The 144,179-nt window shown below is 44.7% G+C and overlaps 2 protein-coding genes and 2 long non-coding RNA genes across 21 annotated transcripts; 2 read left to right on the top strand and 2 right to left on the bottom strand.

Annotated features, from left to right (window-relative positions):
* Positions 1-28,640: 28,640 nt before the first annotated feature.
* On the bottom strand, positions 28,641-50,466 carry LOC132657490 (uncharacterized). Its single transcript, XR_009595783.1, has 2 exons — positions 50,376-50,466; positions 28,641-40,914 (listed from the first exon to the last, which is right to left on the bottom strand). It is a non-coding gene; the product is annotated as an uncharacterized LOC132657490 (long non-coding RNA).
* A 652-nt stretch (positions 50,467-51,118) lies between these two features.
* Positions 51,119-91,883, top strand: TDRP (testis development related protein). Its single transcript, XM_042238218.2, has 3 exons — positions 51,119-51,348; positions 87,937-88,040; positions 89,352-91,883. Exons 1-3 carry the CDS (start codon positions 51,244-51,246, stop codon positions 89,695-89,697), a joined length of 555 nt encoding a protein of 184 aa, XP_042094152.1. The 5' UTR covers positions 51,119-51,243; the 3' UTR covers positions 89,698-91,883.
* Positions 91,884-93,990: 2,107 nt separating this feature from the next.
* Positions 93,991-126,750, bottom strand: FBXO25 (F-box protein 25). Of its 18 annotated transcripts, none has more exons than XM_027961451.3 (11): positions 126,280-126,750; positions 116,228-116,368; positions 113,659-113,762; positions 112,518-112,567; positions 109,638-109,730; positions 107,882-107,975; positions 106,086-106,270; positions 100,135-100,317; positions 98,854-98,997; positions 95,345-95,371; positions 93,991-94,751 (listed from the first exon to the last, which is right to left on the bottom strand). In XM_027961451.3, the coding sequence occupies exons 2-11, from the start codon at positions 116,359-116,361 to the stop codon at positions 94,662-94,664; spliced, it is 1,104 nt and encodes a 367-aa protein (XP_027817252.1). In that variant the 5' UTR covers positions 116,362-116,368; positions 126,280-126,750; the 3' UTR covers positions 93,991-94,661. The 18 variants fall into 18 exon arrangements, with proteins under 18 accessions (XP_027817252.1, XP_027817268.1, XP_004003443.1 ...); XM_027961467.3 differs by having other exon boundaries at positions 100,135-100,314; XM_004003394.6 differs by having other exon boundaries at positions 126,666-126,750.
* Positions 126,751-126,877: 127 nt separating this feature from the next.
* LOC132657489 (uncharacterized) lies at positions 126,878-128,535 on the top strand. Its single transcript, XR_009595780.1, has 2 exons — positions 126,878-127,073; positions 128,011-128,535. It is a non-coding gene; the product is annotated as an uncharacterized LOC132657489 (long non-coding RNA).
* Positions 128,536-144,179: the final 15,644 nt, after the last annotated feature.

Genomic DNA, 144,179 nt, shown 5'->3' with positions numbered 1-144,179 from the left:
ATAGGAGGTGGTAATCAAAACCATCTCTAAGAAAAAGAAGTGCAAAAAGGCAAAATGGTTGCCTGAAGAGGCTTTACAAATAGTTGAGAAAAGAAGAGAAGCCAACGGCAAAGGAGAAAAGGAAAGATATACCTATCTGAATGAAGAGTTCCAAAGAATAGCAAGGAGAGATAAGAAAGCCTTCCTAATGCAAAGAAATAGAAGAAAACAATAGGATGAGAAAGACTAGAGCTCTCTTCAAGAAAATTAGAGATTCCGAGGGAACATTTCATGCAAAGATGGGCACAATAAAGGACAGAAATGATATGGACCTATCAGAAGCAGAAGATATTAAGAAGAGGTGGCAAAAATACACAGAAGAACTGTACAAAAAAGTTCTTAATTATCTGGATAGCCATGATGGTGTGGTCACTCCCCTAGAGCCAAAAATCCAGGAGTGTGAAGTCAAGTGGGCCTTAAGAAACATTACTACAAATAAAGCTAGCAGAAGTGATAGAATTCCAGCTGAGCTATTTCAAATCCTTAAAGATGATGTTCTTAAAGTGCTGTACTCAATATGCCAGCAAATTTGGAAAACTCAGCAGTAGCCACAGGACTGGAAAATGTCACTTTTCATTCCAGTCACAAAGAAAGACAATGCCAAAGAATGTTCAAACTACAGCACAATTGTACTCGTCTCACACACTAGCAAAATAATGCTCAAAATCCTTCAAGCTAAGCTTCTACAGTTATGTGAAGTGAAAATTTCCAGATATATAGGTTGGATTTAGAAAAGGCAGAGGAACCAGAGATCAAATTGCCAACATCTGTTGGATCATAGAAAAAGCAAGAGCATTCCATGAATACATCTACTTCTGCTTCATTGACTATGTTATAGTATTTTACTGTGTGGATCACAACAAATTGTGGAAAATTCTTACAGAGATGGGAATATTAGACCACTTTACCTGCCTCCTGTGAAACCTGTATGCAAGTCAAGAAGCAATACTTAGAACCAGACATGGAACATTAAGAATAACAGAGATGTGAAAACTAGCTGGAAACATATATATAGGATAATCTATTACCACTAAGGATGTGGGAGAATTTTCATTTTCTCTTTTTGTTTTTAACAAAGATTGACACATTAAGAATATTAAAGCAGAAACTAAATGATTTTGGTAATAAAAAATTAAAAAGCTTTGGATGGGATACAACATACATTACAATGACTATAGTTAATAATGCTCTATTGCATATTTGAAAATTGCTAAGGGACAGTAGATCCCAAAAGCTGTCTTATCAAGAAAAAAATAACACTGTAATCGTGTGGCGACAGAATCTAACTATATTTACTGTGGTTATTCACAAATAGTGAATCATTATGCTGCACAACAGCAAAGAATATAATTTCATATGGCAATTATACCTCAAATTCTTAAGAAAAAAAGCAATGGTTAGGACACTATATGACCGACCAGTAGATCTGACCAATAAAACTAATAAGTTCTTATACTATCCCCACAAAATTTTCAAAGAATTCAATAAAAAAGAAATAGCAATATTCTGACATCACAATATAAAACAAAGGATTTGTACAGACTTTTTAAAATAGAGAAACGCTAAATGACTAACAAGCCCACAAATATATTCAGCCTCATAGGTAATAAAATATCAGTAATTGCAAAGTAAAGTTCATTAGCATATTCCAGTGAAATAAAGACTGTTTCATTGTGAATACCCAGACTGACAGAAGATACTATGATACATATGTTTCCTGCACAGCTATCATAACAGTGTATTTGCAAATAGTCCTCGGTCTAGATCTTTCTCATACATGTGGAAATATAGTCCAAAATTCCCCATCTTGCAATAAAAAGACATGCCTTCACTTACTGTATCTCCTTCCACAGATAATACCTTATTTGTCTATTACTGTTATTAAGAAATTTAGACTTATCTTTTCCTTTAATGGAAGCAGTTTATGCCTCACACTTCTTCTAATTGAACTTCCATTCAGTTCAGTTCAGTCTCCCAGTTGTGTCTGACTCTTTGCAACCCCATGGACTGCAGCACTCCAGGCCTCCCTCCCTGTCCATCAACTTCTCCCAGAGCTTGCTCAAACTCATTGAGGTGATGATGCCATCCAATCATTTCATCCTCTGTCATCCCTTTCTCAACCCACCTTCAATCTTTCCCAGCATCAGGGTTTTTCCCAGTGAGTCAGTTCTTCGCATCAGGTGGCCAAAGTATTGGACTTTCAGCTTCAGCATCAGTCCTTCCAATAAATATTTAGGACTGATCTCCTTTAGGATGGACTGGTTGGATCTCCTTGCAGTCCAAGGGACTCTAAGGTTCTTCTCCAACACGACAGTTCAAAAGCATCAATTCTTTGATGCTCAGCTTTCTTTATAGTCCAACTCTCAAATCCATACATGACTACTGGAAAAACCATTGACTAGACTGACCTTTGCTGGCAATGTAATGTCTCTGCTTTTTAATAAGCTGTCTACGTTGGTCATAACTTTTCTAAGCAGCAAATTCCTTTTAATTTCATGTCTATGTCACCATCTGCAGTGATTTGGAGCCCTCAAAATAAAGTCTGTCACTGTTTCCCCTGTTTCCCCATTTATTTGCCATTAAGTGATGGGACCAGCTGCCATGATCTTAGTTTTCTGAATCTTGAGTTTTAAGCCAACTTTATCACTCTCCTCTTTCACTTTCATCAAGAGGCTCTTTAGTTCTTCACTTTCGGCTATAAGGGTGGTGTCATCTGCATATCTGCGGTAACTGATATTTCTCCCGGCAATCTTGATTCCAGTTTGTTCTTCATCCAGCCCAGCATTTCTCATGATGTACTCTGCATAGAAGTTAAATAAGCAGGGTGACAATGTACAGCCTTGACATACTAGTTTCCCAATTTGGAACTGACTGTTGCTTCCTGACCTATGATTTCTCAGGAGGCAGGTGGTCTGGTATTCCCATCTCTTGAAGAATTTTCCACAGTTTGTTGTGATCCACACAGTCAGAGGCTTTGCCATAGTCAATAAAGCAGAAGGAGATGTTTTTCTAGCACTTTCTTGTGTTTTTGATGATCCAACGGATGTTGGCAATTTGATCTCTGGTTCCTCTGCCTTTTCTAAATCTAGCTTGAACATATGGAAGTTGACAGTTCACATACTGTTGAAGCCTGAACTTCTATTATTACTATTTAATTGTCAGCACTAACATTTGCATTTTGGAGTACAATGTTCAATTTTAGTTTTTATCATCATAAACACACTGATTATTAATGATAGGAAAGCCACCGAAAGATGATAGTTATCTCTGGCCTCTGGAGTAGGCTAGGATTGGTCCTCAGGTGAACTCAGGTACAAGTTTCTGGCTCCCATCTTCTCTGATCCTCTCCTATAGTTTCAGTGGAGCCCTCAGACTCAACTCCTTAGGAACTTTGAGATGGAGATCCCTGTTGAAGTCCCAGTTCCCCGCTAAGTACTTGATAATGCAGACCCAAGTTCCTTCTCCATACAAGACAAGAAGAAGAGATCAAGCATTAATCTTCCAGTCAGATTTAGTACTACAACTGAAAAGATTACATTCCATCAAAACTAAAGTAGCACAGGCTGAGGGATTGCAGCAGAGGAGGTATTTACAGCTTCCTGTAGCTGGTTCATTAGACATGTTTTCCTCTTGTTGCTCCAATCTCTAAGTACATTATTTCCCTTGGGGACACTAGACTGGACAAAATGGAATTCTCTCCTTCTGATTCTCTCATCTTAGAGACGGAATTATAAATTAGGTGAATTCAGTTTTTATTATTCCTTTAACTCTCCTGCTTTCAAAGCTCTGCTGCTGCTACTGCTGCTGCTAAGTCGCTTCAGTCGTGTCCGACTCTGTGCGACCCCATAGACGGGGGCCCACTGTCTCTGGGATTCTCCAGGCAAGAACACTGGAGTGGGTTGCCATTTCCTTCTCCAATGCATAAAAGTGCGAAAGTGAAGTCTCTCAGTCGTGCCCGACTCTTAGCGACCCCATGGACTGCAGCCTACTAGGCTCCTCCGTCCATGGGATTTTCCAGGCAAGGGTACTAAACCTCCAGAACCTCATCACCCTGCTGAGTTCAAATTTTCTCAAAAGTGCAATATTGATGATTTGTCTTAAACAGATTCTTTGGGTCTTGAAAGCTTTGATTTGTGGTGGGAACACAGCCATTGAAATTTCTAAGAACGACTATTCCCCTCTTCATAAAAGGGGATAATTTTGCTCTTTTAGTATAAAATCATAGTGCTATCATTTTTGATTTCATGAAAATTTTGCAAATTCAGCTAGGATTGCCTACGTATATCAGAAATTAATAGCTGTCATGTAGTCACTTATTATAAAACATTTATAAATATGAGACAAACAGATATTGTTATCTACCACTGGCTTGACATATTAAGCCATATTAAGTTCAGTGCAGTCACACAGTGGTGTCCAACTCTTTGTGACCCCATGAACTGCAGTACACCAGGCCTCCCTGTCCATCACTAACTCCCAGAGTCCACCCAAAGCCCTGTCCATTGTGTTGGTAATGCCATCCAACCATCTCATCCTCTATCATCCCCTTCTCCTCCTGCCCTCAATCTTTCCCAGCATCAGAGTCTGTTCCAGTGAGTCAGCTCTTCACAACAGGTGGCCAAAGTACTGGAGTTTCAGCTTCAACATCAGTCCTTCCAATGAACACCCAGGACTGATCTCCTTTAGGATGGACTGGTTGGATCTCCTTGCAGTCCAAGGGACTCTCAAGAGTCTTCTCCAACACCACAATTCAAAAGCATCAATTCTTCAGTGCTCAGCTTTCTTTAAAGTCCAACTCTCACATCCATACATGACCACTGGAAAAACCATAGCCTTGACTAGACGGATCTTTGTTGACAAAGTAATGTCTCTGCTTTTCTTTTTTTCTTTTTCTTTCTTTTTGTTTTCACATTTATTTATTTTAATTTACTTTACAATACTGTATTGGTTTTGCCATACATCAACATGAATCCACCACGGGTGTACACGTGTTCCCAATCCTGAACCCCCCTGCCACCTCCCTCCCCATACCATCTCTCTGGGTCATCCCAGTGCACCAGCCCCAAGCATCCTGTATCCTGCATCAAACCTAGACTGGCGGTTCATTTCTTATTTGATATTATACATGTTTCAATGCCATTCTCCCAAATCATCCCACCCTCTCCCTCTCCCTCTCCCTCTCCCACAGAGTCCAAAAGACTGTTTGATACATCTGTGTCTCTTTTGCTGTCTCGCATACAGAGTTATCATTACCACCTTTCTAAATTCCATATATATGTGTTAGTATACTGTATTGGTGTTTTTCTTTCTGGCTTACTTCACTCTGTATAATAGGCTCCAGTTTCATTCACCTCATTAGAACTGATTCAAATGTATTATTTTTAATGGCTGAGTAATATTCCATTGTGTATATGTACCACAGCTTTCTTATCCATTTGTCTGCTGATGGACATCTAGGTTGCTTCCATGTCCTGGCTATTATAAACTGTGCTGCAATGAACATTGGGGTACATGTGTCTCTTTCAATTCTGCCCATCAGTGTGTATGCCCATCAGTGGGATTGCTGGGTCATATGGCAGTTCTATTTCCAGTTGTTTAAGGAATCTCCACACTGTTCTCCATAGTGGCTGTACTAGTTTGCATTCCCACCAACAGTGTAAGAGGGTTCCCTTTTCTCCACACCCTCTCCAGCATTTATTGCTTGTAGACTTTTGGATCGCAGCCATTCTGACTGGTGTGAAATGGTACCTCATTGTGGTTTTGATTTGCATTTCTCTGATAATGAGTGATGTTGAGCATCTTTTCATGTGTTTGTTAGCCATCTGTATGTCTTCTTTGGAGAAATGTCTATTTAGTTCTTTGGCCTATTTTTGATTAGGTCGTTTATTTTTCTGGACTTGAACTGCAGGAGTTGCTTGTATATTTTTGAGATTAGTTGTTTGTCAGTTGCTTCATTTGCTATTATTTTCTCCCATTCCGAAGGCTAGCTTTTCACCTTGCTTATAGTTTCCTTTGTTTTGCAGAAGCTTTTAATTTTAATTAGATCCCATTTGTTTATTTTTGCTTTTATTTCCAGTATTCTGGGAGGTGGGTCATAAAGGATCCTGCTGTGATTTATGTCAGAGAGTGTTTTGCCTATAGTTTTGCCTATAGGAGTTTTATAGTTTCTGGTCTTACATTTAGATATTTAATCCATTATGAGTTTATTTTTGTGTATGGTGTTAGAAAGTGTTCTAGTTTCATTCCTTTACAAGTGGTTGGCCGGTTTTCCCAGCACCACTTGTTAAAGAGATTGTCTTTACTCCATTGTATATTCTTGCCTCCTTTGTCGAAGATAAGGTGTCCATAGGTGTATGGATTTATCTCTGGGTTTTCTATTTTGTTCCATTGATCTATATGTCTGTCTTTGTGCCAGTACCATACTGTCTTGATGACTGTGGCTTTGTAGTAGAGCCTGAAGCCAGGCAGGTTGATTCCTCCAGTTCCATTCTTCTTTCTCAAGATTGCTTTGGCTGTTCGAGGTTTTTTGTATTTCCATACAAATCTTGAAATTATTTGTTCTAGCTCTGTGAAAAATACTGCTGGTAGCTTGATAAGGATTACATTGAATCTGTAGATTGCTTTGGGTAGTATACTCATTTTCACTATATTGATTCTTCTGATCCATGAACATGGTATATTTCTCCATCTATTAGTGTCCTCTTTGATTTTTTTCACCAGTGTTTTATAGTTTTATATACATAGGTCTTTAGTTTCTTTAGGTAGATATATTCCTAAGTATATTATTCTTTTCATTGCAATGGTGAATGGAATTGTTTCCTTAATTTCTTTTTCTACTTTCTCATTATTAGTGTGTAGGAATGCAAGGGATTTCTGTGTGTTGATTTTATATTGTGCAAATTTATTCACTGATTAGCTCTAAAGATGCCACAAAAAAAGAAAACTACAAGCCAGTATCACTGATGAACACAGATGCAAAAATCCTTAACAAAATTCTAGCAATCAGAATCCAACAACACATTAAAAAGATCATATGCCATGACCAAGTGGGCTTTATCCCAGGGATGCAAGGATTCTTCAAAATCCACAAATGAATCAATGTAATTCACAACATTAACAAATTTAAAAATAAAAGCCATATGATTATCTCAATAGATGAAAAGAAAACCTTTGACAAAATTCAACATCCATTTATGATAAAAACTCTCCAGAAAGCAGGAATAAAAGGAACATACCTCAACATAATAAAAGCTATATATGACAAACCCACAGCAAACATTATCCTCAATGGTGAAAAATTGAAAGCATGTTCCCTAAAGTCAGGAACAAGACAAGGGTGCCCACTTTCACCACACTATTCAACATAGTTCTGGAAGTTTTGGCCACAGCAATCAAAGCAGAAAAAGAAATAAAAGGAATCCAGATTGGGAAAGAAGAAGTAAAACTCTCACTGTTTGCAGATGACATGATCCTCTACATAGAATGTCTCTGCTTTTCAATATGCTGTCTAGGTTGATCATAACTTTCCTTCCAAGGAGTAAGCATCTTTTAATTTCATGGCTGCAGTCACCATCTGCAGTGATTTTGGAGCCCAGAAAAATAAAGTCAGCCACTGTTTCCACTGTTTCCCCATCCATTTTCCACGAAGTGATGGGACCAAATGCCATGATCTTAGTTTTCTGAATGTTGAGTTTTAACCCAACTTTTTCACTCTCCTATTTCACTTTCATCAAGAGACTCCTTAGTTCTTCTTCACTTTCTGCCATAATGGAGGTGTCATCTGCATATCTGAGGTTATTGATATTTCACCTGGCAATCTTGATTCCAGCTTGTGCTTCTTCCAGCCCAGTGTTTCTCATGATGTACTCTGCTACTAAGTTAAATAAGCAAGGTAACAATATACAGCTTTGACGTATTTCTTTTCCGATTTGGAACCAGTCTGTTGCTCCATGTCCAGTTCTAACTGTTGCTTCCTGACCTGCATATAGGTTTCTCAAGAGGCAGGTCAGGTGGTCTGGTATTCCCATCTCTTTCAGAATTTTCCACAGTTTATTGTGATCCACACAGTCAAAGGCTTTGGCATAGTCAAGAAAGCAGAAAAAGATATTTTTCTGGAACTCTCTTCCTTTTTCCATGATCCAGCAGATGTTGGCAATTTGATCTCTGGTCCTTCTGCCTTTTCTAAATCCAGCTTGACCATCTGCAAGTTCATGGTTCACGTATTGCTGAAGCCTGGCTTGGAGAATTTTGAACATGACTTTACTAGCATGTGAGATGAGTGCAATTGTGCAGTAGTTTGAACATTCTTTGGCAATGTCTTTCTTAGGGATTGGAATGAAAACTGAGCTTTTCCAGTCCTGTGGCCACTGCTGAGTTTTCCAAATTTGCTGGCATATTGAGTGCAGCATCATCATTTAGGATTTGAAATAGCTCAACTGGAATTCCACCACCTCCACTAGCTTTGTTCATAGTGATGCTTCCTAAGGCCCACTTGACTTCACATTCCAGGATGTCTGGCTCTAGGTGAGTGATCACACCATCGTGATTATCTGGGTCGTGAAGATCTTTTTTGTACAGTTCTTCTGTGTATTCTTGCCACCTCTTCTTATTATTATAGAAGCTGTCAAGTTTGGTTTTCTGGAGACTGTCAACCTCCTACTCATTAGAGCAGGATTACCTGAAGTTTTCTGAACTGACAGAGGTTTGAAACTTCTCACTCAGAGGTCACCTCAGAGTACATTTTCACCTATCCATGTTAGTTATAGTTAGAGAACTACCAAATCACAGAACTCTCTGCTCAAACCAATGTACCTGGAGAAGAATCCAGAGTGCCCTGTGTGTGTCTTTCCTTTCTTGAGAATCATGCTGTGTGGGAACCTAACAAACTGAACTTTTGACTCAAGCCATATGTTCCAAATCAGAAATATAGTTTGTTTTATTCACCTTCATTTTATTCAGATTGACAACTGCCTACTTTCATCCCTGAGCTTTCTGAAAGAATGAAGCTGGTTGTCACGCCTTGGTAGGAGTTCTTCTCAGAGTTAGTTATAGTAGACTTAAATTGAAGAAAGTAGGGAAAACCACTAGACCATTCAGATATGACCTAAATCAAATCACTTATGATTATACAGTGGAAGTGAGAAATAGATTTAAGGGCCTAGATCTGATAGATAGAGTGCCTAATGAACTATGGAATGAGGTTCGTGACATTGTACAGGAGACAGGGATCAAGACCATCCCCATGGAAAAGAAATGCAAAAAAGCAAAATGGCTGTCTGGGGAGGCCTCACAAATAGCTGTGAAATGAAGAGAGGTGAAAAGCAAAGGAGAATAGGAAAGATATAAGCATCTGAATGCAGAGTTCCAAAGAATAGCAAGAAGAGATAAGAAAACCTTCTTCAGTGATCAATGCAAAGAAATAGAGGAAAACCACAGAATGGGAAAGACTAGAGATCTCTTCAAGAAAATGAGAGATACCAAGGGAACATTTCATGCAAAGATAGGCTCAATAAAAGATGGAAATGGTCTGGACCTAACAGAAGCAGAAGATATTAAGAAGAGGTGGCAAGAATACACAGAAGAACTGTACAAAAAAGATCTTCACAACCCAGATAATCATGATGTGTGATCACTAATCTAGAGCCAGACATCCTGGAAGGTGAAGTCAAGTGGGCCTTGGAAAGCATCACTATTAACAAAGCTAGTGGAGGTGATGGAATTCCAGTTGAGCTATTTCAAATCCTGAAAGATGATGCTGTGAAAGTGCTTCACTCAATATGCCAGCAAATTTGGAAAACTCAGCAGTGGCCACAGGACTGGAAAAGGTCAGTTTTCATTCCAATTCCAAAGAAAGGCAATGCCAAAGAATGCTCAAACTACTGCACAATTGCACTCATCTCACATGCTAGTAAAGTCATGTTCAAAATTCTCCAAGCCAGGCTTCAGCAATACGTGAACCATGAACTTGCAGATGTTCAAGCTGGTTTTAGAAAAGGCAGAGGAATCAGAGATCAAATTGCAAACATCCGCTTGATCATGGAAAAAGCAAGAGAGTTCCAGAAAAACATCTATTTCTGCTTTCTTGACTATGCCAAAGCCTTTGACTGTGTGGATCACAATAAACTGTGGAAAATTCTGAAAGAGATGGGAATACCAGACCACCTGACCTGCCTCTTGAGAAACCTGTATGCAGGTCAGGATGCAAGTTAGAACTGGACATGAAACAACAGACTGGTTCCAAATAGAAAAAGGAGTACGTCAAGGCTGTATATTGTCACCCTGCTTATTTAACTTCTATGCAGAGTACATCATGAGAAACACTGGACTGAAAGAAACACAAGCTGGAATCAAGATTGCCTGGAGAAATACCAATAACCTCAGATATGCAGATGACCACCCTTATGGCAGAAAGTGAAGAGAAGCTAAAAGGCCTCTTGATGAAAGGGAAAGAGGAGAGTGAAAAAGTTGGCTCAAAGCTCAACATTCAGAAAACGAAGATCATGGCATTTGGTTCCATCACTTCATGGGAAATAGATGGGGAAACAGTGGAAGCTGTATCAGACTGTATTTTGGGGGGCTCCTAAATCACTGCAGATGGTGACTGCAGCCATGAAATTAAAAGACGCTTACTCCTTGGAAGAAAAGTTATGACCAACCTAGGTAGCATATTCAAAAGCAGAGACATTACTTTGCCAACTAAGGTCCATCTAGTCAAGGCTATGGTTTTTTCAGTAGTCATGTATGGATGTGAGATTTGGACTGTGAAGAAAGCTGAGCGCTGAAGAATTGATGCTTTTGAAGTGTGGTGTTGGAGAAGACTCTTGAGAGTCCCTTGGACTGCAAGGAGATCCAACCAGTCCATTCTGAAGGAGATCAGCCCTGGGATTTCTTTGGAAGGAATGATATTAAAGCTGAAACTCCAGTACTTTGGCTACCTCATGCAAAGAGTTGACTCATTGGATAAGACTCTGAGGCTGGGAGGGATTGGGGGCAGGAGGAGAAGGGGACGACAGAGGATGAGATGGCTGGATGGCATCACTGACTCGATGGACGTGAGTCTGAGTGAACTCCGGGAGTTGGTGATGGACAGGGAGGCCTGGTGTGCTGCGATTCATGGGGTCACAAAGAGTCGGACATGATTGAGTGACTGTACTAAACTGAACTGAACTGTCTGCTCAAACAATGGTTCTCCCAGGATCCACTCAGCCCTTCTGTGTCTTTAGGTTCTTCAGAAACCTGCTGTGAATGATCCTGAACCCCAGCTTTGGGTTAAAGCTCTCTTTTCTGCATCCAAAGCCTAGTTGTGTTTAGACTGAAAGTTACTTGGAAAACATTTTGCTTGCTTGTGTTTTATTCAGTTCCACCAATTCTTTAATCATATCCTGTTGGTTTTGGACATCAAAGGAAGCTGCTTTCAACTCCTTGTTGGACGGTCATCTCAGAGTACATTTTCACCTAAGCAGACTAGGTAGACTCAGAGCACTCTCTGGTCACAGAACTCCTTGTTGAACACCAGTATTCTCACAGGAGGATCAAGTGCCCAGGTTGTTTCTTTACATTATTCTGAATCACGCTGTGAACACAGAAACCAGAGCTTGCTTTCTAAAGTCTCTCTTTTTTTTTTTTTTTTTGCCTCAGAAAGCTTAGATTTTATAGTGTAAGTTACCAAGAAACCCCTTGGTGGCTTTTCTTTGCTTTTGATCAATCACTTCCAGGTCTGATTCTTGAATTTTCTCAAAGAGAGAAGCTGCTTTCACCTCCTGTGAGGAATTCATCTCAGAGCACATTTGCAGGTCACCAGCTGAGCTGTAGTGAGAAAAGTAACTATGCACCAAACTCTCTGCTCAAAGCAGTGTTCTCCCAAGGAGATCCTGTGTGCCCTGTTTGTGTCTTTACATTTTGATTCAGAAATTAGGTGTGCGTGAACATCGCAAGCCAAATTTGTGATTCAAGCTGTATTTCCTGCTTCAGGCAACTAGCATCTTACAATACACTGCTCTCTTTGGTTTCCTGGAGATTGACAACTTCCTACTCTAATCCTCAGGTTTTCTGAACTGACAGAGATGTTTGCAACTCCTCACTAAGAGGTCATCTCAGAGTACATTTTCACCTATCTATGTTAGTTGTAGTTAGAGAACTAGCAAGTCACAGAACTCTCTGCTCAATCCAGTGTACCAGAGAATAATCCAGAGTGCCCTGTGTGTCTTTCCTTTCTTGAGAATCATTCTGTGTGGGAACCTAGCAAACCGATCTTTTGACTCAAGCCATACATTCCAAATCAGAAATCTAGTTTGTTATATTCGACTTCATTTTATCCAGATTGACAACTTCCTACTTTCATCCCTGAGCTTTCTGAAAGAAATAAGCTGGTTGTCATGCGTTGGTAGAAGTTCTTCTCAGAGGTAAAATCCACCTATAAATGTTAGTTATAGTTAACTGCTCAAACAACGGTTCTCCCAGAAGGATATGCTCAGCCCTTTTGTGTCTTTACATTCTTCAGAAACGTGCTGTGAGTGATCCTGGAACCCCAGCTTTGGGTTAAAACTCTCTTTTCTGCATCCAAAACCTAGGTGATTTTACACTGAAAGTTACCTGGAAAACACTCTGCTTGCTTGTGTGTGTTATTCAGTTAAACAACTTCCTTGAGCAAATGCTGTTGGTTTTGGAAACCAAAGCAAGCTGCTTTCAACGCCTTGTTAGAGGGTCATTTCAGAGTACATTTTCACCTAAGCTAGCCAGTTAGACTCAGAGTACTCTCTGGTACTATCCAGGACAGTGGCCCCCGGTTCAGTGACCACATGGTTTCTCTGTGCCTTCAGGAACAGCAGAGGTAGGAGGAAACCCCCGCAGCAGTGTCTCTGGAGGTTGCTGGCAGTGAGGCTAGGGCTGGATGCGCCCTTGGAGCTCCCCCATCAACTGCTGTCACCTTCACAATCACTCCATGGGCTCTGGCCGATTCTTCACACTTTGCAGGTGAGAAAATTGATCAGCTGATCTGAATCATCATCATCTTTTCACTTTTTAACAAACGGCAGAAAAACATAGAGAAGGAAGCTGGTGGGAAATGTGAGAATTTAGCAGCAAAATCACACGTTTCCCAGTCTCCCTGCCGGGTCATAATTCAGATCATCCAGGGCTGGCCGCGGGTTTTCAATGTGGAAGCCGTTACTCAGGACTCTTGTGCTGGAAAAAAACAAAAACAAAAACAAAAACAAAAACAAAAAAACAGGATCCCTGGAATAACATTTGTGCAGAAAATAGGAAACTCTCCCCACAGTGCCTCACATCTTGGCAGTAGAATTGCACCACAAACTGCATTTTACAATAAAGGCTGGAGGTGAGTCGAGGCATTATTTTCATCTCCAAATGGTCATTTTTAGGTCTAAGTTGTAGAAAAAAGAAATTCAAATAAGATAAATAGCAGAACCGTAGTCTAGCTGGCCCACAGAAAACAAACAAATCATTTGTCCTCCAGGTTAATGGAACTCTATGTTGCCCTATCAGAGCTGTATTTTTCTCTGTGTCCCCAATTTAAGATTACTTTTTAAAAAAATTCAAACCCAAATGTGTTTTGCCACATTTGTAGGCAACATCTCGAATTTTACAATTAGCTGATATCAATCTTCAAAAATGAGACAGTCAAACACAGAGACATCCCTGAGTCAGGAGAGAGAATGCCTGTGGCTTTTCAAATTAGGGCCAAAAAGATGGGAGACTGGCATCCAGACCTTCACATGTGGAATATGCTGGCAGTCTCATCTGAGGTGAATTAGCATATTCACTTCCTTTCAAAAATTTGTTTGAAGGTAAAATAACTGGAACTGATTTTCACAACAGTTAATCAACTCCTATCCATTTGGTTCTGGACTCTCAATGTGAAAATCTAATTGCTATAGTTGAATATATACTTAATTGCAAGATGTTTTATTTTAGGAAGTGAAAGCTGTGCTTAGCTTTTTTCTATTGGGAAAAAGAGATGTTATGGCATTTTGATAGTTGTGCAATTTTTGGAGAAAGGTTTCACATTATTTCTAAAGCATTTTTCAAACAGATGTCAGTTCTACCCAAACACAAATCAACTAGAAAATTAAATAAATTAAACCATCAACTTCTGTTTCGTTGACAGGAACTGACTTCTTAGTTTACCGTCTACAGACAAATGTGATTCTGAGTATTTATTACATTCTATTAGTTAAGCTAAGACAGCTCAAATAAATCCCAATACAGTTGTCTCCTGGTGCAACCTCGTCTACCTACTTATTTATATGTCCTGGAAACCAGGCCACTCTACAGTCATGCAATTCAGAAAAAATAAAGGACGTGCCCTCCCCCCATGACTGCCCTCAGTGCCGAGGGAGCCGTGCTGGATTCTGGGCTCTAGTTAAAGGACTGCAGTGAATCTCCACAAGCACCATGAAGGAACCCATAGATTCCTGTGACAAGAAGGCAGAGGGTGGGTGTGTGACTGGCTTCTAATCACTGCTCAGGGCTCTGGCCAAACCCAGTCTTTGAAGCCAGTGAGCTCTGGATGCTCAAGTCCCTCCTCTGAGACTTCACCTGAACCACCAATTTCCATATCTCCAACCCGCTCCAGTATTCTTACTTGGTAAATTCCGTGGACAGAGGAAGCTAGCCGGCTACAGTTCATGGGGTCACAAGAGTCAGACATGACTGAGTGACTTTCACTTTCACAAGAACAAATGAGAAAATCTAGCTTTTCTTTCTCACCTGAATTGGGGAGGGAAACTGAAACGCATTTGTCACAGTCCAGGGCACAGAGTCACCAAAAGATGAGCCTTCATCACAGAACTGGAGAACCTTCCCATCCCCTCATACATCGTACCTCCATATTAACAGGCTCCTTGTGTAATAACAGGAGTAAAATGAAAATAATTAAATGTCTCAGCACTTAAGAAGAAGCATCTAGGGAAAGCCAAAGATGACAGGGAGATGAGAACAAGAACACACCAGAGACTTTAGCCTCTGAGGCCAGTATCTACAGCAAATGGCAAACACACCCCAGCCCCTGGCAGATGAAAAGAAAACCTCACATAAAAGAACTATTTACTTCAGTTCCTCTACCCAGTGTATCATGTCTGATATTCAACAAGAAATTACAAGGCACACTAAAAGTCAAAACAGCTTGAAGAAACAGAACTACCATCAGAACCAGACTCAAAATATGGCAAAGATGTTGGAAAGTATGAACATGCCCAGAGACTGAATAAAGGAAGAGGGCAACATGCACAAATGGCAATATAAGCAGGCATGGAAACACTAAGAAAGAATGAGAAGGAAATGCTGAAATCGAAAACACCATATCACAAGTGAAAAGCGCCTTTGATGGGCTCAGCAATAGACTGGACACAGCTGAGGAAAGAGTCAGTGAGCTTGAAAAGAGGTCAATATAAACTTCCAAAATCAAGGTGCAGAAGACTTACCCCAAAGTGAAAGCTCTGAAAACTGAAAATCAGTTAATGTAATCTATCACATCAACAGGCTAAAGAAGAAAAGTCATATGATCATAGCAATAGATGCAGAAGAAGCATTAACAAAACCTTCCATCTCACCACTGTTTTTCAATATTATCTTGGAAGTCCTAGCCAATGCAATAAGAAAAGGAAATAAGCCATTTGCAGATAGAGAGGAAAGACATAACACTGTCTGTTCACAGATGATGTAAACTTCTATGTATAAAATCCCAAAAAATAAGTTTAAAAAACTTGTGGAACTAATAAGTGATTATAATAAGGTTTAAGGATGCAAAGTTAACATAAAAAAGTAAGTTGCTTTCCATACATCAGCAATGAACAAGGAGAATTTGAAATTACACAATACCATTCGTGTACATTTTCACCCCCAAAATGAAATGCTTAGGAATAAATCTAAAAAATATATGCCAGATATATATGAGGAAAACTACAAAATTCTAATGAAAGAAATCAAAGAAAAAATAAGTGGAGAAATAATTTATGTACATGGATAGGAAGACTCAATAGCATCAAGATGTCAGTTCTTCAGAACTTAATCTATATATTTACTGCAATCTCATTCAAAAACCTATTTTTTTTGTAGATTGATAGACTGGTTATAAAGCATATATATATATATATACACACACACACACACATATATATATACACACATATACACACACACACACATATATATATACACATATATATAAACAGCTAAGGCACAGACCAGCCAAAAAAATATTGAAGGAGAAGAACAAAATTAAATGACTGACTCCCTGAATTCAAGGCTTCCTATAGTGCTACAGTGTGGTATTGACAAAAGAGTAGGCAAATAAGTCAGTGAGACAGAATAATAGCACAGAAATAGACCCACAAAAATACAGTTAACAGATTTTTGATCAACAAGCAAAGATAATTCAATGGATAAAGAATAGTCATTTCAACAAGTGGTGCCAAGACAACTGGACTTACACATGCAAAAAAAAAAATCAGTCTGGACCCAAACTTTACACCTTTTACAAAAATCAACTCAAAAATAGTCAACTCAAATCAGAGATCTAAATTTAAAATGCAAAACTATAAAACTCCTGAAAGATAACATAAGAAATAATCCAGATGACTTTGGGTTTGGAATGACTATTTAGATATACCAAATGCATCATCCATGAAAGAAAAATTTGACAAGTTCAGTTTCATTAAAATTTAAAACTGCTCTGTGGAATATACTGTGCTTCCCAAGTGGTGCTAGTGGTAAAGAACCTACCTGCAAATGCAGGAGACATAAGAAACGCATGTTCGATCCCTGGGTCGAGACGATCCCCTGGAGGAGGAAATGGCAACCTGTATTCTTGCCTGGAGAATCCCATGGACACAGGAGCCTGGAGGGCTATGGTCCGTGCGGTCGCAAAGAGTCAGACACGACTGAAGTGACTTAGCATGCATGCACATGAAATATATTGTTAAAAGAACGAAAAGATAAGCCACAGACAAGAAGAATAACTTTGCAAAGCGTATATGTGATAAAAGACTTGTATCTAACCTGTACGAAGAACTCTTAAAACTCAACAATAAGAAAACAAACAACTCAATTAAAAAATGGGCAAAAGATCAAACAGATATTTCATCAAAGAAGATATTCAGATGGCAAATGAGCATATGAAAAGATGTTTACCTATCCTATGTCATTAAGGAATGGCAAACCAAAAAAGTTACACACCTATTAACCTGGCTAAAATTGAAAACACTGACAGCGTCAAATGCTGGTGAGGATGCAGAGCAACAGGAACTCTCGTTCATTGCTTGTGTGCAAATGGTTCATCCACTATGAAAGACAGTTTGGTTTTTTACAAAACTAAACATACTCTTACCCTATCATTTAGTAATCACATTTCCTGGTTTTTACTTAGAAAAATTGAAAACTTATGTCCACACAAAACTCTGCACGCAGACGTTTAAAGTAGCTTTATCCACAGTTGCCAAAACTTGAAGGCAACCAAGATGTCCTTTAGTAGATGAGTGAATAAATAAACTGCTGTGCAGCCAGAAATGGAATATTATTCAGCTAAAAACTGCATGGACTGCTACCTCCAGTATAATGTTCTGCAACGGTGCTAGTACTGGGTATGATTGCTTTTTCTTGATTTCAGTGAAAGTACTCTCCCCTCAGGGCTCCCCAGGTGGTGCTAGTGAAAAGAACATGCCTGCCAGTGCAGGAGACATAAGAGCCACAGGTTCAATCCCTGGGTCAGGAAGATTCCCTGGAGGAGGGCGTGGCAGGCCACTCCAGTATTCTTGCCTGGAGAATCCCATGGACAGAGGAGCCTGGTGGGCTGTAGTCCATGGAGCTGCAAAGAGTCAGACACAACTGAAGTGACTTAGCACACATGCGCTCATTCTCATGTTAAGCATGAGAATGTATTTTATACTTAATATATTTCTTAATAGTAAGGAAATATCCATCTATTACATTTTATTCCATGTTATCGTAAAGAATGTTTTTAGAAATACTTTTGTGGCAACTCTGAAGATAATCATGCAGTTTCTTCTTACGATTATTGATGTGATGATTATATGAATAGGTAAATCTTACATACACATCCTAGCATTGCTAATCACCTTGCATTATTTCTAATGTGCTACTGACTTTGTTTCTAGACTGTTCTTACCTTTTCTGCATTGACATGTACTGGCAGGTTGTTGAAAACCTGTAATTTCCTTTGGAACAATGTTTTCAGATTTTTGTCACTAATGTTATATTCATTTTCTAGAAAAAGTTGGAAGTTTACTTTCCTTCCCAATGCTCTAGAAATTTTTATTTTGTTTTTGTTTGTTTTTTTTTTAAATATGTGTCCAAGTCCTAATTCTTTTTTTAATAAATTAACTTATTTTATTTTGGGGGTCTTCATTGCTGCATGCAGGCTTTCTCTAGTTGCAAAGAACGAGAGCTGGCTACTCTTTAGCTGCAATGCACTGGCTCCTCAATGCAGTGGCTTCCCTTGTAGCAGAGCATGGGCTCTGGAGCACAAGCTTGGTAGTTTCTGTGCACGGGCCTCTCACTGTGGTGGCTTCTGTTCATGCAGAGCATGGGCTCTGGGTGCACAGGCTCCATTGTTGTGGTGCATGGGCTCAGTTGCCCCCACAGCCTGTGGAATCTTCCTGGACCAGGGATCAAACCCATGCCCCCTGTGTGGCCAGGCAGATTCTTATCCAGTGTACCACCAGGGAAGTCCTGGAAACATTTTCAAAGTGTTGGAGACAGCTCTGTTCTGTCACAGAAATAAGCTGTGAAAAGAGAGTTCATCATCTGATTCCAGAATGAAATGTCTCTATACATTTAAAAATATATGACCTAGGGGGAAATTTTAATGATGAGCCACAGGTTACACTAGACTGGAGTCTATGACTTTCTGATTCTGCAAAAAGATTGAAGTAAAAATGATTATTCTTCTTGTCCAAACAGGAGTCAAGGTTAAGGATACAGGAGCCAGTATAGAGGTGGGTGTGATGACTGAGCCATGAGAAAACAACTTCAGACCCACAGTCTTGAGATGTGGTTCCTTCCCATCATTTGCATGGTTTCTACGTCTGCATTAGGTGGCTGCTTCTGTTCAGGCCACCGGCAAGTGGTGCCCATGGACTTTACGGCTGCAGGGACCACAGGCATGTTGTGTGCAGGGACCACAGGCATGTTGTGTGCAAGTCAGGGACACACTCAGCGTGTGCTGGTCTCACACTACGGCAGGCGTTCACCTCAGGTCAGTGGGTAACATGATGCAGACTCCAGCACTGGACCAAGCTGATGGACGCACCCAGACCTGGAGGAATTCAGGTGTTTCCACCCTGAAATCCTGGAAGCTGGTGGTCATGGCTTGAAATAAACACCAGGGCTATTTGGTTGTGTGTGGAGACAGAGTCAGCCTGCAGGCAGTCGGTGCACACATAAGGCCATGCCGGGGCGGGAGCACCATGCCCCGACACCCGGAAGCCTGGGGCTCCCTGATGCCAGGGTCCAGCCCCGGTGGATCCAGGGTGATTCGAAGGTGGGGACGGAGTTGGCGTCCTTGGAAAAATACATATTTAATTACAGATATATAGAGAGATTAGAAATGGATAGTGTAGTAGGAAGATTAGTACAGAAAAAGAGGCTGAATAACTTGGATTACGTGGAATAGCATCCATGCTCCAGATGGGAATTCAGCCAGAAAAACGAGGAGCAAGAAAGAACGACATAGTGGAATCAGTCTTTCTGGAAACTGATCCAATTTCTTTATTTTTGGGTTTTCTTATATACCTTTTGTTACACATAGGGATGAATACAGAGTCACGCGGGGGTCAGCAGTCCTGACCTTTATCAAAATCAGGTGCTTCACATAAATGTAAAAACAAAGGTCTTAGGAATATTACATCATCTTCTGGTCATGAGACCCGCTGACATTTTATGATCCTTTCTTTCTGATAACCAAAAAAACTTATTTTTTCCAAGGGTGTTTTTTCTTAAACCAGGCACTACCCTCCAAATAAAGTTACATTCCTATAGGGTGAGGGTGTAGTGAGTTACAATCAAGAAAGGAATTTATTTAACCCAAGGTTAACATGATTAATCTTAAAGGTTAATGCTTATTTCTCCTATATGCTTAAAGGTTAATACTTATTTCTCCTATATGCTAGTTATATTCATTATAAGGGCAGGGAACATGGAGACTTAGCAGCAAACATCAGTCCAACAAATGAAAATCCTTTCACCAATGCTCCCCTTAAGATCTATTTAGTCTCAAGATAGTGATAAAGTTACATTTTTACATAGCAAGGACACAGTGATTTATAACAAAGTACAGTGATCTATTACAAAAGAGAAAATTCATTAACTCAAAAAGTCTAGTATTGCTAACATCAAAAACTACTATATTTCCTTTTCTATATTCCAAATACATTGATTAATATATTCCCAGGTGCCTAAGGATATAGAGGCCTGGCGGCAATCATTGACTCAACATGCTAATTAAGACTCAAAATACTCCAAAACTCTCTGTGCTGTTTATGGTTGAGAGGTAGTAAACAATCATGTGCATAGTGGCAGGAGTATGGATAATCCTGTCACACAAGCTAGTCTGTCAGCAGCGAGGTTTGACCTGAGACATCCTTGTCCCACCCAGGGGAGGGAATTAGCAGCAATTATTGACCCAACAAATGAAAAACCCTTCACCAATATAATTCCTAACCAACCCACTATACTAATAATTTCCAACTCCCCAAAAGAATTTGCCTTTAGTAAGTCTAAAACATCTCGTCCCTCTCAGGTTGGGAAGCTGTAAACAATCACATGTGGCCGGACGAACCTATACAGGTGGGCTAGATAACCTTCAGAGGAGTCCGTAAGCTGAAACACTCTTGTCACGCCCAGGAATTTTTATTGCCTTGGAGCTGCACGTTTACTCCTTCTCGGAGAGAAACGGTTATGGGGGAGAGCCCTCCGTAAAGTCAGAGGTGTAGGTGAGAGCATAAAACAGACTCTGGTTTTGGGGTAGATGCTCGGGAACAGGGGGTTTCCTGAGGCTTGATCACGCCTTTGCGTATGCCAAGCCTCCTTCCTCATGACCTTTGCCATGGGCGGAGTTCCTCATGATGGCCCCCGGCACCCTGAGGCTCTGGCTGTGTGTCTTTTGTGTTCACTTAGTCCCCGGAGCAGACAGCTGCACACAACGCTTCCACCCTGGTCGCCGCTTCTCCCCGCCCTTGTTAACTGGTCCCCTTCGCTTGGGCCCCTGTCCATCTCTGCTCCTCACAGCTCCTCGGCCGAGGCCTTGAAATCCATCCTCAGATGTGTGTGTGGAGCTTGAGCTCCCAAGGGCAGGGATCTCCAGCTGCCCCGTTACTGGCATCCAGAGCACACTGTACACCTCAGGGTGTGTCACATGGCTCTCTGGTGTGCGTGTATGTGTTAATTTCATGAATGGCGGGAGGGATCTTGCTGATGCCACTCTTCTGTGATGCTTTCTTGTCTCCACCATGTCTGAGACATCTGTCCACGTGCTGTATCAACACCTCAGTCCCCTTCAGCATGTCCCACCTGCGGGGATGTGGGTCCCTGCATGCTCCTGGGCCGACACCCTGCGGTCACTGCCCAGGACTCTGCCAGCCCCACTGTGGTCACCAGCATCCCATGGGTACCTTCCCAGGGTGTTCAGAACCGATGTGGGTCTCCTGGTTGCTACTCAGTGCTGCATTGCTCTTCGTCTCCAGGGACTTAGGAAATATGCACATGGAGTGTCCGTGCTCCCTCTTCTATGCACTGGGGAGTGGTTTCCTATGGCCACGTCGACAAGTTCCCCCATCACTGCACTCTTATTCTGCTGCAGGTCTGAGGACGGCACCTAGGACTGGGTCCAATCAGGTTGGGTTCCTCTGGGGGTTCTGGGAGATCAGCTTCTCCGGCTTCTTCAGCCTCAGGAGCTCCAGGTTCCCAGGCCCTGGCTCTGACTCTCTCTGCCTGTTCCCGTCCTCCCAGCTACTTTGTGGCCCTGCCTCCCTGTTAGGTGGACTCACCCAGACAGCTCAGTAGAGTCACACCTACACAGCTCCTCTGCTCAATGAGGTGGCCTCATCAGAAATTCTGGACTCAGAACCTGGACACCTTTGAGGGAGAAGATGTCCATGTTCTGCCCACCACAAATGCTGTTCCAAGTTATTTGCAAAGTTTTCTGTTGGATTTTTTTGTCTTTTTCTGGATGATTTGGGGAAGCTCTTTATATATTTTGGAATATAATCCTGGTGGTGCTGGTTTAGTTGCTAAATCGTGTCCAACTCTTTGCAACCCCATGGACTGTAGGCGACCAGGTTCCTCTGTCTGCGGGATTTCCCAGGCAAGAATATTGGAGCAGGTTGCCATTTCCTTCTCCAGGGGTTCTTCCAGATTCAGGGATCAAACCCAGGTCTCCTGCACTGCAGGTGGATTCTTTACCAACTGAGCCACCAGGGAAGCCCCAGTATAATCCTGGTTGTATGAAATATGCATGGCGTGGGTTTCTGAACTCTATGGTAAACTTCACTAAGATTGACATAAGATTCTATCTTTTAACTTTATGAATTGTGTTTTGAGATCCTTGTTTAAAAATCTCTCCCTGGCTACTAAGATCCTTACTGTGATTGCCCTGCTTTCATCTCTAACATTGGAGAATGAGTCTCTCTGGAGTCTACCTCTGCACCAAGGCTTTGATGAGGCACTAGCTCTGTTTTCACCCATGCGGTCATTTTCTGCACACAGACTAAACGACCCGCTACGTCTCCTGCATCACTTATCTGGGTCACTGTTTAAACTCTACTTGTTCCCATTCATCTGTGAAAATGTTCCTGTGTCAGTACTAGACTGAATTTTTTAAAATATTTTCATCGTTGGAAAAACAATTTCTAGAGGAGAGAGCAGTACACATCCACACACGGTCCCTGCCCGGCTTCTACAACAATAGGCCCCCTGCTCACACTGTTTGCACTGTGACTTACCGTTTTCCCTCCTGTGTTCCCTTTGTAACAGAAATCGCATCTACTGACAGGCATTTCTGCTTTCATATTAGTTTAGAATAAATTTGAGGTCAACAAAAAATCCAGCTGACAGAGAAAATTCATAGTTTGAAACACTTGTAATAATAAAAAGGAATAACTGAAAGTAGATTGATTAAGCTCGTGACTCAAAAAGCTGGGGAAAGTACAAAAAGTAACCTGGAGGGAAAGGATTACTGAAGATAAAAGTAGAGTTTCATGAGAGGGAGAGGGAGAGGGAGTGACAAATAACTCTTTGGAAAATAAAGTAGATAAACCATCCGATAATGTCATCAAGAAGCAGGGGGGTGGGAAGCACAGACACGAAGGAGGAGGCAAGAGTGAGGAGAAACGTGAGGCTGCAGTGACCTCAGGTCACATGCTCCATGAGCTTCGGCCTGCTGGAACCTGCTGGGCTGCTCATGAATGCAGAGGCTGGGGTCCCTGGGGAGGCCTCTTCCTGGCCCAAGGACGGGCCCTCTTGCTGTTCCTCAGTGACCTCTGCCTCTTCTTACAGGTCACCGATCCCACTGCAGGCCCCCATCATGACCTCATCCAACCCTCAGCAGCTCTGAGGGCCCCTCCAAACACCCACACAGAGGGTGCACTTGGGGGACATTCTGTCCAGACCAGCAGGTTCCTGCACCACCACCCCACCTCCTCTCCTTTCTGCTGCGGACACATGAGGGGCCTGTCCTGTAGCCGGCGGCCACGTGAGGCCCCTGGAGCTGGGGGACCAGCCAGGGTCTCTGACCCTCCCACAGCCTTGGGACGAGATGCTCCCATATCATCTTAGCTGCCTGGGGGCACAGGTCCCCATGATGCCTAGAAAAGCCTCCTTCTGAACCAGAAGAGGCTGTTTGCAGAGCCCAGCAGGGGCAGAGCATGGCCACGGCCACTTCCCCATGCCCTGGGTCCCTGTCTGTCCAGAAGGGGCTTCAAGCTTGCTGGGTCTTTTAGGTGGCATTCAATACAGTTCTGGGAAGGTAAGCAGCTGAGCACAGGTGAAGGGCTAGTCCTCTGGGCAGGTGAGCACAGGTGAGGGGTTGTTTTCTAAACTGGTGGTTGCAAAGGGCAGGCTGGTTTCCTGGGCTGGTTTCTGCAGGCTGTGGTTAGGGTTCCACTTTTGCACCTAATCTGGCTCTATCAGTGCACACGGCACTCGCTCTCCCCTTCTGAAATGACAAGAGCTCCCTGTCTCAGGCTTGACTGGAGCAGAGACCACTGCCTGAGGTCACGGTGGTAGTCTGCTGTCCCCTCACTGTGCTCAGAGCCCAGCTTTGCTCCTGATCACCCTTCCTGGGTGATGCACAGGACTGATCCCCCCACCAGGAGTGACCACTGGCCATTCTGGCCATTTTGTTCTCCTCTGAGTGGCCGCTTTATGCGAGGGCTTTGGCCACATCAGGTCAGCCCCCTCAGGTGGACTTTGTGGGAAGGGGCCTTCAAACGTGCAGAGGGAGGGACCTGTGAGGGGGTGCCCTTACATTTCTTCTGCAAGGTCAGCCCCTGCCCTCCAACCATAGAGAGGGCCCAGGAGACGCCACTACCCTAGTGACAAACCACTCGGAGAGAGACAGCCTTCTTCCTAAGAATGGCACCCCCACACTTCGTGTTCCTTGGGACAAGGAGAGTCCTAGGGCTGTGTCAGACTCCACTGCAGGCTCGTCCTCTGCTCACACAGGCTGGACGCTGGGCATTTACTGATGGGCATTTGTACAGAGTCTGTCCTGGGGAAACATTCAAGCCCAGAGTCGGAGCGGAAGGTTTTCCAGGGAAGCCTGGTGTCAGTCATGGCAGCACTTGGCTGTGACAGGTGCACAGCTTAGGGGAGTAGGGGGTCGGGCCCCCAGGTGAAGCCCCAACCTCAAGCTCTTTGACCTCAGTGGTTGTGTTCCCACATAACTCCTGTGCTCACAGAAAAGTAAGATCAAGTGGATTTGCAGCTGTTATTCTAAACATTCCCTTTGTGAGTAAAAAAAATCCACCCATCGGTTTATGAAACTACCCCAATCCTGTTATAGATCAAAGAGCCCTGCTTCCTGTGACCTGAAGGGAAAACAGGCCGGAATGTTCCCTGGGGAATTGATGGTGGGGGAGGGAAGCAAGAGGGAGGGCTGACCAAACCCAGCCTGCACAGTCTACGGCCTCCACAGGGGATGTTGTTCAGGAGTCAAGTTCACGGGCCAGAGAAATGTCTTACTCATTCTGGTTGTGAACCAAACCATTTGAAAACTTTTTAAAAACCCCAACATTTCACACTAAGTCAGCAATTCAGATAATTTTTTTTAAACGTTTCAAAATTCCTCCTATAGATTTTACACTCACTCAGAGGATACAAATACACTTTCCACAGGCTCAGAACTCGTCGTGTGTGTGTGTGTGTGTGTGTGTGTGTGTGTGTGTGTGTGTGTGTGTGTGTAGGGGCAATATCACACAAGCCAATAAAATAATAATAAAAGGTCAGAGTAGCAGCAGTGAAGGGAAACAGTCCTGGCCTAGAGGAGGGACACACAGGTGCTCCCCGGGATCTCCCCACCATATGGACGGCCCACACAGGAGCCTGAAGGGAGGGACGGGGGGGGGGGGGACACTAAAAACCAACTTCTGGAATCGGGGTAAAGCAACTTCACTTCAGACAAAATGATTAAAGCCAAGTATGTTTAGTTGTTTGGCTCACATATGTGAGGGAAAATGAAAGAAGGAATTCTCAAAAACAGGTGGAAACTTCCCAGGATGCACCAGGAGCCTCAGGAAGAAGGCAGTGTGGGACCTCCGGCCGTGGCCACGATGGCCTGGGCTGGAAATTGCTCCTGCTCCTCCCAAAGTGGCAACATTAGAAGCTGCTTAGAAAAATAGAGGAATTGCAAGGGTTCCGAAGTGTAAATGGTATAAAGTAGAATCTACCTGGTGAGAGCAATGCACCCACCCCCACCCCCAGGCACTGAGACTGCCCCCTCAACACACACACTCCCCCACCAGGTGTCCAGGTGGCTCCTTCCTTCCTCGGGGAACTGGGATGATTCCATCTGGAGAGGGGCCGGGGGGTAAGCTTCCCGTTGAAGGAAGTGCAGTTATTACTGAGTTCCTTGTGGCCGAGAATCTGCAGACAAAATGCTCTAGAGGAGACACCGAAAGAAGAGAAGAGGAGAAGGAAGAGCTTTCACTGCCCACACATGGAAAAGCCTTTGCCGAGGAGCAGGGGCCGGGGGTCCTCACAGGCCAGCTGCGTCTTCATCTCAGGGCAACTGGGTGCTGTTCACAGGCCTCCCTCAGCTCCCGTTTCCTGAATGAACACTGACCTCAGCACAGGCTGGGGTCTCAGGGTCTGTGTAAAACATCTGGGCTCTGGCAACTTGTTTAAAGATAAGAAGAGAGAACTTGGGGGGAATTTAGACATGACTGAGTGGGGTTGGTGATCTCTTCTCTGAAGGAAACGGGCACATTTACAGGTCAGGAAGCAGAGATGAACATGTTAAACCATCCTGTGAAGACTGTTTTTTTTTTTTTTATTTTCCAGTAGGAATGTCTTCTGCATCACCCCCAGATGTTTCTCTTACCTTGGCTGGTGACTTTTACCTGCAAAAGGTCAAACATTGTTTTCCTGCTTCCTTTTGTTGGGAGAGTGTGTAATTTCCTTGGTTCTGTCTTGCCACAGCAAAAATTTGAAGTGACAGACGGACCAGTGTTACAGCTCAGTTTTATTGACAATCAAAGGAAAATACATCCTCGAGGCTTGAGGGTGGGCCAACCCAAAAGACTCTGCGAGAAGAGAAGCCCAAAGCTCAATTTTGGCCCCTCTTTTTACATGTTTTACCCTCCCCCTGAGCCTGCCCTGTGTAAATTGGGCTAGCCAGGAGGGCTGTTTGTTCTACCTGAGGTCCTTATTCCGGTCCTTGGATCTTCCTTCGTTCTATTTTCGTAGGCTTTTCCCTTCTTTGTCTTTTAGCCACCGCCATCCTGAACGCCTTTTTCCTATTCTAACTACCTAACACTTTCCTCCTGTAAAAATCAAGAATTCTTTCTAACACATGTTCTTAATCATACTTGATGCTCATCTTCCTCTAGTCATGTTCAGTATATGATTGTGACAAAAGTGACTTTTTTTTTTCATTCCTTGTCGGGCCAAGAATGCTGCCACGGAAAAATAATTCCTGCCTGCTTTAAAATCTGTAGGCATCAAATTGAAATCATGGCTAATGGCTTAGCTCATCATTTGGAGCCTCTAGCTAATCTACCCAGAAGGTGGGAGCAGGGGTGTGGCTCTGAAGGTGATCCTGCAGGACGACCAAGGAAAATGAGGGCAGAAACCAGAGAGAAGAGAGAGGGAGACAGACAGGACACAGGAGCTACTACCTCTGATTAAAAATTGCTTTAAAATTACATATAAATAGTGCCAGCCAAGTGAGGGTCAGGTTCTTAATACATACAGTCATCCCTCGTGTCCTCAGGGGTGTGTTCCAGAATCCCCAGTGGAAGAGCACTGGACCCTACATACGCAATGTGACTTCTGTCCACACACCCCAGGACAAAGTTCACTTTACAAGCCAGACACAGTCTGATGGATCCCCAGCATCACTCCTCCTGGGCTGTGGGGCCGTTAAGTAAAATCAGAGCCACTTAAACACAGGCTGTGACACCTCAGCCACCACTCTGATAACCAAGATGGCTACTGGTGATGGATGAACAGGACACTCTGGCCAAGGGCCAATACACACCCTTGGTGGGACAGAGCAAGGTTTTGAGAGGGTTAACAGGCAGGAAGGCTAGAGAACCCCAAGTGGAGGGAATAGACTGCAAGTGTCAGACATTTTTTTCCCTTCTCTATACAAAATTAAAAGGAGGTTTCTTTTAAAATTCTGTGTTGCCATGACAACACCTGGTTTCACCTGAACTACTTTTCTCAAACCTTGAGCTAACCAATGCATTTTTTAATGGAAATTTTTTTCTTAAGATATGTTAATGAACTATGTATTTACCTTAGACTCTGTCTTTCTTCAAGTGGGTTCCACATAAGACTCAGAACCAATAATGGCTCAGCAAACCAGTATGTTTTACTCATGGAAATGTTCTCTTAAACTATGTTAATGAGACTGTGTATTTGCTTGAAAATCTGCCTTTCTTCAAGATTCATGTCAATTGTTTTATGGCCCAGGATGACTCACCTTGTGCCACTGCTATCTCAAAATGCAGGTTGTGGCTGAAGGACCTGGTGCCACTCTCTGAGTGAGACATTTCCTTTCTCTAACTAGCAGCTTGCTAATAGGTATATAACTTCTTGCTAAAAACCAGCAAGGGGGCATTCTTTCTGTACCCTTTTGATGTCTATGTCAGAAGCTTTGCTATCTCTTTTATACTTTGATAAAACTTTGTTACACAAAAGCTCTGAGAGATCAAGCCTCGTCACTGGCCTCGGATCAAATTCCTCTCCTCCTGAGGCCAAGCATCCCGGCATCTTTCATGGCTTATAGCAACAACTTTTCAGTTTCATCTCTGTGCTCAGACGCCACACAATTTAAAACTTATGAAGTGCTTACTTCCAGAGTTTTCCATTTAATATTTTCAAGTCACAGTTGACCACAGATAACTGGATGGGGGCTACAGTCTTTATTTAATCTTTTTTTTAAGAGCTCTGAGAGGTTTGCTTGTTTGGCTGCAGTGGGTCTTAGTTGCAACACTCAAAAGCTTTTTGTGTGTGTGGTGCCTGGGCTCTCTAGTTGCCCCATGGCACGTGGGATCTTCATTTCTTCATCAGGGATCGAACCCATGTCCCCTGCATTAGAAGATAGGTTCTTAATCACTGGACCACTAGGGAAGTCGCAGGGCTACAGTTTTTAAAGGAACAATGGCCAAAACATACAAAGGAGGAGCCTGGCCCACAGCCTGCAGTAGCCAGCCCGGGGGGAGTCCCTTCTCTGCAGTGACAGCCCAGGAAACAGCCTGCTGAGGTCACATGTATAGGAGGTCAGTCTCTTGTTTCCTGCAACCAGTCCAGAAAGCCCAACAACCTCCTAGAACAGTCAACCAAGTGGCTGGGACTGGATCATCACTGACTGCTGCCCTGAGGACAAGCCAGGGACCCCAGCCCAGAGGAAGCCCTTCTAGCCAGCCCACTGGAAACAGTGACAGACTATTTTCTTGGGCTCCAGATACACTGAGTATGGTGACTGTAGCCACCAAATTGAAAGACGCTTGCTCCTTGGAAGAAAAGCTATGAGAAACCTAGACAGTGTATTAAAAAGCAGAGATACCACTTTGCTGACAAAGGTCTGTATAGTCAAAACTATGGTTTTTCCAGTAGTCAGGTATGGATGTGAGAGTTGGACTATAAAGAAAGCTGAGCACCGAAGAATTGATGCTTTTGAACTGTGGTGTTGAAGAAGATTCTTGAGAGTCCCTTGGACTGCAAGGAGATCAAACCAGTCAATCCTAAAGGAAATCAGTCCTGAATATTCATTGGAAGGACTGATGCTGAAGCTGAAGCTCCAATACTTTGGCTACCTGATGTGAAGAGCCAACTCATTGGAAAAGACCCTGATGTTGGGAAAGATGAAGGCAGGGGAAGAAGGGGGTGACAGAATGAGATGGTTAGAGGGCACCACAGACTCAGTGGACATGAGGTTGACCCAACTCAGGGAGACAGTGAAGGACAGGGAGACCTGGAGTGTTGCAGTCCGTGGGGTCGCAAAGTCAGACACAACTGACCAACTGAAGAACAATGAGTGGGAGGATTATTCCAGATATTTTGGGGAAGGGGTGGAGATTTCCAGGAACTTGGCCACCACCCGCTTTCTGTCTTTGATGGCCTGTCAGGTTGTGCCCTGCCCACATGCCTCCTGTTTCAGAATCACTGGTGAGCTTCCACTATATGAGCCGTGATTTCAAATGCTGCTGTCAACTTACTCTGCAGGAAATGACGGAAGGGGTGTGGTTCTGTCACTGAGCTTGCCTTAACCTCCTGCCATGCACCACATTTCAGATGTGATGTATGTTTCTCTGGTCTTAGATCCACTCATTTTAAGCAAAGACATTCATTTAGTTTGCAGAATGAATACACGACTCTAGAACCTATCTTCCCTAAAGCCCTTTTTATCAGCTATGAGCTATGCTATGTCATGAGAGGGTAACAGACAGGAAGGCCAGGGGTCTCCAAACTGAGGAAATAGGCTGCAAGTGTCAGACATTTTTATCTATCTTAAGCAGCAGGAGGAAACAAACTAGCGATATTTTTTCCCTTCTCTATACAAATTTAAAAGGAGGTTTCTCTTAAAATACTGTGTTGCCATAATGACACCTGGTTTCACCTGAAGTTAACTATTCTCAAACCTTGAGTTAACCAATGCATTTTTCTTATGGAAATGTTTGTCCTAAGCTATGTTAATGTACTGTGCATTTACCCCAGACTCTGTCTTCAAGTCTGTTCTGCCTAATGGCTCAGAACCTACTTGACAAACCATTATGTTATACTCAGACATTGCTCCCCAAATCTATGTAAACAAAACTATTTGTATGGTAATCTGCCCTTCTACAAGATTCAAGTCAATCTTTTTATGGCCCTGGATGACTCATCTGGTGCCAAGATTACCCCAAAATACATCTTATGGATGAGGGGCCTGGTGCCACTCTGAGTTTTTAAGACATTACTTTCTTTCATTAGCAAACTGCTAGACTATATAACATCCCGCTGAAGACTAGCAGGGGGTACTCTTTCTGCCCCCTTCTGATGCCTATGTCAGAAGCTTTCCCCATCTCCTTTATACTTTGCTGCTAAATTGCTTCAGTCGTGTCTGACTCTGTGCGACCCCATAGACGGCAGCCCATTAGGCTCCCCGTCCTTGGGATTCTCCAGGCAAGAACACTGGCGTGGGTTGCCATTTCCTTCTCCAATGCATGAAAGTGAAAATTGAAAGTGAAGTCACTCAGTCGTGTCCAACTCTTAGCGACCCCATGGACTGCAGCCCACCAGGCTCCTCCGTCCATGGGATTTTCCAGGCAAGAGAGCTGGGGTGGGGTGTCATTGCCTTCTCCATCTTTATACTTTAATAAAAGTTTATTACACAAAAGCTCTGAGTGATCAAGCCTCATCTCTGGCCCCGGATTGAATTCTCCTCTGGAGGCCAAGAATCCCGGTGACTTTTCGTGCTTCAACAACAACCTTTCAGTCCATTCAATCAAACTGATCACAGGGACCACAGCCTTGTCTAACTCAATGAAACTATGAGCCATGATGTGTAGGGCCACCCAAGACAGAAAGGTCATAGTGGAGAGTTCTGACAAAAAGTGGTCTACTGGAGAAGGGAATGGCAAACCACTTCAGTATTCTTGCCTTGAGAACCCCATGAACAGCAAGAAAAGGCAAAAAGATTTGAAACTGAAAGAAGAACTCCCCAAGTTGGTAGGTGCCCAATATGCTACTGGAGCAGAGTGGAGAAATAACTCCAGAAAGAATGAAGAGATGGAGCCAAATTGAAAACAATGAAAAGTTGTGGATATGACTGGTGATGGAAGTAAAGTTGGATGCTCTAAGAACAATACTGCATAGGAACCTGGAATGTTAGGTCCATGAATCAAGGTAAATTGGAAGTGGTCAAACAGGAGATGGCAATAGTGAACATCAACATTTTAGGAATCTGAAATAAAATGGACTGGAGTGGGTGAATTTAATTCAGATGACCATTGTATCTTCTACTGTGGGTAAGAATCCCTTAGAAGAAATGGAGTAGCCCCCATAGTTGACAGAAGAGTCCAAAATGCAGTACTTGGGTACACAATGACAGAAAGATCTCTGTTAATTTCCAAGGCAAACCATTCAACATCACAGTAAATCAAGTCTATGCCCCAACCACTAATGCCAAAGAAGCTGAAGTTGAATGGCTCTGTGAATAACTACAAGACCTTCTAAAACTCACACCCCCAACAGATGTCCTTTTCATCATAAAGGACTGGAATGCAAAAGTAGGAAGTTAAGAGATGCCTGGAGTAACAGGTAAGTTTGGCTTTGGAGTACAAAATGAAGCAGGGCAAAGGCTAACAGAGAACACATCAGTCATAGCAAACACCCTTGTCCAACAACACGAGGTGACTCTACACATGGACATCACCAGATGGTCAGTACAGAAATCAGATTGCTTATATTCTTTGCAGCCAAAGAAGGGGAAGCTCTACAGAAACAACAAGACAGGGAGCTGACTGTGGCCCAGATCATGAACTCCTTATTGTAAAATTCAGACTTAAATTGAAGAAAAAGGGAAAACCACTAGACCGTTCATGTATGACTTAAATCAAATTCCTTACGATTATACAGTAGAAGTGACAAATAGATTCAAGGGATTAGATCTGATAGAGTGCCAGAAGAACTACGGATGGAGGTTCATGACATTGTACAGGAGGTAGTGATCTAGACCTCTCTAAGGTGGGGAAAAATGCAAAAAGGCAAAATTGTTTTCTGAAGAGGACTTACAAATAGCTGAGAAAAGAAGAGAAGTGAAAGGCAAAAGAGAAAAGGAAAGTTATATCCATCTGAATGAAGAGTTCCAAAGAATAGCAAGGAGAGATAAGAAAGCCTTCCTCAGTGACCAATGCAAAGAAATAGAGGAAAACAATAGAATGGGGAAGACTACAGATCTCGTCAAGAAAATTAGAGATACCAAGGGAACATTTCTTGCAAAGATGGGCTCAATAAAGGACAGAAACGGCGAGGACCTAACAGAAGCAGAAAATATTAAGGAGAGGTGGCAAGAATACACAGAAAAACTACAAAAAAGATCTTCATGACCCATATAACCACGATGGTGTGATCACTCACCTAGAGCCAGACATCCTGGAATGCAGAGTCAAGTGGGCCTTAGGAAGCATCACTATGAACAAAGCTAGTGGAGGTGATGGAATTCCAGTTGAGCTATTTCAAATCCTGAAAGATGATGTTGTGAAAGTGCTGAACTCAATATGCCAGCAAATTTGGAAACCTCAGCAGTGGCCACAGGACTGGAAAGGTCAGTTTTCATTCCAATCCCTAAGAAAGGCAATGCCAAAGAATGTTCAAACTACTGCACAATTTTACTCATCTCCCATGCTAGCAAAGCAATTCTCAAAATTCTCCAAGCCAGGCTTCAACTGTGCATGAACCGAGAACTTGCAGATGTTGAAGCTGGATTTAGAAAAGGCAGAGGAACCAGAGATCAAATTGCCAACATTGATGGATCATCAAAAAAGCAAGAGAGTTCCAGAGAAACATCTCCTTCTGCTTTATTGACTATGCTGAAGCCTTTGACTGTGTGAATCATAACAAACTGTGGAAAATTCTGAAAGAGATGGGAATACCAGACCACCTGACCTGTCTCCTGAGAAATCTATATTCAGGTCAAGAAGCAACAGTTAGGACTGGAAATGGAACAATAGATTGGTTCCAAATTGGGAAAGAAGTACGTCAAGGCTGTACATTGTCACCCTGCTTATTTAACTTATATGCAGAGTACACCATGAGAAATGCTGGGCTGGATGAAGCACACTGGAATCAAGATTCCTGAGAGAAATATCAATAACCTCAGATATGCAGATGACACCACCCTTATGGCAGAAAGTGAAGAAGAACTAAAGAGCCTCTTGATGAAAGTGAAAGAGGAGAGTGAAAAAGCTGGCTTAAAACTCAGCATTCAAAAAACAAAGATCATGGCATCCGGTCCCATCACTTCATGATAAATAGATGGGCTAACAATGGAAACAGTGACAGACTTTATTTTCTTGGGTTCTAAAATCACTGCATATGGTGACTGCAGCCATGAATTTGGAAGACACTTGCTCCTTGGAAGAAAAGCTAGACAGCATATTAAAAAGCAGAGACATTACTTTGCCAACAAAGGTCCATCTAGTCAAAGCTATGGTTTTTTCAGTGGTCATGTATGGATGTGAGAGTTGGACCATAGAGAAAGTTGAGTGCCAAGGAATTGATGCTGTTTATAACCTTGAGAATTTTTAATGTCACTGGAAACTTCTTACTGTGTGACATTTAACGAAAGACGCTGGATGAAAATTTTGAAATGAGAGTATAGGGTTTTTTGTTGTTGTTCTTTTTTTTAAGATAGAGAAGAGGCTTCCCTGGTGGCTCAGAGGTTAAAGTGTCTGCCTCCAATGCGGGAGACCCGGATTCAATCCCTGGGTCGGGAAGATCCCCTGGAGAAGGAAATGGCAATCCACTCGAGTATTCTTGCTTGGAGAATCCCATGGACAGAGAAGCCTAGTAGGTTACAGTCCACGGGGTCGCAAAGAGTCAGACACGACTGAGCGACTTCACCTTAAGAGTGAACAGGAGAATTCTTACACCCTTAAGCAGAAATCTGGAATGAGGTTTCCCCAAATGGAGTGGACGTCATGTGTGTTTGTAAGTGTTGACTTAAAAAGATGCACAACTTGAGAGCTGTGAGTTCAGTTTTATTTAAGGCAGAATGAGGACTGCAACCTGGGAGGCAGCACTTCAGACAGCTCTGAGAGATTGCTCCAAAGCAGCGTGGAGGAAGGTGAATATATAAGGTTTTGGTGAAGGGGAAGTTCAATACCATTAAGCACTCATTTTACAAAAGGTTTTTTGTGTTTTTTGTTGTTGTTGTTGTTGTTGTTGTTTTGCTAGTCATGAGGATCTAATGTCACCATGAAGAAATTCAGTGCTTCTCTAGATATGAGGATTTGCAAGGACTAAGATCATAAAATCTGTTTCTAAAAACACCCATCTAAAGACATGTCCCACCAGATTCCCTGGAGCACAGAGTGCCTCACTCCGCCCTGAACTCCCTGAGGGGTTTTTGAAGGTCAACAGCTATAGCAGCATGGGGTTCAGTTTCTGTAGAGGTAGATGGCAAATGCATTTGTTGTTCGGTCATTGGCAATGCTCTTGGCAAGTGTCAATCTGTAATTGACAGTAGTTTCCCATCGCCTCTGACACATTACAAACAGGGTCTTACAAGGACACCAGTTATCTTACAACCTGGAGTCGGGAGTCTGCAGCCAGTTTCCCTGGCCTAAACTCAAGGCGTGGGCAGAATTATGCCCCTTCAGGAGGCCTGGGTGGGGGTTTGTTCCCAACTTGTCCAGCTTTCAGAGGCCGCTGTCCTCCCTGGCTCATCCCGCTCCCTCCATCTTCAGCGATGCTGCCCCTACTCTGGGTACACTCACATTATCCAGACTAATCTTTTCATTCTAGAGTCAGTTGTTAACAAATGCAATTTCATTTGCAGCCTAAATTATACTTTGACCTAACATACCCATAGGTTCTGGGGGTCAGGTTTGGGGGTCATCAATCGGCCGACCCTAGGGCAAGTGGTGGAACTCAATATTAGTTTTCAGTTCAGTTCACTTCAGTCGCTCAGTCGTGTCCGACTCTTTGCGACCCCATGAATCACAGCACGCCAGGCCTCCCTGTCCATCACCAGCTCCCGGAGTTCACTCAGACTTGTCACATCATCGAGTCACTGATGCCATTCAGCCATCTCATCCTCTGTCGTCTCCTTCTTCTCCTGCCCCCAATCCCTCCCAGCATCAAAGTCTTTTCCAATGAGTTAACTCTTCGCATGAGGTGGCCAAAGTACTGGAGTTTCAGCTTTAGCATCATTCCTTCCAAAGAAATCCCAGGGCTGATCTCCTTCAGAATGGACTGGTTGGATCTCCTTGCAGTCCAAGGGACTCTCAAGAGTCTTCTCCAACACCACGATTCAAAAGCATTAATTCTTCAGCACTCAGCCTTCTTCACAGTCCAAATCTCACATCCATACATGACTACCAGAAAAACCATAGCCTTGACTAGATGGACCTTAGTTGGCAAAGTAACGTCTCTGTTTTTGAATATACTATCTAGGTTGGTCATAACTTTTCTTCCAAGGAGTAAGCGTCTTTTAATTTCATGGCTGCAATCACCATCTGCAGTATTTTGGAGCCCCCCAAAAATAAAGTCTCAAACTGTTTCCACGGTTTCCCTATCTATTTCCCATGAAGTGATGGGACCGGATGCCATGATCTTCGTTTTCTCAGTGTTGAGCTTTAAGCCAACTTTTTCACTCTCCTCTTTCACTTTCATCAGGAAGCTTTTTAGTTCCTCTTCACTTTCTGCCATAAGGGTGGTGTCATCTGCATATCTGAGGTGATTGATATTTCTCCCAGCAATCTTGATTCCAGCTTGTTTCTTCCAGTCCAGCGTCTCTCATGATGTACTCTGCATATAAGTTCAATAAGCAGGGTGACAATATACAGCCTTGACGTACTCCTTTTCCTATTTGGAACCAGTCTGTTGTTCCACGACCAGTTCTAACTGTTGTTTCCTGACCTGCATACAGATTTCTCAAGAGGCAGGTCAGGTGGTCTGTATTCCCATCTCTTTCAGAATTCTCCACAGTTTATTGTGATCCACACATTCAAAGGCTATGGCATAGTCAAGAAAGCAGAAATAGATATTTTTCTGGAACTCTCTTGCTTTTTCCATGATCCAGCAGATGTTTGCAATTTGATCTCTGGTTCCTCTGCCTTTTCTAAAACCAGCTTGAACATCAGGGAGTTCACGGTTCACGTATTGCTGAAGCCTGGCTTGGAGAATTTTGAGCATTACTTTACTAGTGTGTGAGATGAGTGCAATTGTGTGGTAGTTTGAGCATTCTTTGGCACTGCCTTTCTTTGGGATTGGAATGAAACTGACCTTTTCCAGTCCTGTGGCCACTGCTGAGTTTTCCAAATTTGTTGGCATTTGAGTGCAGCACTTTCACAGCATCATCTTTCAGAATTTGAAATAGCTCAACTGGAATTCCATCACCTCCACTAGCTTTGTTCGTAGTGATTCTTTCTAAGGCCCACTTGACTTCACATTCCAGGATGTCTGGCTCTAGATGAGTGATCACACCATTGGGATTATCCGAGTCGTGAAGATCTTTTGTACAGTTCTTCTATGTATTCTTGCCACCTCTTTTATCTTCTGCTTCTGTTAGGTCCAGACCATTTCTGTCCTTTATCGAGCCCATCTTTGCATGAAATGTTCCCTTGGTATCTCTCATTTTCTTGAAGAGATCTCTAGTCTTTCCCATTCTGTTCTTTTCCTCTATTTCTTTGCATTGATCGCTGAAGAAGGCTTTCTTATCTCTTCTTGCTATTCTTTGGAACTCTGCATTCAGATGCTTATATCTTTCCTTTTCTCCTTTGCTTTTCGCCTCCCTTTTCACAGCTATTTGTAAGGCCTCCCCAGGCAGCCATTTTGCTTTTTTGCATTTCTTTTCCCTGGGGATGGTCTTGATCCCTGTCTCCTGTACAGTGTCACGAACTTCATTCCATAGTTCATCAGGCACTCTATCTATCAGATCTAGGCCCTTAAATCTATTTCTCACTTCCACTGTATAATCATAAGGGATTTGATTTAGGTCATACCTGAATGGTCTAGCGGTTTTCCCTACTTTCTTCAATTAAATCTAAATTTGGCAATGAGGAGTTCATGATCTGAGCCATAGTCAGCTCCCGGGCTTGTTTTTATTGACTGTATAGAGCTTCTCCATCTTTGGCTGCAAAGAATATAATCAATCTGATTTCGGTGTTGACCATCTGGTGATGTCCATGTGTAGAGTCTTCTCTTGTGTTGTTGAAAGAGGGTGTTTGCTATGACCAGTGCCTTTTCTTGGCGAAATTCTATTAGTCTCTAGCCCTGCTTCATTCCGCATTCCAAGGCCAAATTTGCCTGTTACTCCAGGTGTTTCGTGACTTCCTACTTTTGCATTCCAGTCCCCTATAATGAAAAGGACATCATTTTAGGGTGTTAGTTCTAAAAGATCTTGTAGGTCTTCATAAAACTGTTCAACTTCAGCTTCTTCAGCGTTACTGGTTGGGGCATAGACTTGGATAACTGTGATATTCAATGGTTTGCCTTGAAGACGAACGGAGATCATTCTGTCGTTTTTGAGATTGCATCCAAGTACTGCATTTCAGACTCTTTTGTTGACCATGATGGCTACTCCATTTCTTCTGAGGGATTCCTGCCCGCAGTAGTAGATGTAATGGTCATCTGAGTTAAATTCACCCATTCCAGTCCATTTTAGTTCACTGATTCCTAGAATGTCGACGTTCACTCTTGCCATCTCTTGTTTGACCACTTCCAATTTGCCTTGATTCATGGACCTGACATTCCAGGTTCCTATGCAATATTGCTCTTTACAGCATCGGATCTTGCTTCTATCACCAGTCACATCCACAACTGGGTATTGTTTTTGCTTTGGCTCCAACCCTTCATTCTTTCTGGAGTTATTTGTCCACTGATCTCCAATAGCATATTGGGCACCTACTGACCTGGGGAGTTCCTCTTTTGGTATCCTGTCATTTTGCCTTTTCCTACTGTTCATGGGGTTCTCAAGGCAAGAATACTGAAGTGGCTTGCCATTCCCTTCTCCAGTGGACCACATTCTGTCAGGCCTCTCCACCATGACCCGCCCGTCTTGGGTTGCCCCGCAGGCATGGCTTGGTTTCATTGAGTTAGACAAGGCTGTGGTCCTAGTGTGATTAGATTGACTAGTTTTCTGTGAGTATGGTTTCAATGTGTCTGCCCTCTGATGCCCTCTTGCAACACTTACCATCTTACTTGGGTTTCTCTTACTTTGGCGTGGGGTATCTCTTCATGGCTGCTCCAGGAAAGCAGAGCCGCTGTTCTTTACCTTGGACAAGGGGTATCTCCTTACTGCCACTGTTCCTGACCTTCACGGTGGGATAGCTCCTCTAGGCCCTCCTGTGCCTGCGCAGGCACCACTCCTCGGGTTTCTCCTCCCAGCCCTGGCCTCGGGCCTGGGTGGCTCCTCCCAGCTGCCGTCCCTGGCCTCAGGCGCGAGGTGGCTTCTCCCAGCCGCTGCCACTGACCTCGGACGCAGGGTAGCTCCTCTCGGCCGTTCCTGCGCCGTCGCAGCCTGGCACTCTAGGCCGCTGCCCCTGACCTCGGACTTGGGGTAGCTCCTCTCGGCCGCGCTTAGGGAGCCGGCCCGCAGCCGCCTGCGCTTAGGGAGCCGGCCCGCAGCCGCCTGCGCTTAGGGAGCCGGCCCGCAGCCGCCTGCGCTTAGGGAGCCGGCCCGCAGCCGCCTGCGCTTAGGGAGCCGGCCCGCAGCCGCCTGCGCTTAGGGAGCCGGCCCGCAGCCGCCCGCGCTCAGGGTAGGGATGATGTCCATTTGTGATTTTATCTGAGTATCCAGGCAGGAAGGTTCCGCCTCATCTCTGCGATGATGTTTTGGAGATGATGTCGATGTCATGTCACCATGGGGCGGGATGGAGGGGGTTCCAAGCCCCTTAGGGACACTTGCTGTTAAGTGGAGGGAGTCTCACTAAGTCCCAGCCCTCCAGACAGCATCTTTCTTGTTCAAACACTGAACTCGGTGACATGCACCAGCAAACATCCAGCCCCTGCCTTGGGGGGGCCCAGGCTGTGGCACCCATCAGGAGGGTTCCCTGCTGGGGCCGTGACGTAGGGCTTGGGGGTGAACATGAACTTGCTCCCCCACCTGTCTGGCTCCAGACCGTCCATCAGCCTTTTGAGCCTGGTCTTTCGCACTCTGGGTGGTCACTGGGCTGGGCTCCACGTGACACGCACCACTCTTGGCTCACGTGCTGGTCTCCAATCTCTAGACTGTGGTCCCTGGACCTCCACAAGGCATTCAGAACATGACTCCCCTACTCCCTGAAGCCCCGAGTTGGCATCTTGATCCCTCTGGGCCAAGTCACCTGAGATGCCACAGTTATAGTAGGGGCTTTCTGACCTCTTTCTTCCTGAAAGCAGCACATGAACTTGCCTGTGAGGATGGAGCCCTTTAGTACCAGAGGGAGCAGAACATTTTAATCACCAGAGACAGGGATCTGGGCAAACCCAGTAACACAACCCTTATCCCCCACTGGGTCCCTTATATTTCCTAGTCTTCTCCCACCATTTCTCTTTTGTCATAGCCCCAGGACTTATCATATTTTTGTTTAAAAAGTGTACGAGCTCTGGATCCTAACCACTTCTTCAGTCCTCATTTTTCTTATGAAGACTGCCCATGTGGACAAAAATATTAAATAAAATCTGTATGCTTTTCTCATGTTAAAATGTCTTATGTTGGTTTAATTTACAGGCACCATCATGGAACCTAAGAGGGTGGAAGGAAGCTTTTACTGCCTGCAAAATGTCGAAACCTAATTCCTGTTTCAATGGAAACTGTGATTTGGCTTAGCTAGGATGGGTTATCCACTTGACAACTGAGTAAAATTGGCCTTGAGCAGGAGTCTATAGTGTAAGGAATGCCCTGTCATCAGTGATGAGGTAGATGGAGAATTCTCAGGGAAGGGGCTGACTGGGAGAGTCATGCTGGAGGCATCTGCTAGGCTCCTGCTGGAGCCCTGGAGTCAGGTTGGTTTTAAACCCCAAAGCCTGCGTCGGCCAGCCCTGGACGTTCCCTCCCGCCAGGCCTCTTCACTGGGTGATGAAGTTACTGCAGATTGGATAATTCCTTGTTACTTTATGTTCTTCATTGTTTACCAGGTGGCCTATTATGGTTTTGCATTATCCTTGTAAGCAGGGGGAAAAAAGTGAATATTTTTAAAAGATATTGACTCTTAACATCAGTGTTAAGAAATATGTTGCTATTAAGCAGAATGAAAAGGGACAGGCAAACTGCACAATAAAAAGCAAATACAATTATTGAGAAGAAGGGAGGGAGGAGAAGGAAGGAAGAAGGAAAGACGGCCACATCCTGACACGGCGACGGAAACTACCAGCACCAAGGTCACCAGGGTCACCCGTCACCAGGGTCGCAGGCTTGGGCTTCCTCCTCCAGGTCCGCAGCCCTTGTAAAGACTGTGTGGTTGTTTTGCCCTGTTGCTTCTTTCCATTTGACACCTTAAAAAATGAGCAATTCAGTAGTGAGATGGAATCTACTGCGGGTCCGGGAAAGTCAAGAGATTCTGCGCTGCCCAGGGCCACCAAAGGTCAGTGTAGTGGGTTCTCCTGTGTGTGTGGGTGTGTTGGGGAGTTTGTGTGGTATGTGTGCATGTGGTGTGTGTGGTGTCCCTAGAATGTATACGTGGTACAAGTGTGGCACCTGCGCTGAGACGGGGTGTAGGTGGGCACGGACCGACGCCAGCCCTGCAGTCACTGCTGAGGCGGCAATGTCGGCAGGACCCTGGCCCAAGTACCCTCTGCTACCCGAGTGCCTCCCACCCATGAGCCAGGCTCAGCAGCCTGTTGAGGAGCCCCCGGGTGGAGACCGCAGACCGAGTTGGTGCCAAAGTCAATGTGGAAGCCAGGGAGCGGCGCCCGAATCTCCATGCTTCTGGGAGGAGAGGCCACCCCCAGGGAGGTGGAGAGGCCTCTGGGAGGCTGGGGCCAAGGGGGGACCCAAGAGGAGAGGGGTCTGCTGGGGTTGGGCTCAGGCAGGGAGACAGCCCCAGGGCACCCCTAGCCACCTGCCCGCCCTAGCCCTTTGCTCTGCGTGCTGCTAGCCCTAGGCCACCAGGGGAGATAAGACCTGCCCCTTCACTGCCTCCCGTCAGAGAGAAGAGGCTCTGCCCAGAGCCTCAAAGCCCGCAGCTCCCTGCGGAGCCTGTGCTGACAGCTGACGGTCCCCAGCACTCACAGGGTTATGACTTTTGTTTCCACATTTCTTCAGCATGTAAAATAACTTTAGATACAGTGCAACCTCTTATCACGATTATTTTTCAAAGACATATACAAACTACAATACATAAAAGAGATAAGCTAGGAGGATTTACTGAAAAGCACAGGGAATTACACTCCGTGTCTTGTAATAACCTACAGCAGAATATAATCTGCAAAACACCAAATCAATATGCTGTACACTTAAAACTAAAACAATTTTGTAAGTCAGCTATAGTTCAATAAAAAATAAAATCAACGGGAAATAAATATTATACTTGTTAATTAAGATGTTGGGAATGAGGTACAGCAGATACAAAAAGGCTTTAAAAATAAAGATGCTAGGGGCGGCAGGATGCTGGACAGTAAGGGTACTTCTTGTTCCTCTCAGGGTTTTATTGTATTATTTACCCTCTTATTTCTTTGGAGAAAACAGGGTTAATTAAAAGGCCCAGGCCCTTAGTCTGGTAGGAACTGCTAACAGCCAGCAGGAGACAGCAGAGCAGGCTCCTCCTGGGAGAGGAGGGCAGGTCGTGGGGGGGGGGTGTTCCTCGGACGGGGACTGGGGACTGTGGGATGATTTGGAATTTTCTGTGCTTTCATGGTTCCGGAGTGTGAGGGGAACGAAGACTGAAGCTTGCTCCCTGGGCGGCTATTTGGACAGTTGCTAAAGATGGTGAGATTTACGCCAGCAGGGTTCTGCCTGGGGGGGCCAGCCCAGGACGGAGCAGGGCAGATTCACGATGGAAATTCACTTATAGAAAACATCAGGGGTTGGGGGTCTTGCTGGAGACAGCCAGGGGGTCAGATTCCCTGGGTGGTTTGCAGTAGTTCCGCTGAGCTGACCAGGGGGTGTCTTGCTGAGACTGGTCAACACAGGCCAGCAAGACCAATGCTGACGGTCAGACACTGAAGGTCAAGCCAGGAGGGGCCGAGTTTGGGAGGGGAGCAGGGCTGTGTGCCTCACAGAGGGCTTCTTGTGGAAGGGGTCCAGGAGACAGGACTCAGGTCACAGAAGCAAGCGCTTCACATGAGTTTACCCAGAGATTTGGTCTGGAAGCAGGGCTTTAATAGTGTAAGAGGAAGGTTAGATCTGGAGCACTGACCTGGAACACCTAGGCTCACAGAGGGCAAGGCCCTCTTGCCGAGCTTCACAGAGAATGCATGTTGTCTTTATGCTGAGGACGCATCCTGCCGTCCTTACTTCATTCACGAAACCTTCCCATTATTGACACCAAAATGACCTCCCAGAGTCACAGAGTTTGTAAGTCAAAGAGCAGAACTATTTATACCCCCTAAGGAAATTTTCAATTTGAAAAATATAGAAAAGACAAGGCTATATATTGTCATCATACTTATTTAACTTACATGCAGAGTACATCATGCAAAGTACCAGGCTGGAATCAAGATTGCTGGGAAAAATAACAACCTCACATACACAGATGATTCCACTTTAATGGCAGAAAGGAAAGAAAAACTAAAGAGCCTATGATGAGGGTGAAAGAAGACAGTGAAAAGCTGGCTTAAAATTCAACGTTAGGAAAAGATCATGGCATCCAATCCCATCAATTCATGGCAAATAGATGGGGAAAAAATGCAAACAATGACAGATTTTATTTTCTTGGGCTCCAAAATCACTGCAGAAGGTGACTGCAGCCATGAAATTAAAAGATGCTTGCTCCTTGGAAGAAACGCTATGACAAACCCAGACAGCATATTACAAAGCAGACAAAGGTCCATATAGTGAAAGCTTGTTTTTCCAGTAGTCAGTGTAGGAGCTGAACCAGAAAGAAAGCAGAATGCCAAAAGAACTGATGGTTTTGAATTGTGGTGTTAGAGAAGACTCTTGAGAGTCCTTTGGACTGCAAGGAGATCAAGCCAGTCAATCCTAAAGGAAATCAACGCTGAATATTCACTGGAAGGACTGATAATGAAGCTGAAGCCCCAATACTTTGGAGAATCCAGGTGTGCTGCAGTCCATAGAGTCACAGAGTTGGACATCACTGAGCAACTGAGCAACGAAAGTACAAAAATAGAAAACAAATTTCCCAAAAATATACATGTGATTGTTAGTAACATTTATGCTGTATATTACATTTAATGGTAGAAATGTGAGCTTTTATACTTTCACTATCATTATGCATAAATTTGGATATAGTCACTGAAGTTATCATAAAATTTTAACATGAAAAATAAAATAAATTAGAACAATCGTTTGTTGTAAATTTCATATCTGTTACAGTGTGAAAACTGTTTATATTTTATAGAGTAGCAAATTTCTTAAAAATTGAAAACAGCAAATACTTTTTGATCACCTTGCATATATATTTGTCCTTGTGTTAGTCTCTCAGTGGTGTCCAACTCTTTGCGATCACATGGACTGTAGCCCACCAGGCTCTTCTGTTCATGGGATTCTCCAGGCAAGAATACTGGAGTGGGTTCTCATGCCCTCCTCCAGGGGATCTTCCCCACCCATGGATGGAAGCCAGGTCTCCTGAATTGCAGGCAGATTCTTTACCATCTGAGCCACCAGGGAAGTCCAATATAGACTAGATACATAATATATCTAATACATAGTTTGCTATCTAAATATGTCAAAATTCATATGTATGTGTGTGCATATATATATATGTATATATATATATATATATAACTACAGAAGTCAAAGTGGAATTTTGTTACTGATTCTCAAGCTTAATTCCCACAGGTAGCCAGTACTGACGTTTGGTGCAAATCCTCTGAGGCTCTGTTTCTTTTTTTTAAGTAGAGCTAAAATTGTAATCCAGGTCAATGTGCTCCAAATTCTGTGTTTTTTTTTTTTTTTCATTAAATAGGACAATGTATATAAAGTACTAGTGAATGCCTGGTGTTCAGTAGCCCTCAGTAAGCTGTAGTTGTGGTTCACTTCTGTCGACACAGCTGAATGGAATTAGTGAGCAGATTCCTGGTGCAAGTTTTGTTCTCAGCACCACACAGGATGTACTTGAGAGGATGTGAAGGGTACAGAATGTCATTTTAATATTACCTACAGGTAAGGGAGAACTCAGGTAGCTCAGTCATAAAGAATCAGACTGTAGTGCAGGAAATGCAGGATCGATCCCTGGGTTGGGAAGATCCCCTGAAGAAGGAAATGGCACCCCACGCCAGTATTCTTGCCTAGGAAATCCCATGAATTTCCCAGAGGAGCCTGGTAAGCTAGAGGCCATGGGGTTGCAAACAGTTGGACATGACTGAGTGACTAATCAACAAACAACAGTTACTCTTCAAGGGACAGACGTAATGATACATCTTTGAGCTCTATGGGAACTAAGGCCCTCACCAGGAGGAGGTTGAAAAATGGGGTTGACCCTCCGGAAGGCAGACAACTAAAGTGTGGATTCTGTTGACCTTTCCCCAGTTCTATGCTGATTCTCCCCTACTCAAGCCCCTCATGAATATGCATATACCTTAGCTTAAAGCTTAAGACCTTCCCGGTTGTGCTGTTCAGGAAACACTGCTTTTGGAAAGATCCCTGGCATTCTCCTTATATGCTGCTGGTAAAATCTGTTGTTCAGTCACTAAGTCATGTCCCTTTGCAACCACATGATCTGTGGCCCACCAGGCTTGCCTGTCCATGGCAAGAATACTGGAGTAGGTTGCCATGTTCTTCTCCAAAGGATCTTCCCCATCCAGGGATCAAACCCGGTTCTCCTGCATTGCAGGCAGATTGAGTCAGTGATACCATTGAACCATCTCATCCTCTGTTGCTCCCTTCTCCTCCTGTCCTCAATCTTTCCCAATATCAGGGTCTTTTCCAATGAGTTGGCTCTTCACATCCGGTGGCCAAAGCATTGGAGCTTAAGCATCAGTCCTTCCAATGAATATTCAGGGTTGATTTCTTTTATGATTGACTGGTTTATCTCCTTGTTGTCCAAGGGACTCTCAAAAGTCTTCTCCAGCACCTCAGTTTGAAAACATCAATTCTTTAGCACTCAGCTTTCTTTATGGTCTAACTCTCACATTCATACGTGACAAGTGGAAAAGCCATTTCTTATTGTTCAGTCCCTCAGTCGTGTCTGACTCTTTGCAGTCCCATGGACTGCAGCATACCAGGCTTTCCTGTCCTTCACCATCTCCCAGCACTAGCTCAAATTCATGTCCATTGAGTCGGTGATGCCATTTAACCATCTCATCCTCTGTTGTCCCCTTCTCCTTCCTTCAATCTTTCCCAGCACCAGGGTCTTTCACAGCACCACAGTTCAAAAGCACCAATTCGTTGATGCTCAGCCTTCTTTATGGTCCAACTTTCACATCCATACATGACTATTGGAAAAGCCATAGCTTTGACTGCACCTTCCCCAGCAAAGTCATGCCTCTGCTTTTTAATATGCTGTCCAGGTTTGTTATAGCTTTTCTTCCAAGGAGCAAGCATCTTTTAATTTCATGGCCACAGTCACCATCCACAGCAATTTTGGAGCCCAAGAAAATATAATCTGTCACTGTCTCCACTTTTTCCCCATCCATTTGCCATGAGTTGATGGGATCGGATGCCATGGTCATAGTTTTCTGAATGTTGAGTTTTAAGCCAACTTTTTCACTCTCCTCTTTGACCTTCATCAAGAGGCTCTTTAGTTTCCTCTTCACGTTCTGCCATTAAAGTGGTATCATCTGCATATGTGAGGCTGTTGATATTTCTCCTGCCAATCTTGATTTCAGGTTATGAGTCATCCAGTCCCACATTTCACATGATGTCCTCAGTATATAAGTTAAATAAGCTGGGTGACAATGTACAGCTTTGTCATACTCCTTTCCCAATTTTGAACCAGTCTGTTGTTTCATGTCTGATTCTAATTGTTGCAGACCCTTCCTTCTCCCAGTCTTTGGCTTAGTGCTGTCTGCTGGCTGACACCCACCAAGAGGTGAACCCAGTTTTCCAGTAACACAACCACCAGCATGTGGCAGCTCAAATGCTATTGGATACCCCTGGCTTCATGGCCCCCATGACTGGAATAATATGACTTCACATTGGGCTGCCTTGTCACCCAGATGGGCCTCTGCATCATCCCCTCCTGGGGTGAGGACGTGCCGTGAGTTCACTGGGACTCTGGTTGCTAAGAGGTTTTAGTCCAACTCTCATATCCATACACGACTACTGGGAAAACCAAAACTTTGATTAGACGGGCCTTTGTTGGCAATGTCTCTGCTTTTTAATAAGCTGTCTAGTTTGGTCATAACTTTTCATCCAAGGAGTAAGCATCTTTTAATTTCATGGCTGCAGTCACCATCTGCAGTGATTTTGGAGCTCAAAAAAATAAAGCCTGTCACTGTTTCCACTGTTTCCCCATTTATTTGCCATTAAGTGATGGGACCAGATGCCATGATCTTAGTTTTCTGAATGTTGAGTTTTAAGCCAACATTTTCACTCTCCTATTTCACTTTCATCAAGAGGCTCTTTAGTTCTTCGCTTTCGGCTATAAGGGTGGTGTCATTTGCATATCTGAGGTTACTGATATTTCTCTCAGCAATCTTGATTCCAGTTTGTTCTTGATCCAGCCCAACATTTCTCATGATGTACTCTGCATAGAAGTTAAATAAGCAGGGTGACAATGTACAGCCTTGACGTACTACTTTCAATTTGGAACTGACTGTTGCTTCCTGACCTGAGATTTCTCAGGAGGCAGGTCAGGTGGTCTGGTATTCCCATCTCTTGAAGAATTTTCCAGTTTGTTGTGATCCACATAGTCAAATGCTTTGCGATGTTTTTCTGGAACTCTCTAAGAATTTTTGATGATCCAACAGATGTTGGCAATTTGATTTCTGGTTTCTCTGCCTTTTCTAAATCTAGCTTCAACATCTGGAAGTTTTTGGTTCGTGCACTGTTGAAGCCTGGCTTGGAGAATTTTGGGAATTGCTTTGCTAGCATGGGAGATGAGTAAAATTGTACAGTAATTTGAACATTCTTTGGCATTGCCTTTCTTAGGGATTGGAATGAAAACTGACCTTTTCCAGTCCTGTGGCCACTGCTGAGTTTTCCAAATTTGCTGACATATTGAGTGTAGCACTTTCACAGCAACATTTTTTAGGATTTGAAATAGCTCAACTGGAATTCCATCACCTCCACTAGCTTTGTTGGTAGTGATGCTTCCTAAAGCCTACTTGACTGCATTCCAGGATGTCTGGCTCTAGGTGAGGGATCATACCATGGTGGTGTGAAGTCTGGGTCATGAAGATCTTTTTTGTGTAGTTCTGTGTATTCTTGCCACCTCTTCTTATATCTTCTGCTTCTGTTAGGTTCATACTATTTATGTCCTTTATTGTGCCCATCTTTGCATGAAATGTTCCTTTGGTACCTCTAATTTTGAAGAGATCTCTAGTCTTTCCCATTCTATTGTTTTCCTCTGTTTCTTTGCATTGGCCACTGAGGAAAGCTTTCTTATCTCTCCTGGCTATTCTTTGGAACTCTACCTTCAAATGGGTATATCTTTCCTTTCCTCCTTGGCTTTTGCTTCTCTTCTTTTCTCAGCTATTTGTAAGGCCTCCTCAGACAACCATTTTGCCTTTTTGCATTTCTTTTTCTTGGGTATGATCTTGATCCTTTGAAAAATGTATATATCTATATAGTTTTAACATTCTTATATAGTCCCATGAAGAAAGAGTTCCTTAATTTCTAGTGGGTACAGTATTCTTCAGTAAGTATTCTCTGGTTCTAGGCCAGTTTCAGGTATTTGTGCCTTGTGGATCCAGAGATATTTGGGGCCCTGGTGGGTGTGCCTGTGTGTTTATCTAATGATCCTCCTGACTCAGTGAGAAGGGAGAATGGGGTCTCCTGGGCTTCTTGCCACAGGCATGGGTTCCAGGTAGCTGGCTGATAGGTAAAATTTCCCCTTCCATGGTGTGGCTCAGATGGTAAAGAATCTGCCTGTAACCCAAGATACCCACGTTCGATCCCTGGGTCAGAAAGATCCCCTGCAAGAGGGAATGGCAACCTGCTCCAGTATTCCTACCTGGAGAATTCCAAGGACAGAAGATCCTAGAGAGTTACAGTTCATTGGATTGCAAAGAGTTGGACACCACTGAGTGACTAACACTTTTACTTCACATGCCCTAACCACTAACCCTGCGAGGACTCCCATGTCCCTTACCACTAGGTCTGTTCTTGGGGGTTCTGCAGGGTCTCCCAAAGACAAACTCAGAGCCTCTCTTCCTTTTAAAACTTTTCCTGGTCATTACATCTGGAAAACCTCAAAAGGTACAGCTAATGGGTTTTTTTCCCCCTCAGAGTAGTAAAATTACAAAACTTGTGAAAATGGTATAGAAGCCAATGATTCTGGATTTCTCAACTAATACACATTTGTTGTGAAAATACAAGCAATACTGAAGCATATCACATTAGTAAAAAGTTTCTCTGCGAGTGTTAATTTGCTGGGCAGAGGATTCCTGGGTTTAAATTGTAATAGATACTAACACAGGGTACATCCTTGCAAATGTTCACCATCTTGACAGGGGAGAAAAGGACCTCATGTTCATGAGCAGGAAAGGGTTCTTATGTTCATTTGCATTTCCCTGATTACAGTGGAGCCCAAAACTTTGTTTTTGGGCTCCAAAATCACTGCAGATGGTGACTGCAGCCATGAAATTAAAAGATGCTTACTCCTTGGAAGAAAAGCTATGACCAACCTAGACAGCTTATTAAAAAGCAGAGACATCACTTTGCCAACAAAGGTTCCTCTAGTCAAAGCTTTGGTTTTTCCAGTAGTCATGTATGGATGTGAGAGTTGGACTATAAAGAAAGCTGAGCACAGAAGAATTGATGCTTTTGAACTGTGGTGTTGGAGAAGACTCTTGAGAGTCCCTTGGACTGCAAGGAGATCCAGCCAATCCATCCTAAAGGAAATCAGTCCTGAATATTCATTGGAAGGACTGATGCTGAAGCTCAAAGTCCAATACTTTGGCCACCTGATGTGAAGAACTGACTCCTTAGAAAAGACCCTGATGCTGAGAAAGACTGAAGGCGGGAGAAGGGAACGACAAAGGATGAGATGGTTGGATGGCATCACCAAGACAATGGACATGAATTTGAGTAAACTCCTGGAGTTGGTGATGGACAGGGAGGCCTGGCGTGCTGCAGTCCATGGGGTCACAAAGAGTCGGACACGACTGAGCAAGTGAACTGAACTGATTACACTGGAGTTGAATATCTTTTATATTTCATTGTATGGCTCCTTTATGAGACAGAAAGTAAAAGTTATCCTGTATTGTACTTGGGGTTTGGGTAAGAAGCCAGAGAGCCGGGTGGGCCGGTCCTTCTCTGCCACAGGTTGGGGTTCGCTCGCCATGACTGTGACTGTAAAACGCAATACTGAGAAAAAGTAACAAGTCTCGGTTGTCATAACTGACTGTCACAAAGTCCCCTCGACTGCCCGTGAACTACACCACGTGTGGGTCATCTTACTTGCTGGTCAACGTCAGGCTCCCGGAAAGCAAGCGTCTGGCGCGCAACACGGCGGCTTCCAAGGTGGTGTAGCCAGCGAGCTGCCCACTTTCTCCGCGGGCCTTCCGCTCGGAACGCAAACATATTCCGGTCCCTCTCCCCGCACCCGCCTGGGCCGAGCCCACCGTCTGCCGCCCATCCCGGGGCTCGGCCGCACCCTCCCCTCGGTGGCAGGTCCGCATGCCCAGTGCCTCCACCCTCTGCGGTGCCAGCTAACATTCGCGCTGTTACCCACCGGAGCTCCAGGCGGGACGCCTGCGCACCCCGGGGACCACCAGGCACCGGGGCCGGCCGACCCAGCCGGAACCCGAGCAACCACCACCTCCAGCCCCACCCACCGCGCCCGAGCCGCGGACACTGTGCTGTGCGCATGCGCACCATGCCCGCTCGGCGTCCGGTGGTTGTCGCCATGGTGACCGGAGCCCCGGCCGCCCCGCCCCCCGCGCCGCCGCCCGGCGGGCCTGGCCGCGACCCAGTTCGGGGTGAAGGGTGAGGGGTGAAAGGGTCAGCTCGGGGTGGGGGTGCGCTCGGGGTGAGGAGGTATCACGGGGTGAGGGGTGAGCAGGTCGGCCGGATTGCGGGGAGCTTGGGTCAAGGGGGGAGCGGAGAGGGTCCGAGATGAGTAGGGGCTAGGTGACGGGAGCTTGGGTGAGGGGCGAGGGGTGAGAGGGTCGGTTTGGGTGGGCGGCTGCGGAAAGGACCTCGTGGGATTATGTTAGTGGGTGAGCACCTCTCAGAGGAGGAGGAGCCTCTGGGGGTGGGGGTCGGTCGGGGGCAGGGCCTGGCCGGGGGTGGGGCGGTGGTGACCTGAGAGGGGCGGCGAGCAGGGGAAGTGAAGGCCCGGGGGGTGTGGCCCGGGTCTGGAGGTGGGCCCGGGCCCGGACGGACGCCGGGTCTGGTTGGGTGAGGGGACCGAGCCCTGTCCGGGAGGGGGCGGGGTGGGCTGGGGAGGGCCCGGTCCGGGGGTGGGCCCGCCCCACAGCCCGGCCCCGCCCGGCCCCACTGGCAGCGTCCGGTCCTCCAGGAGCCGCAGCCCGGGCGTCCGTGCTGCGGGCCGGCCGAGGAGGGGCACGCACGGACACCGGCGCCCGCCCGCCTGCAGCATGTGGAAGCTGGGCCGAAGCCGGGTGCTCCTGGACGAGGCCCCCGAGGAGGAGGACGGCCTGCGAGGGGGGGCGCCGCCCGCCACCGCCCCCGCCGCCGCTCAGGTGAGGGGGCGCAGGGGGGGCGGGGCGCGGGAGGCGGGGGTCGGGGAGGGAGGCGCGGGTCGGGATGCGCGCGGCCGAGGCCTGGCCGCGCAGTGGGGTAAGCGCACAGGTGGGGCGCGCAGGTGAGGCCCGCGCCGCGCGGCCCTTTAATTTCCCGAGGCTGGTCCGGGCCCGGCGGCTGTGCCCCGTGGTGAACCACCCACCGCCACGTTACGAGTGACTGAACCCAGCGCCCCGCCGCCCCTTGCGCGGGTTTGGGATGGCGGGCGCAGTTCCCGGAGGTGGGAACCTCGGGCCGTGGCCTTCCCGCGGCGCGGGGGGACCTGCCTGCCGAGTGGACGCGGCCCTGGCCCCGGCCCGGGCCCATCAGTCCAGCGCCGAGTCCGGGGCCGCGCGCCGCGCTGGGCTGGACTCACCGGCGAGGCCTGGACTGGAGCGGGGCACCGGCCCGCCGGCGAGGTCAGGAGCTTCTGGGGACTGCAGCCGGCGCGCCGAGTGCGCTAAATACTTCTTCAGATAACAAACAGACCTTCACCTCTGTTTAAACCCTCGGTTGGAGGAAGAAGGCAGATGGCCTTTATTTAGACAGACACTGCCGTTACAAGTTCGGAGATATGCCTGGAATGTTTAGAATGTTTTAATTAAAAAGGACCCCAGGTGGATCCTGTGCGCGTTACGTACGCTCCCCTCCACCCCACCCCCAACGCAGCGTTCCTTTTCCTATGCAGTGAAATTAGGTCAGAAATTGAGCTTTGTATGTTAACAATGACGGTGGTCATACAACTTCTTGTTTGTTAAATGTTTGGAAACCCTCTCCTGTTGCTGTTGGCGTAAGACGGAAGTTAATGGTGATCTATGTCTGTCTTCTGGGCACTTGGAAATAGTTCACGAGATTGTTTCTTTCCCAGTTGGTTCTAAATAACTTCCCTTGGAACTGAAGTTCCTTCATTTGGGTGTTTTTTTAGTGGGAGTTGGATAAGCATTTAAATATCATCCCTGTCTGAAGGGTCTTTCAGAAACCATTTCTTGGTAGTTTTAGTGCTCACCCTTCTGTTTACTTTTTAAATCTCAAAATTTTATGGTTATTCTAAAAAACAGCTTTCTTAAATATGATGTTGAGAATTTAAGTGCAGTTTAAATGTGGTTACAGAAAATTTAATTCTGTAAATAAATATTATTGGTCAAAGATAAGCAGTATTGTTTCTGAATGAACTTAAAATTTAATGATCTGTTTTATAATCTGTTCTTCTGTATTCTGCTTCTGTTTCTCCTAATGAATCCCAAAACACGTTTCTTCCCCTTCTAAGTTAAATTCAGTTCAGTTCAGTTGGTCTGTCGTGTCCCACTCTTTGCGACCCCATGAACTGCAGCACACCAGGCCTCCCTGTCCATCACCAAATCCCAGAGTTTACTCAAACTCATGGCCACTGAGTTGGTGACATCATCCAACCACCTCGTCTTCTGTTCTCCCCTTCTCCTCTTGCCCTCAATCTTTCCCAGCATCAGGGTCTTTTCAAATGAGTCAGCTCTCCCCCATCAGGTGGCCAAGTATTGGAGTTTTAGCTTCAACATCAGTTCCTCCAATGAACACCCACGACTAATTTCCTTGGGATGGACTGGTTGGATCTCCTTGCAGTCCAACGGACTCTCAAGAGTCTTCTCCAACACCGCAGTTCAAAAGCATAAATTCATCTGTGTTCAGCTTCCTTTATAGTCCAACTCTCACATCCATACATGACTACTGGAAAAACTATAGCCTTGACTAGACGGACCTTTGTTGGCAAAGTAATGTCTCTGCTTTTTAATATGCTCTCTAGGTTGGTCATAACTTTCCTTCCAAGGAGTGAACGTCTTTTAGTTTCATGGCTGCAATCACCATCTGCAGTGATTTTGGAGCCCAGAAAAGTAAAGTCAGCCACTCTTTCCACTGTTTCCCCATCCATTTGCCAAGAAGTGATGGGACCAGATGCCATGATCTTAGTTTTCTCAATGTTGAGCTTTAAGCAAACTTTTTCGCTCTCCTCTTTCACTTTCATCAAGAGGCTCTTTAGCTCCTCTTCACTTTCTGCCATAAGGGTGGTGTCATCTGCATATCTGAGGTTATTGATATTTCTCCCAGCAATCTTGATTCCAGCTTGTGCTTCTTCCAGCCCAGCATTTCTCTTGTACTCTGCATATAAGTTAAATAAGCAGGGTGACAGTATACAGCCTTGACATACTCCTTTTCCTATTTGGAACCAGTCTGCTGTCCCATGTCCAGTTCTAACTGCTGCTTACTGACCTGCATACAGGTTTCTCAAGAGGCAGGTCAGGTGGTCTGGTATTCCCAGCTCTTTCAGAATTTTCCACAGTTTATTGTGATCCACACAGTCAAAGGCTTTGGCATAGTCAAGAAAGCAGAAATAGATGTTTTTCTGGAACTCTTTTGCTTTTCCATGATCCAGTGGATGTTGGCAATTTGATCTCTGGTTCCTCTGCCTTTTTCTAAAACCAGCTTGACCATCTGGAAGTTCACATATTGCTGAAGCCTGGCTTGGAGAATTTTGAGCATTACTTAACTAGCGTGTGGGATGAGTGCAATTGTGCAGTAGGTTTGAGCATTCTTTGGTATGACCTTTCTTTGGGATTGGAATGAAAACTGACCTTTTCCAGTCCTGTGGCCACTGCTGAGTTTTCCAAATTTGCTGACATATTGAGTGCAGCACTTTCACAGCATCATCTTTTAGAATTTGAAATAGCTCAACTGGAGTTCCGTTGCCTCCTCGAGTTTTGTTCATAGTGATGCTTCCTAAGGCCCACCTGACTTCACATTCCAGGATGTCTGGCTCTAGGTGAGTGATCACACCATCGTGATTATCTGGGTCGTGAAGATCTTTTTTGTACAGTTCTTCTGTGTATTCTTGCCACTGCTTCTTAATATCTTCTGCTTCTGTTAGGTCCATACTATTTCTGTCCTTTAACAGAGAAAAGTTGGAAGGATAGGAGATTAAGCACCCACATATATACTACCTAGACATAACCATTGTTATTTAGTCGCTCAATCCTTTCCAACTCTTTGTCACCCCATGGACTCCAGGCTCCTCTGTCCATGGTATTTTCCAGGCAAGAATACTAGAGTGGGATACCATCTTTCTCCAGGGCATCTTCCTGACCCAGGGATCGAACCTGTGTCTCTTCAAGTTTATAGAATTACAGTCTATACCATTTTTTTTTTCCTCTGTGTATAGTTGTATGTGTGTTTTAATAGACTTTTTTTTTTTTAGGTACACAACAAAACTCAGTGGAAAACAGAGTTCCCATATACTCTCTGTCCCCACACATGTACAGCCTCCCCCATACTAGCAAAATCCCATTTGTTACAGCCAAGGAACCTCCACTGACACATCATTATTGCCCAGAATCCACAGTTTACATTAACTTGGTATTGTCTTGGTATTGTCTCGTCTGTGGATTAGACAAGTGTATAGTGACATGACTTCACCATTATAGTGCCATGTAGTATAGTTTCACTGCCCTAAAAATCCCCTCTGCTCTGCCTATTCATCCCTCCCTTGCCCCCCGCAACCACTGATCTTTTTGCTGTCTCCATAGTTTTGCTTCTTCAGAATGTCAGAGTTGAATCATAAGATATGCAGCTTTTACAGATTGACTTCTCTTACTGGCTGAGCAGTGTGCATTTAAGGATCCTCCATGTCTTTTCACGGCTTGGTAGCTCATTTCTTTTTAATGCTGAATAATATCCCATTGTCTGGATGTACCAGTTTACCAGTTCACTGCCGGGTGGTACCTTGGTTGCTTCCAGGTTTTAGCAATTATAAATGAAGCTTCTATAAAACATCATATGCAGGGTTTTGTGTGGATGTTAGTTTTTAACTCGTTTGGATAGATACCAAGGACTGTGTGATTCCTGGATCATAGAGTAAGAGTATATTCTGTTTGTTAGAACCAGACTGTCTCCACAGTGGCTGCACCAGTTTGCATGCCCACCAGCAATGAGTGAGACTTCCTGTTGCTTCCTGTGCTTGCCAGCATGTGACGTCAGTGTTCTGGATGTTGGTCATTCTGATAGATGTGTACTGGCATCTCACTGTGGCTTAATTTGCATTTCCCTGATAACATTTGATACAGAGCATCTCTTCATCTTGATCATTTGCCATCCATACAGGCTACCCACTCCAGTATTCTTGGGCTTCTCTTGTGGCTCAGCTGGTAAAGAATCCGCCTGCAATGCAGGAGACCTGGGTTTGAACCCTGGGTTGGGAAGATCCCTTGGAGAAGGGAAAGGCTGCCCACTCCAGTATTCTGGCCTGGAGAATTCCATGAATTGTATAGTCCATGGGGTCACAAAGAGTCGGACATAACTGAGTGACTTTCACTCACTCCTGTCTCTTTCAGTGAGATGACTGTTCAGATTTTCTTGCCCCATGTTTTAATTGAGTTGCTTTTTTCCCCTTATTGTTGAGTTTTAAGAATTCTTTGTGTATTTTGGATAGCAGTCATTTATGAAACGGAGAAGGCAATGGCAACCCACTCTAGTACTCTTGCCTGGAAAATCCCATGGATGGAGGAGCCTGGTGGGCTGCAGTCCATGGGGTTGCTACAAGTCAGATAGACTGAGCATCTTCACTTTCACTTTTCACTTTCATGCAATGGAGAGGAAATGGCAACCCACTCCAGTGTTCTTGCCTGGAGAATCCCAGGGATGGAGGAGCCTGGTGGGCTGCCGTCTATGGGGTTGCACAGAGTCGCACACGACTGAAGCGACTTAGCAGCAGCAGCAGGTTATCAGTTACCCCTTTCATAGATCACGTCTTTGGTGGTGTTTCCCCAAAGGCGTCTGCATTTTATCCTGGGTTATCTTCTAGGAGTGAGATTTGACTGCAGTTTCTATCTTACTTTATCAAGTGTATCTATAGTTTGATGTGTTGAAAAAACTTCGCTATAGAAAAACAAAGACTTTTTGTGGCAAGTTAGTCATACTCTAAATTTAGTTCATTTCATCAGGTAGATTGATATTTATCCCAAAGCCAGCTTCTCTTAAAATTAAATTTTAAAATTTATGACAAGTCTAACATAAAACTTCTGCCTACAAAATTTTAAAGTTGAAAGAAGTAGGAGTTAATACAGAAGGATTTAATGGATCTGTTAAATTGTGTCTCATTAGAAAGACATTCTCATTCTACTTCATTTTCAGTCTATACCTTCCCCCCACTCCTCCCTGTCCCCTCAAAAAAGTCAGTTCATATTAAAACATGTAGGCTGGGAGTGCCCTTTGTCTTATTCCAGAAAAGCATTTAATTTGTGTTCAAATCTGGTCAATCAACTTACTTGAAAGTCAGGTCACACAGCTATAATCTGTGTCGTTTTTTAAAAAAAGAAATAATAGCTTAATGTTAGGTTCTAGTAAGTTTGAAATGTGAGGCATTCAGTCATTCCTGGGATTTAAGGAACACTTAACTGTTACTAAAATAGCTTTAACATTATAGAAAGCAAATTTATCTGAGTCTCTCTGTAGGCGATTACCCTTTTTTGTCATGAATATGCATCTATTTTGTATTAAAGTATAACAGGTTTTTAAGCTGAAACATTTATTGTAATCATTTAAAAAGAGAGATTTAGAAGTTTTAATGAATCTAATGTTTGTTTAAACAACATCTGCTATGCATATAGTAAAACATTTCTGGATGTTCAATATTGGGTCTTCTTCCTCTTTCCAGTAGGAAGTACTATTATTTTTCTTAATATAGCTATCCATGAAGCATTTATGTACATACATAAATGTATGTTTAAAATCACATATTTGCTTTTCCACCGCAAACATTTTTGTGTACTTGGAATGGTTCCCTCAATAAATAATGTATGTATCACGGGGCACTTCCTGTCTCAGGCCTACAGCTGGGGAAAAAACCATCCTTAAGGCTGGGTATTATTAAATGCTAGAATTTATCTGGTTGGGTGATGGATGTGGAGGCGGCTGTCTTTAGGCGCTGCTCCTGGGAGCGGTGTGAGAGTGGTAGGAGGAAAAGTTGGTCTGAGATGATCCGCATGAGGGAGGGTTCAGCTGGTTTTCACTTGCTTCAAGCTGCCCTGAACAGGGTCCTGAGTGTTAGTTGCTCAGTCATGCCCAACTCTTTGCAGCCCACCAGGCTCCTCTGTCCATGGAATTTTCCAGGCAAGAATACTGGAGTGGGTTGCCATTGCCTTCTCCAGCTGCAGTTGAATGTCTTCAGAAACAAAACTCAGGGCATTTGGGGCATATTTTCATTTAAATATGAAAAAGCTTTATTTAAAAATTTAAAAGACTTTATTTAAAAGTTTAAAAGGCTTAGACATACTCTGTAGGCATTCCACAAAAAGTCAGAGAACGTTTCAGGTGTTTTTTACTCTGCTTTGAGGATAGGAAAAACCAAGAATCTTAGTTGAGATAACACAGAATCTTTCTTGTGTGGTGCTGGGAGGGGTCTGTTGAAGTCTGTTAGGGTGAGTTAGTGTGTTGCCTGTGAGGTCAACATTAATAACTATGCAGTGTATGTTAAAGTTTTATACACTTCCCAGGTGGCTCAGTGGGAAAGAATCTGCCTGCCATTGCAGGAGACCTCAGTCTCTTGAATTGAGAAGATCCCCTGCAGGAGAAAATGGCAACACACTCAAGTATTCTTACCTGGGAAATCCTGTGAACAGAGGAACCTGGCGGGCTATAGTCCGTGGGGTCTCAAAAGTGTCAGACACGAATTAGCGACTAAACAGCAACAACAACGAGGTTTTATGCCGAAACACGCACAAAACAAGGATATATATTGAATGATTGAAGAAAATGTGACCAGAGGCTCACAGGAACTTGACCCCGTATTTCCTGTAAGAACAGCAATTCAGTATTTGCTGATTGATAGCTGTCTTGAATATTGAAAATCGACTGTATTTTACATTTGAGTAACTTAAGGAAGCTAAAGAACTTGTATAGTTATGTAGCTACAAACAGGAATTTGAATCCAGGTTTCATATTTTATATTTAAAGTACTAGGGCTTCAGTAATTAGTGCCTTAAACATTGAGAAAATTATGTCTTGCCTCAAATTTCAGTATAACAAACATCCTAATATACTTTTTTTTTTTTTTTTTTGCTGTGCTTAAGTATTGTAATAATGAGTATATTTAAGAAGTCTTACTGTGGAAGGTAATGGCTCTCTGGTGAATTAGCAGGTGAAATACAGAACTGTTGTGCACACACCCTTTTCTTTATGCACCTCGCTTTTAACTTCATTATTTGAAGAAGAGCAGGTAGAATTTAAGCTGATTCTTGAAGAAAGATAGTGAGGGAGGGAGGAAATGGCATAGCTTTGGACCCCAAATAGCTTGGGGAATAGAAAACAAACCAGTTTAATTGGTATAGAAGGTTTGTACAGGGAGAACTGGGAAACCCCACTGAGGGGTTTAGACTTCATCTTGGAGGTAAATATTGAAGGCCTTTGAGTCATGGCTTCCTGCCGCTTCGCAGGGAATTCTTGTCTGGGGAGGAGGGCTTAGAGGCGAGGTACAGGTGACACAGGTAGGATCCTGGTAGCGGAGTTCAGGCTGAAATAAGAGCCTGAATTCTAGAGGGATTAGGTTCAGGACAAGCGGGAGGAAGCGAACTTGCCAAGCCAATGGAAAAGAGAGCTGGTGCCTTTTGAAGTGAAGGTCAGAGGCTGAAGGGCACCTGGAGTGATGAGGAAGATGATGTCACCTCTGAGCAGCAGGGAATCCTGGGCGCGTTGACTGTGGACATGTGACTTAGAGGCAGCTTCTGCCAGACGCCCACATGGCTGAGCCGCACAGGTAGAGTGCTGGGTAGGACCCAGAGGACTCATCATTTGTGAGAAAAGTGCAAGAGCCTGGCTCTCTGTTGATGAATGAACTGGGACCACTGGAAAGGGAGTTGGTAGCCTGGCGTCAGCAGACAGTCCTGGTTCCCCACCCCCTCTCAGCAATTGTGAGACATGGGCCCAGTGAGTGCATTATTCACTCTGCAGAGCCCCTGTTCTAAGCCAGAGGGTTAGAGCAGGAGTGGAGAAGCTGACTGTAAAGGGCCACAGGTGTCCGTCACAGATGCGCAACTCTGCGCCTGTCGTGTGCAGACAGCTGTGACCTGTGTTGGTGAACAAGCGTGGCTGTGCTCCAGTAAAACTGTATTTACACAGGCAGGGCTGGGCCAGTCTTTGCTGACCCTGGTTTAGAATAAAGGATCTTTGAAGTCTATACTAATTATGAGGCAACCTAATTCATTAGAGTTTTGCAGTGTGGAATTTGTTGTGATTTAGGGTACAAGTAGGAAGTCTTAGTTGCTAAACTTGGAAATTAATGGCAGATGCTGAAGTTCATTTATATTCTTCCTGGGCTTACATTTTGTTAATTGGCCAGTGAACATTTCTGTATCTTTCTGTGCTTTCACATAAATTGTCTACTACGGTCCTTTATTTCCCATTCCATGATGAATGAGTCATGCTATATAGTCAAGGAGACAACATTAAGAACAGCATAGTGATCTTCTGCATCATCTCAACCCAAACAGCACGTGGAGGCTTAGGGAACCGGGAGGTGTTTTGTCAACAGTTAAGAACTGTATAGTGGTGTTCATCTTAGTTCTGCAGAGCCTAGGGACTGGCAGGTGCCCTTAAGGGAGAGACTGCTGACTTCCCACTAACAGCACGTGTTTGTCGTGTGTACAGCCCCCCAACTGGAGACTTCACTCCCAGCATGCCTTGCACCAGCAAGAACTCTGCGTCCAGGTCTGGGCAGTCACGTGGGAGGAACCAAGTGTGCTTGCCCTCCTGCTTCCCGTTCCCTGGGCACTTTGGTCAGTGATGGTGGGGTTGTCCTCTGCCCCCAAGGGGGTTGGGTAAGGTGGGGTATGGTGTTGGTGTAGTGTTCTGTTCTGTTGTGCTGTATTCTTGCAGCAAATTTTATTATAACTACAGGCTTTATGACATACATCTACCCAGTTCAGTTCAGTAACTCTTTTCCACCTTATGGACTGAAGCACACCAGGGTTCCCTGTCCATCACCAAATACCGGAGTTTTCTCAAACTCATGTCCATTGAGTTGGTGATGCCATCCAACCATCTCATCCTCTGTCGTCCCCTTCTCCTCCTGCCCTCAATCTTTCCCAGCATCAGGGTCTTTTTAAATGAGTCAGCTCTTCACATCAGGTGGCCAAAGTATTGGAGTTTCAGCTTCAGCATCAGTCCTTCCAATGAACACCCAGGACTGATCTCCTTTAGGATGGACTGGTTGGATCTGCTTGCAGTCCAAGGGACCCTCGAAGAGTCTTCTGCAACATCACAGTTCAAAAGCATCAGTTTTTTGGCACTCAGCTTTCCTTATGGTCTGACTCTTACATCCATATGTGACTACTGGAAAAACCATAGCTTTCACGAGTGGACCTTTGTTGCAAAGTAATCTTTCTGCAAAGTAATGTCTTTTAAACATGTTGTCTAGGTTGGTCATAACTTTTCTATCAAGGAGCAAGCGTTTTTTAATTTCATAGCTGCAGTCACCATCTGCAATGATTTTGGAGCTCAAAAAAATAAATCTGTCACTATTTCCACTGTTTCCCCATCTATTTGCCATGAAGTGATGGGACCAGATGCCATGATCTTAGTTTTCTGAATGTTGAGTTTTAAGCCAACTTTTTCAGTCTTCTCTTTCGCTTTCATCAAGAGGCTTTTTAATTCTTCGCTTTCTGCTATAAGAGTGGTGTCATCTGCATATCTGAGGTTATTGATATTTCTCCCTGCAGTCTTGATTCCAGCTTGTGCTTCTTCCAGCCCAGCATTTCTCATGATGTACTCTGCATATAAGTTAAATAAGCAGGGTGACAGTGTACAGCCTTGATGTACTCCTTTTCTGATTTGGAACTTGTTGGAGTCTGTTGTTCCATGTCCAGTTCTAACTGTTGCTTCTTGAGCTGCATACAGGTTTCTCAGGAGGTAGGTCAGGCAGTCTGGTATTCCCATCTCTTTCAGAATTTCCCACAGTTTGTTGTGATCCACACAGTCAAAGTCTTTGGCATAGTCAATAAAGCAGAAGGAGATGTTTCTCTGAAACTCTCTTGCTTTTTCGATGATCCAACGGATGTTGGCAATTTGATCTCTGGTTTCTCTGCCTTTTCTGAATCTAGCTTCAACATCTGGAAGTTCACGTTTCATGTAATGTTGAAGCCTGGCTTGGAGAATTTTGAGCATTACTTTGCTAGCGTGTGAGATGAGTGCAATTCTGCGGTAGTTTGAACATTCTTTGGCATTGCCTTTCTTAGGGATTGGAATGAAAACTGACTTTTTCCAGTCCTATGGTTACTGCTGAGTTTTCCAAATTTGCTGGCATATTGAGTGCAGCACTTTTACAGCATCCATCTTTTAGGATTTGAAATAGCTCAACTGGAATTGCATCACCTCCACTAGCTTTGTTGGTAGTGATGCTTCCTAAGGCCCACTTGACTTCGCATTCCGGGATGTCTGGCTCTAGGTGAGTGATCACACCATTGTGGTTGTCTGGGTCATGAAGATCTTTTTTGTGTAGTTCTGTGCATTCTTGCCACCTCTTCTTATATCTTCTGCTTCTGTTAGGTCCATGCCATTTCTGTCCTTTATTGTATCCATCTTTGCATGAAATGTTTCCTTGGTACCTTTGATTTTCTTGACGAGATCTCTAGTCTTTCCCATTCTGTTGTGTTCCTCTATTTCTTTGCATCTACCCAGTGGCCTGCTCTATGTCATGTACCAGTTACTCCATTCTCCCTCTTCTGTATCTATTAAACTTTAAAATAAAACTTTAGTATTTCCTTGTAACGATTATATCTCATTTTAGATTTTCTTTGCTAGGTATTTAGCTGTAGCTCATAGTAAGTTTATTGACTGAAGATAAATAATACTTCTTTAAAAGAAAGTTGTTTTATAGTGGTATTTTACACAATAAATGGAAAAGTTTTGTGCTAAGGTGTAATTATAGACATTGGTTGATGTGGCAAGAAAGTGTGCTAAGAAATTTTACAGAGAAAAAACAGTGTATAACTATATTTAAGAGTGGTCATCTTCACACATTTCCATTTTTATCATAATAAGTATGTATATCCCCATGTTGTTTTTTTTCCTGACGCCAAGCAGTTCTCCAGTCCTCTGACACCAACTGGGTGTCGTCCGATTCAATTGCGTTCTGACACAGCCTCAAGTTAGCACAGACCCTCCAGGTTACGGGCTCAGTCACGTACAACTGCCCTCACATCAGAAGTCAGTCGCCAACAGGTGGCAAGGCAAACCTAAGAGGAGCGAAGGCAGCATGGTTGTGCAAAGGGAACCGCAGATCTGTTAACCCGCAGACACATTGCCTTGACAGTCAATGGTCCAGAAGAGCTCTTATGACTCCAGAAACCAGTTAAGAAGTTGCAGTCACCCAGGCCAGCACAACGCCAAGAGCAGCTGCACTGAAGTGGTGACAGGCTGCTTCACTTCCCTCACCCACAAGAGCCATGTCCACAAGTGCCCCTCAGCAGGACTCTCAGTGAACAGCTTCCTGGTTACATGCACAAGAGAAGCTCCTCACAAGCCGATTTCTCTCACCTGACTGGCATGATTGGCACCCGTGGGGCCACTGAGAACAAGGAGAGTTCAGCTGCTTGCGGCCAGAGAACCTGCAGCCCCACAGATGGATGCTGGAGGGAGAAGCAGCTTACAGCTCTGGGCAGTGAGAGGTGGAGAGAAGACACGTCCCCAGAGAAGGTTTGGAGGCTCCAGGATCTAGCCAGGCTGATTGGTGCAAGTCTTTCCCTGTATGAAGCCAGTTCAGAAAGACTGGGAGAGGTGGCAGTTTTTACAAATGCCCAAATCCCAGCCAAAAATAATGAGGCCGATGAAGAAACAGGGAAATGTAGCCCAGTCATAGGATCAAAATACATATCCGGAAACTGACCCTAAAGAAGCTAAGGTGTGTGAATTAACGATGAATTCAAAATAATAGTCTTAAGCTGTCGTATGTTATGAGAGCACAGTGAACTAATTGCAGTTGTGAAAATGAACAAAATGTAAATATCAACAGAAGAAAGAAAGAAAAGAAAATGTAGTCACTTAGTCATGTCCAGCTCTTTGTGACCTCATGGACTGTGTAGTCCACCAGGCTCCTCTGTCCATGGAATTGTTCTGGCAAGAATATTGGAGCGGGTTGCCATTCCCTTCTCCAGGGGATTTTCCCAGTCCAGGGAAACCCAGTCTCCTGCACTGCAGGTGATTCTTTACAGTCTGAGCCACCAGAGAAGCAAATATCAAGAAAGAGAAAGTATAAAAAAGAACCAAACAAATTCTGGAGCTGAAGAATACAATAACTAAATTGAAAAATTCTCTAGAGTGTTCAACAGCAGGATTAACCAAGCAGAAGAAAGAATCCGAATTTGGAGACAAGTCACTTGAAATTATCAAGTCAGGAGCAAAAAGGAAAAAGAATGATGAAGAGTGTGGGAAGCCTCGGAGGCTTATGGCACACAAAGAAGTAGACTAGTATATGTCACGGGGGAGACCTAGGAGGAAGGTCATGAAGCTTCTGAAACTCACGGCAGGATATGGACATCCAAATTCAAGATGCCCAAAAGAGGCCTGGACCAAAACACATTGTAATAAAACTCACAAGGCCGAGGCAAAGAGAATCTTGAAAACAGCAAGAAAAAAGTGAATTGTCACAGGGGAGCTCCCATAAGGTTCTCAGAGGTGTTTCAGCAGTGACATTATAGGCCGAGAGGGAGTGGGGCGATGTATTCAAAGTGCCAGAATAAAAGAAGAGCGCCAATCAAGGAAATTGGATCTGGCCAAACTGTCCTTCAGAAGTGAAGGAGAAATAAGACTTCGCAAGAGAAGTAAAAGCTGAGGGAGTGCACATCGCTAGACTTGCTTTGCCAGAAATGCTAATGACACGGTGCAAGGTGTGACGTGAAAGCGCACAAAAACATAACACTCTGTTAAAGGTGGATATACAGACAGGTGTGGGGAGGCTCAGTCATGCCCAGTTCTTCGCCACCTTATGAATTGCAGCCCATCAGGCTCCTCTGTCCACGGGATTTTCCAGGCAAGAATACTGATGTGGGTTGCCATTTCTGTCTCCAGGGGATCTTCCCAACCCAGGGATTGAACCCACATTTCCTGGAGCTCCTTTGTTGGCAAGCAGATTCTTTACCACTGAGCTACCTGGAAAGCCCATATGGAAAGGTCCAAAATCTGTAATACTGTCATGGTGGTACATAAATTAAAAAATAAAAACCGCTAACTACAGTAACTATAAAATATAAAAAGATGTAATTCGTGATGTTTATAACATAAGTAGGGGGAGATGTACAGGAGTAGAATTTTTGTATGTGATTGAAATTAAGCAGTAATTAGTTTAAAAGATTGTTGTAACTATAAAAAGTGTTATGTAACCTCCCCGCAAAGAAAATGCCCATAGGATATAAATGGAAGATGAGAAAGGAATCAAAGCATGTCACTGCAGAACACCAAGGAAGCATGAAGGCAGGAAGCAAAAACAGAAAAGAGGAGCAAATAAACTGTAAGACAAAAAACAGTCAACAAAATGGAAATGGTAAGTGCTTCCCTGGTGGCTCAAATGGAAAAGAATCTGCCTGCAATGCAAGAGATCTGGGTTCAGTCCCTGGGTCAGGAAGAACCCCTGCAGAAGGGCATGGCAACCCACTCTGGTATTCTTGCCTGGAGAATCCCATGGACGGAGTAGCCAGATGGGTCATAAAGAGTCAAACACAACTGAGTGACTAACATTTTCACTTTCACTATCAGTAATTACTTTCAGTGTAAATGTCTTAAAATCCCCAATCAAAAGATACAGAGTAGCTGAATAAGTGTAAAAAATAAGTATGCAGGTACATCAAACAAAAATTTGAGTCAAAGATTCTCACAAGAGACAAAGAGGGACATCATATGATTATACATAACACACACACACACACCCCCACACCCACCCCCACACACCCCCCCCCCCACCCCCCCCCCCACACACACCCACCCACCCACCCACCCTGTAAAACTTTCAGTTTTCCAGCACTGAGCAGGAGAGGTTAAATGACTGGTCGGCCATCGCTCACTGAGTCAGTTTAGCCCCCCTCAGCCATCAGGGGAGGCATGGCGGTGGGACTGAAGGAGAGTTGTGACTAGGAGTTGCTTTTCTGGTGACCAGCCACCCCACCCCACCCCACCCCCAGTCCTGAAGTTCTGAGGCCCCCAAGACCCCTGTGTCGTCATATTAGCATTCAAAAGACTACAAATTCCCAGACTTTGGTGACTTTGTGCCAGGAAACAAAAATCAAGTATTATTTTTACTGTACTAGATCCCCAATATTTGATTTATTGTAAATGTATGTGGATTGTAAGTTAAATTTTTATTAAAATATGTAAATGTTTTCTTAAAAATCTTTAAAAAAATGATGAAGTCTCGATTTTTTTCTGTGTGTTTTTCCTGTTGCTTTTATGCTGAGAAAGGCATTTCCTTCCTTGAGATCAGATTCTCCTTAGTTCCTTTATGGCTTCAGTTAAAAGGAACAGCTCTTTCATCTGTGTGGAATTTATTTTCTGTGAAAATAAGGATTTAAGTTTTTCCTCCCGAAATAGATAACCAATTGTTGTAAGTCTGTTTTGTTTTTCTTTAAATAATTTTTCTTTTACCCTCTTTGTCACATCACTGTTACTAAAATTCTTCTCTATTAGGCTTTGTAGGGTTTTCCCTTCTCTTGAACTCTGTGTATTCTTGTTCCATTTCCACAGTTTACTTACTGAAGTTTTATAATGTATTCAATAACTGGTGGCACAAATTATGTTTTCTTAGCCTTTTAAAAATGTTTTGTGAATTAAAAACATTGCATGCCACATTCTTAAAAAACAGATTTTTGGAGCCATCAAACCACTACAGCTGCCCAGTGGTGAGCCCAGAGGGCACTCAGGCTGGCAAAGCACAGGATTCCGGCCCCAAAGAGTGAGATGCACGGCAGAGGAACGATTTCAGTGAGCCCAGACTCTTGCATCTTGCCGTGCATAGAGAAGCACTAAATTCCTTAACTTGGTTTTCTTTAATTATCAGGAATCTTCGGATGTTCCCCTGCCTGGTCTGTGTTGCAATATTCCTGTAGACCCAGCTGCCGCTCTCTCCCTCTTCAGAGCAGTCCCTCAGGGCTACCTGGGAGCTGCCCCTGGCTTGCGTCCTCAGGAAGCTCTTCAGATGAAACTCTTGTCAACTTTTAGGTTGTGTTTTTTTTCTCCCAGTTGACTACTTTCCTGCTTTCTTTAGTATGTATGTGTCTTACTGAGCTAGATTATTATCTTCTTTTTTGTTTTTAATGCACCTTTTGTTTCATTTAGAGCAGTTTTATATTCACAGCAAAACTGAGGGTGAGGCGCACACAACTGGGGAAACCCCACTCCTCCACCTTCTGCTTCCACACATGCACAGCCTCCCTCTCTGTCAGCATTCCTGCCAGATGGGACGTCTGTAACAGTCGGATGTATTGTCATCTCCCAGAGGCCATGGTTTACATCAGGGTTCACTCCTGGCCCATTTCGTGGGTTTGGACAAACATGTAACAACACATATCCACCATTATAATGTCACACAGAGGGGTTTCATAACCCAAACATCCTCTGTGCTCCACCCGTTCTTCCCTCCTCCAAGTGAAGTGAAGTCACTCAGTCATGTCCGACTCTTTGCAACCCCATGAACACCAGGCTCCTCCATCCATGGGATTTTCTAGGCAAGAGTACTGGAGTGGGTTGCCATTTCCTTCTCCAGGGAATCTTCCTGACCCAGGGATCGAACCCCGGTCTCCCACATTGAAGACAGACGCTTTACCGTCTGAGCCACCAGGGAAGTTTCCCTCCTCCAAACCCTGGTGTTATTACCGTCTCCACAGTTTTGCCTTTTCCACAGTGTCACACAGTTGGAATGTATTGTATGTGGTCTTTTTATATTGGCTTCTTTCACTCAATATGCATTTAACTTTCCTCCATGCCATGTCTTTTCATGCCTTGGTAGTTCATTTCTTTTCAGCTGAATAATGTCCCATTTTCTGGAAATACTAAGTTTATTTATCCATTCACTTGCTGAAGGACATCTTGGTTGCTTCCACGTTTTAGAAGTTAAGAATGAAGCTTCTGTAAACATCCATGTGCAGGTTTATGTGTGATCATAAGTTTTTGATTCCTTTAGTTAAGTACTAAAGCATGTGATTGCTGGACCTTACAGTTGTTTGTTGTTGTTCAGTTGCTAAGTTGTGTCTGACTCTTTGCAACCACATGGACTGCAGCAGGCCAGGCTTCTCTGTCCTTCACTGTCTCTTGGAGTTTGCTCAAATTCATGTCCATTGAGTCAGAAATGCCATCTAACCATCTCATCCTCTGTCGCCTCCTTCTTTTGTCCTCAATCTTTCCCAGCATCAGGTTCTTTTCTGGTGAGCTGGCTCTTCGCATCAGGTGGCCAAAGTATTGGCGCTCTAGCATTAGTCCTTACAATGAATATGCAGGGTTGATTTCCTTTATGATTGACTGGTTTGATCTCCTTGTGGTCCAAGGGACTCTCAAGAGTCTTCTCCAGCACCACAGTTCAAAGCATCAATTTGTGACACTCAGCCTTCTTTATGGTCCAGCTCTCACATCCATACATGACTAGCAGAAAAACATAGCCTTGACTGTATAGACCTTTGTCAGCAAAGTGATGTCTTTACTTTTTAATATGCTGTCTATGTTTATCATAGCTTTCCTTCCAAGGAGCAGATGTCTTTTAGTTTCATGGCTGCAGTCACCATCCACAGTGATGCCCAAGAAAATAAAATCTGTCACTGCTTTCACTTTTTCCCCATCTGTTTGCCATGAAGTGATGGGTCCAGATACCATGGTCTTAGTTTTCTTTTTTTTTTTATGTTTTATTTATTTATTAGACATGCAGCATGTGAGATCTTAGTTCCCCAACCAGGGATTGAACCCATGCCCCATCCATTGGGTGGGCAAAGAATCTTAACCACTGAGAACCAGTGAATCCCAGAATCTTAACCACTGGACCACCAGGGAAGTCCCAATCTTAGTTTTTTGAATGTTGAGTTTTAAGCCAACTTTTTCACTCTCCTCTTTCACTTTCCTCAACAGGCTCTCTAGTTCCACTTTGTTTTCTGCCATTAAAGTGGTTCCATCTGCATATCCGTGGTTGTTACTTCTCTGGGCACTCTTGATTCCAGCTTGTGATTCATTCAGCCCAGCATTCCCCATGATATATACTCTGCATGGAAGTTAAATAAACGAGGTGACAGCATACAGCTTTGTTGTACTCCTTTCCCAATTTTGAACCAGTCAGTTGTTCTGTGTCTGGTTCTGTTGCTTCTTTATCCGCATACAGGTTTCTCAGGAGACAGGTAAGGTGGTCTGGTATTCCCATCTCTTTAAGAATTTTCCACAGTTTGTTGTGATCCAAACAGTCAAAGGCTTTAGTGTAGTCAGTGAAGCAGAAGAACATGTTTTCCTGGAATATTCTTGCTTTTTCTCTGATCCAGTGGATGTTGGCAATTTGATCTCTGGTTCCTCTGCCTTTTCTAAACCCAGCTTGTATATCTGCAAGTTCTCAGTTCACGTAATGCTGAAGTCTAGCTTGAAGGATTTTGAGTATAACCTTACTGGCATGCAGAATGAGTCCAATTTTACAGTAGTTTGTATCCTCTTTGGTACTGCCTTCTTTGTAATTGGAATGAAAATTCACCTTTTCCAGTCCTGTGGCCACTGCTGAGTTTTGCAAATTTGCTAACATACTGAGTACAACACAGTAACAGCCTCATCTTTCAGGATTTTAAATAGCTCAACTGGAATTCTGTCACCTCCACTAGCCTTGTTTGTAGTAATGCCTCCCAAGGCCCACTTGATTTCAGATTCCAGGATGTCAGGCTCTAGGTGAGTGACCACACCATTGTGGCTATCCAGGACATTTTTTATGTAGCTCTTCTGTGTATTCTTGCCACCTCTTTTTAATCTCTTCTACTTCTGTTAGGTCCTTACCATTTCTGTTCTTTATCGTGCTGATCCTTGCATGAAATGTTCCCTTGATATCTCCAATTTTCTTGAAGAGATGTCTAGTTTTTCTCATTCTGTTGTTTTCTACTTCCTTGAACTGTTCTTTGAAGAAGACCTTCTTATCCTTGCTATTCTCTATAACTCTGCATTCAGTAGGGAATATCTTTCCCTTTTTCCTTTTCCTTTTGCTTCTCTTCTTTCCTCAGCTGTTTGTAAAGCCTTCTCAGACAACGCTTTTGCCTTCTTGCATTTCTTTTTCACTGGTTTTTGTCACTGACTCCTGTGTCATGTTACAAACCCTCAATCCATAGTTCTTTGGGCATTTTGTCTTCCAGATCTGATCCTTTGAATCTGTTAGACTCCTCCACTATATTATAATCATAAGGGATTTGAATTAGGTCATACCTGAATTGCCTAGTGGTTTTCCCTGCTTTTTTCTATTTAAGCATAAGTAGGATAAGGAGCTGATGATCTGAGCCACAGTCAGCTCCTGGTCTTGTTTTTGCTGACTGTATAGCGTTTCTCCATCTTCAGCTGCAAACAATATAACGAGTCTGATTTTGGTATTGACTATCTGGTGAGTCCATATGTAAAGTCATCTCTTCTACTGTTGAAAGAGGGTGTTTGCTATGACCAGTGCATTCTCTTAGCAAAACTCTGTTAGTGTTTGCCCTACTTCATTTTGTACTCCAAAGCCAAACTTTCTTGTTACTCCAGCTATCTCTTGACATCCTACTTTTGCATTCTAATCCTCTATGATGAAAAGGTATTAGTTCTAGAAGGTCTTGCAGGTCTTCATAGAACCAGTCACCTTCAGCTTCTTTGGCTTCAGCGGCTGGACATAGACTTGGAATACTATGATGTTGAATGATTTGCCTGGGAAACGAACCAAGATCATCCTGTTGTTTTTGATATTGCACTCAAGTACTGCATTTTGGACTCTTGTTGACTATGAGGGCTATTCCATTTCTTCTAAAGGATTTTTGCCCACAGTAGTAGATATAATGGTCATCTGAATTAAATTCACCCATTCCCATTCCTAAGATCTCAGTGTTCACTCTTGACAACTGCTGCTTGAGCATGTCCTACTTACCTTGATTCATGGACCTAACTTTCCAGATTCCTATGCAGTATTGTTCTATATAGCATCGGACTTTACTTTTACCACCAGACACATCCACAACTCAGCACTGTTTCTGCTTTGGCCCAGCCACTTCATTTTTTCTGGATCTATTTCTCTGGTCTTCCCCAGTAGCATACTAGACACCTTCCGACCTGCAGGGCTCATCTTCCAGTGTCATATCTTTTTGCCTTATCATGGGGTTCTTTGCGGCAAGAATATGTTAGTGGTTTGCCATTCCCTCCTTCAGTGGACCATATTTTGTCAGAACTCTTAACTATAACCCATCCATCTTGGGTGGCCCTGCACAGCATGGCTCATAGCTTCACTGAGTTATGCAAGACTCTTCGCCATGACAAGGCTGTGTGTGAACCATGAAGGGGGACTTTATAGTTAGAGTATATTTATTTGCATAAGAAACTGCCAAACTCTTCTAAAGAGACTTTTCCAGTTTACATTACTACCAGCAGTGAATGAGAGTCATTTGGTGGTGTCAGTATTTTGTGTGTTTTGGACAGTATCTTAAGACCTGATAGGTGTGTCTTTTGCAGATGTTTTCTTCAAGTCTGGATTTTCTTCTCTCTAGAATTTTCACTGTTTTCGTTGTACTCCACACTCCTGAGGGCTGTGATGTGGTGCCAGTGGGGGCGGCGGCTCACTGCCTAAAGGGACTCAGGGAGAAGCCCGGGGCTTAGACTTTCTTCTCTGACTCTGCCCTGCCTCATGTGGAAAGCACACTACCAGACCTGTATCTGAGAAGAAATTAATATTCCCTAATATTTATTCTTGCCATTTAAGTAATTTTTTTTAGGTAATGATTTCTTTTAATTTTCATTTATTCAAGTTTTTAAATATAATCTGTCAAGGTAACATGTAAAAGTTTTTTCTGGACATTTTAAATGTTCTCTTGAGAACAGCATTTTTTCTATCGTCTTTAATTGCAATAAAGCTATTTAGTTTTGCACATTTATTTTATATTTAGCCATTTCATTAGGTCTAATGGTTCTTCGTTTGATGCTTTTTCCATCTTCTAGTTATATGATCTTTGCCTAAATAATAGTAATTGTATTTTCCTTCCCAGTAGTTCTAACTCTTTTCTGTTTTATGCCTTGTACTGATTAGAACTTACGGAATAATACTGAGTAATAATGTGGAAGGGCGGCCATATCTTTTTTCTGACTTTACTGGGTTATGCCAGGTAGAATATCATTTATTTTGTAAGCATTCTCATACGTACAATGTTTTGAATGCCTGTATTTGTAAGTTTAATGAGAGGTAGGTTTCAAAGATAGTTTTTTGGCTGGCCAAGAGATTGATTAGTGAGCATTTAAAAATCTTCAAAAATGTAGATCAGCAACTATATTTAAAGTGAGGGTGGAGGAGGGACCTAAGATCCAGTCCCATGGCTCTCTCTTCAGGCGGAGGTCAGCATTTGCCACGTTTAATGAGTTCTTGGCTGAGTAGGTGCTGCTTTTCTGGTAAACTGCAGATACACGCGGGGCCCTGACCTGATCTGCATTCCCAGTATTTATGATATCTTTATTCAGAAATATTAGCTGAAGTGTAGGAAAATCTGAATTGCGAAATGTTTCCCTTCCTAGATTTTTTTTTCAGGATTGAGTCCATCAAGATCTAGTTCCTCTGATTTGTGAGATGAGGATCTTTATTTTAGGTGGCCCTTCAAGGGCAGAAACAAATACTCTTAGCCTGCCGGCGGCAGCCTCTGGTGGGGGTGGGGGGCGAGGGTGGTGGCCCTTGAGAGCTGCCAGTGGTCTCGCCCAGCCCGTGTCCCCGTGGTCTCGTGGGACTCCTGCCCCTGGAGCAGGAAAACTGAGTTTGCCATTTCCCAGTGCCTGTGAGGCCTGCCCATCCCTGCAGCCACTTAAAGAGAACCACCCATGTGCTGATATGGAGCTTCTAGTCCAGATGGCATCCTGTGTCGACATGTGTGAGCTGAGGAGTCAGCAGGGTCGGCAGAGGCTTGCTGGCCACTGGGTTTCTGCTGAGCATGTTGGTCTAGAGGAGCTTAATGTGACTGCGGCCAGTGTGTCCCTGGCAGGCCCGCTCTGGTCCAGTTTACTGGGGGTCGTTCGTGCAGGCTCTGTGTGGAGTCCCATCGCTCAGTCTTCGTGCCGTTGGACATACTTTTCTGTTAAATTTGTGTGTGTGTAAAACGGTGGCTGCTGTTAGTCGTCTCTGCCAGGACTCAGGCACGTCAAGAGCATCACGGCCGTTGGAGTCGTGTCCAGGCATCTCCAGAGGAGCGAGAAGGCCAGTGTGCCGTGCTTTCGTTGTGCGCTGCTGCACCTGTGAACCTGCTGCTAAGAGTTTTGTGATGTGACCAGATGTTCCCAGCATCTTCCTCTCTTGTTGGCCAAGGCTGGTGGAGGTGTGGGAAGAAGCTTTCTGACTCCTGGGTGTATCCTGCATGCCTTCCACAGCATGCTAAAGTACAACCATCCCCCTTAATTCATTCACTCAAATGGTACATATTAAATGATTCTTGGTGTAGTCACAGGTATGTGACTACAACCTACCAATTCAGGACACTTGCAGGACCTCAGGAAGAAGCCCTGCAGCTCTCCCCCCACCATTCCCTCCCCAGGCAGCTGCTGGCCCATCTGTGTCACTGCATCTGCACTGCCCTTGACGTTTATTTGAACAGAAGGTCGTGTCGTGTGTGCACTTTTGTGACTGACCACTTTCACTGAGCATAGTGTTTTAAAAGGCTCATCCATGCTATAGCTTATGTCAGTACTTAGTTACTTATTTTGACTGGATCATGCTCCATTTTATGAATTTATCACAAACGTTTGGTTGTTTCCACTTTTTGGCTATTATGAATAATGTTGCTGTAAACATTTGTGTAAAATATTTTGTGGGGCTGTGGCCTTGTTTTCATTTCTGATGGGTATATATCTAGGAGTGGAATTTCTAGGTGCCTCAGACTGAATGTTTATTCTCCCAGATTCATATGTGAAATCCTACCCCATGTGATGGGGGCTAAGCAGTGGGACCTTTCAGAGGTAATTAGGTGATGTTCCAGAACCCTCATGAACAGGACCCCCAAGAGCTCCCTGCCTCTCCCACCACATGGAAATACACCAAGCGTAGCCAGCTGTGAGGCAAGAAGAGTGCCTTACCATTCAGCCTCTGGTGGCACCTCATCTTGGACTGCCTACCCTTTGGACTGTGAGGAGTACGCTTCCATTGTTTATAAGCCACCCAGTCCATGGGCTTCTGTTAACAGCAGCTCAGATGGACTTGGACACTGGGTCACATGGTTTCTCTGCATGTAATCATTTTAGAGACCTGCTGGCTGTTTCCTCCACGTGAAGGCATCATTTTTCATTTCCCCCAGTAGTGTGTTAGGGTGTGATTTCTCCACTTCCTCACATATGTATTGCTCTGACTTCTTGATTCTAGCTATCCTCGTGGGTGTAAAGTAGTATTTCACTGTGGTTTGACTTGTATTTCTCTGATGACACATGTATTGAACATCTTTTTGTGTACTTCCTGGCTGTTTGTATAACTTCCTGAGGAAGTGTCTATTCTGATGCCTTGTTCATGTAAAAAATTTTAGTTCTCTCTTTATTATCGAGTTGTAAAGTTCCTATGTGTGTTCTAGATACATATAAGAACTTTATCAGATATACGATAAAATTTCAGTTCAGTTCAGTGGCTCAGTCATGTCTGACTCCAACCCCATGAACCACAGCACGCCAGGCCTCCCTGTTTATCACCAATTCTCAGAGTCCGCCCAAACCCATGTCCATCGTGTCTATGATGCCATCCAACCATCTCATCCTCTGTCGTCCCCTTCTCCTCCTGCCCTCAGTCTTTCCCAGCATCAGGGTCTTTTCAGATGAGTCAACTCTTCACATCAGGTGGCCAAAGTATTGGAGTTTCAGCTTCAGCATCAGTCCTTCCAATGAACACACAGGACTGATCCCCTTTAGGATGGACTGGTTGGATCTCCTTGCAGTCCAAGGGGCTCCCAAGAGTCTTCTCCAACACCACAGTTCAAAAGCATCAATTCTTCGGTGCTCAGCTTTCTGTATAGTCCAACTCTCACATCCATACATGACCACTGGAAAAACAATACCTTGACTAGACGGACCTTTGTTGGCAAAGTAACGTCTCTGCTTTTTAATATGCTGTCTAGGTTGGTCATAACTTTCTCCTTCCAAGGAGCAAGCGTCTTTTAATTTCATGGCTGCAGTCACCATCTGCAGCGATTTTGGAGCCCCCCAAAATAAAGTCAGCCACTGTTTCCACTGTGTCCCCATCTATTTGCCATGAAGTGATGGGACCAGATGCCGTGATCTTAGTTTTCTGAATGTTGAGCTTTAAGCCAACTTTTTCACTCTCCTCTTTCACTTTCATCAGGAGGCTCTTTAGTTCTTCTTCACTTTCTGCCATAAGGGTGGTGTCATCTGCATATCTGAGGTGATTGATATTTCTCCCAGCAATCTTGATTCCAGCTTGTGCTTCCTCCAGCCCAGTATTTCTCATGATATACTCTGCATAGAAGTTAAATAAGCAGGGTGACAATATACAGCCTTGACGTACTCCTTTTCCTATTTGGAACCAGTCTGTTGTTCCATGTCCAGTTCTAACTGTTGCATCCTGACCTGCATACAGGTTTCTTAAGAGGTAAATCAGGGGGTCTGATATTCCCATCTCTTTCAGAATTTTCCACAGTTTATTGTGATCCACACAGTCAGAGGCTTTGGCATAGTCAATAAAGCAGAAATAGATGTTTTCCTAGAACTCTTGCTTTTTCAATGATCAGTGGATGTTGGCAATTTGGTCTCTAGTTTTCTAAAACCAGCTTGAACATCTGGAAGTTCATGGTTCACGTATTGCTGAAGCCTGGCTTAGAGAATTTTGAGCATTACTTTACTAGCGTGTGAGATGAGTGCAATTCTGCGGTAGTCTGAACATTCTTTGGCATTGCCTTTCTTTGGGATTGGAATGAAAACTGACCTTTTCCAGTCCTGTGGCCACTGCTGAGTTTTCCAAATTTGCTGGCATGTTGAGTGCAGCACTTTCACAGCATCATCTTTTAGGATTTGAAATAACTTCACTGGAGTTCCATCACCTCCACTAGCTTTGTTCAGAGTGAAAGGCCCACTTGACTTCATATTCCAGGATGTCTGGCTCTTGATTATCTGGGTCGTGAAGATCTTTTTTGCACAATTCTCCTGTGTATTCTTGCCGCTTCTTAATAGCTTCTGCTTCTCTTGGCTGTGAAAATAGCTGTGAAAAGAAGGGAAGCGAAAAGCAAAGGTGAAAAGGAAAGATATACCCATTTGAATGCAGAGTTTCAAAGAATAGCAAAGAGAGATAAGAAAGCCTTCCTCAGTGATCAATGCAAAGAAATAGAGGAAAACAATAGAATGGGAAAGAACTAGAGATCTCTTCAAGAAAATTAGAGAAACCAAGGGAACATTTCATACAAAGGTGATAAAGTATATATTTGTAAATTATTTCATTCTGTGGATTGTCTTCACTTTTTTGCTAGTGTCCTTTGAAGCACAAAAGTTTAAAATTTTGATTATATTCAGTTTATTTTTTCCTTTGTTGCTCATGGTTTTAGCATTTTATCTAAGAATATCCAAATCTAAGGTCATAAAGATTACCCCTGTGTTTTCTTTAAAAGTTTTATAATTTTAGCTCTTCTCTTTGTTTGGTTTTTTTTTTTTTTGATCTGTTTTGTGTTAGTATTTGTATATGATGTGAGATAACGGTCCAGTTTTGTTCTTTCACCTATTTTTTCCCAGTTGTCACAGTGCCACTTATTGAAAAGATGATTCTTTTTCTATTTGTCTTGGCACCTTTTCAAGAAAATTAGTTGACCTTGGAGGTGCGGGTTTGTTTCTGGATTCGCAGTCCTGTTTCACTGATCTGTTTCTTTTTCCATTTGCCAGTAGTATCCTGATTACTGTTGCTTGGTAGAATGTTCTGAAATAGTAAGAGTGAGTTCTTTTTCAAGATCATTTTGACTATCTGAGTCTCTTGTGAGTCCATATGAATTTTAGAATCAGCTTAATTTCTATAAAGAAGTCAGATAGAATTGCAGTGCATTGAATCTGTAGATCTGTTTAGGGGGAGAATTGCTGTCTTCATAGTGTTATGTTTTCTGATCCATGAACATTGTATGATTTTCTCATTTATTCAGACCTTTTAAAAGTTTATTTCAGTAATATTTTGTAGTTTTCAGGAAAAAACTTTGAACTTTTGTAAGCTGTATTCCTAAGTATTCTTTTTGATGTGTTTGTAAATGGCACTTTTCTTCCTTTGATTGCTCATTGTTGGTATATACTGACGACTGATTTTTGTATATTGATCGTGTATCCTGTCACCTCATTGAACTGGTTAATTCTAGTAGGTTTTTAGGGGTTTCCTTAGGATTTTCTCTGTAAAATATGTCATCTACAAATAGAAGTGTTGTACTTTTTCCTTTCCAGTCTGGATATTTTTTATTTCTTTTTCCTTTGTCTCGTTCCTCATTCGGGGGAAAGCTTTCAGTATTTTACCATACAGTCTGATGTTAGCTGTGAGTTTTTCATAGATGCTCATTATCAGATTGAGGGAGCTCTCTTTAAAAAAAAATACTAATTGATTTTTTAAAATAGCATGACAAGCAAAAGAAACACTGAAAACTTATTGCTGCCATACGTGGCACAGATACTGACAGTTTTATTATAACTGTGCAATGTGTGTGAGCTACAGTTAAAACATGAATGTTCGTGTCTTTGATTCATTTCAAACTATTTCTCATTTCCTTTTTGAGTTCTTGTTTGACTCCTTGGTTAGTTAGGCATGCATTGTTTAACTTCCACCTAGTTGTGAGTTTTTCCTGCTACTGACGTTTCATTCCTCGGTGTCAGAGGAATGATCTGACAACTGTGAACAGTTTTATCCTATTAAAAGTATCAAATGTTTATTTTATGGACTAGCATTGGTCTGTGTTACATGCGCACTGAGAAGAATGTGTGTTCTGCTGTTGGACGGAGTGTTTGTTGGTACCTGTTAGGTCTCCTTAGCTTGCAGTGGTCTTCATGTCCTCTGTCGTTTATTTCTGTCTAGTTCTAGCCAGTGTTGATACTGAAGTCTCTTCTGTTGTTGGGTTGTCTAGTTCGCTTTTGATTTCTCCACATTTTTCCTTTCCGTATTTTTTCTGTTATTATATGCCTGTATGTTTTGTTATATACTTCTGATGGTAAGATATGACAGTTTCTGTTTATCCAATTTCCATTCCTTCCATTTATCATTATGAAATAATCTCTTTATCTTTAGCAACTTCAAAAATCCTAATGTTTATCTTATTGATATAGCCACTTCAGCTTTTTTTGTGGTTGCTGTTTGATTGATTTACCTTTTCCCTTTACTCTTTTTTATCTCTGAATCTCAGTTAGTCTCCTGTAGGCAACATTTAGTTGGATCAGTTTTGAAACACAGTATGACAGTCTCTGCCTTTGATTGGATTGTTTGATCAGTTTACATTTAGTAGTAGTATTGCTTAGTTGAAGTCATATTGCCATATTTTGTTTTCTGTATGTCTCCTATCTTTTTTGTCCAATGATTCCTCCTTTAGGGCTTTCTTTTGTATTAAATGTGTATTTTCTAATGTAGGACTTTGCTGGTGGCTCAGATGGTAAAGAATCCACCTGCGGTGCAGAAGACCTGGGCTCGATCTCTGGGTTGGGAAGATTTCTAATGTAACATCCTAATATCTTATTATTTTACCCTCTGTAGTCCAATATTCCCACCCACCTCTTCTATGGTGTTATGGGCAAATATATTACACTTCTGTTACATAGGCCCAGCATTACGTTAAAAATACATTAGTTAGTAAAAATACTAACTTCTTTAAGTTAGTTATAAGAAGTAAAAACCATGCATTTTTACTGTGTTTTATGTTGCTAATTACATAATTACTTTTACCAGTGGTCTTTGTTTTCTCATGTGGGTTTGAATTACTGTTTGGAGTTACTTGCTTCAGTCTAGACCATTATTTAGTGTTTCCTATAAGACAGATCTGGTAGCAACAAATTCTCTCAGATTTGCTTATTTGGGGAAGCCTTCATTTCACCTTTCCGAGAGATGGCTTTGTTGGGCTCAGGACTCTTGTTTCTCAGTGTTTTCGTGCAGCGCTTTGAGTACGTTGTCTTGCTCCCTTCTGGCCTTCGTTAGTTCTCTGAGAGTCAGCTCCTACTCTGACTGCAGCTTCCTTGGTAAGAGACCAGATGTTTTTCTCTTGTAGTTTTCAAGACTTTCTCTTTGTATGCTGTGGTTCTCATAGGTGTGAGGTGATTTCTTGTGATTTTTAATTTGCATTTCCCTGAGGACTATTGATGTTGAGTATCCTTTCACATACTTGTTGGCCGGCTGTATGTTGTCTTTGAAAACATGCTGAGATCCTCTGCCCATTTCTTACTCAGGTTGTTGCTCAGTTATTTTCAGTGGTAGTCGGGGAAGGGGTGGGAACTGCTCTGGAGCTGCGTCTACTCTGACTGGCTCCTTTGAGGGAGGCATGTCTGAGGCTCGACCTCAGGGGCGCCCCTTGGCTTCTCTCTGCTGGGTCTCCTGCAGTCTCACTGCTCAGTTTGGCTGCATCTCAGGTCCCTACTACCTCCTGCTCTGGACAGCTTCTCTGTGCTGTTACAGCAAGGTGGGTGCCTGTGGGAGGGTCTCTGGTCCATGGGTCCAGAAGCTCCTGCAGGCTCACAGTGTCTCGTGTCCTGCTGTTCCTGAAGGGCCTCTGAGCCAGGCTCTGGAGCGGGTGTAGAGGCCATAACCAGCTTCTCTGAGTGGCACCCACTCTTGGAGCCAAGAGCTTGCTGGAGGCGAGCAGCAGCCTGGGGTCTCCTGGTGCACTCGGGCTGCCACCACGTGAGCCAGGCCAGGTGAGTCTCTGTCCCTTGATGGGGGCTGGATGGAAGGAAGGAGCCCCCTCTGGGGCCCATTCCTGGGGAGCCTCAGGGTGAGAAGTGCAGAAGCCCAGCCCCTCACCAAGGGCCTGGGGGAGACTTTACTCTGTGCTACAGCCAGCCAGGGGCCTGGGGGCTGTGGTTGGGTTCAGGTGCAACCAGGGCTTGCTTGCCTTTTGTACATTTTCTTAATTTTGAGTTCACGCATTTCATTTCTCAAAATGATGATGGAGGGGTGGGAGTGCATGAGGTAGAAGTCTTGCGTCAATTCCGTTGTTCCTGGCGATCATCTGGCCGTCAGTGTGGAGAGAGGACACCCCTCTGCCACACTGTGACTGCGGGCACAGCTCTGCTCCGAGGTCAGACTCTCGTTAATCATTGCTGGAGTCAGTTGTTAAAAACCAGCATTTAGGATCGATGCTACTGAGTGTATCTTTCTCTCTCCAGTAACTTTCAAAGGGAACAAGGGATTAAGATGTGAGTTTATCTTATTTATTGATTGTTATTTCCAGCTCTTACATATACCCATCAATCTTTTTAAGTTTATTTTTGCAGTAGTTAACTCAGAATACTGTCGTGACCTGTAATCACTGGCTTCCTTTGGTCTGTTTTATGTTTGTTTTGTTTGTCTTATATGTTTGTTTATGCAATTTGGAATTCCTCTGTTTTGACACTTAGAACAAATTAGGTTAGGTTCTTACTACTATTTTCAGTTGTATCATTGCAGATACTTCAAATTTTAGTATTGCTCATGAGTATATGGTTGTTATATACAGTTAACGACCAGCTTGTCATCTCACTGTGGGAGTGGAGAATGGAACCTAAATTTCTGGTAGGATTGTGGACTGTTCTGAGGGGCACCTTGTGGGCGCTCCACCAGCTTCCCTTCCTGCTCCACCCACTGCCGCCGGCTCACTGGCACCCCTTCTGACTGTGAGAGCTCAGCGGCTTGCCTTTGAGGCCACAGCCAAGCTGGCCTTTTCTTGGGACAGAGGCCCATGGTGGTGCTGGTGGTGCCATTGGCTCAAGAGGGAGGTACAAACAGCCCAGGACCCAGTGCAAAGGCGGGGCTCCAGCCCTCCCCCTTCGGCAGGGCCCCAGAGCTGCCCCCTGCTCACAGGAAGCAGGAAGGCCAGCTGGAGGAGAGCAGGATCCAGTGCCCCAGGTGCCCTCGGGCCCAGGGCCCACCTGGCTGTGCTGCTCCCTGGCGGCCACTTCCTTCTAGGGCTGCCCCCCGGAGGGCATACACTGCACCGCATGAAGTCTGGGCTCTGAGAAGAGCTGTGTTTGCTTTCTCTCTACCTAAGCCTCGTTGATGTATTGGTTATCTGATAATGTTGGGTTTTGTCAGCTTTTTATTCCCATTGCTATGACTGCAGAGGGTATTCAGAGGCTGCAGGAAGTAGGGGGAGCAGATGGAATTTTCCTTTGGCTTCTCGCAACAGGTTAAGTTCATCTGTCTAAAATATTTCTAGCAAAAAACCCCACATATTTTGGATTTTGGTTGGCAAAGTGAAGGCCTGTGTTTCTTCATCAGGATTGCTTTTTCCAGTTTCTTTGTGGCACCTTTGTGTTCATAGGATCAGGCTGCTGTAACATAACACCAGGGACTGGGGTTCAAAGGGCTCTGGTGAGACCAGCAGGACACTTCCTGCTGGGCTGCATCCCATCCCATCGCCTGGCTCCACCTGCAGGGCCTGATCAACCCCCTCACCCCCACATACCATCACGTCCCAGGATTTCAGCAGGGGAATTCTAGGGAGAGACATCCATTTAGACCATTGCTTTCAATGAGCCAAAGACCAACGTTTCTCCTTTGGCAGGCCCTCTGGCCCCAGAGTTTACCTGTTATTAAAGCCATCGAGCAGTCAGAGGCCAGTGTGCATTCACATGGACAGTTAACCCTCCTGCTGGATGGGTCCTCTCCAGCACTTGGCAGACCTGCTACCCAGTTTGCACTGAGGAAGGTTGTAGTGGGCAGTGTGTAGAGGTTCTGATTTTCAGTTCCATAAGTATGCCACATGTATAAATGATGTTTGTTTTCATCAGGCCTACATGATTATGTGAAGGTTGTGATTTATACTAGTTACATAAATTAAGTCATCATTTAAGGTTAATTTTTATTTCAGCTAAACAGTTTGTTAAAAAATTTGGTGTGGAAAGTAAAAATTTGCTTTTCCCCGCTGTAATTCTACTCTGAATAAGTAACTGCCACAATTAATTACCACTACAGTTAGCCACTTGGTTTTCAAATCGCTCTTAAGAGGACATAAAGTGGAAGTTTTTTAATGCAGTTTAAAAACTTTGAATGAATGAATGTATTAGTTTGGTTCCCCAATGTGCAAAGCAGAGGACAAGTTGTTTTGTTTTACGTCTCATCACTGTTTCTGAATAGCTTCTGGTGTGTTTGATTCTAAATGCACCAATATCTCTGTGTTCACTTCCTGAGACAGTGAAGCACAAAGTCGGGGACCTGGAGTGTAGGTGGGCAGTGCTTGCAGTGAACTGGGAATATAGAGGGCCGAGTGCTTGCGGGAGACTGGGCGTGTAGACAGCCAAGTGCTCCCGAGGAACCGGGAGTGTAGAGGGCTGAATGCTCACAGGGAACCGGGTGTGCAGGCGGCTGAGTGCTCACGGAGCAGCCAAGCACCGGCCTTCTCCCCCCTGAGGTGCTGGGTGCTGACAAGGTGGTGCCCAAGCAGGTGCAGAGACCCACTCACCTCTCTGGGGACAGTGCCTGCTACCCTGTTGCTTCTGGAAATCTCAGTTCACACCTCATGTGGTAAATAGACCTGCTGGGGACTTTTTACCAGCTTCAAGACTCTTAATAACACTTCCTGACTGCACCCCAAAGCTAAACAAGAGAAAGAAAACCAAAGGAAAAAAGGGCATGTTACCGAGCAGACAGTGTCCTAGGCAGCAGGGCATGCAGAGCTGCTGGATGCTCTCTGTGACAGAAGATCCAAGTCCTTTCAGGCCCAGAGCCCACCCTTCTCTCTGGTCCAGAACCAGAAGGCTAGCCTGACAGGGTCTCCTCCTGAGACACCCGGGCTGAAGACCTAGTCACATGACTGGCTTCTCCCACATACTCGGAGAGCCTTCCCAAGTCAAAAGGTTCTGTTTTGTTTTGCCCATTTTCCTACTAGGTCGTTTGATTTTTTTTTAATTGTTCTATAAAACTCTTTATATTGAAGACATTAGGTTTTTATCATTATACATTACAATCTTTCCTAGCAAAGTAGCTTGTCTTTTTGTTTTCAAATTCAGGAAGAACTGTGAAGTTTATAATTAAAAGAAGAGTACCCATTTCTCCCCTCCCCACCATGAATTCTGCTCTCAGAAGTTACCACTGTTAATGTTGAAGCTCTTTCACAAGATACTTGTGAGCAGGTTTGCAAGCTCAGTGCCTGTCTCACGTTGCAGTGGGACCCTGTGGAAAGTGGTCTCCCTAGGGACTGAGCCCTGTGCTTGTGAACTGTTTGCTCTTTGCTACTGTGTTTCAGAGGAGGGTGCTATTCAGAGCAGTCTTTCTGTTGCATAAGAGAGATGTTTCCCAGGGGGCAGGGTGAGGTGTGTTTTATTAGACTTGTTAGATTTCTGGGTACACACTTGCCTGCCCTCAGACCCTGGAAGATGCCACTCGTCACGGCCTCTGTTGTGGGTCAGACATCTGCTGACATCTCAGGCTGCATTGCTGGACATGTCCCTCTCTGCAGTGTCCAGGCGGGCACTGTCCTCCAGTGGCTGAGAGCTGTGGTCTCCACAGTGGGGAGCTTTGTTCTGAACTGGGGGCTGCTTCTCGTGGCCACTGCGGATCTGCCTTTCATTGATTTTCTCACGAAACTCCTCTTAACTGCATTCGTATCTTGAGTGTCTTAGCTCTGCCCTGCATCGGTTCCTATCTGGTGACTTTCCCTGTTCTCCTCCTCCCAGAAAACTCAGTATCTGCCTGGCAACACCTCATGCTCTTTCTGCCCACCATCTGTCGTTTAGTTTCGTGGGGCCGCCTCCTCCGGTGGCCAGTCCACCACTCCAGGTTGCCCTGTTTCCTGCTCCTTCTGGCAGGGACACGTGATCTAAGACTGAAAATGGACTGAAGGGGATGTGGTGGGTCTCATCTCTGCCTGCCACCCAGTTCTCCAGTTCACAGCTCTTGCTCCTCCCTCCAGAGGTCCTGTCTGCATATAATGTATGAACACAGGACATGTCAATATGCACACGTGTACACAGATGTCACATGTAGAAAAAGTGAGCCTGCGAGTCCCCAGATATGCATGGACAGCTGGTAGCACGTTGGCGTCTAGCTGGTGGGCTTGGGTTAGTCCCCACAGCCCCTTCTGCCTGTCTAAATGAGGCCTCAGCTGACAGACGTTCAGGCCACCCCCTCAGGATTCCACAGTACATTTTCCTGCTCATGCTTTTGGCACAAAGATGCACTTGGCTTTGAATCAGGAACCTCTCTCTTCTCTTCTAATAGCATGAATAATTGAGTTGACTGTCAACTGATTTGCGTATTGAAAAGATACAAACATTGTTACACAAGTGACCAAACAAACCAAGAACTCAAAGTTTAATTGGTGGTTGATCAGGAACATTTTTCACATTTCAGGATTGCTACATGTATTTGTTACTGTTAGCAAACACAGTTGTAGCATCACACACTCTACAACAACTGCCTGTCTTCTTGTGCTCTGCTGCTGAGTCACTTTGATCTGTGCATTTCCACTGAGGAGCAGGTCTACAGCAGACCATTGTACAGTACGTAGTTTTCAGAGCAAGTCACGTTGAAGCCTTAGCTGTTTCTCTTCTTAGTCTAAGGAGTTTCTGTAGAGTTTACTGCTGAGTTTCATCCTAACAGATTAAAAGGGTCAGCTGGATGAATGCAGAGCCCCCATCTGGGGAGCAGTGTGATAATCAATTGTAATCTCACAGTAACTTCTAATGATCCTTATATTTTCATGATATCAATTATAATATTTCTTTCTTTTAGAATTTTGTTGAGTTGATTCTTTGTTTTCCTTGGTGAGTCTAGCTAAAGGTTTGTCAATTTTGTTTATGTTTTGAAAGAACCAACTCTTTTATAAATCTTTTCTGTCATTTCCTTGTTCTCTGTTTCTCCTCTTTGTCACTCTATTTTACTAACTTTGTGCTCAGTTTGTTCTTTTTCTCATTGCTTAAGGCATAGAGTTATGTTATTCAGGATCGTTATTTTGTCTTGTGAACTTCTTTCTTAGAACTGCTTTTGTTGCATCTTGTAAGTTTTAGTATGTTGTGTTTTTGGGTTTTTTTTTGTCTGTCTCAAGATACAGTTTTATTTCCTCTTTGATGTTGTTCAGGAGAGTACTGTTTAGTTTGCATGTCTTCATGCAGTTTCCACTTTTCCTCCTCTGATGGTATATGTTGCAGTCAAAAAAGATACTATGCTTACAGTCTCCTAAATTTGCTCAGACTTGTTTTGTGGCCTAATATATAGTCTATCATAGAAAAGGTTCCACGTGTGCTTAAAAGAATGTGTATTTTGCAGTCACGTTATAGAATATTCTATATGTGTTGTGAGGTTCCTTTCATCTGTAATGTTGTTCAGACTGTTTCCATATTGATTCTCTGTCTGATCTGTATCCATTGTTGAGAGTGTGGTATTAAATTCCCTAGCTATTATTGTACTGCAGTTTCTCTTTTCAGCTGTTAGTAGTAGTTGTTTTGGCTGCACCATGCAGTTTGTGGGATCTTAGTTCCCCAACGAGGGAACATACCCAGGCCCTCAGCAGTGAAAAGGCTAGGTCCTAACCACTGGACCACCAGGGAATTCTGTTAATTTCTGCTTTATACATTGATGTGTTCCAGTGTAGGGTGCATAAATATTTAACAACTGGATCTTCTTGATAGAGCTGACCCCTTTATCATTATATAGTGACCTTCTTTGTCCCTCTTCACCATTTGTAAAGTCTGCTTTGTGTTACATAAGTATAGCCATCCCTGCTGGTTTTGGGTCACCATTTGCTTGAAGTTAGTTTTACATCCATTCACTCAGGCTATGTGTGTCTTTAAAGCTAAAGTGAGCCTCTTTGTAGGAAGCCTATAGTTGGGTCTTGTTAACCCATTACAGTTTACATATATTTTTGTGTATCCAAGGACAGATTACTGTAGTTGGAATTATTTTTAGTACTTTTTTCCTACTTTTAAATTAGAATTATAAGTGATTTATGCACCACCATTACTGTATTACACTCTTGAGTATAAATTTGCCTGCACTAGTGAGTTTTACTCTAGCTTCTTGTTTATTTTCACTCACAGAACTCCTTTAAGCATTTTTTGTTAGGCAGGTCTAGTGCTGACAAACTCCCTCCACTTTTGTTTGTTTGGGAGAGTCTTTATCTCCCCTCATTTCTGAAGAACAGTTTTGCTGATATAGAAATCTTGGTTGATAGGTTTTTTTTGTTTTGTTATAATATCCTATGGTAATTATAATTCAGTAAGTAAATTAAGAAAATGTTTAGTAGTTAAAAAATGGCACCCCACTCCAGTACTCTTGCCTGGAAAATCCATGGGCCAAGGAGCCTGGCAGGCTGCAGTCCATGGGGTCGTGAAGAGTCAGACACGACTGAGCGACTTCCCTTTCACTTTTCACTTTCAAGCATTGGAGAAGGAAATGGCAACCCACTCCAGTGTTCTTGCCTGGAGAACCCCAGGGACGGGGGAGCCTGGTGGGCTGCTGTCTGTGGGGTCGCAGAGTCGGACACAACTGAAGTGACTGTAGCAGTAGTAGTATATCATCTCATCCTCTCCTGGCCTGACAAGTTTCTCGAGAAATCTCTCCATATTGGGGTGAAGGGTTCCTTCGTATGTAACTAGTCTCTTTCACTACTTTCAAAATTCTTTGTCTTTGAACAATTTAATTATGTGTCTCAGTGTCGATCTACTTGGGTTCGACTTATCTGGGGTCCTTTGGTCTCATGGATCTGGATATCCATTTCTTCCCCCAGGTTTGAGACATTTTCAGCCCTTATTGTTTTAAGTATACTTTCTGTCCCTTTCTCTCTTATTCTGTAATTCCAGCAGTATAGATACTGTTTCTCCCGATTGTGCTCCACAAGTCCCTGTGACTGTCTTCATTCTTTCTCTTTCTGTTTTTCCTTCTTCTCATACTGGATAATTTCAGATGTCTTTGTATCTGTGCATTGTCAAGGCTAGTTTTGACGCTCTCTATTAAAATTTTTGTTTTGTGATTATGTTTTTAAGATTTTTTCTTTATGGTTCCTATTTGTTTGTTCCATGTGTTGTTTTCCTAATTTCATTTAGTTATCTTTGTGTTGTTGTGGTTCACTAAACTTCAATAGGGTTATTTTGAATTCTCTGATAGTTCATAGGTACCACATTTCTTTAGGGTCAGTTGTTGAAGTTTTATTAGCTCCCTTAGGTGCCATGAAATTAAAAGAAGTTTACTCCTTGGAAGAAAAGTTATGACCAAGCTAGACAGCATATTAAAAAGCAGAGACGTTCCTTTGCTAACAAAGGTCCATCTAGTCAAGGCTATGGTTTTTCCAGTGGTCATGTATGGATGTGAGAGTTGGACTATAAAGAAAGCTGAGCACCAAAGAATTGATGCTTTTGAACTGTGTTGTTGGAGAAGACTCTTGAGAGTTCCTTGGACTGCAAGGAGATCCAACCAGTCCATCCTAATGGAGATCAGTCCTGAGTGTTCATCAGTAGGACTGATGTGGAAGCTGAAACTCCAATACTTTGGCCACCTGATGCAAAGAGCTGACTCACTTGAAAAGACCCTGATGCTGGGAGGGATTGGGGGCAGGAGGAGAAGGGGACGACAGAGGATGAGATGGCTGGATGGCATCACTGACTCGATGGACATGAGTTTGGGTGAACTCCGGGAGTTGGTGATGGACAGGGAGGCCTGGTGTGCTGCATTCCATGGGGTCTCAGAGTCAGATACAACTGAGCGACTGAACTAGGTGGTATCACATTTGTCTGCTGTTTTGTGATTTCAGGCTCCAGAGCCATCAGAGTGACTCCAGGCAAAGGCACTTGACAGGAGAGCCCTGCAGATGCACTTCCTTTTCTCCATCCCTTATTACTCTGTTTCTTCGAATCTAAGGTGCCAGGCGTTGATTATATCCTGATTTCAGAAATGAAAAAGTAACAAAATCATTTCTAAGACTCTACAAAATGTGTGGTGGTGCAGCCTCCCTACCCCTCAGCACCCCTCCACCCTCGGCTGGGAGCCCCATCAACCTGATGTGGTTTGGCTGAAGTTACTAAACGCGGGTGACTGTCTTCAGCCACATGGAGACTGCCCGCAGCTGATGGCTGAACTCACTGTGCAGACACACAGATAAGGCAACGTGGGCCAGCTTCTCCACTGAAGTGTCAGTTTCACGACCACTGGGTGACTCGACTGTGACCTGTGTATTCACTGCATCAGGTCTGATCTTCTCTTAACCTTCCATTAGGTTCCAGGAGCGAGTTTCCGAGGCTGGAAAGAAGTGACTTCTCTGTTTAACAAGGATGACGAGCAGCAGCTGCTGGAAGGGCGAAAATCCCCCAAGTCCAGAGCGTGAGTAGCCGCTGTCAGGGGAGCAGGCATTCCAGAGACAGAGGGCAGGGCCATGAGAGGGGACAAGAGGGGCTTCCTGCCCTGTGAGGAGATGGAAATGAGTTGTTCTAAGTATAAGCACTTTGAAAGACTATGGAAAAATGGAAAAAAATTTTAAAAAGTTTCTCAGACCAGCTCTTGAACTTCCAGCTGTAAACTGAACTTACAAGCCTTAAAGCAGATGGTAGCCACATGTTTAAGGTGGGCAGGTGGCAGTTGTTCTAGAGAGTCAAGGAAAAACCCAGTTAAAAATGCAGATTGCCTGTAAACTGTACTTACTTGCTGACAATGCTGCTAGTTAAATATTTTGAATTTAAAAAATATATATTTAGGGAATTCGCTGGTAGTCCAGTGGTTAAAACTTGGTGCTTTCACTGCTGTGGGACTGGGTTTGATCCCTGGTGGGTGAACTAACATCTCACAAGCCATGTGACATGGCCAACAAAAAAATGTACTTAAAGATGAAAATATAAATTTAAATTTGAAAATATAAATGGTGTTGCCAACAGCAGGTGAATCCTGGGGAATCTGACCATAGAGAGGCTTTTCCTCCATGGACAGGGCACCTTGGCAGCACTCAGGACCCATCAGAGCCATCCAGTCCTCCCCCTCCTCTGACCACGTGATCGTGACCTCCCCACCCTCTCTTTGAGGACTGTGTCAGTCAGTCCTCTGGGCTGTCTGGGTGGCAGCTAACAAGCCAGCGTCTCCTGGGGGCCTTGAACCTGTGTGTGTTCTGCCCCTCAGTCCAGTTAAACAGGACTTGGAAGGTTGGACCTATGTTCTGGGGATGCTCTTCGCAGCCAGGCCAGGGGACCCGCGGCCAGGGTGCTGTGTCGTTTGTGGGGACCCACCTCCAGTTGGCTACATTTTCCTCAGGGCACACAGTGCTCTGAGCTCGGAACATCTGAGGCTGCAGCTGAATAAGCCTGTGGCAAACTGACTTGGTACAGGGAATAATCTCTGTTTCTGAATCTGGGATCTGGGGCTTCTTTTCTCACATATCTTCAGAGACAAGCTCGACCTTCTGTGTGCCTTGAGACAGCTTGCTTTTCTGTCTTCTCCTTGAGGCTGACTTTGCTTGATTTTTTGCCAAGTGGTGGTACCTTAAATATGGCATTCACAAATTTTGTTAATCACATGTACTCACTGATTTTTCCATATTAAAATTCAGGTTTTACATATCTATGTTTGAGTTTATTTATAAAATAAATACAGCTTGACATCCTAGGATGACTGATCACCAACACTTAACTCTTTCGTCTCCTATAGCACTAACTTACGATTAAAAGAAGAGTTGAAGACAGAGAAGAAGTCTGGATTTTGGGACAATTTGGTTTTGAAACAGAACATACAGTCTAAGAAACCAGATGAGATTGAAGGTTGGGAACCTCCGAAACTTGCCCTTGAAGACGTGGCAGCAGACTCGGGCGGCCCTTCGAGTGACCGTGAGTCTCGGCCGGGCTGGCCGGAGGACACCAAGGGCTCCACCAAGTACACCAGCCTGGCCACCGCAGGGAGCAGCTCGCGCTGGAGCCTCAGGTCGGCCGGAAAGCTGGTCAGCATCCGCCGGCAGAGCAGAGGCCACCTGACGGATGACTGGGAGGAGCTGGAGTGACCGTCCAGCCCGCACATGTCCTCACACCAAAATCTGCCTGACCGTGCACCTTTGAATCTCATCTCCTTCGCATTCCTAGAGTCTGCGGCGTCGTGGTGTTTATCAGTATAGTGTCCCGTCTGGTCTTTCCCAGATGAAAACCACAGAGGATCTGCTCTGTGCTGTTTCATTTGGCTTTCCTCTTCAAATGCCAAGTGAGGAAATTCCAGGAGTCCTGTGAGTTCTCAGTGGACACGCACAGGGTCCACCTGTCATCCGTGTGCCGCTGACCTTAGATGGGAAGTTCACCGCGGTGGGGATTTGCTTTTTGCCACAAAGCTGTCTTTCTGTGTCCTGAGTTGCAGTTCTGTGTTCTGCGACCCGATCCCTGTCTCTGCATGTAGCACACACCTGTATTCTATGACACAAGAATGTAGCGGCCACACACTTCTTTTCCATTGTCAGAAACCTGCAATCCAGGTGTAACGTGGATCTTCCAGAGGTCACGTCAGTCACACTGTGCTAGCTCTTCGTTCATATTAAACCGTAAAATATGCAAGCAGATTAAATGCTGGAGAAGGGAAGGCTGTATCCGATCCCCAGAAATACACTGTCTGCAAACACAGCTTCACCTCCCACAAGCATATTAGATGGTGACAGTGTTCCCATCTTGAGGTTCCTGAACTTTTAAATACTGATGTTTCTTTTCTTCTAAAGTTTGTTCTCTTGTTTTGATTGCAGACTAGAGAATGCTATAAAGCATGGATCAGTTTTAATAACTTGACACTTAAATTTGTTTGGAAAATATTAACTTATTAAGAGTTGAAATTGTAGGTAAAATGCTGAAAGTGCCTCTTTTCTGTAACACCCAGGGTTTTGTTTTTTCCAAATGAGACTGTTGGACCCTGAGAAGCTGTGTGTTGTGCCTGGTTCAGGAGCGTCACTGAACATCTCTTGTGTCTCTGAACTTGCTCATTGTCTCCTTGACAGGTGGGCCCCAGGTCAGGTACGCAGCACGCATGTCCTCAGCAAGACAGACCTGACCCACAGGAGGACCACATGTCTCTGAGGTCAGAACAGGTATAGGGGTTTTTGATTAAAAAGAAAAACCTCCAGTTACACTGTGCATTCCTCTCTTGTGAAAGCCACTGTCTTCAAGGTATTCAGTGAGCAGATCTGTGCTGTTCCACACTAGGGGTGTCCTTCAGCATTTCTGTGGACTCCAAGGGGTGAAGGGGGTGACAGAGTGCCTGCCTGTCACCTGCCATCTCTCAGTCGGTCAGTCTGTGTACACCCAGTCATCTAACTACCAGCCGTCTAGCCACAATCGACATGTCAGCTAACCATCTGTGTCTGTCATCTGTGTAGCGTCTGTCAAAATCACCGACGTCCTTCTCTTTCTAATAGACAAGTTTACTTCACCGAGCCTTGAAAGGGGGACATGTGAGTGGTGGTAAAATCCTGTTTGTCTTAGAACCTTGAAGTGGTTAATAGCGGAGTTGAAAACCGTGTTTCCTCAGGTAAACAGTTCAGCTCATTGACTGGAGTCCTTCTCCCTAGAGACACTTGCTGTGACTAAGATGAGCTGTCTGAAGCAGGAGCTTCAGGCTCATCTTGGGCTAATCCTGTGATGAGGTGCAGGGAAGGGACTTGTGTGTTTGAGGTTCTGGGCAGAGTGCTCGGGGTGGGGGCAGGTGGGACAGCCTCCAGCTCGGGGAGCCCGTGCCGGTGTGCTGCGATGCTAAGTGCCTGTGATCCCCTTGGGGACACACGTGATGCACAGCTGGCAGAACGGCCCCTCATGCCCCTCATTCCTCACAACCGAATGCAAGCCAGACTGGGGTTGGATTATGCACGTGAATAATACTTTTCTTATCTACAAACGTTAAGGTAAAAATGAATTTTTCTTCTGTTGTATCTGATTAAAATAACTCTGTGGATTTTAATATAAATATTTATTGGTGTGCTTTGGGGGAAAGATATTTTTTTCTTGATGGAATTTACCAAAGCAACTTTATTTTGTTCACTGGCTGATGAGAGCGCGGGTCTGTCTAAATTCTGTAAACTGCACAGCTTCTCTGAAGAGTGACGTGTCTGCTCTTTTGCCTCTTGTTTTGTCATTAACAGGAAAGTGATTGGTTTTAAAGGAAGTTGAATTCATCCATAATGCTGAAGTTTTTTAAAATAAAAACATGGTTTATATCCTGTTAGTTTGCACAGTTATTGACATCTGCCTCTGATGACTTAGAGCTGATGACATCTTCTCAACACTTTGTGTCTTTCAAGATGCCAACGAAATATGTAGATTCATGGATAAATGACCAACTTCAGCCTCAGTCATCAGGATGTAGCTTTTACATGAACAGCCTTCAGACGCTATTTATAGTAGTAGGCACTGTCAGCTATGGGGTCGCACAGAGTCAGACATGACTGAAGCGAGTTAGCAGCAGCAGCAGCAGAGCCCCATGTCTGAGCCACCCACCCTGGGCCCTGCTTTTTTCCAGTCACTTGAAGGGGAGCCTGAAGCAAGCCTCCCCTTCAGCCGCCAGCCTGAGTAGGTTCTTTCATCATTTTTTAACATTTCAACTCTTCTTTCCAAACAGTGGCCTCTTGGTGAGAAACCCTGACTCCCGTTAGGACCTGGGTAGCACCTGTGGTGCTGTCTCGAGCCAGGTGGTAAGCACGCGTCCTACCATGTGAGAGACGTGGGTTCAATCCCTGAGTAGGGAAGATCTCCTAGAGAAGGGAAGATTTCCTAGAGAAGGCAATGGCAACCCACTCCAGTACTCTTGCCTGGAAAATCCCATGGACGGAGGAGCCTGGTAGGCTACCATCCACGGGGTCGCAAAGAGTCAGACACGACTGAGCGACTTCACTTTCTTTCTTAAGAGGATACAGAATCAGTGTACAAACACCTTACGTCTTGTGTATGATTCTAAAAGTGCCATTTACAGCAAAACACCAAACCCTTCAATACTGTCCCAAAAGAAGATGTGGTCCTCTGTGGACAGCCCTGACCACGCACAGCCGACCATGTGAAGCCCCGAAAGCAGCTCCTGTGTCGGCTGCAGAACCTACCGTGGCTCCTCCCGACTCACAAGTCACAACCCGGGTCAGAAAATGTACCTCAATGCCAAGGCGGACACCATGGATGTGCTGACGGTGCTTCCTGGGGGCGAGGCTTCCCACAGGGGTGCTGCGGGGCCCCTGCAGCTGTCCAGCGAGCACAGAGGGCATGCAGGTGCCACTGCACGGGCAGGGAACGACACTCAGGAATGCCACAAAAAGCTGCGGCCCAGGACAGCCCCCCTCTTCCTGATCTGTGCCATTCGATCATGGGGAAACGACTGGTCGGGGCCCAGGGACAGTGTGCATGGTCTCTCTACCCCTCCCCAACTGTACAGCTACACAAGTCTCCCAAGACTTTTCATGTTGTTGAGGGGGAAGAACTCACTTTAGGAGGTAAATGTCTTCTTAAGAAATTAACACAAAAAAGACCAACACCCCAAAAGTAAACACACATTAGGTAATTTGCCAAAAGTAAAACAGAACAGAGATAAAAGCGACCAGCAAGCTTTCAGGAGAAACGGCCCCCCTCACAGCCTCTTCACACATCCATCTTCAGGGGAGAAAGATGCCACCACCCACTGTCGCCACTGCTCTGGGAATGTCCCTGCAGATTTCTGACTTGCTTCCCGGGCTCTGCTTCTTATTTGACATGAGAGCATCATCAGATGGATGTAAGCACCTGTGCAGTGTTGCTGATCACAGAGTGATTCTTTCCAGCTGCATGGTACCGTGTCACCAATAAAAACTATTTCCACAAACTCTTGTGAAAAAAGAGCTGGCTGTAAAATGAAAACAATATATATGCCGTTGATGGTTTTATGAAAAGCTTCCACCTGATTCACACACAGGGAAACTATCATCTGACAACTAAGCTTAGTTTTGGCTGCACCAGTTCGGCACAGAATGTGTGCTGAAAGCATAGACTCTTTATTTACAAATACGCAAGACTGCACATTTCCACCTGCTAAGAAGAAGGAAGCAGAAGTGACTGGGTTCGGGTCCCTGACCCTGTTCATTTCTCCCCTGCATCTGCCGGGGCCATTCCAACGTGCTTTCTGGCAAGCACAGATATTCTGGGTGCCATGGTTATGCACCAGTTTTATTCTCCTATAAACCTTTATTTTCAAAGTTTTCTAAAACATACATGCAATATTTTTAAAATAAAATTATCTTTGAGAGGTTTCAATAAACGATTATCAAAATCATTGACACTACTTTTTTCAGTAAGATGCAAAACTGACAAAGTTAAAACAGGTAGACAAACATGATTTATTACTCTGCTAGAAGAGGATTCCAAGCAGTGGCCACACCAGGCTCCCCTAGGTCAGGGTCCTGCCTGTTGGCGTTGGGCACAAGCCCTGGACCACAGCCCCAGACGCAGGCCCTTGTGGGTCTCAGCCATCTGCACAATTCACAACCCACTGCTGCGCATCCAGGAGACAGGCACATACTTCCCTGGATCCTTCTGTATCTGAGAAGACTCGTGCAGACACAACCAAAACAGTTAATATACATCTTAAGAAAAATAAATATTCTGTACAATGTCATTACAAGGATCAGTGATCTACCCTCACCCCAATCACTACAAAATCGGAAAACCATCATTTGCGTTAAGAGGCATAGTCTTCTTGGCTGTTGGTGTCAGTTCAGCACAGGATGTGGTGCTGAAAACACACTCTTTTTGACCATATTTACAAATACACAAAGTTCCAAATTTTAATGTGCTTAGAAGAATTTTTTAAAGAGAGAAGCAGAAATGATTTTGCTGGGGTTCCTTGACCCTATTTCAAAGGTGGATTTTGCTGGGGTTCCCTGACCCGGCTTCAGAGGTAGAAGCCACAGGCGCCCCTGCCCACAGGCCCTTTTCACGTTGTCTCCAACGCAGGCTCCAGGTTATGGTGGGCCTGGCCAGGCCCTCAGTACTTGAAAAGGTCGATGAAGTGCTGCGGGGACACAGGCGTGAAGCAGCTGTCCGGGTCAGCGGCCGTGCAGGGGTGGCCCGAGTCCTGTGGGAGGGGCAGGGCGTTACCGCACATGCCGGGAGGGAAGACAGCTCAGAAGTCACCAGGCATTCACTTAAATGCACCTGGACCCCACTGCACAGCTATGTGGACAGCAAGCGAGAATTAGGAACACGTGGCTGCTCAGCGGGGAGAGTTTCTGTGCCAGTGCATGGGGCACAGGCGGCCCTGAGTCAGGGGGCCAGGAGGAGCCCGCACTTCCCTCCTCCCCACCCCCACCCCGCTCTGGTCATCCTGCCCCCTCCCCCAGCGGTGGATCAGGATCCACTCTGGAACTGCCCTGGGCACCACCCCCCCATGTTCACACGAGGGCCCAGCACCACGTCCCACAGCAGACACACCCAGGGCTCGCTTGTGTCAGCAGAGAGAACAGCCTCAGGACCTGGGGGTGAGTTAGGCCAGTGTCTGGAGATGGGACTGCTCCCCCCAGCCAAGCCTACACCCCTGGTCTACAGGCAGCTCATGGGACCCCGATGGTGGCCAAGTAGGAAGGCCAGTCACACGTCAGCAGAGGCTGCGGCCTCACTGGCCCAGCCCCAGACAGGGGACGCGCACAGACGCAGGCAGAGAGGAGGTACCTCGAGTAATAAAGCAAGGCGGCAGTCCTGGAGGTGGCGGAGGAGAGCAGTGAAGGGAGGAAAAAAGGGAAAACAGGGTTAGGAAGAGCCAGGCCACACCAAGACTCAGGCTGAACATGGATCACTTACGAAAACGACCAATGTCACTGGGCAGTGAAACCGAGGGGAGAGCTGCCCCCAAGGCCCCACACAGCAGCCGGAAGCCATAGGACCCACAGGCTTCTGGGACCGACCTGGCTTCCACCTCCTCCAGTCTTGGGCCCACAGCTGGCGAGACAGCAGAGCTAAGTGACCGTCACGACTTCACTGAGAACACGCAGAGCAGCAGGTCACACTGGGAACGTCTCTAGCAGGTTTCCCTGAAGCCCACTCACTCCCTCTTTATAGTCTGAGTCAGTGGAATTAAGTGAACAATGTAGGTTCCACGGGAGCCAGCTCCTTCCTGCTCACCCACGGTTTTCAACTCGAGGTCAGCAGCAACTTGGCGCTCTCGCCACCGGCTGGCTGGCCCCCGGCCCTCACCACAGCCCGGGGGTCCGCGGGGCTGGCTGTCGGCACAGGGCGGGACCAGCGGCCTCCTGGCTCCCGCTGCACACTGCAGTGTGGGCCTGGCAGTGGACACAGTCCCGATCCCCGCTGTTGACTGCATTCACTCTGTCTGGCTTCCAGCCCACTCCACACCTGGCTTTAGCTGAAGTTCCTGAAAATCAGCTGGAGGACGGGGTGAGCACAGTGGCCTCACAGGAAGGCCACCCCATGGAAGGTAGAAAGACCTGAGCTGGGTCTGTGTGCAACTCCAAGACCTCCTTTTACCTTGCCGAAGTTCCCCTAAAGGCAAAGCAGAAAACCTGACAGTGTCCAGAGAGTGAAGCCAGGTCAGACAGGATGGCTTGGGGCAGCTGGGGCGGCAGCGTGAGCTCGGGGCAGAGCCCCAGCCTATGTGTGTGGAAGAAGACAGGTCCGGTGGGACGCGGGCAGCACAGCCACAGTGGGGTATCGCCCCACTGTGGCTGAGCACCATGAAGCCTCCACGCAGCTGGCCTGCCCTCACAGAGGCACCACGAAACTGGGCTGAGGCCTGCGGGGGCCAAGCTGTGTGTGGGGGTGCGGTGGCCAGCCGGGGGGCTTGCTCAGGAGCTGACACAAGCAGCAGGGTCCACCACAAATTCCAGACACTCGTCTTTTCCTTAAATTTCCACCCATAGACTCAGAAGAAAGTGGAATGGCCTCTGGGAGAAAAAGCTGCCATGTGACCCCACAGATGGACAGAGACAGTCCCCACGGCTGCACAGAGGTCAAGGCGCTCGGCCTTCAAGGCAAGACTGTGAACAACGTTTCAGAGCCCAAAGGCCAGCAAGACACTCATTCTGAATTTTCATAAACAAAAGAATCTGTAGGCAAATTCTTCTGGAAACCCAAAAAATTACCTCTCAATTTTTAAAAATCCAGAATGCCCCTACTTCTTGATACTTCACCTGAACATTCTGTAAATCAACACACAAAGCAGCGAGGGTGTTTCCCTGTTCACTACATCAGAGACAGCATTCTCAGATGGCCTGCCACATGCAAAGATGGGGACACGCCACTGCTCCTAGTGTCTCCGGAATAAGCCTTTGGCTCGGGGGAAGCGGCATACAGAGCAGTGACCAGATCGTCTCATCCGCTGGCTTGGCCCTCAAGCTGCCACATGTCTGGGACCACCCTCTGTGTGCTGTGGCAGACTGGTTCACCTGTGTCCCGCTAGCACCCTGGCAAGACTGAGCGTGAGGTGCCCCTGGCCTGAAAGAACAGGTTCCACAGAACCACCACTGCAGCCGTGCAACACCTTTCCTCTTGTTAACTGTGCAAAACAAGCCGTGCCAGACTCCAAAACAAGTCAGAAATAAAGTGGTCTCCGGCTGGCCCCCTGAAGCACCAGCAATAAAGCCTTGTTAACACAGGGACTTCCACCGTACAACCACAGGGGTACAGGTGAAAAAAAAGCCCACGTTATCATGTATATAACCTGAAATGAAAACAATTTAAAGTAGTCATTTGTTTTTCAGCAGTTTAGAGTTTGCCTCATAATCCAGCCAACAAATTACAGATAAACAGAAAACAAAAAATAGCCATGGTGCTTCAGACCAGGCAGAAGACACGTGGCCCCGTGGCCCCACGGGAGGACCCCGAGCAGCAGGGGCAGACGGCCTGCCACCCTTCTCCCCAGTGAAATTTCACAACGTTAACAAGTTCAGGCTCAAGGCAAACTACGGAAATGGTCTTTCTAAGAGGAGGTGAACAGAAGCACCCGTACCTCCCCCAGAAAATTGTTTTTATCAGAGACTGGAGAGGAGAGGAAGGGACCAGAGAGGAAGAGGATGGGCCTGACAACTGCAGACACAGCTCAGTCTCCACAAGAACCAGACATGCTAAGCTTGGCTCAAAAAAACAGGAGGAGCCTGGGCACTTTCATGGGCCTCTCCTCTGCTCCAGGGCTGTGCTATGAGGAAAGCCCCGGGAGGCACCACTGCTGGAGGTCCTGACAGTGGAGCAGAGGCCAAGTGTGGAAATGGGGGTTGGGGTGGCCTCCCTTGACTTCCAGAAGAGGCGGGGATCCCGACCCTCCTCTCAGGCTGAGCCATGAGAACAGGGGGAAGCAGCCCGCCAGGACTCGGGCTGCAGCACAGTCAGCATGCTCGTGGCCAGGGGCCAGGTCATGCCCTACCATCCTGCACCAGATGAGGTTTGGTGGCCCCAATTTCGGGTCCAACCACAGTTCTGATTTGGCGAACCTGCCCCTGGCCCCAGTCCCTGGTGAGACACCATCATGTCATCACACTCTACACTTGGGTGGACAGTCCCCGGTGACACGCCATCGTGTCATCACACTCTATACCCAGAAAGACATCCCTGGTGAGACACCTTCATGTCATCACACTCTATACCTGGATGGACATCCCTGGTGAGACCCCATCATGTCATCACACTCTATACCCGGATAGACATCCCTGGTGAGACACCATCATGTCATCTCACGCTACACTCGGGTGGACATCCCCAGTGAGACGCCATCATGTCATCACATGCTATACCCAGAAAGACATCCCTGGTGAGACACCTTCATGTCATCACACTCTACCCTCGGGTGGACATCCCCAGTGAGACACCATCATGTCATCACACTCTATAACCGGATGGACATCCCTGGTGAGACGCCATCATGTCGTCACATGCTACACTCGGGTGGACAGTCCCTGGTAAGATGCCATCATGTCATCACACTCTATACCCAGACAGACATCCCTGGTGAGACCCCATCATGTCATCACACTCCATACTCAGGTGGACAGTCCCTGGTAAGATGCCATCATGTCATCACACTCTACCCTCAGGTGGACAGTCCCTATTGAGAAACCATATCACACACTCTACGCTCGGGGGGACAGTCCCTATTGGGACACCATCATGTCATCACTCACTACTCCCAGCTGGACAGTATGTCTCTCCAGCAGCACAGGTGCTATCCTTACCTTCCAGAAGAGGATGCTGCAATGCCGGCAGAAGTGCAAGGTGTCTCCGTACTGCTCCTTGGTGGGGTAGTGCTTCTGAAGCGCAAAGTACATCAGCTTCCACTCCACATGGCCTTTTTCTGAAAGGATCAAGTGTCTACAAAACTAGACAAACAGACCTCTGTTCAGAAGCAGATGACTTGCATAGCAGCGTCATGTGCACAACAACTTTAAAAGGCCACACACTGCAGGCAACATTCAATTATCTGAAATTAAATTTGAGCTGAATCTATACAACGGAATACCATGCAGCTGTTCAACAGACTTAAAGGTTTTTATCTGGAGCGATGTCCATGATGTCTATTAAGTTAAAAATAAGTTACATGTTATCGAGTGTGACAGGGACTGGTAACCAGAATGCAGAAAGTATCCAAATACAAAATGGGCAAAGGATTTGGAGACACACACAAACAGGCAGCAAGCACATGAAAAGATGCTCGGTGTCTTGGGCCCCAGAGATGGCAGGAGGTGGCACCTCACACCCTACGGGGCAGCGACCACACCCTCAGAGGAACAGGCACGGATGGGATGCTGAGCAGGCGGGCTTGGGCATGGCCAGGGGCTGCCCGACGCAGCAGCATCTTCACGGTTCCTCACAATGTTACCCTCCACTCGGGAGCCCCGTGCCCCCCAGGAGAAGGCGACCACGGTGGCCCTGTGGCCTGGCTGTGCCCGACCCTCACCCTCTGATCCAGCCGGGAACCTGCTTGCTGCCTCCACCACCTGACTTTCTCCTGGATAGGTACGTGACCCCTCAAGTCTGCGAGCCTGTGTCTGAGGAGTCACATGACATCTGGCCCTCCCTGGGGCCTCCCTGGGGCAAGACTGACTGCTTTGGCCCTGCACGCTGCTGTGTGTGTCATGGGCACCCAGCTGGCGGTGCTGTGCTCCAGAAGCCACACAGCGCGGGGGTGGCAGGGAGGGGCAGCGAGCGATAAGTGGGAGACACACAGCATCCACCAGAACCTAAGGCTGGCCCCATCCTGGGAGGGCAAGGTGCAGGGAGCAGGTGCCTACCTGTGAGTCTCTGAGGGGACACGCTGCCTGGAGAGGGGCCTCCAGTTACAGGAAAGACTAATGGCCCATCCTTGACAGGAAGAAACTGCCCGGTTCTGCTGCTCTGTTCTGGGTCATTTTTAAAATTATGGCTTTCTCCATTGAAAAGCAGGCTTTCCCGTAGTGATTCTAGCCCACTCCCTGAAGCAGCCAGGCTCGGCCATCAGGGCCGCAATGCCCACTCACCTGCTTCTCCCCAAAGTGGTACTGGCAGAGCTTCTTCCACAGCTGCCGGTCCTCGCTGAGCGCGGACAGTGTCGGGGTCACCTGACCCAAGGTGACGATGTCCCAGCCATCCGAGAGCCTGTACAGGATGTTGCTGAGCATGTGCACGGGGAGGTCGCTGAGTGTCAGGCCACTGTCCACCTGCTGGGATGGCCCGCACACTTACTCCAGCGGGGATGCGGGAGCACGTCGGTCACAGTGCCGTCTCCCTCCTCCCCACTCCTGCCAGATGACATGCTGCAGCGACCCTGGCTGGACCTGGGGCCCCGGACACTGACACCCGAGTCCCAGAGTACACCGGGTGACGTGGCGTCAGTGCACGCCAGGGACTCGGGGACAGTGGCACCTGGGGCACATGGCCTGGTCACAGTCTGGAAAGCAGACACCCCACATGTGTCTTACAAGCGAGTGGCCCTCTCAGCACAAGCCCCTGAGCATGGGAATGAGGCTGCCTGGACATGGAATGTCAAATCACCCCTGCTAACTGCAGGGCCTTAGCTAGGGAATCATCACTCCCTATAAATCTCGCATTTACATGACAAATACATGGCCCAAGGTCACCTCTGAACCCAACCAGAGATAAACCAAACACAATCTAACACACTTTGGTGAATGGGGTCAACATTTCTCTTGGTGAAACCAGTTATCAGAATAAACACAAAACATCCAAGACAGCAAGGAATGGAGATGAAATCACCAACCCCGAGAAGCAACAGCAGGTGAACAGAGTCACCACTATACGGTGCAGTCTTAATTTACCCAGTGTTATTCTAGTCTAAAATATCTAATCTAGTAGAATAACGGAGGCAGAAGATAGGATTAGTGAAATAGAAGATAGAATGGTAGAAATAAATGAATCAGAGAGGAAACAAGAAAAACGAATTAAAAGAAATGAGGACAATCTCAGAGACCTCCAGGACAATATGAAACGCTCCAACATTCGAATTATAGGAGTCCCAGAAGAAGAAGACAGAAAGAAAGATCATGATAAAATCCTTGAGGAGATAATAGTTGAAAACTTCCCTAAAATGGGGAAGGAAATAATCACCCAAGTCCAAGAAACTCAGAGAGTTCCAAATAGGATAAACCCAAGGCGAAACACCCCAAGACACATATTAATCAAATTAACAAAGATCAAACACAAAGAACAAATATTAAAAGCAGCAAGGGAAAACAACAAATAACACACAAGGGGATTCCCATAAGGATAACAGCTGATCTTTCAATAGAAACTCTTCAGGCCAGGAGGGAATGGCAAGACATACTTAAAGTGATGAAAGACAATAACCTACAGCCCAGATTACTGTACCCAGCAAGGATCTCATTCAAATACGAAAGAGAAATCAAAAGCTTTACAGACAAGCAAAAGCTGAGAGAATTTAGCACCACCAAACCAGCTCTCCAACAAATTCTAAAGGATATTCTCTAGACAGGAAACACGAAAAGGATGTATAAACCCGAACCCAAAACAATAAAGTAAATGGTAACGGGATCATACTTACCAATAATTACCTTAAACGTAAATCGGTTGAACGCCCCAACCAAAAGACAAAGACTGGCCGAATGGATACAAAAACAAGACCCCTCTATATGCTGCTTACAAGAGACCCACCTCAAAACAAGGGACACATACAGACTGAAAGTGAAGGGCTGGAAAAAGATATAGAGACCAAAAGAAAGCAGGAGTGGCAATACTCATATCCGATAAAATAGACTTTAAAACAAAGGCTGTGAAAAGAGACAAAGAAGGCCACTACATAATGATCAAAGGAACAATCCAAGAAGAAGATGTAACAATTATAAATATATATGCACCCAATATAGGAGCACCACAATATGTAAGACAAATGCTAACAAGTATGAAAGGGGAAATCAACAATAACACAATAATAGTGGGAGACTTTAATACCCCACTCACACCTATGGACAGATCAACTAAACAGAAAATTAACAAAGAAACGCAAACTTTAAATGATACATTAGATCAGTTAGACCTAATTGATATCTATAGGACATTTCACCCCAAATCAATGAATTTCACCTTTTTTTCAAGTGCTCATGGAACCTTCTCCAGGACAGATCACATCCTGGGCCATAAATCTAAACTTGATAAATTCAAAAAAATCTAAATCATTCCAAGCATCTTTTCTGACCATAATGCATTAAGATTAGATCTCAATTACAGGAGAAAAACTATTAAAAATTCCAACATATGGAGGTTGAACAACACACTTCTGAATAACCAACAAATCACAGAAGAAATCAAAAAAGAAATCAAAATATGCATAGAAACGAATGAAAATGAAAACACAACAACCCAAAACCTGTGGGACACTATAAAAGCAGTGCTAAGAGGAAAGTTCAAAGCAATACAGGCATACCTCAAGAAACAAGAAAAAAGTCAAATAAATAACCTAACTCTACAACTAAAGCAACTAGAAAAGGAAGAATTGGAGAACCCCAGAGTTAGTAGAAGGAAAGAAATCTTAAAAATTAGGGCAGAAATAAATGCAAAAGAAACAAAAGAGACCATAGCAAAAATCAACAAAGCCAAAAGCTGGTTCTTTGAAAGGATAAATAAAATTGACAAACCATTAGCCAGACTCATCAAGTAGCAAAGAGAGAAAAATCAAATCAATAAAATTAGAAATGAAAATGGAGAGATCACAACAGACAACACAGAAATACAAAGGATCATCAGAGACTACTATCAGCAGTTGTATGCCAATAAAATGGACAACGTGGAAGAAATGGACAAATTCTTAGAAAAGTACAATTTTCCCAAACTGAACCAGGAAGAAATAGAAAATCTTAACAGACCCATCACAAGCACGGAAATTGAAACAGTAATCAGAAATCTTCCAGCAAACAAAAGCCCAGGTCCAGACGGCTTCACAGCTGAATTCTACCAAAAATTTAGGGAAGAGCTAACACCTATCCTACTCAAACTCTTCCAGAAAATTGCAGAGGAAGGTAAACTTCCAAACTCATTCTATGAGGCCACCATCACCCTAATACCAAAACCTGACAAAGATGTCACAAAAAAAGAAAACTACAGGCCAATATCACTGATGAACATAGATGCAAAAATCCTCAACAAAATTCTAGCAATCAGAATCCAACAACACATTAAAAAGATCATACACCATGACCAAGTAGGCTTTATCCCAGGGATGCAAGGATTCTTCAATATCCGCAAATCAATCAATGTAATTCACCACATTAACAAATTGAAAAATAAAAGCCATATGATTATCTCAATAGATGCAGAGAAGGCCTTTGACAAAATTCAACATCCATTTATGATAAAAACTCTCCAGAAAGCAGGAATAGAAGGAACATACCTCAACATAATAAAAGCTATATATGACAAACCCACAGCAAACATTATCCTCAATGGTGAAAAATTGAAAGCATTTCCCCTAAAGTCAGGAACAAGACAAGGGTGTCCACTTTCACCACTACTATTCAACATAGTTCTGGAAGTTTTGGCCGCAGCAATCAGAGCAGAAAAAGAAATAAAAGGAACCCAAATTGGAAAAGAAGAAGTAAAACTCTCACTGTTTGCAGATGACATGATCCTCTACATGGAAAACCCTAAAGACTCCACCAGAAAATTACTAGAGCTCATCAATGAATATAGTAAAGTTGCAGGATATAAAATCAACACACAGAAATCCCTTGCATTCCTATACACTAATAATGAGAAAGTAGAAAAAGAAATTAAGGAAACAATTCCATTCACCATTGCAACGAAAAGAATAAAATACTTAGGAATATATCTACCTAAAGAAACTAAAGACCTATATATAGAAAACTATAAAACACTGATGAAAGAAATCAAAGAGGACACTAACAGATGGAGAAATATACCATGTTCATGGATCGGAAGAATCAATATAGTGAAAATGAGTATACTACCCAAAGCAATTTACAAATTCAATGCAATCCCTATCAAGCTACCAGCCATATTTTTCACAGAACTAGAACAAATAATTTCAAGATTTGTATGGAAATACAAAAAACCTCGAATAGCCAAAGCAATCTTGAGAAAGAAGGATGGAACTGGAGGAATCAACTTGCCTGACTTCAGGCTCTACTACAAAGCCACAGTCATCAAGACAGTATGGTACTGGCACAAAGACAGACATATAGATCAATGGAACAAAATAGAAAGCCCAGAGATAAATCCACACACATATGGACACCTTATCTTTGACAAAGGAGGCAAGAATATACAATGGAGTAAAGACAATCTCTTTAACAAGCGGTGCTGGGAAAACTGGTCAACCACTTGTAAAAGAATGAAACTAGATCACTTTCTAACACCGCACACAAAAATAAACTCTAAATGGATTAAAGATCTAAATGTAAGTTCAGAAACTATAAAACTCCTAGAGGAGAACATAGGCAAAACACTCTCAGACATAAATCACAGCAGGATCCTCTATGATCCACCTCCCAGAATTCTGGAAATAAAAGCAAAAATAAACAAATGGGATCTAATTAAAATTAAAAGCTTCTGCACAACAAAGGAAACTATAAGCAAGGTGAAAAGACAGCCTTCTGAATGGGAGAAAATAATAGCAAATGAAGCAACTGACAAACAACTAATCTCAAAAATATACAAGCAACTGATGCAGCTCAATTCCAGAAAAATAAACGACCCAATCAAAAAATGGGCCAAAGAACTAAATAGACATTTCTCCAAAGAAGACATACGGATGGCTAACAAACACATGAAAAGATGCTCAACATCACTCATTATCAGAGAAATGCAAATCAAAACCACAATGAGGTACCACTTTACACCAGTCAGAATGGCTGCGATCCAAAAATCTGCAAGCAATAAATGCTGGAGAGGGTGTGGAGAAAAGGGAACCCTCCTACACTGTTGGTGGGAATGCAAACTAGTACAGCCACTATGGAGAACAGTGTGGAGATTCCTTAAAAAATTGCAAATAGAACTACCTTATGACCCAGCAATCCCACTTCTGGGCATACACACCAAGGAAACCAGAACTGAAAGAGACACATGTACCCCAATGTTCATTGCAGCACTGTTTATAATAGCCAGGACATGGAAACAACCTAGATGTCCATCAGCAGATGAATGGATAAGAAAGCTGTGGTACATATACACAATGGAGTATTACTCAGCCGTTAAAAAGAATTCATTTGAATCAGTTCTGATGAGATGGATGAAACTGGAGCCGATTATACAGAGTGAAGTAAGCCAGAAAGAAAAACACCAATACAGTATACTAACACATATATATGGAATTTAGGAAGATGGCAATGATGACCCTGTATGCAAGACAGGAAAAAAGACACAGATGTGTATAACGGACTTTTGGACTCAGAGGGAGAGGGAGAGGGTGGGATGATATGGGAGAATGGGAATTCTAACATGTATACTATCATGTAAGAATTGAATCGCCAGTCTATGTCTGATGCAGGGTGCAGCATGCTTGGGGCTGGTGCATGGGGATGACCCAGAGAGATGTTGTGGGGAGGGAGGTGGGGGGGGGGGCGTTCATGTTTGGGAACGCATGTAAGAATTAAAGATTTTAAAATTTAAAAAATAAAAAACTAAAAAAAAATAAATAAATAAATAAATAAATAAAATATCTAATCTGCTGTCAAGGTAAATTAATTTACCACCTCATCACCCATAGGACCAGCTGTTTTTAATAATTACCATCCCCACTGTCTTTCCAGTGACACCTATAAGCCATTAAAGTCTTTTGGCCTGAATCCATCTTACGACAGTTTAATATGTATTCAGGAAATGTAAAGAGAAAGAAACCTTTAGAAAAGCTGTGATAGTCTTCCACATACACTTAGAAGTCTCAATGGCTTCTGTGATGTAACAGCAGAGACTACTCACTAGCAGGCCAGAAAGCACATACCTCCGTCATCTGAAGATTCTGCAGCTGCTGCTGCCAGCGGAGAACGGTCTCCAATCGGCAAATCCAGATGTTGATGTTTCCCACCAGCACGGACTTCCCTACTCCTCGGATCAGAATGCACAGGGTGGAGCTGAGGTCTTGGAGAAGGTCCTTGATCAGGCGAGGATTTTGGTGGTCACCAAGAACTGCAATAAACAAAAACGAAACAATGCAACGGTACAGGCAGCCCCCACTGTCAAAAATGACCTGCTTCCAGGCTTCCCTGGTGGCTCAGTGAAGGATCCATCTGCCAATGCAGGAGAGCCATGGGTTTGCTCCTGGATCCAGGAAGGTTCCACACGCCTCAGAGCAACTCAGCCTGAGAGCCACAACTATCCAGCCCGTGCTCCAGAGCCTGGGAGCCACAGCTGCTGAGCCCATGGGCTGCAGCTATTGAGGCCTGAAAGCCCGAGAGCCTGTGCTCGCCAACAGGAGAAGTGGCCACGATGAGAAGCCCACGCGCCACGGCCAGAGAGGAGGCCCACCCTCCGCAACCAGAGAAAAGCCCGTGCGGCAGCAGGGCCTGGCGCAGCCGAAAGTGACGGAGCAAGTGGCTTTCAAATGGCCTGCTTCCGCACCCACGGGCCTCTCAACAGACACCACAGGTAAACAGAGTGTGGCTCATACACACAGTGCACTACCGCTCAGCCTCAAACAGGGCAGGAATGCTGACACGCGTCACGTGAAACCCGAAGACCCTATGATAAGAACCAGTCACAAATGGACAAGCGTTGTTTGATGCTCCTGATATGAGGCCCTTGGAACAGTCAAATTCACAGAGCATGTAGATGGCAGGTGCCGGGGAGGCGGGATTAGTGTGTATGAGGACAGTGTGTCAGTTCTGCGGACAGCGTGTCACCACTGTGGTGGCCACAGCCGCAGGGACGCGCGTGTCAGTTCTGCATTTAACGTGTCGCCGCTGTGCAGGCCACAGCTGCAGTGATGTGACTATGCTCAGTGCCACCGAGCTGTGTACTCGAGATGCACAGGGAAGATGGTATTTTATGTATATTTCACCACAAAAAGAAAATAATGATCTAATTTCACTGCATATCCAAAGTGGCATCATTTTTGAGATATCACAAGTATGATGAGATTTGAAAACTTCCAAATGCTGTCTAATAGTGTATTTGTGGTTGAGTCTACAATTTTGTCTTTAAAACCATCTCTACTTTCTTTTATACTTAATCATAAATAGAACTGATAGTTAAAATGGCACATATATGCATAAACTCTTAAAGTTCCATTTATTATTGGCCATTAACTAATCAAGACAAACATTAAGTTAAAAAGAAAACTACAGGCTTATCTGATGCATAAGAACTAAGTCACAACCTTGCTAATTACAGAATCACTATATAGCAAAAGTGAGCCATGACTAGTTAACCATGAAGGAGTACGCATCCGTTTTAAAACTCAGGGATTACTTTCTCAGGGACTTCCCTGCCAGCCCAGTGGCTAAGACTGCACTTCCAATGCAGGAAGCATGGGCTCAATCCCTGGTGGGGGAACTAAGATCCCACACGCCTCAAGGTGTACCCCTCAACCTGTCTTTCTCATTACAATATATTCTTCTGTGTCCAAAAGCATCTTTTAAAGAACACCACCAAGAACATCAAGTACCAAGCAGCCAACCTGAGCCCATCACATTATCTGACACCATCAATACTGGGGGTAAGTCAAAGAAAAAGCCAATCTCCTTGTACTAAGTTTCTAACTAAGACTGAGATCAGTAGAAACTCCAGTGCTCGCCTTACCCTTCTGAACGATCTTATCCAGGATGTTGAAGTAGTTCTTCTGGGCCACACCACTCAGCGAGGTCAGCTGGGACTTTGCAATCAGCTGCAACAGCTTGTGGGGGGAGGTGGTTACAGGTGAGCATCACCTCTGAAGGGAAGCCCACCTCCCCACCCCAGTAACCAGAGAAGAAAGCAAAGGGTATAGGTAGGGCTGCTGCTCACCCTCCGCCCTCCAGTCCCGGCTGGTGTCCCGGCCACCCCTGCTGCACTCTGTGCCCGCTCTGACCGCCCCAGCCTCACATGAGCCAGGCCTTCCCTGATGGCCCCCCAGCACATCTGTCCCTCTGTCTGTCCCTACAGCTTCCTTGCCAGTGCTGCCCTCCCACTGCTCCTGCACGTCCATTTAGCCCCGATGTCCACCTGCCTCCCAGGCCCCGCCTCTGTCAGAGGCTGGCTGTTCTCAGCACACGGAAACTGTTGCATCCCTCCTCAGCTCTGCGGGAGGAGAGGTCCTGGTGGCCGACAGGGAGGCCAGCGGGGAGGACGCGGCGGCAGGGCTAGCTTCTCGGTCACAGAGCTGCCCCTCCCCTCTGCAAGTCAGGGACACCGGTCATCACAAACACCACTCATCTGTAGGAGTCTCCAGTGACCCACGCCCAGCTCTGTGCACCGGATCAGGAGCCCCGGGTCAGCCCATCCCGCCCCCTCACATCCTGTGGCTGCTGTGCCCGCGCAGCCCTCACTGTGGCCACGCCTGTCTGCGGTGCTGGGCAGACCAGCACCTGCACCCACCCGTTCATCTGTGGCCCGTACTGCTCCTGAGCAATCTGAGCCCCTCTGGGTGAGCCGCAAACACATTCCAGAACCCCGATCACATCTGCTCTTGTGTCTCTGAAAAGGGGTTCTTCATCCCTCCTCTCCAGCCCTCCCTGCTGCCTCTGTCAGTTGCAGAGGGAGCAGAGAAAGGGCCAACTCACACACACTTACACACTCTCGCACATACTCACACTACTGTGTTGACTGTGGAGGCCAAAACGACAAACATGACAATCACAAGATAACTGCTGGGGAGGATCACGCCACTAATTCTAGTGTGTCTATACACGTGTCCTGTGCCGCAGTGATTACAGAAACCACACCCCAGGCCCAGCTGGAAGTCACGTAACCAGCCAGCGCTCTGTCCTTACAGGAGCATTCCTACAGGCCGAGTACGCACCACAGCCTCGTGGCACTATTAAAAATCCCAATTAACAGTTTCATGACTCATCACTTACTCTTGGCCTAGGACAGTCAGGTGAGTAAACTTGCTAGGCAAATAAACACAAACAATAAATGGAATATAGAGTGAGATCCCTTATTTTCTGAATTCAGGAAAAGGTAAAAATTTCTTCTAAAAATGTATCATTAACACAATAAGGCTTCTATGCAGCTCTGCTCTGTATCAATTCTCTTCTCTCCACTACCTTGCTCCCCTCTATCGAGCAGGGCTCCTGCTCTGGGAAAAACACAAAGTAGAAAATGCATATGAAACCACCGGGCAAGAAACCCTGAGAGAAACTCCCGCTTCTCCTTCTGTCTCCAACGTGACACGTGAAGTGGGCTGGAGGGCGCTTCGATCCTCCTCCTCCTGACCCCCACCCCCATCCCATGGTTTTCCACCAGGAACAACCACAGCTTTTCGCAGCTGCCAAAAGCATCTTAAACATGTGACATGATAATCTTTAGGGCGCAACCACTCCACATGTCCTCCGGTGGCTGTGAAATGAATACTCACCCTGACCACGTAATTGAACCTTCGGATGTCCTGGATCGCACTCGAGAAGTCTAAGCGATTAAAAGCTTCTCCCAAAGTACAGTAGCCGTGTCTCTGGAAAAACAGACACAAGTTACATCAAATCAGCCAACCAGGCAAAATGAATGGACAGCTAATGGGAATCAGTCTGTGCAACTATTTTTTTTTAATTTTTGCAAAGGATATTCATTTTTACTATGATTTATTCCATATTTAGATTTAATATTAGAGTAAAATTAAAGCCATTCTAAGTCTTTCATTTATGTGCAATCAATTATGTATATGCATCGATGTATATGCATCGACACTCTACACCACTGTAGACACAAAGATAAATACTGATTCAGTCCAGTTCAGTTCAGTTGCTCAGTCGTGTCCGACTCTTTGCAACCCCATGAATCGCAGCACGCCAGGCCTCCCTGTCCATCACCAACTCCCGGAGTTCACTCAGACTCACGTCCATCGAGTCAGTGATGCCATCCAGCCATCTCATCCTCTGTCGTCCCCTTCTCCTCCTGCCCCCAATCCCTCCCAGCATCAGAGTCTTTTCCAATGAGTCAACTCTTCTCATGAGGTGGCCAAAGTACTGGAGTTTCAGCTTTAGCATCATTCCTTCCAAAGAAATCCCAGGGCTGATCTCCTTCAGAATGGACTGGTTGGATCTCCTTGCAGTCCAAAGGACTCTCAAGAGTCTTCTCCAACACCACAGTTCAAAAGCATCAATTCTTTGACGCTCAGCCTTCCTCACAGTCCAATCCTCACATCCATACCTGACTACTGGAAAAACCATAGCCTTGACTAGACGGACCTTAGTTGGCAAAGTAACGTCTCTGCTTTATACCTGTCAATTTATTTTGTTGACATGCACCTGGGGAGGCCCAAATTAAGCCTAAAATAACAAAATAACCAGATGTATTCTAGGCTGTGCAACTACAAATACATAAATCATGCTTGGCCACTATAAAAAGGACTCTTCTATGAACACACATGTTGCCATTCAATTCCTCTGGAGGCAGTCCTGTGTTCATCCAGCCACTCAGGATCAAGGCTGAGATGCACCTGAGTGGTGCAGGAGGTTTGAATACCAGTGTTTAGGTGGAAAGGGCTGGAGGCAATGGGATGTGACAATGGGCAGTGTTCGCTGGGAACAGGGGGCTGAGCACCTCAAAACCCAAGCATGTGGTAATAAGGCTCACGGGTTCAAGAGTCAAAGACCACGAAGGAAATGTGACTTTTTCTTCATTACCAGAAACACTGCTATTTCAGATGTTTTTCCTTAATGATATGCCCAGGTTCTATATTAAGTGCTGTACGGATTTGAACCCTAGGTTTCAGAAGACACTTTAAACTCTATCTCTGTTTTTGAACACTTAGAACACAGAGAGGTTTTCAGTTCAGCATTGTGAGGATAAAGCATAGGAATAATCACAGAAGACACGAGGAGACAGACACGCCTCGTGTTTCAAACAGAGACAGGAGCGGCCCCAGCAGGGCGGGCGGCACAGGGGACACCTTGTCTCCGACACAAAACACACCCCCAAACCGCAGCAGCCTCAAAGTGCACAGAAGTCAGCAAGACACACTCACTGTAAATGCTCACACCACTAGCTGCAGAATGTTTCCCTGGGAGCTGTGGAGGGAGCGTCGATCATAACATGAAACCCATCACAGCGGTAATGCTTCTCTTTCTCAGTGAACAGCATCCAGACACTGGTGCAGCAGACTCCTTTCGGGCAGCCAACCATCTCACAACAGGGCTGGGAGTCGCACATGTGCACCACACGAGCAGCAGACACTTGGTGGACCCAGAGGAGAACCCCAAAGGTGCGATGCTACGTGGAGGGGGGGCCCTCCCAACGCCGGCCTGTGCCCCTGCCCCACGGACCCAGCACCATCCGAAGCCTCACAGCCCCTCCCCTGCTGCCTCGTGTGCACCAAAGCAGGACCTCTGCTCTGTCTTGGAGTCTTTCATGAGCTCATATAGGTTCTCCCAGTGGCACATCCATTTAACAACCGCAACTACTGCCAAACGGCTCAGATTAACTCCCTGTCTCAGGATCTAACCCTTAAGTTTCTAGGAAATGTGGCTGGCTTCAGAACATCCACTACCAACACTGCCAGAACACCTCACTCACGCTAACATAGTCTAAACACATGCTAAACGACTCCTCCCAAATCATTTCCCCCAATTGTCACAAAATAAGACAAAAGCAAAAGGGTCTTTCAGGTTACAGATGGAAGCAAGCTTCTCCAGATACCAAGCAGAGAAAAAGGAAACAGACAGCTGAGGTGAACAGACCAGACCTTCCGCCAAGAAAGGGGGATGGCAGGGCCTGAACTGCTCTTTGCAAATTCCAACTTAACTACCAACACCACCTTCACTACTCTACAAATAAACGAGGGTTTACAAGCTGTTCCCACCCTCCCAGGACACACAGGGGCCAAGACACAGCCCCACCAGCAAAAGCAGCTCACTGTGAACAGCTCAGGGAGGGTGGGGAGAAAATATCAAAGCACCTGTGGGCCCAAACTTGTTCTGAAACAGCCCTCAGATAAATCAGATCTGTACGGGGCACTGACATGCACCACTCACACCACACACACACACACACACACACACACACAGAGGCACATACACCACACACACGCACACTCACCACACACACACAGAGGCACATATAGCACACAGGCACACACACACTCATGCACATGCAAAGACTGTCTGAAAGACCCTCAGAAAGCTTTCACCTGTCAATTTGGACACTGATTTGATATTGCAAAAGAAACAATTTACTTAATGTGACATCACACAACCAACAGAAACAATACAAAATATACTCTTATTTATAACAGAATACTTACTTCTCTCGTGCTTTCTTTATGGACATAGATCCAGTTTTCACGATAGAAACCTAGAATAAAAATTTGTTTTTAACATCTGGTGACTCATTACCAAATGAAGATTTTGAGGAGCTTCAAAAGCTGCACATGTAACAACGCTGCTGCCATGTGGACAGGAGACCCCCTGACTCGGCCACGTGCTTCGCTTCCCAACATCAGTTTATAAAGTGCTGAAAAGTCTTCGCGTGAAAGAGGTCACGGCACGGCCACGTCTTGGTGACTTAGAAGAAAATAGTGTCACCAGTGACTTCTGCCATCTCCAAACATAAATGGCTATAAATGTGCATTTTGTATATACCCTAATAAAAATTCTCTTCCTCTTTCATTGTCCCTATATGGTATTCCATTTCAATACGCTTTCCACATAACTCCTGTCCCAGAGCTTCAAGGATCGAGACTACACTGTCCATGGCAGCCTCCAGGGGGCACACGACTGATCACACTAACAGGCCCTCAATGACTCAGGGCTGAGCACACGCACAGGCACCCTCTCAGAGCTGCCCCATCTGCAGGCCCTCGCCCACCCTGCCTACAGGCTCCAGCTCTGACCACGACTATTTCCTGTTTTGAACCAGCAGTGTCTCCTGCACCAAAGCAGTGTCAAGGCCTCTAAAGGTCAGTTTCACTGCTTGGGAGTGAACAGACCTGAATTCAGGACCGCTACTGTGACTCAGTGGTAAAAAACCCAGCTGCAATGCAGGAGACACATTCAGGGTTCAGTCCCTGGGTTGGGAAGATCCCCTGCAGGAGGAAACGGCAACCTGCTCCAGTATTATTGCCTGGAGAATTCCATGGGCGGAAGAGCCTGGGCAAGCTCGCAAGGAGTAGGGAATAGTGACTAAACATACATAATTCAACATTCAGACAGGCTGTTCTGTGGGTTTTCCTGTCTTTTATTTCTTGCTGTAAATCTTACTGATGACTTAGTCAAGCAAACGGCAGAGCTGCAAGACTCTGACCACCAAGTCTGACCTCTGGACACACTATTGCTTATGTAACTGGATCAGCATTTCTGCCCTAGAAAAGCACTGTCAACACAATCCAATTTATCAAAACAGTCAAGAAGCAAACATCATGAGATTATTAATGAAAATGATCTTACACTGAGTATTTGTGTCATTTCTAAAATGGTCCTTTTTCCTTTTTTTGGATGCATATTCATGCTCTTCATTACTGAATATTTCTTCATCTTCACTATTTAAGATACTGAAACAAAGATACATTAAAATATTTTTACAAGGATTTCTTCATTTGGATTTTCTTCTGTAAAATAAATAAATAAATAAATTTTCGTTTATTTGGACAACAAATACTTTTACAATTCAGGAGCCCAAAATAAAAATCATGTTAAAATCTGAAGGCAATCACTTAATTTTCAAAGCAATAAATCACACGTTTGAAATTACAAGGCTAATATCTAAGTTTTTTGTTTGTTCTGAGAAATCTGAGGTTTATCCTGGTTCTTATCAGAAAGTTATATCAGGAAGTGATGTACACGTTTTAGAATCTCCTAAGGATTTTGACATGCTCAACCAAGGTCATTGCAGACTTTAAAACTTATATTTATAATATATACACTGGAAAAAAGTACCTGATACTAATGATCTGCTGTCTCTCTGATCCAATGCTGAGGAAACACCCAACATTTCTGCTTGTCCCCACATTTCCAAAGACTCAACTAGAACTATTACTGCACTGGCACGTATTCCTACGAAGCATCAATCAAATAATGCCGCCTGTTAGGGCCTTTAACTGAAGCCAGATGAGGTAAAACATGTCTTTTATCCACTGAAATATATGTAATTTAAAGCTTTCCCATTTTTTTTCTTTTGGATGAAACAAGATAATAAAATCATAAGGTGATAACTAAACAATCTGAAAAACCTTTCTTTAGGAAAAAAAAAAAAATCTTCCTTGTAGTTAAAAACAAAAAAAGACTAGGCAAAATGCAGCCCACCCCCTTCAAAAGTGAAGATGCACGCAATGTTTGCTCTCGGCACACTGACCCTGGACAGCTTTCCAGCTGGTGGTAAAGAGGGGCTTCCTGGAGATTCTGGCCAGCAGAGGTCCAAGCACCGATGCTCAAAACCAAGGAGGTCACACCGCTGCCTTCCTCGCCACCACTCTCTGACAAGAAAATTGTACACAGGCACCATCCACTAACCCGAATTTACTTTTAATAAAAACAGCTGAATTTGCCAAATGAATGCATTCATCACTGTCAGAACAGACTTAAACAACACTGGCAACAACTGTAAATCATCAAGACAGGCAAAAGAGCACTTACCCAAAACAAAGAACTTAACATTCAGTGACAGGTGCTAAGTAACACCAATTCATGGAAATTGGATGATCCTGTCTGTATCTCATGCCTAGTTACACACTAGTTTGCTGTCACTGATTCAAGCACTAAAGGCAGAAGCTCTCAAATCTGAACAGCTTTGCTAATGACAATCACAAAGGCATCCAGGAGGAGCGGAACCACACTGCTCCCCAGAAAGACATCAGAGAAGTGGAACCCAGCACAGGGGATGAGGGAGCTGCCCGGCATCCTCCCCACCCCACGCCCCGCCCCTGGAGAGGAAGGCTCAGACACACGTCTGGCTGGGCGAGAGCAGTGAGGGGCACTGGGGAGACACACCCACGTGTGCTCTGCCAAACTCTGCCCTGGACAGGCCAGGCCGCCAGACTGCCCCTCATCTAAAGGGAGGGAACGGTCCAGGACAAACGTCCAGGAGAAAGCACAGACACCTGTGCACTTAAGCTGTCTGGCTCACGCTGTCCGTTCAAAATACACAGTTGAGAATTAGGTCAATGTGAGATAAAAATATGCAGTATGATCCACGGCAAGACCCGTGACTCGGAGGAAGAGGTCCCCTGACCTCCCACTCCCCAAATGCTGCAGGACACTTGTGGCATGGACAGTGAGTGACACGCCATGGTCTGCTCCTGCATCTGCAATCACCTACTTCCATCTGGGAAGGAGCACGGCCCTCAGCGCCCCCTGCCACTCACACACCAGCTCGTGAGGTGGGGACAGGCGTCTCCCACCTCCCTTCTCCGACTAGGAGGAAGGCAGCCCTGGGGTGAAGCTGCACCCTGAACCGCACAGGGACCCGCACAGCAACAAGACACGTCATTTCAGCCCCAAGCAAAGCCACAGCACCATTCAGGCTTCCAACAAAAACCTCTCCCATCTGGCGCAAGCCATTATTATGGGCCTCGGACGTAGGCCACCAGCACCGCGTCTTTGCATTTCTTCCCCTTCCTCAGTTATGTGTGCATGTGTAATCGCTTCAGTCGTGTCCGATTCTTTGTGACCCCATGGACGGTAGCCTGCCAGGCTCCTCTGTCTGTGGGGTTTTCCAGGCAAGAATACTGGAGTGGGTCGCCATTCCCTTCCCCATCCTCAGCTATAATCGGAAGTTAATAATAACAACACGTATCTCTCAGAAAGCTGTAAGGAGTAAATGCTTTAAATAAAAAGAAGATAGCAGCATCTGTGTGTGGGCAGCAGGCACTCCACCAGGCTGAGATTCTGGCTAATAACCTGTCTCCCCCACCAGCCTGTCTGGGGCCGATTCTCAGCCAACTGGTAAGTGCCGGGGCTTCAGCAGACACGACATTAATGTTGGACGGGACACGCCGTGACTCTGCTGAGCTAGACTCACATGCCGGGGCCAATGTCACAGTGGCTGTTCTCTCCCTCCAATTCCTGGCTCCACGCATCACATCTTTTCCAGCCGTCTTCGGTTTTCATCCAACTCCATCCCGGAGATCTCCAGTCCTGACCCAAAAATGGCATAGTTCGCCTATAAAACATGGGTTACTTTATGTTAAAAATGTGTAACTGATATGGTTCTTTTCATTTAGAACATGTCTTCATTAATTTTAATGAATACAATCCTATTTAAATGTCTGTATGTGCCTTACATGCCGGCTACGCACAAAGATAAGACAGTGAAGATAACACGGTACCTCAGTTGTCCTAACAGGGTCAGACAGATGAGGACTGGTGGGTTTACTAGCCCAATCCTGCAAGTGTCATGAAAGGTGTCCCAGGGCTGACATCCCAGCTCACGCCTGAAGAACAAGCAGTCAGAGAGTGAGGAAGAAAGCGGGAAATGACACTAAACAGAAAATCCACTCAGAAGTTAGAAGCAAAGGCACAAGACACTGATGCTCAGCCCTGTACACAGTCGAGTTTGGTGAAGCTGACCACGTAAGGGGAGGAGTGGGCAGTGGCTGGCATGAGAACGCAGAGGCCACCTCTGCAGACGACTCAAAGGAGCTGGACTGCACTCTGAGGACACAGAGTGGCCAACAAAGGGACCTCTGCAGGGAGGCGACTCAACCAGATCTGAGCTTCACAAAGACCTCAGGCTACTCAGTCTCTCTGCCAGTACCTCACGTCTTCCCAGTAATAAGAGTCCTCTGAAATTACAGGGCTGCTGCCCACCTTCCTCAAGAAAATACCATGTCTTGTTCAACTCTGTATCCCAATACCTGGAATGATTCCAGGCACACAGGGAGCTCACCGATCACTGAATGAATGGAAGAATGAACGAAACACAAGCAGATCCATCACTCAGAGGAGAGGGTGAGGCAAGAGAGTAAGGTAGGAAAACCATCAGCATCCAGACAGTATGACCACAGGAACCGCGTCTCAGACAGAGACCAAACAGAGCGGGGCAAGGAGAGCCAAGGCACAAGCGCTAAGACTCACTGGCATGTGAGGGACCAGCAGATGAAGATGAGCCAGGAAAGGACACCAAAAAGGAAGGGCCACAGATGCAGCGGAAGTGGGAAGGCAAGACAAGGACGGATTCAAAAAAGAGACGATCAACAGAGAAGTAAGTGTGATAAGGAAGCCAGTACGGTAAGAACTTTACAGTATACACTGTATTCAGCTGTACAAAAAGGTACTTGATAATTCAACAGGAAGTTTCAATAGAGTAACTGTGTTATATTAACCTCATGTCCAAAGTAAATCTGGGGTATTTCCCTAATATCACACATCATATCACAGAGTACACAGGAGATTGAAGTGTTTCAATACCGTCTCCCAAATATATTTAATATAACTCACAAAAAATGAGCTATTAAACAGGCATTTACACGGGCTTTAAAAAGACAAAACAATTTCAGGGAGAAATTATAAGCCTTCAACAATATTCCTGAGTTAACTGCAAGTGCCCAACGTGAAACGTATGAAGTAATTTTCCGCCATACCAAGAGGATCTCAAAACCTTGTTAAACTAATTAATAATCAGAATACATCTTTTTTTTAGTCATATATTATTTAAATCCTTGCTTTAGAAAATAATTGAAAACAATTCCTTAAATCTCAACAGTACATAAATAAAGCTCGTATTATACTCTTGTTTCACAACTACAGATCACCCTGAAAAGCAAAAGCCGCCACCTCTGTCCAGTCAATCCAGATAAAACACAAACAAGAGAAAAATGTCTGTTAGGACCACTCTTACAATTGCCAAAGTATCTTTCAATATCATATTTAAACTGCATTTTAGAAGAATCAAATGGCAACTGTACAGAATATTGCCAATAGGTCCAAGATACAATTGCTTCAATGACAAATATATAAACACAGACTAAATGTGTTATTCCAATCCCAAAGAAAGGCAATGCTAAAGAATGCTCAAACTACTGAAAAACTGCACTCATCTCACATGCTATCAAAGAAATGTTCAAAATTCTCCAAGCCAGGCTTCAACAGTACGTGAACCGTGAACTTCCAGATGTTCAAACTGGAAAAGGCAAAAAAAACAGAGATCAAATTGCTAACATCCACTGGATCATTGAAAATGCAAGAGACTTCCAGAAAAACATCTACTTCTGCTTTATTGACTATGCCAAAACCTTGACTGTGTAGATCACAACAAACTGTGGAAAATTCTTCAACAGATGGGACTACAACACCACCTGACCTGCCTCCTGAGAAATCTGTAAGCAGGTCAAGAAGCAACAGTTAGAACTGGACATGGAACAACAGATTGGTTTCAAATCAGGAAAGGAGTATATCAAGGCTGTATATTGTCACCCTGCTTATTTAACTTATATGCAGAGTACATCAAGAGAAATGCTGGTCTGGATGAAGCAAAAGCTAGAATCAAGATTGCCAGGAGAAATATCAATAACCTCAGATATGCAGATGACACCACTCTTACGGAAGAAAGCAAAGAACTAAAGAGCCTCTGATGAAAGTGAAAGAGGAGAGTGAAGAAGTTGACTTAAAACTCAACATTCAGAAAACTGAGATCATAGCATCCGATCCCATCACTTCATGGCAAATAGGGGGGGAAACACTGGAAAACAGTGACAGACTTTATTTTTTTGAGCTCCAAAATCACTGCAGATGGTGACTGCAGCCATGAAATTAAAAGACACTTGCTCCTTGGGAGAAAAGTTATGACCAACCTAGAAAGCTTATTAAAAAGCAGAAACATTACTTTGCCAATAAAGGTCTGTCTAGTCAAAGCTATGGTTTTTCCAGTGGTCATGTACGGAGATGAGAGTTGGACTATAAAGAAAGCTGAGTGCCGAAGAACTGATGCTTTTGAACTGTGGTACTGGAGAAGACTCTTGAGAGTCCCTTGGATACCAGGGAGATCCAGCCAGTCCATCCTAAAGGAAATCAGTCCTGAATATTCACTGAATGCTGAAGCTGAAAGTCCAATACTTTGGCCACCTGATGTGAAGAGCTAACTTATTAGAAAAGACCCTGATGCTGGGAAAGATTGAAGGCAGGAAGAGAAGGGGACGACAGAGGATGAGATGGTTGGATGGCATCACCGACTCGATGGACATGAGTTTGAACAAGCTCAGGGAGTTGGTGATTGACAGAGAGGCCTGGTGTGCTGCAGTCCATGGGGTCGCAAAGAGTCGGACATGACTGAGAGACTGAACTGAACTGGTTATTACATTATGCATCCCTTCCCTAAAGGTATACCAGTATACTCCTTTGACGAAATGAAAAAAACAAATGAAAGCCCCCTCCACATACAATATATGTAAATACATTTAAACATAATTGCAGATGAAGGTAGTCAAAATGCACGAACTGACAGTTATAGAATGAACAGGTGCTATGGATGTGGTGTACAACAAGCTAGTTGAAGCTGCTGTACATTATACACGAATGTTATAAAGACAGTGAATCTTGTGACTTCTCATCATGAGGAAAAATACTTTTTTTCCTATTTCTTTTCTGTTCTATCTATATGACATAATAGATGCTCACTAAACCAACTGTGGTACTCATTTCGTGATGTATATAAACCAGATCATCATGCTCTACATATAACATTTGGTTTAAAAAAGTGAAAAGAAAGCTACCATATGATTCTGCAATCCTAGTCCTGGGCATATATTTGGAGAAAAACATGATCTGAAAAAATACATGCACCCCAATGTTTGCTGCAGCAGTGCTGACAATAGCCAAGACATGGAAGCAATGGACAGAGGCCTAATTAAAGATGTGGTACATATATACAATGGAATATTACTCAGCCCCTAGGAAGAATGAAATAATTCCATTTGCAGCAACATGGGTGGATGTAGAGATTGTCATACTGAGTGAAGTTAAGTCAGAGAAGAATTATCGTATGACATCCATGATGTGTGGAATCTAAAAAGAGATGATACACTCAGTAAGACTCACAGACTTAGAAAACAAACTTACGGTTGGAGAGGGTGGGGGAGGGTGAAGGGAAGACATAGTTTTGGAGTTTGGGATGGACATGTACACTCTGTTATATTTAAAATGGACAACTAACACGGACCTCCTGTACAGCACATGGAACTCTGCTCAATGTTATGCACCAGCCCGGATAGGAAGGGGGGTTGGGAGAGAATGGATACATGTATACGTATGGCTCAGTTCACCTGATACTTTCACTGTTTACTGGATATTATCACAACATTGTGAATCAGCTATACCCCAATACAAAATAAAAACATTTAAAAACTTATATCAGTGCTATCAGTTCAGTTCAGTTGCTCAGTTGTGTCCGACTCTTTGCGACCCCATGGACTGCAGCACACCAGGCTTTCTTGTCCATCACCAACTCCCAGAGCTTGTTCAAACTCATGTCCATCGAGTTGGTGATGCCATCCAACCATCTCATCCTCTGTTGTCCCCTTCTCTTCCTGCCTTTAGTCTTTCCCAGCATCAAGGTCTTTTCAAATGACTCAGTTCTTCATCAGGTAGCTAAAGTATTGGAGCTTCTGCTTCAGCAGCAGTCCTTCCAATGAATATTCAGGACTGATTTTCTTTACAATTGACTTTGCAGCCCAAGGGACTCTAAAGAGTCTTCTCCTACATCACAGTTCAAAAGCATCAATTTTTCAGCACTTAGCTTCCTTTATGGTCCAACTGTCATATCCATACATGACTAATGGAAAAATCATAGCTTTGACTATACGGACCTTTGTCAGCAAAGTAATATCTGCTTTTTATATGCTGTCTAGCTTGGCCATAGCTTTTCTTCCAAAGGGCAAGCATCTTTTAATGTCATGGCTGCAGTCACCATCTGCAGCGATTTTGGAGCCCCCCAAAATAAAGTCTGTCACTGTTTCCATTGTTTCCCCATCTATTTGCCATGAAGTGATGGGACCAGATGCCATGATCTTTGTTTTCTGAATGTTGAGCTTTAAGTCAGCTTTTTCACTCTCCTCTTTCACTTTCATCAAGAGGCTCTTTAGTTCCTCTTCACTTTCTGCCATGAGAGTGATGTCATCTGCATACCTGAGGTTCTTCTCACAGCAATCCTGATTCCAGCTTGTGCTTCCTCCAGCCCAGCGTTTCACATGATGTACTCGGCATATAAGTTAAATAAGCAGGGTGACAAAATACAGACTTGTCTCCTTTCCCAACTTGGATCCAATCCATTGTTCCATGTCCAGTCCTAACTGCTGCTTCTTGAGCTCCATACAGATTTCTCAGGAGGCAGGTCAGGTGCTCTGGTATTCCTATCTCTTGAAGAATTTTCCAGTTTGTTGTGATCCAAACAGTCAAGGCTTTGGCGTAGTCAATAAAGCAGAACTAGACGTTTTTCTGGAATTCTCTTGCTTTTTCTATGATATAATGGATGTTGGCAATTTGATCTCTAGTTCCTCTGCCTTTTCTAAATTCAGCTTGAACATCTAGAAGTTCTCGGTTCCTGGACTGTTGAAGCCTGGCTTGGAGAATTTTGACCATTACTTTGCTAGTGTGTGAGATGAATGCAATTGCGTGGTAGTTTGAACATTCTTTGCCATTGCCTTTCTTTGGGATTGGAATGAAAACTGACCTTTTCCAGTCCTGTGGCCACTGCCGAGTTTTCCAAATTTGCTAGCATATTGAGTGCAGCACTTTCACAGCACTTTCATATGTCACCAATATCTCAGTAAAACTGGGAGGGGAGATGTTATGTAGAAAAATGTCCCTTGAAGAATTCTCTTTAACAGGAACAAACTGTAACAATTAAAACATCTAAAAGAGGCTTTGTTTAATATATGTTACTACACCAGGGGTGTAAGTGACTATAAATAATAATTGTGTGAATATTTATTATCATAAAAAGATATTCATAGTATATTAAGTGGAAGAAGTTTTAGGAAAATATAGGTGATACTTCTGTGTATTTCTACATGTGAGCACAAGTTTATACATGTGTGCACAAAAAAAAGTCTAAAAGCAGATAAAATGTAAACAGTGAATACCTCTGCATGTTTGAATTTCAAGTGATTTCATGTTTGAATTTCAAGTACATTATATTTTCTTGAGACATTTTTATTTTTAATTTTTATTTTCTTAGGTGAACATGTGTTAACCATGTGACAATTTTTATAGAACACAATTTGCTGATGTGAAAGACAGAACTGGCGACGTTGTTAACCTATATTATTTGATTCCTGATGTAGTTGAAGAATTATCCCCAGTATTTCTTTTTTTTTTTTTTATGATTTGTATGCTCACAGGTTTAATAAATTTATTATTTTAGTTTTTTCCTTTCTTGTAAAATTTAGAAGTTTTTGTATAATTAAATTAATAAACTTGGTTTCTCATTAAAAAAAACTGTATATGTATACATGTACTCTTGTAATATGAATACTGAGTGAGTGAAGAGAGAACGATTAAAAGAAATTCTGAGTAAAAAGCAAATCATCTGGGAAACGCCCGAAGAAAAATGAGGACACGAGCTTAGCCTTGGAGCATGGTTAGACCTTAAGTGAATGGAGAGGAAACAAAAAATACCAATCACAGAAACAATGGGTGAGAAAAATATGAAGACAGGAATACATGTGACATGATTGAGAATAAGCAGAACAGGCTGGCTAAAATAGAGAAATCTACAGCAAGGCTGGCAGGTATGTTGAAAAGGAGACTAGGAGAATGTTGAATATCAGAGATATTGGACTTTATTCTCTAAGTAATTAAAAGTTTTGAGCAATCTAGCAATGTGAGCAGTGCCATTTTGAGAATCATTTGCCAGTGTCTGAAAGATAAATTGAAAGGGAGAACAGAGGTAGAAAGAACAGCTACTTAAGCAGTAGAAACCTCTTGTCAACACCTCAGCTAACAAAATATTTTAAGACTTTATGACACACATTGTACTTGCCTATGTGAACACCAAGCCCACTCACCACTTAATGCATTTATATTCGGGCCTCACAAGCAATCCCTATAACATTTACACCAAGTTTCTACTGTAAAGTTAAGAGTCATCTTGGGGTTTCCAGTAAGATAATTGATTCCTTTACAACTACCAGACCTTAACAGATAATCACAGTGACTTCAACAACTCTGTGAGAAACAAATTTGGCCTTAATTTTTCAGCTGCTAGGGAGTGAAACGCAGCTAAATGGGCCATGGAAATAATAATAGTACATTTTCAAGGGTTTTATTTTCAACACAGAGTAAAAGATTTGTTTCAAAACAAATGTGTATATTCCATCCTATAAATGTGAATAATCTTCATACTTATGCTTTATACTTGCATATAACCTTTTCTTAAAAACTTATGTATAGTTGATTTACAATGTTGTGTTAGCTGCAGGTGTATAGCTAAGTAATTCAGTCATATACATATTTTTCATATTCTTTTCCATCATAGATTATTACAATATATAACCTTATATAATACTCAAAATGTAATCTTTATGCTTTAGTTCACAAAGCAGAGATCTGGAAGCACAGTGATCACAAACAGTAAACCACCCCGCCTCCCCAAAAAAAAAGCCATCAGGGAAAAGAAAAAAAAGAAAAAACATGACTTGCAATATGAAAGACTTGGCTCTCAAATTTTCAAAAACGTTCCCAGTGTGAGACATCTAACAAATCTGCATATTGAAAAACAGTATTGCTAAACTTTTGGAATGATGACAACCCATCATCTTGTATGGAAATATATCTATCTGTTCTACTAAAAGATCTGAACTGCAAGCATTTTACAAGTTTACTTAAAATTACCTTTTTTTAAATAATTTCCAAATACAAAAATAAAAACTAGAAATTATTCCTGAAAAGTATTAAATGTGTAAGAGTAACAACTCAAAGTGTGGCTACTCTTGTGAAATAGCTGGTACACTCTGCAATATTATGCACATTTTACCAACTAATGTCAGAGAGCATATGGGGCTATCCATTGTAAACCTTCCCTTGATGTCTGTTCTATACAGCAGGACATGGAGGTGAAGCACTGCAACAGAACAAGACTCCATGAACTTCATTTACTAGCTCAAACTCTTGCACAAGCGAATCAGAAGTAACCAAAAAATGTCTTTCCTTCAAAAAGTTAACTTTCTGTTAACCAATGATAACAGCAGCAAACATTTACTAGATCTCAGTATGGGGTAGGCATTACTCTAGACAATTCACCTCTACTATCTCATTTAGTCCTTACCCTACCCTACAAGGCAGGAAATGTTACAATCCCCTTTTAAGAGTTTAAATCTGTATTTTACAGCTAAAGGAACTGAGGCACCAAGGTTGGTGGAGCTGGGATTTACAGTCATGGAATCTCAACCTATGATCCATCCCTAGCACAACACTGTTGCGACAGCAATTCCTGGATACCACCATCCATCTCTATCACAACACTTTTATAACAACAATTCCAGGACACTATATAAAAATAGATGTCATAAAACTGCAGGGGTTTTTTCCCTTATATTTTTTTGGCTTATATGTCATACATCAGATATGATCTAAAGTAATGCCATAAACTTATAGCAGAAAGCAAAGAAGAACTAACGAGCCTCTTGATGAAAGTGAAAGAGGAGAGTGAAAAAGTTGACTTAAAGCTCAACATTCAGAAAACTAAGATCATGGCATCCAGTCCCATCACTTCATGGGAAATAGATGGGGAAACATTGGAAACAGTGGCTGACCTCATTTTGGGGGGCTCCAAAATCATTGCAGATGGTGACTGCAGCCATGAAATTAAAAGACGCTTGCTCCTTGGAAAAAAAGTAATGACCAACCTAGAAATTTTATTAAAAAGCAGAGACATTACTTGGCCAACAAAAGTCTGTCTAGTCAAAGCTATGGTTTTTCCAGTAGTCATGTATGGATATGAGAGTTGGACTATAAAGAAAGCTGAGTGCCAAAGAATTGATGCTTTTGAACTGTGGTGTTGGAGAAGACTCTTGAGAGTCCCTTGGACAGCAAGGAGATCCAGCCAGTCCATTCTAAAGGAAATCAGTCCTGAATAGTCATTGGAAGGACTGATGCTGAAGCTGAAAGTCCAATACTTTGGCCACCTGATGTGAAGAACTGACTCATTAGAAAAGACCCTGATACTGAGAAAGACTGAAGACTGGAGAAGGGAACGACAGAGGATGAGGTGGCTGGATGGCATCAGTGACTCAGTGGACATGAGTTTGAGTAAACTTCGGGAGTTGATGATGGACAGGGAGGCCTGGTGTGTTGCAGTCCATGGGGTCGCAGAGTCGGATACCACTGAGCAACTGAATTGAAAGTAATGGTTGATCTAAATATAAAACACAAGACAAGGAAAACATATGAAAGGAAGCAGAGCTAATGAGTTTTACAAGGCTACATATACCTTGCTTTTTTAAAGTCAGATGGAAAGGAAATGGAGTAACAGTACTTCTCTCAACCACTAAACTGATTTTCAAAACAATAAAAACTATAACTGTAGAGCAAGAGCTATTGCTATATATACTAGGAACAAGCACAAGTTACCACGAAAATAAAAGGCAGTTTCGTATGTAGACAAAAAGCTGGCAAAGAGATTCTTCTCCAGTATTTATCTTTCATCATCAATTTTGAGAAAATAATTTCCATTGTTCTGAGGTAAGAATGACTGATTCTTCATTTGATAAGCATTTGACTTCTGTTGCTTTCTTTTCCTTACAAGACTTCCAAATAACGCTGACAGATAAAACATGAATATGGCTTCTAAGTGTGGAAGAATCTTATCCAGAGAGATCAAACGAGTGAATCGAGGGCTGGAAATCAGAAATGGGCTTTACCATAAGAAGGCCTGAGAGATAATCACAGATGCCATAAGGAAAAGGAAAAACAGTCCCGAAAGAGGGGAAGTGGAATAGGAAAGAAAAGAGAACGCGAGTTATTTCTGATTAGGGCTGCAAGGAAGGGTATGCGAGAGGCAGGAAAGGAAGGTTCCTCAGGACTCCTTTCAGATGAGTCTTAGCAGGCCACGGCTGGGAGAATGGGCAAACCGGAGCTTACCGCGAAGAGAAGGATGCAAAATGCAGAGGCGTCAGCTCAAGAAAAACAAGGAAGGCAACCGCAGAGGGGCCGGAGCCGAGCGAGGGCAGACGACTGACGCCAGGAGGACGAATCTGGCCTGGGGAGGGCGGAGCCGGAGGGCGGACTCACAAGACGCCGGGCCGAGGGAAGGGGATGCTGGAGACGGCGGGCGGGGGGCGGCGGGCAAGGGGGCCGACCTGGCGGGGGCGGGAGGCGGTTAAGGACCGGGCGGGGTCGTGAAGGAAGCTGGACGGCGTGTCGCGGAGGATGGGCGCGGGGCTGAGGCCGGAAGGCTGCCTCGGTCCCCACCTGACGCGCAAACGCCTACAGTCCCCACCTGGCGCGCGCAGCATCGCACTCCTTACCTAGCGCGCCGACGATCCCGGACCCACCTGGCGCTCAGAAGCCCCACAGTCCGCACCTGACGGCGGAGCGTCAGGCTTTATTGCCGGAAGTTGCCCGCCGCCTACCCGGGAGCGCCACGGGAAAACCCCGCCCCCGGCCGCGCTGATTGGCCGGCGCGGCTCCTCGAGGCCGTGTTGCTACCCTGATCCAGGAGTCGGCGGTGCGCGCGTGCGCAGTGGGCGTTGCCTGCTCTAACAGACTGAGCTGCTGACTGCCAGTTCGCAGTGGGTGCGGCCCGGGCCGGAGGGTATCTGCGCTGCGGGGTCCTAGGTACCCTAAAGGTTGTGGTTACCTGGGTCCTGACTGCCCTGTGGACTGCAGATCGGATCACCCCCACCTGCTCAACTTTCCAACCCAACCGCTGCCCGGTAACCATCTGAAATTCATGATTGTAGCTTCACTTTACGGCCAATTACCCTGTGCACCTAATTACCTTGTATATTGAGTTTAATATTAATATGTTAAGATCGCACTGAATATTAACTGAAAGTTCTGATGCGAAGAGCTGATTCATTGGAAAAAACCCTGATGCTGGGAAAGATTGAGGGCAGGAGAAGGGGGCGACAGAGAAGGAGATGGTTGGATGGCATCAACTACTCAATGAACATGAGTTTGAACAAGCTCCTGGAGATAGTGAAGTAAGGGAAGTGTGGCATGCTGCAGTCTATGGGGTTGCAAAGAGTCGGACAAGACTTAGCCACTGAGCAAGGACAACTACTGAGCTTAACGCCCAAGTCATTTGTGTTTATAAACAGTTTAGAGTACTGCTCGTTTTTTGGAGGTGGAAATGTCAGCCTGTGGGGTTTTCCCAGTAAGGAGACAAGAATGTGGGCTACTGGGGGCAGGGGAGGAGCAGGGCCCTGGTTGTGACCAGTCTCCCCCATCTGTGGAGCAGGACCGGAGGCAGGAGGCTGGGGATTGACTAAGGCCAGAACCTCTCTCTGCTTCGCTTTCTCCACAAGTAGAATGGAGACGGTAGAGGCACTTACCTCACAGATCTTGATAAGAATTGAGTTAACATGCTCAAAACATTCAGGACAGTGCCTAGTGTACAGTAAGCAATATGGTACATGCTCCTTGTGGCCATGTTTTCGTTTATCTTTGATAAATACTGAGGGTGGACTCTGCTGGGGCATGTGTAGGCAGATAAACATATCTGCAAGTAGAGTTAGAGATAGCCTTGCTGCTCAAAGGTAATGTGTGTATCCTCTGACTGGGAACCAGCACCCTGCTTCAAAGATACACTATTGTTCTTATGACAGTATCTCTCTTGTCTCCGCATCCACTCCCTTCCCTAATTAACAGCTGCTTGAACCTGCCTGTTGGGACTTGGAGAAGGTCATGGAGGCTGAATGCAGCCCATTTCCAAGGATTCTGTGCCCAGGAGACTCATGGGGTCCTGCTTGGTATCAAGGCATATACAATAATGCTCATAATGGTTTATTGGTTGGAACAACTTAGATAGCTGTCTGCAAGGAAGTGGACTAACAGATGGGAATATTCAAGCCGTGGACCACTACCCAGTGGAAGAGAATGAGCCTCTGATACATGCGACAATGTGGATGCTTATTAGGGAGAGTATGTTAGTGAAGGAATGCAGACACGGAAGTGTATGCCATGTAACTCCATTCATGTGAAATTCTAGAACAGACAGAGCTAACGTGGTGATAGAATGACACCTGTGGTGGCTTTGTGGTGCCAGAGGAGGGACAGGGCAACTTTCTGGGGTGGTTTGGAATGAGAATATGTCAGAGCATAAATATCACGGAGCATGTCACTGGAAGTATGTTAAACCTCAATAAACCAATACATATTTTTCATTGGCAGAAACATTTCTATCTGACTTTTCCTGATCAAATTTTATGCAACATGTTGAATTGAAAAAATCAAACAACCAGCAAATATGTTGAGTGCTTACCCCAGACCCAGAATCATATTAAGAATTGTGGGAAGTGCAGAGACACATAGAAACAACTAGGAGTTTGTGCTCTATAATCGAGGCAGGAAATATATGTAACAACAATTGAGGCAGGAACTACATGTTAGAGAGCAATCAAAAATTTAAATAAAAATTCAAAAGAACCCAAGGAAGGGCCAAAACAGTCGCACAAATGACTAGTAAACTTTGATGAGGGGGTCATAGATGCAGAGAAATCACTTTAGCCTGAGTAGTGAAAGAAGATACTAAAATACACTTTGGCAGGTGAGGAGGGAAAGCATAGTCTCCTAACTTAGTAGGGAATCTGACAGGGCACATGTTTTTGGCAGCATCTCTTAGAGCCATGCTCCCTTTCCTCAAATGTAAAGCCCAGATAGCAGGTACTCCAATCTAGAAGCAAAAAAAATGCTAGGTCTCTAAGTCTCTCCGAGTCCTGGATCTTGAAATTCCATCTACAAGTTCAAGGGAGCATCTGTCCACACAATCCTGTTCCTCAAGGCTCACACCAACCTTTTCCTTATATGGTGATGACAATGACAGTTCTGATCATGACAATGGTGACGTGAGTGGCTGACCTTTACCTACTGCTCACTGCACACCAGGCTTTGTGCCAGATGCTGTGCTTGCCTTATGTCCAGGACTACCCTAGAAGGTCAGTCCTATATTACTGTGTTTTGAAGATGAAGCCCCGAGGCTTCCAGAAAGCTCGGCGACCTTGTTGGAACCCCACAAGTAGGCTGACTCCAGGGTATGACTTGGTTAGTCTGACACCGTCACTGTGTGTCCATCTTCCCTGGGAGGCACCCCACTGGGCAGGGGCTCCTTCCCCTAGCCCTCCAGTGCTTGTGGTCTTTACCAGTCACTAGAAAACCACAAAGGCTTCCCAGATAGCACAGTGGTGGAGAATCCTCCTGGCCAATGCAGGAGACTGGGGTTCGATCCCTAGGTGGAGAAGATCCCCAGGAGTAGGAAATGGCAACCTACTCCAGTATTCTTGCCTGGAGAATCCCATGGACAGAGGAGCCTGGCGGGCTACAGTCCATGGGGTCACAAAGAAATGAACAAGATTAGCAGTTACACAACAAAAGACAACCGCAGTTTCTTGTAAATTCTTTCAGTCTCTTAAATCCCAGCCCTGCCCTGCCCTGAGCTTCGCATGAAGACTGTAAGCTCTCTGAAGGCAGGGACTAGGGTCTGATTCTTTACAGAGCCCTGAAAGCCGAATTCTCCATGGAGAAGGCAGAGAGGCTAGCTACCCATTCAGCCGATGCCATTGGATCTCACAACACGAGGACCAGCAACAAGTCCGCCTTCAGAGTCACCTCATATACGGTACTGAGAGCTGGCTCGGCATCTGCCTGGTTAGGGCTTCTCTGGTGGTTCAGATGGTAAAGACTTTGCCTTTCAATGCAGGAGACCCAGGTTTGATCCCTGGGTCAGGAAGATCCCCTGGAGAAGGGAATGGCGACCCATTCTGGCATTTGTGCCTGGAGAGTCCCATGGACAGAGGAGCCTGGCGGGCTACAGTCTATAGGGTCGCAAAGAGTCAGACACGACTGAGTGATTAACACTTCTACTTTCTGCATGGTTAGTTCCATGCTAGCATGTACTTCTTTTATTTCTGTGTTGCTTTATATGAGATCCAAACCATAGATTAAACTCCCATAGATTATTAGAACTATGCATGGAGCCTAATCTTGTAGATAAGGCCACATTTTCATGACTCAGCTGGTTCACCAGAGCAGCAGATCTGGGCCCAACCTCCCACTGCAAACATGGCAGATGGGTTTCTGTGTCTGCTGTCCTCCAAGCCTGGAATTCTTGATTTTTCACCCTACATCCATCAAATGGGAGACTACCATGGGTTGGGTGCAGTTGGTAAGGTGTCTGCAGCCTTTATCAATAGCATTGCTGAGCGGCCTTTTGAATGGCCTAGACTTCACCAATGGTCACCCTGGCCTCCTATCCCTCTGCTGAGTAGGGGGACAACTGACCGTATCCTCCTGGGAGGAGCACAGAGGCACAGCCTCCGGGAGAGGAGCAAAGTCTACTAAGGGGATCCTTCTTTGTGAGCTAATGCATGAGCGGGGCCTCTCCTGTCCAGTTGTGAGAATTTTCCGAGTTTCTGATCAAGTCACTAATTGTACAAATAAAGGCGACTGTACAGATGCCCTGTCACCTGGGCTACGGTAAAAACCTGTAAATGAAAACAGCAACATTGCCTGCTAAACAGCTGGGTTTTTCCAAGCAATTTTGCCAGCAGAAGTTTACCGCTTTTTGATAGAATTGAAAATAAACAGAAACAATAGAAAGGCAGTATTTTACATGCATCTGGGTTTTAGTAAATCTTTATAGTAATGTGCCACGTAATTTTGGAAAATTAATTCTGGTTTGCTTATGAGCAATAGAATGATAAAATGGTTAATGGTCTGCATTAATCATTCTTCCAATGTCTGGGAGAAAATAAAGTTAAAGCAAATCCAAATAATTTAGAAAAGCAAGGGGAAATTAATGGGTGAAAATATAGATAGAAATGAGCCTCATCTTTTGGAGACAAGTATCTAACGCACACATGGAAATATACAACCAGAACACAGAAATTTAGCTTCTCTGTTCACATGGAAATCTCATCTTCCTCTGAAGTGCTGAGAGTGGCAGGATGAGAAGGGGGTGAATTTGTGTCATCAAGGAGTCTGGATCGGTTGGATGAAGGCGACCGCAGCCGGGGAGGAGATGTGTACAAGGGCAAAGTTTGTTTCCGTGCACACCAGAACTCACGCTCATAGGGACATGTAAGCAGGGGAAGTACTTCCTGGCCCCATGATGGCTCACCTTTCCTCCACATACTGACCCACAGAGCATCATTCCAGGTGTTTTCACCCAACCCCAAGGTCAGGGGAAGTGAAGGACAGAAAAATACAAAAATTTTGCTCAGTCTTTCAACAAACACTTATTTCTTTTACTCCAGCCTGAAACCTGGGGCAATGTAAGTGACCTGAGCCTCTGACAGGTATAGTGTCACTGAAAGGACTGTGTAGAGTACAGCACGTACTGCCTGCAGCGTCTCTGCTCAAGTCATTCTTCCTGGAGAACTTCTCTGACCTGAGTGGAAAGAAGCAAGGAGAAGCAAATGCCAATGCTAGGAACATGCTTAGACAGGGAGCCCGACTCCAGATGCCTAGTTTATAGATATCCTGCCGAAACCTTGAGACACAACCAAACCAGAAGGGAACTTCCACTTGTCCTATGTCCTGGGTCGCAGTAAGAGTGGGTCCCCAGTGTAGCCTCTCAGTTGGGACTCAGTGAGGTTTTGTGCACAGTCAGTGTCCCATCACCGTGATCCATGAGTCTGACACGTAGGCAACTGTTGATGGAAATTCCAGGGATTGGTTTGGCTGCTCTGCTTAAGTGACTCAATCAAGTTGCCCCAGTGATACAGCAAAACCTGGAGACAGTAGCCTAGCTCCTGTTTGTTGGCCCTACTGACTCAGGTTGGCGAGTTGCAGTAAAATAAATCAAACATCTTCCCTTCCTTCTGCTTCTCATTCCAGCTCCAAAACTCCTACTTCTCTTTTTTTTTCTTTTTTTTTCTTTTTTTTTCTTTTTTTTTTAGTTTTTTTTTTCTAAATTTTAAAATCTTTAATTCTTACATGTGTTCCCAAACATGAACCCCCCTCCCACCTCTCTCCCCATAACATCTCTGTGGGTCATCCCCGTGCACCAGCCCCAAGCATGCTGTATCCTGCGTCAGACATAGACTGGCGATTCAATTCTTACATGATAGTATACATGTTACAATGCCATTCTCCCAAATCATCCCACCCTCTCCCTCTCCCTCTGAGTCCAAAAGTCCGTTATACACAGCTGTGTCTTTTTTCCTGTCTTGCATACAGGGTCGTCATTGCCATCTTTCTAAATTCCATATATATGTGTTAGTATACTGTATTGGTGTTTTTCTTTCTGGCTTATTTCACTCTGTATAATCGGCTCTCACTCTGTATAATCGGCTCCAGTTTCATCCATCTCATCAGAACTGATTCAAATGAATTCTTTTTAACGGCTGAATAATACTCCATTGTGTATATGTACCACAGCTTTCTTATCCATTCATCTGCTGATGGACATCTAGGTTGTTTCCATGTCCTGGCTATTATAAACAGTGCTGCGATGAACATTGGGGTACATGTGTCTCTTTCAATTCTGGTTTCCTCAGTGTGTATGCCCAGAAGTGGGATTGCTGGGTCATAAGGTAGTTCTATTTGCAATTTTTTAAGGAATCTCCACACTGTTCTCCATAGTGGCTGTACTAGTTTGCATTCCCACCAACAGTGTAGGAGGGTTCCCTTTTCTCCACACCCTCTCCAGCATTTATTGCTTGCAGATTTTTGGATCGCAGCCAATCTGACTGGTGTGAAGTGGTACCTCATTGTGGTTTTGATTTGCATTTCTCTGATAATGAGTGATGTTGAGCATCTTTTCATGTGTTTGTTAGCCATCCGTATGTCTTCTTTGGAGAAATGTCTATTTAGTCCTTTGGCCCATTTTTTGATTGGGTCGTTTATTTTTCTGGAATTGAGCTGCATAAGTTGCTTGTATATTTTTGAGATTAGTTGTTAGTCAGTTGCTTCATTTGCTATTATTTTCTCCCATTCAGAAGGCTGTCTTTTCACCTTGCTTATATTTTCCTTTGTTGTACAGAAGCTTTTAATTTTAATTAGACCCCATTGCAACGAAAAGAATAAAATACTTAGGAATATATCTACCTAAAGAAACTAAAGACCTATATATAGAAAACTATAAAACACTGATGAAAGAAATCAAAGAGGACACTAATAGATGGAGAAATATACCATGTTCATGGATCAGAAGAATCAATATAGTGAAAATGAGTATACTACCCAAAGAAATTTACAAATTCAATGCAATCCCTATCAAGCTACCAGCCATATTTTTCACAGAACTAGAACAAATAATTTCAAGATTTGTATGGAAATACAAAAAAAACCTCGAATTGCCAAAGCAATCTTGAGAAATAAGAATGGAACTGGAGGAATCAACTTGCCTGACTTCAGGCTCTACTACAAAGCCACAGTCATCAAGACAGTATGGTACTGGCACAAAGACAGACATATAGATCAATGGAACAAAATAGAAAGCCCAGAGATAAATCCACACACATATGGACACCTTATCTTTGACAAAGGAGGCAAGAATATACAATGGAGTAAAGACAATCTCTTTAACAAGTGGTACTGGGAAAACTGGTCAACCACTTGTAAAAGAATGAAACTAGATCACTTTCTAACACCGTACACAAAAATAAACTCAAAATGGATTAAAGATCTAAATGTAAGACCAGAAACTATAAAACTCCTAGAGGAGAACATAGGCAAAACACTCTCCGACATAAATCACAGCAGGATCCTCTATGATCCACCTCCCAGAATTCTGGAAATAAAAGCAAAACTCCTACTTCTTTTCAAGGCAACATAGATATTCTAACTCGTGCAAAGTCATGTACAAGGGAGTCGATAAAAGAAAGTCACGGAGATTAATGTTTCAAGACACTGTCCTTACCAGCCAGGAGAATATGTGCAGTGGTAGGAATTATTTGGCCAACATTCTGTTTGCCAGACAGCCTCAGAGTCCCATAGAAATAGTATGTATTTTAAAGAAAGATCTTGAGAGGAAAATAAATACACAAGTCTCCTTTGAACAAGGACAATTGTACTGTCTACAGTAGTTGTTAGAACGATGAGACCTTAAAAGGGCATTTATAAGAAGGAAGCACAGCTTTGCCATGATCCCTGCTGTCAGAAGTGAAGGGCCCCGTGCTCTGCCTTTTATTATCTGAGTATGGAAGGGACTAAGCTTTTAACTGTGTGGATCACAATAAACTGTGGAAAATTCAAAAAGAGCTGGGAATACCAGACCACCTGATCTACCTCTTGAAGAATCTGTATGCAGGTCAGGAAGCAACAGTTACAACTGGACATGGAACAACAAAATGATTTCAAATAGGAAAAGGAGTATGTCAAGACTGTATATTGTCACCCTGCTTATTTAACTTATTTACAGAGTACATCATGAGAAACACTGGGCTGGGTGAAGCACAAGCTGTAATCAAGTCTGCTGGGAGAAATATCAATAACCTCAGATATGCAGATGATACCACCCTTATGGCAGAAAGTGAAGAGGAACTAAAGAGCCTCTTGATGAAAGTGAAAGAGGAGAGTGAAAAAGTTGGCTTAAAGCTTAACATTCAGAAAACTAAGATCATGGCATCTGGTCCCATCACTTCATGGCAAACAGATGGGGAAACAGTGGAAACAGTGGCTGACTTTATTTTCTGGGCTCCAAAATCACTGCAGATGGTGATTGCAGCCATTGAATTAAAAGGTGCTAACTCCTTGGAAGAAAAGTTATGACCAACATAGACATCATATTAAAAAGCAGAGACATTGCTTTACCAACAAAGGTCTGTCTAGTCAAAGCTATGGTTTTTCCAGTAGTCATATATGGATGTGAGAGTTGGACTATAAAGAAAGCTGAGTGCCAAAGAATTGATGCTTTTGAACTGTGGTGTTGGAGAAGACTCTTGAGAGTCCCTTGGACTGCAGTGTTCTGGGTGTTCTTTGGAAGGACTGATGTCGAAGCTGAAACTCCAATACTTTGGCCACCTGATGTGAAGAGCTGACTCATTAGAAAAGACCCTGGTGCTGGGAAAGATTGAGGGGAGGAGTAAAAGGGGATGACAGAGGATAAGATGGTTGGATGGCATCACCAACTCAATGGACATGGGTTTGGGTGGACTCTAGGAGTTGGTGATAGACAAGGAGGCCTGGGGTGCTGTGGTCCATGGGGTTGCAAAGAGTCAGACACGACTGAGCTACTGAACTAAACTGAACTGATGGAAGGGAAATTGCCTGGTAGGCAGTGTCTGCACAGGGTCTTGTGGATGCTGGGCCTTCAGGTGGCCCGCACATCATAGGTTTGCAAACGATGACTTCCTGCCTTAGCAAGGCTCTGTTCCCATGTCACCTTCTCGCTAGACCTATCTGCAGCATTTCAGTTAAAATTGTCACTGCCTTCAGGCACTCAGAAACCCCTTCACACTGGTCTATTTTTCATCTTTATTAATTAATTTATTAATTACAACCCAGGATAGGGCTTCCCAGGTGGCACTAGTGGTAAGGAACCCGCCTGCCAACGCAGCAGACATAGGAAACCCTGGTTCGATCCCTGGGTTGGGAAGATCCCCCAGAGGAGGGCATGCCAACACACTCCAGTATTCTTGCCTGGAGAGTCCCATGGACAGAGGAGCCTGACGGGCTACCGCCCATGGGGTCACAAAGAGTCAGACACGGTTGAAGCGACTGAGCAGGCACCCCCGGGATGTAAGCGTCACCAAAGCAAAAAAAAATTTTTTCTTGTATTCACCAATGTACCCCAGCTTCCAAAACAATACCTGATCTGTACTAGACATGTAACAAATACTTGCTGAATAAGTAAATGAGCAAATGAATGATATATATCCTTCATATGAAAAATGTTCAATATACATGTTCTTGTTCTAGACCAGAAGATTCTATTGAACCCAATTGAAAGACTATACCAGGAGGATTAATAAATTGAGATATTTCCAGACTATGTTGCTTATTTACTTGATGAAGTTTGATGTCACTATGGCCCGAATTAAAACGTGATTGGTCCTGCTCTGTAAACACTATGTGCATGGAAAACATTTGCTCAACATCCTATGTGACGTTGGTCCCTGAGAGCAAGTGGGGAGTTTTTCAGTGAATGGTGTCAAGAGCAGAGAACCACAATTTCTGAAACAAAACTAAATGTTAAATTACTTCAACCAGCTTAACTCAGTGTCGGTTCCCCAACAGGACTTTTCACAGTGGCAACAGGAAAATGGTAACAGTATTTCAGACAGCACTCTGGTTAAGAAAAGTGCAAAAGTAAAAAGAAAATAGCGTTCTGTTGCACATAGCTGCCTGCTGCTGCTGCTGCTAAGTCACTTCAGTCGTGTCCGACTCTGTGCGACCCCACAAACGGCAGCCCACCAGGCTCCTCTGTCCCTGGGATTCTCCAGGCAAGAACACTGGAGTGGGTTGCCATGTCCTTCTCCAATGCATGAAAGTGAAAAGTGAAAGTGAAGTTGCTCAGTCATGTCCAACTCTTAGCGACCCCATGGACTGCAGCCTACCAGGCTCCTCCGTCCATGGGATTTTCCAGGCAAGAGTACTGGAGTGGGGTGCCATTGCCTTCTCTGTAGATAGCTGCCTAGAGTGTAACAAATAGAACTCTGTGGCTCTTCCAGCTTCTGAGGGTTTATTTTGAGCCATCCTCTGATGTCCCGTCTACCTGCAGCCTCCCCAGAGGAAGAGGGATGACTCGATGAAATGTCACACATTTACACCGTCTGGGGTAAGTTACAGAACACAATATGCTTTTTCTCAAAACTACAGGCATTTATTTTGCCAAAGCAAGTGGAAAGAGGTCTGTGTTACCTAGTAGGCCCCAGGCTCCATCCTCAGGTGTAGCAGGAACCCTGCGGGGAAGGATGGAACCTTCACACAGGGGTAGCTGAAGGAGGGTTTAACACGGGGACTATGTACACACGTGTGGGCAGGGTTTTGGACACCCAGGAGAATAGTGCAGTGCCCTGGGGCTGGGGAACGTGTTGTCCCCTGTCGTCCTTGGGTGAGCAGAGTCAATGCCCAGGACAAAGGCTGCAGAGACCAGGCCATCTGAGGGAAGACCTCCTGATAACCCAGGACAAGAGGTTTATGGTTATGGAAACAGAGCAGCTTTTCCTTATTGCTGTAAGTAGACAACATGATGCTGTTCCAGTGGACCTGCACATGGACTTTGGTTCTTTTTATGGCTCCTGTGAGGTGGTTTGTTACATGTGTAACTGAACAATTTAGTGTTTAGAAGTGAAACAGGAGAGGCAGGTCCCCGTCAACAAGGGCTGAGACGTGCAGTGTTTTCCACAGGAATTCCCTGTTGTTTGGAACCCTGTTGATGGGCCGTGGCGGGGGCGGGAGGAGGCAGGGAATGTGGGTGTGGGGAATGGGGGTGTGGGTGGGGTGGGGCAGGAGGTGGACAGGGTCCAAGCTGAGCAGCTGGAGTTTGTCCCCTGTGGACAGAGACTCACAGATGAAGGTGATGGCAGAAGGGAGGAGGAGCTGAGCCCTGCCCAGATAGGAGCCAAGGAGATCGCATGTTCCTCCTTCTCAATGTCAAGGAGACCTTCCTAACTACGCAGATGCAGAAAGACTCCTTGAAGGTCAAATAGAGGGGGCCCCACCCCACAGCAGGTGATGTCAACCTGCCCACAGGCCTCTGTGCTGGAATCTGTCTCGGCTAAGAGACGCGCATGTACACAAGGAAGGACCCCAAGATACTCCAGACACGAACTCAGAGTCAGACAGAGCCAGGTGATTGACCAGAGGAAACCGGAAGAAATGCCTGTGTAAGCGATTCAGACCACCCCAAGGGCATGACTCCCTCTCTGAGCCTGCTGGGGGTCTGTCTGTTGCTGCTGCTGCTAAGTCACCTCAGTCGCGTCGGACTCTGTGTGACCCCATAGACAGCAGCCCACCAGGCTCCCCCGTCCCTGGGATTCTCCAGGCAAGAACACTGGAGTGGGTTGCCATTTCCTTCTCCAATGCATGAAAGTGAAAGGTGAAAGTGAAGTCGCTCAGTCGTGTCCAACTCTTTGCAACCCCATGGACTGCAGCCTAGCAGGCTCCTCCCTCCATGGGATTTTCCAGGCAAGAGTACTGGAATGGGTTGCCGTTGCCTTCTCCATGGGGTTTATCTACACGTACTCCTTTTCCTCTTAGTATACTTTACTCCTTTCACTACTTCTGTCTCTTTGTGGAAATTCACTTTCTCAAAGCTGACAGGCAAGGGCTTTGTCACTGTCCCCGGTGGTCTAGTGGCCAGGATTCAGCACTCTCACCACCGTGGCCCGACCTCAGTCTCTGGCTGGGAGCTGAATCCTGCAGCAGGCCGAGGCCCACTGAGGCCGTGGTGATGTGGGTGTCGGGAGTAGAGGCTGGGCTTGGGGGCTGGGGGTGTGCCTGCATCTCAGGCATGAGGGCGCCTGTGCCTGGGGTATGACCTTCACAAGAGCCTCCTCCCCACCACAGGTGAGACCTTGGGTTTGCCCTGTGATCGCAGTTCTCTTGCAGATCTAAGAAGCACTGTTGGTTTTCAACTTGGCTTCTTAAACTTGTTGCAAAACCACAGGGTTGGTAACATCCAGGCTCTTTGAGTGCCGACTGGGAACCTGGAGGCTGGAAGGCCACGTTATGAGCTCAGGGCTCTCAGCTCTTGCCCCGGGAACCTTCCAGACAGCGCAGGAGCTATACTCAATATTCCATGATAACCTATATGGGAATAGAATTTGAAAAGCAATATATATTCAGTTATATGCCTATAACTGAATCACTGTGCTGTACAACTGAAACTAACATGGCATTGTAAATCAACTGTACTTACTTCAATAAAAAATACATTCATAGGGACTTCTCTGGTGGTCCAGTGGCTAAGATTCCACACTTCCAACACAAGGGGCCTGGGTTCAATGCCTGGTCAAGGAACTAGATCCCACACGTCATAACTAAGAGTTTGCATGCTGCAGTGAAGACTGAAGACCCCACGTGCCACAACTAAGACCCAGCACAGCCAAATAAGTAAATAAATCTCTCATTCCAGAGGACGCTCGAAGCTGAGGGCTTGTATACCAGGCTTGGCAGTAAAATGCATTTTGGACCCTGCAGGCTTGGCTGGGGGTCTTGGGACCCTTGGCAGCGTGTGTCACAGGGACCCTCTACTCAGCATGGTCCAAAAAGCAAACATCTTTTGCCGTGGCTCCTTGTCTACATATGTACTTAGATGTGTTTCTGATTAATAACACACTTATTTGTTAAATGTTACTGAACAAATAGTACCCTTTTGTCATTATACCCTTTCCCAATAAACAAAAATTCCGAGTACAATAATAACAAGTATGTGTTCATGAGCAACTGGGAGGTAAAGTTGGGTTTTCATACCTTCATTTGGGAACCTCAAGGGAGGCAGCCAGCAGACTGGACAGCCAGCCAGTCTGGTGTGGCCACTGCTTCCAGGAGGAGCCCCAGCCAAATGGGAAGGCCGAGGGCCCAGGAGGAACTCCTGGGAGGCACCTCCTCCAGCACCTTCAGGCGAGGCTGGTTAGGTCTGTTCACTTGGCAGACATCTCACCCACGAGAGCCTGGAGCTCACTCAGAAAAGAGGGAGTTGCTGTTGTTGTTCAGTCACTAAGTCCCTGTCCTCCACTGTCTCCCAGATTTTGTTCAAACTCATGTCCATTGAGTCTGTGATGCCATCCAGTCATCTCATCCTCTGTCGCCCTCTTCTCCTCCAGCCCTCAATCTTTCTGAGCAACAGAGTCTTTTCCAATGAGTCGGCTCTTTCCATCAGGTGGCCAGAGTATTGGAGCTTCAGCATGAGTCCTTGCAATTCAGGGTTGATTTCCTTTAGGATCGACTGGTTTCATCTTGTTGTCCAAGGGACTCTCAAGAGTCTTCTCCAGCACTACAACTTGAAAGCATCAGCTGTTCGGTGCTCAGCCTTCTTTTAAAGCAAGTCAATATCATTTATATAATGTCACTTTGCCACCTTGTGGACTGTAGCTTACCAGGCTCCTCCGTCCATGGGATTCTCCAGGCAAGAATACTGGAGTGGGTTGCCATTTCCTTCTCCAGGGGATCTTCCCAACCCAGGGAATGAACCCAGGTCTCTTGCATTGCAGGCAGACGCTTTACCCTCTGAGACACCAGGGAAGCTCATAACGTCAATTAACTCTTCAAAAAATGACCTAATGCCAGGAATCTGAATTGACCTCTAGTGGTCACTATTGAGCAAAAGGAAACTAGAGGACATGGTACCTGATTAATCTTTGCTCCTCCACCTCACTTTGCTCACCAGTGACCATTAGAGGTTTAGGAACCCTTCACCCTGACTCAAGGTCCACTTCAATAGTAGTAATAAGTTGTCAAGAGCAAACAATCTATTACTTCAACAGAGGCCTCAGCAAATGTCCTGAGTGGAAATCAACTTATTAAATCATCCGTCCTGGGGGCATAATGGTCTGCCCAGGGCCAGGGGGGCAGTAGCCACAGGGCTGTCTGTGCCCTGTGGCAGGTCACAGGGGCCTTGGGCGGGAGTAACAAAGAACTCCATTCTACTGGAAAAGCATCAGATAAAGTGGGCTTCCCAGGAGACACTATGGTAAAAATTCCACCTGGAATGCAGAAGACACAAAAGACACAGGTTCAACCCCTATGTCGGGAAGATCCCCTGGAGAAGGGCATGGCAACCCACTCCAGTATTCTTGCCTGGAGAATCCCATGGACAAAGAAGCCGGGCGGGCTGCAGTCCATGGGTTCACAGAGTCAGACACGACTGAACACACACACACTCACATGTGAGATGAACTGGTTCTAGTTACTAATAGAAAAGAACAAAATGTTGAGGATCCAACATGCTACGAGATACTGCATGTAGGCTAATTCTTTGAAGAATTCACCGTTGAAGCAGGCAGGGCTGCTGCCACAATAATCATCTCTGACTCTAATTGGAGAATGACCCTTTGGAAGCAGAGCTCAGAGAAGAGAAACAATTTGCAGATAACATCAAAAGAGATTTAATCATATGTCTTCCTGTTTGAAAATGTTAGCTGCCTCTGTGCAGCCATATAATTGTTAATCTACCAGGTGAAAGATACAAAACTTGGCCCACCCACTAAATCTTCTTTTTCAAAAATACGTTTTCTCTGATTGCTGGTTTTCTGGCTGAAAAACATTCTGCTTATGCAGTGGCTTATTTCCTGCCGCTAAACTATTCGATGTCCAAATGTCCTGAGGTGAAATATGGAAAAACAGGCTCTTGGGTCTTCCTCGACATGACCTTACAGGAGGCTGGAAGTAGAGCCTCGTTTTTCAGTCTTGGGAATCAGGTGCAGAAGGGGAGGGAGCAAAGAAAGCCTGAGTGCCCAGGGCCTCCTGCCCCCACTCATCTTCATGTCCTGTCCCTGACTCACACCCACGGCACAGAACAGAGCCAGGGAGAGAAAGCAGTGGGGTCTCGAGGACACATTAGGGTGGAGGCACTTGGCCACTGGGGGTACTTGCCCCATTCGACCTGCTTCTGGAGCTTAGCTATATCCCAGAGGTGGGGGTGCAGGAGAATTCCCAGATTGATGGGCCTGAGACGGGGGAACTGAGACCCATCTCCAAGGCAGGAGGTAAAACTGAAGGCCAGGGCCTTCCCTGCCTGCTCAGTGGTAAAGAATCTGCCTACTGATGTAGGAGACACAGGTTCGATCCCGGGTCTGGGGAGATCCCACCTGCTGTGGAGCAACTGAGCCTGTGCCCCACAACAATTGAGCCTGTGCCCCAGAGCCCTCAGGCTGCACCTACTGAAGCTGGCATGCGCTAGAGCCTGTACACCACAAGAGAAGCCACCACAACGAGAAGCCTGGGCACCGCAACCGGAGAGTAGCCCCTGCTTGCCACAACTAGCGAAAAGCCCGCACAGCGGCAAAGACCCAGTACAGCCAAAATTAAATAAATAAAATTATTTGAAAACAAAAACCGAAGGCCAGCCTGCACAGGAGCTCTACTGCCCACAAGTCAGCCTTTTAGCTGATGAAGTTGGCCAGGGGGAGGTGGCGGGGCGGGAGTGGTGGGGGAATGAGGTGGCAGGGCAATGAGGGGGAGAGTTTGGGAGGGGTGTGGCGGGGGTCGGCCGTCGCCCAGTGTGATTCAGGGGCACCTGGAGGGATGACAGCAAGCCCAGGTGGCAGTCACAGTCTCTCTGCAGCTCAGCCCATTCCTCCCTCTGTGGGCCTTCAGGACCAGGGTGGCTCAGTCCATCCACTGCCCCAAAGATGAATGACAACCGGTTAGAGTCAGCCTGGGGCTGGGTTGAGACCTGGAAACAAATCAAACGGCTGGGCAGGAAGAAGACTGTAGGTGGATGGGGAACCTCTGTGACCCACGGATGTGAGGGCCAAACTCAGGCGAGTTAGCACTCCCTTCTCAACCATGCGCTGGAGCAACAAGCCTTTGCAGCAAAACAAAAATAGAAACAATGAGTGTTCAGGAATAGTTAAGAGCAAAATGATCATTTTCTTGTAGATGATATGACTGTCTGTGTATAAAATCCAATAAAAAATCCTGATCAATGAAAGTTAAGTAAGATTTGCAGAGAACGAGAGCAATGCACGAAGTTCATAGTATTTCTTTACAATAGCAATAACAAGTGGGAATTATAAAATACTCACAGCCACAGTAAAATCAATGATATTCATAGTTGTGGCAAAAGCTAACAAGTATGCAAGCTCTTGACAGAGAAAACAACAAATGGGTTATTGAAAGATATATAAAAAAGCATTCAATACATGGGGAGACAAGCCAATTTAATAGATAGAAAGATTCAATTGTGCAAGCAAGCTCTCCAAAATCTTTAAATTCAATGATAACTCAATCAAAGCTCCATCAAAGTTGTGTAGCACTTAAAAAGCTGATTTTAAAGAATGTGTGTAAAGAAATAGCTTAAGAAATGCTTGGAATGATACAGTACCTGGTTGGGGGATCAGGGGGGAGACATAGATGAAACATATTGGGTAGGAATTGATTATCACTGAAGCTGGGAATGGGTTACACTACTGGGCCCAACTCTTGAGAGTCCCCTGGATAGCAAGGAGATCAAACCAGTCAATCCTAAAAGAAATCAATTCTGAATATTCATTGGAAGGACTGATGCTGAAGCTAAAGCTCCAAATACTTTGGCCACATAATGTGAAGAGACAACTCATTGGAAAAAAAGATTGAAGGCAAGAGGAGAAAAAGGGCAACAGAGGATGAGATGGGTGGATAGCATCACTGACTCAGTGGACATGAGTTTGAGCAAACTCCAGGAGATAGTGAAGGACAGGGAAGACTGGTGTGCTGCAATCCATGGAGTTGCAAAGAGTTGGATAAGATTCAGCCTCTGAACAATAACAACTACTTTTGAATGTTTAAAATTTATAATTTTGATGTACTCTGCATATAAATTAAATAAGCAGGGTGACAACATACAGCCTTGACGTACTCCTTTTCCTATTTGGAACCAGTCTGTTGTTCCATGTCCAGTTCTAACTGTTACTTCCTGATCTGCATACAGGTTTCTCAAGAGGCAGGTCAGATGGCTGGTATTCCCATCCCTTTCAGAAGTTTCCACAGTTTATTGTGATCCACACAGTCAAAGGCTTTGGCATAGTCAAGAAAGCAGAAATAGATGTTTTTCTGGAACTCTCTTGCTTTTTCCATGATCCAGCAGATGTTGGAAATTTGATCTCTGGTTCCTCTGCCTTTTCTAAAACCAGCTTGAACATCTGGAAGTTCATGGTTCATGTATTACTGAAGCCTGGCTTGGAGAATTTTGAGCATTACTTTACTAGCATGTGAGATGAGTGCCATTGTGT

This window comes from Ovis aries, chromosome 1 (genome assembly GCF_016772045.2).
Source record: "Ovis aries strain OAR_USU_Benz2616 breed Rambouillet chromosome 1, ARS-UI_Ramb_v3.0, whole genome shotgun sequence".
Lineage (NCBI taxonomy): Eukaryota > Metazoa > Chordata > Mammalia > Artiodactyla > Bovidae > Ovis > Ovis aries.
The sequence above is the reverse complement of the archived record's forward strand: the minus strand, read 5'-3'. Positions and strand labels throughout refer to the sequence as shown.

What these genes read in the sequence shown, in the direction of transcription:
- TDRP (XM_042238218.2), top strand. Translation starts at nt 51,244, where the DNA reads ATGTGGAAGCTGGGCCGAAGCCGGGTGCTCCTGGACGAGGCCCCCGAG. An exon ending in CCGCCCCCGCCGCCGCTCAG is followed by an intron (nt 51,349 to 87,936) that starts GTGAGGGGGCGC and finishes ACCTTCCATTAG; the next exon opens with GTTCCAGGAGCGAGTTTCCG. An exon ending in AAATCCCCCAAGTCCAGAGC is followed by an intron (nt 88,041 to 89,351) that starts GTGAGTAGCCGC and finishes CGTCTCCTATAG; the next exon opens with CACTAACTTACGATTAAAAG.
- FBXO25 (XM_027961451.3), bottom strand. Translation starts at nt 116,361, where the DNA reads ATGCCATTTTTGGGTCAGGACTGGAGATCTCCGGGATGGAGTTGGATG. An exon ending in AAATGACACAAATACTCAGT is followed by an intron (nt 112,568 to 113,658) that starts GTAAGATCATTT and finishes TTTTTATTCTAG; the next exon opens with GTTTCTATCGTGAAAACTGG. An exon ending in ACCACTTTGGGGAGAAGCAG is followed by an intron (nt 98,998 to 100,134) that starts GTGAGTGGGCAT and finishes CTGTTTGTCTAG; the next exon opens with TTTTGTAGACACTTGATCCT.